Below are 121,896 nucleotides of genomic sequence, written 5' to 3'. Positions count from 1 at the left end.
AGCGACATATCCTGCCTCTGCTCTCTCCCCCAAAAAAGTAAAAAGTAACTGGGGGATAAGATGTGTATGTGGCGCCAGGCCTGGAAGGTGCCACCATTAACCAGGTGTCCATGAAGTTCCAAAAAAACAGCCCTTTTCAGGGCTACCCAATACTCTAGAAAAGAAATAACGATCGATTTGCCAATGTGTAGGTAGAGTAGTGTGAATATAAACACTAACTCTTTTCTAAGATAGTGTGAGGGTATGTGTTTGTGTGTTGGTGCTTGTAAGAGCTCAGGTATGTTTGTGTGAATAGTAGATTATGGGTTTCTTTATTGTTTCTTAGCGTATGTGGAGAGGATAGTTTGGGTTTTGTAACCGCTCACGTACGATTGTGTGGATAGTAGATTATGGATTTGTTTATTGTTTCTTAGCGTATGTGGAGAGTATAGTTTGGGTTTTGTAACCGCTCACGTACGATTGTGTGGATAGTAGATTATGGATTTTGTTTATTGTTTCTTAGCGTATGTGTTTGTGTGTTTGTGTTTGTGTGTTTGTGTGTTTGTGTGTTTGTGTTTGTACCCGCTCACGTACGATTGTGTGGATAGTAGATTATAGATTTGTTTATTGTTTCTTAGCGTATGTGTTTGTGTGTTTGTGTTTGTACCCGCTCACGTACGATTGTGTGGATAGTAGATTATGGATTTGTTTATTGTTTCTTAGCGTATGTGGAGAGTATAGTTTGGGTTTTGTAAGCGCTCACGTACGATTGTGAGGATAGTAGATTATGGATTTTGTTTATTGTTTCTTAGCGTATGTGTTTGTGTGTTTGTGTTTGTGTGTTTGTGTTTGTACTCGCTCACGTACGATTGTGTGGATAGTAGATTATGGATTTGTTTATTGTTTCTTAGCGTATGTGGAGAGTATAGTTTGGGTTTTATTATATGAAATGAAAAAGTAGGGGATGTTTTCCTTCACGTCCGCGCGTTGTTTGGTCATGATCTAGGTAAGATCAATTTTACGTTTTAGGGGGATGTTTTCCTTCACGTACGCGCTTTAAGTATAAGAACCCACAGTATTCGTCGTTCAAACCATTCTGCAAAGAATAAAAAAAGAAGATGGCTTCTAACCAAATGGACAAAATACAAACATTACAAGACGTTTTAGACAACTTAGGAATGATGGAGCAGATGTTGATAAGACTGGTTGAAGACCATTATTCCTATAGTCCCCATCGTGTAAAGATGGAAATTAATAACTTAAAAAAGGTAAAGGACAAGATTAGTGGTGTCATGAAAGAGATAAAGGAGGAGAAGGAGGATGAAGAGGAAAGAATAAGAATAAGCAAATGGAACGAAAAGATTGAAAAAGAAGAAGAAAATGAGAAGAGGAAGAAAGAAGAGGAGGAAGAGAAGAAGAAAGAAGAGCAGGAGAAAAAAAAGAAAGAAAAGAAGAGAAAGAGTGTTGGAGATAAAATAAGAACTTGGTGGAGAAAAAGAAGAAACTAGAAGCAGAAGAAAACCCAAAGGCCCTTTTCAGGGCCAGCCATATTTCTCGAAAAGAGATAGCCTTTCCATTGCCTACCCCTTTTTTAAATTTAAATTTAAATTTAAATTTAAAAAAATTAAAAAAAAAAAAAAAAAATCCCAAAAGCCCAAACTCTATTCCCCATGTTAATTTCCCTTGTCCCTAGACAGACGCAAACTCTATGTTAAATTCCCATTGTCCCTAGAGTTGCCCACGATTTTTCTCCATGTTAAATTTCCCTTGACGCTAGAGTTGCCCAAGGGGTCTTGTAATGCTAATTCCCATTGACGGTAAAGTGGCCCACTTAACTACTTAGATCTATATTAGATGCTGTCATATTTCGCTACGTATGGACAAATCAAAGCTTTGTGTCAGTTAAATGGTTAACAAAATCAGAACTACAACTATAAAAAAATCAATACAGACAAGCTTGGGCAGTTAACATCAATACATCAGTTAATGTCTTGATTCCTGGCTATGTAAAACTAGTTTGGATTTAGAAAATATCTATTTCTCGTTACCCCCCCAAAAAAATATATATATATCTGAAAACGTCTTTAAGTTTAAAACTGCAAATCATAGGTTTCTTTTTCAACCAATAGATGGGCTAATGTTTCCTATATTGAAAGATACTGTTACTATAATGAAATATATTGTTCCTATAATGAAAGATATTGTATATTCTGTCTTGTTCTTATTTTCATGATCATAGCCACCGATTTATATCTAATTTCCAGGACTAAAGTTTATAAATATAATCAATTAATGAATACAGGTATCATACGAAGACTGAAAAAATCAAAAACTATTATAGGTTCTTAACTTTGTTTTCTGAATTTTGAATTCACTGTTAAGCATTATGCAATGATATTACATGCTATATTCATCTTCTTTTTCTTATATACCTAATATCCTATAAACGTTACAACCTGAGTGTAAGTCTTGACGTACACTGTCCACATCGTATAAAGAAATATCTATACAAGCGTTAATTTAAACACTATACTACATTTATGCCAGTTTGCGATTACCTTGTTTAAATTTAACTGATTTGTAACATATTTCTTCGACTTCCAGGTCCGTTTCATGTTGATTTACACTTTGCAACATGTACAGCAAGTTCACAACTTTATGACAATTTGATGCCACCATAGATATTTATTTGGATCACCTCGGTATCATCCTCACTCATGCTGTCTGTATATCGATCGCTTCCAGCAATCATCTGATATAAACTGGCAACGAAACGCAGTTCTAAAAGGAGTAAAGAACAACAAAGAAGAGATATATAATATCTTAAACGTAAGTGTCTTTATTTATTTATGTGTTGATAGCTAATTTTAAGACTCGCTATTATATAGGTCTCATAGCTATATATAGCATTAGCAGGATTCCCTGAACAGGAGTGTTCGACTACACGCTTTTTATGTCCCCCTCTAAGGTTCACTTTTCTCTATAAACTGTATTATTATCTGTTGTTTTATTAATTAACCATGCATGTTTTTTCATGTTAATTTTTGATTTACAATTTATTTGAAATCAAGTTCAAATGTCATTTCGGAAACATAATAACAGTTGGTTAAAAATAGAATGTTTCTATAAATAGCTGTAAGACTTTCCGAATGTATAACCCAGGTACAACACAATGAGACCTAGAAACGGAATCGTCAGTTACTGCGCAAGAAACGGACAAGTCTGTGGTTAATAACAAGGACTGAAAGTTTCTGTCAGTCTTGATTTTCTCTCCGTACAGCTGGATGGCGTTGTCTCTCTTAAGACGTGTTAACTGGGGAGGGTTTTCCATTAGTTTCCTCCTGAATCAAGTGCTTGTTCAGTTTTCTCTCCACTGAATATTTTGCAAGAGGAAATAACCGTTACTCTGTTGGAAGCACGTATTATATAGATGGCGCTCCTCAGTTTCGTATTTTGCATAGGATTTTAAAGAAAAAGAATTTCTCTGGCTTTCCTCACTGGTTATACTGGCTATTTAAAAAAGACCTTGTATATCTTAGGTATGATTCAAAGAACCTTTAATTCCCTTTATTTTGGTATATGATTAATGGGTGTAATATGGATTATAGAGTATACAGCTTGGCCTTACTCCAGATGTGCATCTTTCAAAAAAGTGCTAGCTCCACTTGGTCATTTTCACTTCCTGAACTTCAGAGGTAAATTGTATAAAAAGAGCCTATCACTTTTTTTTACATTTTATATATTTGGTAATTCATTCATTGCCCTTTCAGAAGCTGGTATTGTCTAGTCTGGCAAAATTCATTTTCCCTATTTTAATAGCTGCTATGGATAGTGTACTTTAGACAAATTCAGACTGATTTTTAGCACAAGTCCAGGTGGGAGGAGCTTAAGGTGTTGGGTGTATTTCGAAATAAACAACAAAACTAGCTGTGATTGGTGCATTAAGCAGAGAGGGTGAACAGACCATAGAATTCCGACAAAATAAATAAAACAAACAAATAAATCATCTCGTAGAAAGGTCCAGATTTTACAAATGAACTTTCCTTGAGATGTTTATTTTTGCAATTACCGATTGTACTAATAAAACCTCAGTTCGAAATAGTAGCTGAAAAAATAAAGTACTCTACGTGTTTATTTATTTCTTGTTTATTTTTTTGACGACCAACGTTGGTAGGTACCCTCTCTGCTGCTATTAATTTACCACCATACCAAGTTTGATGAATATTTTTGAACTCGTTCTCGCTGTCGTTTTTCCTCATCTGTTTCATCTTCATCTGAATCTTCGGAATTTGTTCTATGTTTCAAGTAATATTCAAGTTCTGATGGTGGTTTTTCTACTTTGGGATTTATGTTCTTTCTGTGTTTATAATATATCATCAAACTTCTGTATTCCTCTTCTGCTGATATTAATTAAATTATTATGTTATAATAAAATGGTACATCCAGAATCTCATACTGCAAGAACAGCACGAGAACGATTAGAAACAATTAAAAAATTTCTTCCTGTCAGAGACTCATTTAGAAAAAACTTGCAAGCGCAGCAAGAAGCACAAGTTGAGTACGAAGAAGACACTAAAAAACTGTTTAAACCCGTCACTACAGCTACTGAGAAAGCTGCGGCGGCTGCTGAAAAAACTATATGGGGAGATATTGCGGAGGAAGATGAGAGGAGGAAAAAGGGTATTTTTCCGGTATTAGAAAAAACAGCAAGAAGAACCAAACAGACAAAGAAGATTTTACGAGACCTTCCACCTGGCATAGCCAGGGAAATAGCCGCAGCTCAACCTCCACCTGTTGATGAGGAAATACTTGAAGGTATTGGAGAACTTCGTACTGAAGTCGCCGATGTGAGAAAAAAACTTGCATCTAAATCCAAACCAGCAGGAGAAAACGTAGAATTAATTGCAAAATTTAACGAAGGAGTTGTTGAGGAAATTAGAAAAACTGAAAGAGAGAGATTACCTGAAGCAATATTAAATAGTATATCTAATAAATCTAGTATTTTAAAACCCCGTTTTGAAAAAACAAATGATGATAATTTCATTAAATGGATATATCGCGTATATTACGACAAAAAACAAGCTAGAGGTCCAGAATTTGAAAAACTTAAAGAAGAAGTAAAAAGACTTTATAGAGAGAGATGGGAACAACCAAAACAAGGAGAGTCCTTCCAGTATCAGCTTCCTCCACCTCTGCAACAAATAGAACAACAACAACAATCTTCTTCGCCACAGCAAAGGTTGAAGTCGGAAATTAAAAAGACTAAAGAGCTAGTTAAATTACTCACCTCGAAGAAAATTCCTTCACCTTTACATAAAATTTCTGCACCGAAAATGACATTTACACCGACAGGTTCACCACATGGATTTCGAGAAGGTTCACCCCCGGCCACCACTGAAGTACTTACTCCGGTAATGCAACCACCAGTATTTAAAACACCTCAAGATGAACCTAAAACAGGATCTGGTTTATGTCCTGATAATATCATCAATGATGTGTCACGGTTAGAAGTTCTCATAGGAGGAAAACGTGCCGGAAATAATTCACCAGAAATAACCAATGAAGCAGCTGATATTTGTCGGCGACTATTTCAAGGTGGTATCATGGATATTGGCGCTTACCGAGAACTTATTGATGAGCTCGTTGATGACTAGTTGTTAGATAAATGGTAAATAAAATAAGATGATTGTGCATGATAATCATCGTAAACCCACACAGGTTAGAGCGGTAAACTCACGATTACCAATCTATGAAGCAATTTACGGAAATGGACTTGGTGATGTTATTCGAGGATTATTCACGAGGATAGCTCCAAAAGTAGCACCTGTTGCAAAACAATTATCGATGAAGGCTATTGATATTGTTCGTGATAAAGCTCCTGGAGCAATTGTCAATGTTGCTGGTAAGGCGTTCTCGGCGATTAAAGAAAGATTATCACGATTATTGCGACGAAAACAACAACCACCGGTGAAACTGGCAAGTACTGAGGTGATGCCTGCAGACGTAAGTAAAATAATAAATCAGGCTGCAAATCAAAAACTAGCGGCGATATCTGAAGAAGCAGAAAAAAATATAACATCAAATTTAATAGCAGGAAGTGGTCTTCGTCGACGATGATCATCATTTGGAAAAATGGTAACTATAATAAAAATGTTCAGGCGCGAATCAGACCCAGCATTTGATATGGAGGCACCTGTCCTTAAGTATGAATCTATACGTGATTATCAATTTTATTCCTATGACGCAAGACTACCAAATCAGCGGGGGAGAATCGAATTACAGGTTCATGATACAAGTAGATATTTCTTGCCCGCTGAGGCGTTTATTGAAGTAGAAGGTAGACTTGTAACGAATGTTGTAGCTAATACGGCATATGCTGCTAATTTGCGTGTTGGTTTTGTCAACAACGGGATCATGGCGTTGTTTGATAGCGCCACATACATGATTGATGGAAAAAATATTGAATCAGTTCAGAAGGATGTCGACGTTGCTACAACAATAATTGGTCTGGCGAGATATTCTGACGACTTTACAAGATCAGCTGGTCCAACAATGATGTTTGCTAAGGATATTACCAACAACGCTGATCATGTTCAGTATACCAAAGTACTGGTAACACGAGCTACTTCAGTTGATCCACAACCAGTTGATTTTGAGCACGCAGACAGACCAGGTGCTGATTATGATATTATAGGAAGCGTTAATGCGACTTACAACCTAGGATTTGCAACACGCCGAGCAGCGCTGTCGGGAAATAATAGAAATTTTTCATGTGCAATTCCATTATCTCACATCTTTGGATTTTGCAGAAATGTTAGAAAAGTCATCTTTGGAGCTAAACACACAATTGTGCTCGTAAGAAAAAGTGATGATAATGATGCAATCTGGCGAGGTGCTGGTGTTGCCGAGGGTAAAGTAAATATATCAAAACTTTCATTGTGGATGCCAGTAATGACTCCATCTATTACTGAAGAACAAAAATTACTATCTTTTATGGATCAAGGCGGTAAATCATTGTTATCATGGTTAACAGTAACCACAGATGCTGCTCAAAGCAATATTAATGGTTTATTTACATGGCATATAGCATCACAACAAGGTGTTTCTGCACCACGACATATTTTTATTGCACTACAAGATAATGCTCGGACGAATAATCAAGAACGTTCACATATGATATTTGACAACCTTGGAGTTAGTGAAGTTTCTTTACGGATAAATGGACATCAAGAACCATCTGAGGATATACAACTAAATTATGCACAAAATCATGTAGCGCGCGCATATCATCGTTTAATGTCATTCATGGGACGTGATCAAAATATAGATACCGGGTTGCAAATATCACAACTAGATTTTACAGGTCTATATCCGATTTATTATTTTTCACTAGAACATCTTGATTTATCCAAACAATCTGTTGTTGATATACACTTTCGAGCTCATGTTACTAACCCTCCTCCTGATATACCCGGTCCACCAGTTGTTCCCGGCTTCTACAGAGCGATCGCGGTCATACTTAGCGACAAGGCCATGTTACTTGAAGGTGGCAGTGGTCGAATGAGGGTCGTTGATGCACCGGTGGAAAATCTTTAATCGTGCTATTTAGAAAAATATATTTTATATAAAAATGTCGTATAGTCATGTTAATGTTACTCTGACCCCGGGTCAGGTAAAAAAGCTTCAATCAAAAACCGCCAACAAATGCGGAACTAAAATATCACTAAAACGAGATCATATTAGTGGTGGTCCAAACAAATTATCGTTGACAAATAATCAGATTAAACATTTCAATAAAGCCCTAGAATCAAAAACTGGAGTTCAATTCCATCTCTCCCCGAGCGCCATCAAAGACATGGTTAAAACGGGTGGTATATTCCCACTATTTGCGGCCATTCCGGCATTACTAGCTGCGGCTGCTCCAGCCATAGCAAAAGCGGCCGCGTTAGGTGCTGTTGGAACAGCCGCTGGAATGGCACTAAAGAAAGCAACAGGGCAGGGATACAAAAAAAAGGGACGCGGTCTAAGATTACCGGGATCTCGTTGGGGAAAAGGCCTAAGGCTTCCAGGGTCATTTCGTTAAACGTTCCATCATCAAATTTTGATTTACTTGATGCTGCTAAAAAATTAAAAATATCCGCCTTTAGAGGTGTTTTTATGCGAGATCAATTACCGAAACAACCAAACAAACTAGAAACAGGTATTATTAATCTTGACAAACGTTCCGGACCCGGTACTCACTGGGTATCATACGCGGTTGACCCGCGTGGAATTGTTTATTTTGATTCGTACGGGTTAGCTCCACCTGTTGAATTTATCAAGTATGTCGCACCACTCCATGCAACAACCAAAGTTTGGTATTCAACGCTACCAACACAAACAATGACAGATCCGCCAATATGCGGCCGTGAAGTAATTAATGTACTCGACGCTATATCAAAATCATCCAGGCCGCCACATAAAGTCGTGCACGATTATACAAGCAACCGATATGTTGCGCGTAAAGCATTTTAAACAACGGATCTTATTATAATGGTTGACATTTACGGAAGATCTTCTACTAGTAAGAAAATAAAATCCGACGTTGATCTGTCAAAGTATGCGACTAAAGATGACCTCGCTGATATTATGAACCTTGCTGGAGTTGACCCAGATGAAGTTGTTATTTTTCAAGATCGATATGGTAAACTAAAAACCAGCAATATCAAATGGAATGATATAGTCCGGCGAGTACTTGGTGCAGTTACAGATAATATTCCCGTGTTTACTGATAGCGGTAAAATCAGAGATTCAAGTATGTCACTTAAAACCATCAGAGATGAAATTGCAAAAAGTGTTGCTAATCGTATGAAAAACACCGGTGACACAATGATGGGTGAACTTAGCATGAACGGAAATAAAATAGTAGTTTTAGCGGATCCAACATCTGACGAAGATGCAGCAACAAAAAAATACGTTGATGTCAACTATGGCACCGTAGACGGTAAATTATCCACGTTACGGGCCGAATATGATGTTCACGTAACCGGTTTTTTAAGGCATCGAAGAAATTTTCAAAGGACCGATGATTCCATAAGTAAGTTCTTTGGAACTCCTTTCGTCATTGACATGAAACTCGTTGATATCAAAAATAACCTAGACACGATCAAACAAACACAGCAAGACGTCGTAGCAGGAATTCCTGAGATTGTCAGTAAAACCAATTTGATTAAAATTCCAGCTGCAATAACTCCCGGGCATATTACAAACATCGTATGCACGGTATCATCTGGATTTGCAACATGGTCGCAGCAAAATAATACTATCAAATATACCGCAACAGTCACTGGCGTGTACAGGCTGTCTGTGTTTTCCGCCGCTAAGTTTGAAATATTTACAACGTTTCCATGGCGTCATTCCACAGACAGGTTTTCCGGGATTGTATCTGTTGTATTAAATAGCGGAACCGAAGAAATATTTATTCTGGAAGTAGCTGATAAGGAATTAACCGCAACATCCTTCTGGTGGTGTTTGGAATTTGTAGCTGAAACACCTCAATTGGTTACGGCATAAAAATATATATGGACGGTGCGCAATACAGATACAATCAAGCGCGTGAATGGCAGGCGGCGCTAAAAGATCAAGTTGATCAATATACAGTAAAAGTAAAAAAATATCGACGACGATTGGTTATCGTTGATGTGATTGTTTATTCAGTATCCGCTGTTGTTGCTGGAACCGGTGTAATATTATCAGCGTTGACAACGATGGCACCAGTAGTTGTAACTATCTGTATTTCAGCAGCAACAACTATTGCAGGTGTGCTTGGTATCATCACAAAAAAAATATGTACTTGTACGAACGAAAAGTTATCCGATTACAAAATAAAATTACATACAGTGACGGTAGCATACTCGAAATTATCCTCGTTGTTATCAGCGAGTCTCAGTGATGGAATTATATCTAATTTCGAATTTTCAATGATGACCAAAATATACGATGAAGGTATTAAAGATACAAGTATCAATAATGACAGAATTACTCCAGCAGATCGTGACCAACACAACTCCGCCAAAGATAACGATGATCTCGGTAAGTTCAACTAATCCTGAATTTAGTGTTAATTTTCCTACTGCAATTCCAGTAAAAGAAATAGCACTTGCACAATTACGAGTATATTACAGCTGGCCAAATATCAGATCAAAATCATTTAATGGTACACCAGCAAATAATTCGCTTGTATTTACTAACAACAACAAACCCGATGGAACAACTGACTGGGTTGTTGTTGGAATACCAACCGGCAGTTACCAGATTGAAGAGATCGGTGAGGAATTTGCGCGTAGAATAAAATCAATAACGGGAAAGGAATCAAAAATATCAATAAACGTTCACGAGCCGACATTGTCCTCGACGGTTGAAATAAACTCGCCTGATTATGCCGTTGATATTTATAAATCTTCAATCAGATCCGTGCTAGGATGGCCTGAAATTCTCCCGGTGCATAAAGGACCACCAGAACCAACTCGGGATGATTTTACGTCAAAGACCAGTCTTCGTCATGATATTAAAATGAATTCAGAATGGTTAGATTACATAGAAGTAAAACCAGGATGGAGGGGGGGAGCACCTGTATATGATCCTAGAGCTCTTTTGTATAATCTTAATGAACGTGTTATTGCTTTGAATATTGATTCTATATTTGCTTCAATAAACTTAGACCATGAAATACAAGTAAATAATTTACGTGATAGTTTTCAAGAGTATTTATTTGATTCAACATCTGCGCGCGATAATATTATTAGGCACATAGAAGTTTTAAATTATATAGTTAATTCTTCTGAAGTTATCTATAACAGAATTAGAGATATGGTTCTTAAGTCATCAAGCGATTATAAAAAATCCTTCACAGCCAAGTACAAAATACCCGAAGCTGACATTGTAACGTTTAAGTTTCCTGATTATAATCCGGATAAATTAAGAAAATCTGTCAATGATGTCATTGATGAGTTTTTTCCTAAAATACTCGATGCGTGGAAAAAACTAGCACCACCTCCAACTGTTCTCAGATATGATAATGATCCACACGGCGGAGGAAGACATGTATCCCCGCGGATCGTTAATATAACACCGACGGTCGCGGTCAATCTGGTTTGTGACGTAATCGATGGCAGCTATCAAATAGATCTCGGAAGATCAAATCAAGCTCAACAAGGATACATCCTGTACACGTTCACACCACAAGTTCCCCCTGGAAATTTAATCGTGCAAGAACCAACTAATCCCGTGTATTTGCGGTGTCACAATAATATGTTAACACGAATCAATTTTAAACTCACAGACCACCTTAATCGCTTGATTGACATACGTGAAGAAGAGCTTATAATAAATCTGTATGTAAAGTCGTAAAGACTTTTGTCGTAAAGACTTTTGTCGTAGATCTTCATGTGGAGGAGGGTTTTTACACGCGAGAATTTCTTAACAGTTAGAAGAACATTTGTAACGGAGATCAGAATCAAATTCAATCAACTTAAAAAAATATTTTATTATTACTGGCACAAATTTGTGTTTGGTACAAATTAATCGGCCTAGGCAACTAAGGCCTAGGCAACTAAAAAAGCTAGTCGATGAAAGTAAAATTAAAATTTCTATCAACAAAAAAAAAATAATATTTATTAATTTTCCTGATTTTACAAATTACTTGATTTTGACTACCAACTACCCCCTCAGAAACATAAAAATGCATGAACTACTTGATTTTGACTACCAACTACCCCCTCAGAAACATAAAAATGCACGAACTACTTGATTTTGACTACCAACTACCCCGTCAAAATCAAGAAAGTTCTAACCTTGTCAAATTGTTCCTAACAAATTTTATTTATTATAAATTAATTTTATTTATTTATTTACTGAGATTTTTATTTTTTTTTTACTAAAATACAACGAAATTGCTCAATTTTCCTGATTTTGACTACCAACTACCCCGTCAGAAATCAAGTAATTCGTGCATTTTTCTTTGATTTTGACTACCAACTACCCCGTCAGAATCAAGTAATTTGTGCATTTTCTTGATTTTAGTAAAAAAAAAAATAAATCCTCAGTAAAAATAAAATTTATAATAAATAAAATTTATAATAAATAAAATTTATAATAAATAAAATTTATAATAAATAAAATTTATTAGGAACAAATTTGACAAGGTTAGAACTTTCTTGATTTTGACTATCAATACACGTGGTCAGCGTTGACTTGGACCCCAGTTACCAAAACTTTCATTTTTATTATCACCAGTAACGAGGTTACCTTGGATCGTTTCACCAACGAAGTTACCTTGGATCGTTTCATCAGTAACGAAGTTACTCTCTGACATTATTTTTCTTAATTGTCTTATGCGAGTACTAATCGTTTTCTTTGCCTCATACTCATGGGATAATAACGACTTAATTCTTTCTACGGCGGTAGAAAGAGGAACGAACTCCTTCACATGATCATCTTCTACGGTAGCTAGCGACTGAAACATTGCCGATTGAATCCGTTTCATGAGCCTGTATTCAGATGATAGTGTGTGTGTCCCCATGGTTTTACGTTCTTGTAAAATCTCAAAGTCAGAAACTATTTTTTCAGGATTAAGTTCATCAGATATATTAATTCCATCTTTTTTTAATTTTTTAATAGCGACAATTACATCATTGATATTTTCATGGTTCATTATATAATATATAAATCTTTAAAATAAAAAAAATATCCCAGAATCCCTTCGAGTTCGTCGGGATGTTTCTGGGACAGCACAAACATATAACTTAATTAAGGTACGCTCAGCAAAATCACACCCATAATAATTAATCCAGTGGGTGATACGAAAAATAGGTATCAACAACCAGTCAATATTGTGGTTGTGAATTTGCTGAGCGGAGGGGTTCTTGCGGTTCCCCCCACTATTATAAAAATCGCAATTATGCGCACCACCGACAAATTGTCAGCCATGGGGATTCGATCCTGGACCGCGAGCGCCACAGTCCAATACCATACTGATCGAGCTATCAAACCTTGTTACGAACATATGTTTCGGAAGTTAATATATAGCTAAGGAACCAATATTTACACTAAACAGCGGTTTCTGAATAATAACGGTTTCTGTATTTAACAGTTTCTGTATTTGTAGCGGTTTCTGTATTTATAACAGTTTCTGCATTTATAACGGTTTCTGTATTTAACAGTTTCTGTATTTGTAGCGGTTTCTGCATTTATAACGGTTTCTGTATTTAACAGTTTCTGTATTTGTAGCGGTTTCTGGATAATAACAGTTTCTGCATTTATAACGGTTTCTGTATTTAACAGTTTCTGTATTTGTAGCGGTTTCTGGATAATAACAGTTTCTGTATTTGTAGCAGACCGAAAATCAATAATATAGTGGCATTAATGCACCAGTCAAGGAACTTTCCAGAATTGTAAGTTCAGTGAATACACAACTGCAGGTCAATTACAATGAGTAACGATTTCTGTTTCACACACAGCTTCCTACGGATCAATAATATTATCATGTGTTGTATGATGGGAAAATATTTAAAAACCATAAATAATACTTCTACGAGTAATTAGTTACGATGTAATTAGTTACGATGTAATTAGTTAAACTGACTAATTACAATCATAAAAAACCAACCATCTACGAAGAAAACTATATATTACAAAGTAATCTCCCCTTAAATCAAAAATTCAGTAGTGTATGGAGGACCTCTGTGGCATAAATTAAAAAAAATTAATTCAATGTGGTGATGATAGTTAATAATGTGGTGATGATAGTTAATAATGTGGTGATGATAGTTAATAATGTGGTGATGATAGTTATTGATACTGAAATGTGATTTTCTGTTTATATTTTTTCGAGAGAGCTGTTTTATATATATTTTCTGCCACTCTTTGTACTGATTGCGGGTGAATATCAAAATATGTCGCAGCCGCGTTCATAGACTGAAACATAATTACTTTACCGGTTTCTATGTTTGTAGAAATTACCACCCTCTTTCCGATTGTCTTACATCTTCCTGTATTTCCACGTGTATTATTCTCGCTGTAAGAGATAGCTTGTAAATTGGATAAATTATTGTTTTGAGTGTCCCCGTCAATATGATCAATAACAAGACCATCATTGATCAACCCCCTGTGACACTCGTAGATGAAACGATGACAATGATATCTTTTCTTTCCAACTGTGAACCTTAGATAGCCAGTATTAGAAACAACGCCAACTGGTCTCTTCAACCTGCAATTTCTGATGATACCATTAATATTTGATTCATAGTTTGTTATGACAGGATGTGGGACAAATATATTTTGCTCCATTATAATAATATTATATGTTTAAATCATTGTTTGTCTGAAATCTTGATATATAATCCTCCACGGATTTTATAGCGTTTTCACCGCTATTATTTTTTTTGTCATAATATCTTTTAAGTTCTCTGAACCGTTTCCCGCCACACTTTCCACATAATTTTGTCTTTCCTCGCACTCCAATACCACACCGTAGACATGGTATTGGTCCTAGACTTCCTCGTCGTATGTTTTGTGAGTGCATCCAACAATATTCCTTTCTACAGGATTTGTTGCATCGATTTACTGAGCCGATCATCAACCATCTACATTGGGACATTGTATATATAATTTTCTTTATTTAAATATTTGTTTTAGTTATATGAACGAGTTTGAAAGATTATCCCAAACTAGGCCTGTTAAGTATAAATTCAACCTTGACAGATTATCTTCTGACTTGCCAGTGCGAGATTTGATTGATCCGAAAAATAAAAGTTTGATCTCGAAAATTCATGACGCTAAGAAAGAATTTTACACGGATGGTGCATCTCATACATGGTCAACGTTCAAGATTATACGCGCTGACTCCGTCAAGGACGCTGTCACGGACGCTACAATGAACGACAAGCGAGCGGCAACTATCATTAACTACATCGCTGAATACGAGGGCAATCAAAAATATTTCTTCAGAGTAAAATTTATTGTATTAACAGAAACAGATAGTTGGATTATCCGTGACAAATATGATCCTGTCCTTGGTAATAATAAAACTATCATATTAAGTAAAAATTCCAGACCGGGTCTATTGACTGGTATTGATAAACCGTATTATGAGCGAGCGTATCCTGTAACAGCAGTTATTTATGGAATTTATGAGATAAATAAAAAACCCAACGTTGATAAACTAGCGCCGATGAAATTTTCAAGGTTAAATTGTGTGGCTGAACGAGTAATAGAACACTTTACAAACGCGATGCGTGGAAATGGATTAACTGATTTAAGGCGTGAAAAAATAAACTCGTGGGCTGATTCAGTTAAGGATAACGGTGCTACAATAAAAGATGTTGCTGAGTTAGGAAAAATATTAAAATTTCCAATAACCGTAGCAACAATAACGGGAGAAGTACTGTACCAGTCGAAATATAAATCGAAAGGAGCTCCAATAAATATTATCGATCATAACGCACACGCATGGACTAACGCAGTAACAATATTTCCACGTGATCGAACTGTTAGATTTTATCCCACAGATAATTCTGTGGCAGATAATTCTGTGGCAGATAATTCTGTGGCAGATATGAGTATGTTTGATTTTATTAACGAAATAAGTAAAACCGATCCTGTATCGGTATGGTTATTTAAAAGTAATGAGGAGGGTGAATTTGATCAGTTTGTCAAACCGAGTGGTGAAATATATCGCACAGAATTCCTCCATGACGAGATGAAAAATCTTGCGACGTTTTTACAGTGCAAGCACGTGGAAAATACTGACAAATTACTAACTAATTGTTTTACCGTTCCATCTGTTGCGGCTCATTTCGCCAGGGAACGAAATTCATGGAAACCAACACGATTTGATTTACTCGAGGACGTACGTGCAAGTTGCGTCGAATATGGACATGGCGGATTATGGAATACCAAATATAATTACAATGATGTTATTTCGGTTGATATGGTTGCATGTTATCCAGGAAGTTTTCTGGAATACGGAGATTGTTCTACGTACTTTGAAAGATTTGGTCACCCTACAAACGAGATGACGCGAGTGGCAATTAATGGACCATTACCTGATTTTGATCTGACTGGATTCGCCTGTATTGAATCATTCGAGTTTAACGAAAATCTTCACAAGATTTGTTATGTTTGGTTTGGCAGACATTTTTGTGAAAAACGTTGGGCACCTATAGTTTTGTTGCGATATATGCTAGATTGTATGATACTGACATCGTTGGTGGTCAGTGAGGCAATTATATCATATCATGCACAGACCAAAATTTGGTTGCCCATGTCAGATTCTGAAGTTATTAGCGAGTTTAAGGACGATATTCCTAATAAACTCAAAACCGCAAAAGATCTTGGTAGAAAAATTATAGGTAAATTTACTCAAGGTGGTGCATATGATTATAAAAGACATCACGCACGATTAATTTTAGATGATGCCGAGTACGATTTTATAATCGCTGATACAACGGCGAAAAATACATTTGTAAATCGAGAGAGTGTTTATTTATCCGACGGAACAAAATTAGGTACGATCGTTAGTTACATAAATGACGTATCCCCGCAATATACTCATCTAAGATCTTCCATGTTGGCTTATGTTTCTATAAATTTATTATCGATGATTAATAGATTTCCTGAGGCCGCAGTCAGAGTCGCAACGGACTCGTTTTATATTTCAAGTAAATATTTAGAACCTGTTATGAAATTTACAAGTAATGATGAACGATGGGGTTCGTGGAGAATAAAAAAGGAACTATTACACAATTATGTAGAATCAGCAGATGTTCCAGTGAGAGATGTTTATCGTGAGGGTAATAAAATATCAGAAATGTCGAAGGCACCATCGTTGAGTGATCCAATAACCAGATATAAGACAGTATATCTCAATGGACCTGGTGGATGCGGCAAAACAACTCGAACGATTAATGTTTTTAGAAATTCAGATATAATCGTGCTGACACCCACACATAGACTTGCACGTGAGATGAAACAGCGGCAAGTACAATCGTGTACGTATCATAGTTTCTTTCGGTGGCGCGGGGATACATGGACTCCTGAGCGAATGGGAGAAAAATATATACCTAAAATAATTATTTGGGATGAGATATGCACGGTGTCATTGGATACATTAAAAATGTTTCTTGATTGGTTGTTGACGAAAAATACCGCTATAATAATGTGTGGCGATCATGGTCAACCTCCGCCCTTTGTTGGACCATCTCCACATGATTGGTTAAAAAATTTCGTTGATTATTACGAAGAAATAGATGATGATCATAGAGCTCTTGATGCAAATTTGAAGGAGTTTAAAAAATTAATCAGATTACAATCAAACAAAATTCAGTGTGAAATAATACGTGGAGTGATCTCAGAGACATCAATGAGTGATTTTTTGAACTCATGGAGACCCACCGATTTGATCGTAGCAAGTAGAAAAATAATCAGAGACGCTTTACAACAACAGTTATTTCAGCTACATAAAGAACAATATTCAGAACTACCCGTTCCGTTATGTTATAGACCATCAGATACACGAAAACAGAATATTAATGTTGATATTCCAGGACAGACAGAGTCAAGGAAGCAAAATCTCGTATTAAATGATATTGTCGCCGTTGATATCAGTGTGGTCGAAGATGCATTACGCGCTGACAAATCTCCATGGGTGTTGGGATACGCCATGACAATCCACTCGTCTCAGGGATTAACTATTTCTGATACACGAGTCTGGATTGTAGACGATCGCATCGAGTGGTCAAATTTAGTTTATTTAGCGGTATCGAGGGTCAGAAATATATCTCAATTACGTAGAATTATAATTCCTGAAATCGTTGATAAATTTAACATCATCGATGATGATATAATAAGAAAAAAATTAATCGGATATAAACAATCTGACAAAAAAAATAAACGCGACTTTGATCTTGATGTTGAATTTATTATTGAGTTAAAACAGCAGCAGAACAATCACTGCACCAGTTGTAATTGTATAATGTTATGGCGATATTCGAGTAATGATTCAAGACAATTTACCGTAGATAGAAAAGATAATAGTCGCGGTCATACACGAGAAAATACCATGTTAACCTGTCTTGAGTGTAATCGACGTAGAGGCGCTAGTTAAGTGATCGAAATCACCGAAGTGATCGCGGCGGTAGTTGTGTATCCGCGGCAATTATTTGTAGTTGTTCACGTGTAAATCCACGTTGAGGAGCAGCAGAATCTAATCTGTAGATTGCAGGTCTGGAAACGCCTACATTTCTTCCAGTGGATCTTGTCACGGTAGATATTTTGTGTGTGGTAACACTCCAAATAGGATCAGTTGCTCTCGCTTTACCACCTTCAAGTTCACCAGGCTCATATAAATATCTGACTGTGACATCACCTAATATTTTTTGTTTTCCAGCATCTTTCCGTTGTGTTCGTATACTTTTTTTTGTGACCGCGCTAATGGGTTTCATGTTGGTTGTTCGTGTGATCTCATTATTTAATGCAGCTATCACGTTTGGTAATCTTGCAACCCATTCACGAGATCTTTTATCCTGAATAAATTCCCTCGCGTATTGATATCCAAATAACCGCTCAGCAAGTGTTCGATTAAATCGCTCAACAATTGCCTGATCACGGTGAATTGCAGTATGACCTCGTCGTATTTTGGTATTGTGTTGTTTCATCAGCGATGATACTGGACCAAGAAATTCCTTACCAGGATCAACCTGTAGTAGCTGCGGCCATCGCAGACCACCTTGTGGTCCGAGTCCTCGTTGATAAATTCGTTCAAACGCATCGGCTACTTCAGATGATGTTTTCGCCGATAGCGGCTCTGCTTCTTTATATCTACTTGCAACATCAACTACGGTTAGCGCGTACTTGTACGTTTTTCCACGCACAGTATCATGCGGTAAAAACAGAATATCAGCTTGATGAACTTCATTAGGAACACTGACATCGAAATACGCGTACTGAATTTGTTTAGGACGTGGTAGATAAATTTGCCATATTGCTTGTTTAGATAACCACGCGCTAGCAGTAGAATGTTTAACCGATGCTGCATCAGCGAGTTTACCAATTGCTGCTTTGCCTCTCCAGTATCCTCTCGGCGAATAATAAATTGATTCCATTATTAATTACCAGCCCCAATCGCTAATTTACCTTTCATCGAGGATCTTACTAACCAATTAGCTAATGATTCTCTAATATTTTTATTTTTTATAGAATTTAATGAATGAATTAATTTTACATCTGCAATATGCCTATCTTGTAGATTTTTACTTTTATAAGCTACATCATGAACATGACAAGTTCGATCAATAGCGTTTATTGGTTCCTCGCCTGGTTTTGGTTGATCTTGATTATCGAGCCTGATATCGAGTCGAGTACCAGGACCGCAATAATTATATCCTGGTAGATGTTTTTCTCCGCTGTATTTAGCCCATGGAGCACCTGGAAACTTTGACATCAAATTAGCAATATCACCACCGCGCTTATTAGGTAAAAACGAAAATTTCTTTCTACCGCACACAGAACATTTTCCACCATACGCTATTTTTTTGTTTTTTGTTATAACCGTAACTAAATCAATAGTTGGAGTTTTAACTTTACAGCGTAAACAATATAAATTCATGTTATAATATATATGGATATAATTGATTTCTCAGCAACTCGGCAACGAGAGCCAGTTAAGCATCATCCTGCGCTACCGAACTCCATCAGAATGATTATCATAGGACCATCTGGATCGGGTAAGACGCAATTATTACTTAATCTGATAATGAGATGGTTGAAATGGGATAAGTTGTATTTAGTAGCACCATCCGTTGATGATCAACGATGTTATGATGTACTTAAAGATTTCAATGAAAACGCGCGATTACTGGATGAAGATACTGATGTTATAGAGTTTATAACCGATATTGATGAAGCACCATCCGTAGATTCCATAGATGGATTTATTAATAATTTAGTTGTGTACGACGATGTGATGCTAGATAAACAATCAAATCCAGCCAGAATATTTTCCCGAGGAAGACATAAAAATACAGACGTGATCTATGTTACTCAACGATATACACAAATTCCAAAGGTGATCAGAGACAACTGCAACATTTTAGTTGTGTTTAATGGCGTAGACACACACACGTTGCGAAATATTCATCAAACTTGGTGTGGTGGTGACATGGATATAATTAAATTCAAAAATTTCTTTTCACGAGCGCAAGCTACCCCGCATGGATTTATAACAATAAATTTACATGATCCAAGAACAAGATATCGTGTGGGTATTGATAAAATATTTGGGTAACAGGGGTGATAATAAAATTAAATTTAATTAAATAGATATCATTAATATAATGAACAACTGTGCGTGGCTGCGTCAAGGAACAACAGATAAATGCAACAAAAGGTGCCGTGGAGAATATTGCAAGAAACATAATTATCTTATAAAGAAAAATCCTCATGCTGGTCCACGAAGATGTGTTGGATGTAACAACGGCGTTAGAGGATTATATCAGATTTGCAAAAATTGCGGTGGAGATCGATACAGAAGTTTGATGATATATTATAAACACAGAAAGAACATAAATCCCAAAGTAGAAAAACCACCATCAGAACTTGAATATTACTTGAAACATAGAACAAATTCCGAAGATTCAGATGAAGATGAAACAGATGAGGAAAAACGACAGCGAGAACGAGTTCAAAAATATTCATCAAACTTGGTATGGTGGTAAATTAATAGCAGCAGAGAGGGTACCTACCAACGTTGGTCGTCAAAAAAATAAACAAGAAATAAATAAACACGTAGAGTACTTTATTTTTTCAGATACTATTTCGAACTGAGGTTTTATTAACACAATCGGTTATTGCAAAAATAAACATCTCAAGGAAAGTTCATTTGTAAAATCTGGACCTTTCTACGAGATGATTTATTTGTTTGTTTTATTTATTTTGTCGGAATTCTATGGTCTGTTCACCCTCTCTGCTGCTCATTATGTAAGAGTTGTACATTCTGTTAGGCTTAAAAAAAGTTGTGCCTCCTGGCAACATGTGAGATTATGTTAATTCCTATCTGGATGATATTTTGTATTTTTTATGATTTTTTTTTTTTAAAATGTGGTACACATGCCTGAAACAGTGTCTGTTGTGACTAGATAACTCTTACCCCTGTCTAGTTCCAGCAGAGTTATGTCTCTTAAATGCAATGGAGTACCTGGTTTTGTCCTTGTCAAATTGACAATCTAACACTGCTCTCTAGAATAGTGTGTGATGTGCACGCTAAAGTAGGATAGAAAATATATTTATTTCCCCAAACATTAGCATTAAGGTCTATGGAAAAACAATTGGTACCGTGATACCTAGAAGTAGTTCCATTGCAGAGAATTACGTCCGAGGTTTCTTGTGAACTTAACCGAAAAGATAGAGGATATTCCCATTAAATTACGACACGAAACCAGTCGGTTGTTGATGATGCCAGCCGGCGGTTACGGGGAGTAATTCTGTTGTGATTTTAGTGAACTGAAGGTTAGCGAAGTACGATCAATACTAGAAGAAAAAGAAAAAAAATTGTACAGGTAAAACTACTATGACAGTGTAACTTGGTTGTAGACTATAACTGTTGGAAGTTCTTGGTCGGTTTGCAATTGCTGTCAAGGTTCAGTAGACCGACAACTACGCAGTAGATTAGGCATATTTGCTTTCGATGTCCACGAATTACGGGTACAAAGTAGATAAGAGCATACAGTACAGTGCAGTACGGTACGTCCTATCACAGGGGCTATTACAGGTTTGACCCCCCACCCCCCAGTCATCAAATCATTTACTTGTGCTATTAATTTCTTGTTAACAAGCCCCAGTGCGTCCTCTCATGGCGCGACTTTTGAGCAGCAATAGGGCACGCATTTTTTTATGCGTAATTTAAGTATGCAATTTTAAGAAAATATACTCAAGATATATTTAAAAAAACTAACAGGAAACAAATGAAACAGATACACCGTAACGATTCTACAGTTATTGCTGGTAATGTGAGTAGGCCTTATAGAGTGGATGGGTGTGGCATAGTGAAATATGATGTATAAGATGTAATTAATCGAAACTTATAAATTATTAAGTTAAGAAACCGTCATTTAAATGTGCAGGCGTACTTTTTATTTGTGAAATGGTTTAAAATTGTAACGTTCATATTGCATTTTATGACATTATGATACAATATAGCTATTGCTTTGAAATTATAAAGTTTTATGAAAAGGTTTGCGGAGAACTCGCTCTGGGAGAACTCGTCCCAGCGTATCTGGAGAAGTTACTCCAGAGTGGTTGGAGAAGTTGCCCCAATTGGTTGGAGAAGTCATCCGAAAACTTGTCACCAAAATGACCTTTTTATAACAGAATTGTCATCTTTTACGTGATTAATATTTAGATTTTTATATATAAGTGATCACAAAAGAGATATTAACCGAAAATCATAAAAGCAATATCATAATAATATTTCTAAGGACGAAATTAAGTCTTTATATAATCTAATGAATGATGACAGTATAGTGATTAAAAAAGGATGATTATTATTATGAATCTAGATGATTATGTTAAAGAAGTTGAATGTCAGTTAGAAATTAAAGAAAAAAATTTCAACATGCATTAATGAGATCACTAAAAATAATAATTCTGTATATGAGGAATTTGATACTTACCCTCTTAACATACATACACCTCAATTCTACATATTACCCAAAACTAAAAATTTTGACCATAATATACTTTTAAATTATCCAGGATGACCCATTGTATGAGATTGTAATTCATATACTGAAAACTAATAAAAATTTATTGATCGTGTTTTACAACCTTTAATGAAATCACTTCCTTCATATATTAAAGATACAACTACTTTCATTAAAATATTGAAGTCTATTCCACAGCTATCTGATAATTTCTATCCTGGTATCATTAGATGTAACATCACTATATACCAACATTCCGCATGCAGATGGTATTGAAGCGTGTAAATATTTTCTTGATAACAATCCAAATAATAGCACACTATCTAGTGAAGATATTTGTAAAATAATTAAACTTATCTTGGAAAATAATTATTTTCTATTTAATAATACGAATTACATACAAATAATGGGTACGCCAATGGGTATTATTATGGCTCCTTCATACTCTTCTCATTCATGGGTAAATTAGAAGAGGATTTTCTTCAAAACAAAAAAGTTTAATCATCTCTTTTGTTCAGATTTTTAGATGACATATTTTTGATCTAGAAGCATTCAACTGAAGAACTGAAAAAATGTACTGATTGCCTAAATAATTTTCACCTGACGATTAAATTTAATGCATCTAGTATGCATGTTTCATTTTTAGATGCAAATGTTGTTGTTGTTGTTGTTCTAGGGTTTAACACCATTTTTCAGCACAAGATAGGCCATATTTGACGGCCAGTATAACTGGTGGAGGAAGAACCCTGGAAAACCCAGGAAAGAACCACCGACCCACGAGAAGCTACTGGCAGGCTTTCCCACGTACCCACGTTAGCCGAGCCTTGGACTCGAACATATGCAGACAGAGGTGAGATGGCAGTGATCCGGAACGGTGAGCGCTTTAGACCACTCGGCCACTCAGGGCCACTCAGGGCCCCAGATGCAAATGTAATAAAAAAAATATTGATAACACTATCTCTACAAATATTCATATCAAGGAAACTAATATCCACCAATATGATCAAGGTGTTTTTATATATAATAAAATAACGTAATCTTGCTTATTTTGCATTGGTAATTTAGTAGTGAAATATTATTTAAACTTATTGCTCAACTTGAAATAGTTTGTTATTATTGAGAAATAATAAAATTACAAACACTGACAATAAAGAAGAAATAAACTAAATGATGGGCATAGTACAAGTGATCTTTCAAATTCTGCGCATTAGCCATGATGATAAACTTGGTAGCGACCGCATTTCCTGAGTAGGCATCAATGATGCTTTGTATCAAGTTTAAGTATCATTCGTCACTGGTTAGCAAATCTCAATGAACAATCAGATTAAATTGTTCAGTTAGAGAGATGATAGTATAACCCTTTGGCTTATTGATGGTCATCACCAATTCAGTCGATTTTAGGTTATAGAGGTCCATGCCATAAAGTCATCTCAAGATGATTTAGGTTATTAGGATGGAACCCTTACATATATAAAACTGCAGACATCACATAATGCTTACACCCTCTCTATTTTTCCAAATAAAATGCATCTAATGATTTGAAGAGAAGAGCAAAAGGGACTCATAACACTTATTTTTCGTTAAGTACAGAAGTGGAGTTGATCAAATGGAAAAGTTGAAAAATTTCAAATTTTATAGATTTAATAAGTTATTAAGTTGAAGAAAAACAACAATAAGTAAAGCCTTAACAACCATGTGGCGACATCTCAGAATTACTATATATGATCCTTGGGACGACTTCTCCAGGCAAAGTTGGGCAACTTCTCCGACCATCATGGGGTGACTTCTCCTGACACCTGGGATGAGTTCTCCCAGGGCGAGTTCTCCATGGGGCGACTTCTCCGCTATTCTTATGAAAACTAAGCAACCAGCAGCCAGCATTACATTTTGCATATACATTGAGCCATATACATACTGCACGTGGCAAATGTGGTACCACATGAAGGAGAACTATCACATTCTTCATCATCCAATCAAAGATAACCCGTGACTAACAGTCATAGTATACGTTGGTACTAATATTTGTACCCTACTTCATGGATGGGGTACTAACATGTTTCTATATGTATTAATGGAGCAACCAGGTCTGATTTACACCCAGCAATTTTTCTGCATATCCTCTCAGAAAGTTTGAAGATAATGCTATTACATATCCATAACCCATTATTTCAAATAAGCACCTTTGGATGCATCTACTCTATTCTCCAGTAATCACCTTTGGATGCCTCTACCCTATTCTCAAGTAATCAACTTTGGATGTTTCTACCCTATTCTCATGGAAGTGTTAGTGGATACCTCTGTCTGATTGGCATGGAAAAGTGTTTGGATACCTCTGCATGTTCCACATCCATCTGGATGCCCACTGTATACATGCCAAGTTTTCTGGGACCAAATCAAAGAGATCGGCGTACACAATCTGGGAGATTGGTTCACAATCAGGAGATAGCATAACAACCATTTCTGTTGTAAATTTAAATATGAAAGTGTATATTGTACCAAAACTAAGTAAATTAACTATAGTGAATAACAGTTACTCAGCTTTATTAATTTTCTTATATGTTATTTTCTGTAGGCTTCTTACATTTAAATTCACCTATCCAAGCACTGTTGAACTTGCAAACATATTTCTTTTTTCAACGGCATATTTTCCTTTAAATCCATTCGCATATGTTTCAACATCGTACCAAAATTATTATATTTCCAACAAGTTCAAAAACTGTTTTGTACTTGTCAGGCTGCCTGCAAACATGACATTACTCAATATTGAAATATGCACAACTTACCTATGTACAATAAATGCATCAGTGGATGTCATGCACCAGTTTGGTTGTTAGGTTGATTGATGGATTACAATATTCGTAAACAGTCTGTTGAATGTTGTTTTACTTGGAGGTTCCTATAATGCTTAGTGGCTGTTGTTTAGTTGGAAATACTTATGCTTGGCTGATGTTGTTTTAGATTTTTTATTTCTGGGAGTCTTTATTGGCAAATCGGTAGGTCAAACGATTGGGGCCAAAAGCAAGAGACTACCAGACAATGTGGGAGACTTAACATGCATGCTACTGTAATCAGCAGCCATTTTGAACTGGTAGCATGACCTTTGGGGAAAAACCCCTATCAGATAATACAGACATTGAGGTAAATGGCCATTTCATCACATGACATGGTTGCTGTTTAAGAAGATCTAGTCATATTCTGCTATTTAAAGTAACTGGGTCAGAGTCTTCTCTCAAAAAGGGAAGACTTACAAAAATGGCATTAACAGCTGCCTGTCTTGGTGCTCAGCATTAAGTGGTTAGTGTTAGGACTGGTCGGCCTGGTGTTAGGATATTGTGACTGGGTGGAACATCATGTTACATGTCTGCGACATGATGCCTCAGTGCTAGACATCACTATAAACTGCCACACTGCAGACGTTGTAGTGATATGACTGAAAAATTGTTAAAGCTATGTTTAAAATCCAACCCAAACACACACAAACACACACTCTCAAAAATGGAGGCCACACATTTTGTTAGTACCTTTTTGATTTTGTTTCGGATGATTAGAATTACAAATGTGAAGGCTCCAGTATGCCAGTATGTCATATATAGGTTTTGATGTAAATGTAGGCAATGTGTCAGATTTTTGCTAATTTATCAAAATCAGATGATTGTGAAGTAGACAAAGACAAAGGACCATTATATTTCTAGGTTGAGAAATGTCAGAGAGGTCACATTGCTTCACTGGATTGATGTTGAACGAGTTCTCAAAATTTTAAAGCATATAAAAAATTCTTCTGTGAAAATTAGTCATACAACTGTAAAGATTAGATTTTACATTGAAACCTTTCTTGATAGATATGTACCAAAAAGTTAAAATGTTTAAAATTGATGTTCAACCTCACATATACTATGATGCTATAAATTTAACAGGCAGGCCTATGCATTTTGAGTCAAATTGGTAACAGGTGCTCTGTCTGTAAAGCACTGCACTGTATGACATTGGTATATCATCTGCCTACAGGAGCAACGGACTCTACGAGGTGAAGGGTTAACAAATCAAGTATTCTAAGTATCTGATACCGTTATTGTGGAATTTCACTGTAGAAACACGAGTTAAATTGTGTTTATATTCTTCGTATGAAATTACTTCATCTGAGAGCTACTACAGGTTACAGCCTCATTTTTTTTTTGGGTGTGCTATATAAGGATTTTGTGTACTTGTTTGTAAACATAAACAGATTATTGTAATTATGGCATGCATTGAATAACATATCATAGAATATCCAAATATGGTATTGCAAATATGGTATTGCAAGCCTCATTTGGAAAGCGAGTTACAATGAGAATCTTGTATTTACTGTGATGGTGGTCAAATTTGGACAGTGTAAACATACCAGTGTATTTAAGTCATGTAGGCTTAATAACTTTATCATTAGCCAGACTTGTTGCAAAACATAATTCTACTTAGGTAATAGATTTTGATTCCTGTTGTCATTTTGTCTATGACAATTGTTTTCATTGCTGCAATGCAAGGTATAGTATCACTTCGTAGACGATTGCTAATTAAACACATACCTGTAACCTGATGGTTGTCAGGCTTTTCATATAGAAAGTACTGTTGTGGTTGGGACTGTTAATTGCAAAGAGAGACAATTCCTAAACATTCCTGAAAGAAAAACAGCGAAATGAATTATTTGCTTGTTTACATTTCACTTCTTTTCTTTCACTGCATTTGGTTTGTAAAACTGCAAAAGTTTGTTATCTTTGGGATAGTTCTTTATTCTTAATACCAGTGTAAAAGTAATGAATAGTACTGGACATTAGCTAATTATCTTACATAACCCTCATATTTACGCAGAAATGTGATATATATTGATTTTGCTTTAAAGTATGAGAACTGTTGTTGTTGTATTTTTTCCATTATTGTGTGAGAAGGTATTTCCTGCTAGGCAAGAGTGTGGTTCAGATTAAGAAAAAGACAAATTTTAAGAAAATTGTGAACTGAAAAGATACATGAACAGTTGTATCCTTTAGATGAAGATGCTTGTTCCGTCCAGTTGGGTGCAATGATTGTCACTAATTGTGACTGTTAAACTTGGATGTAGTACTTCATTGTCAGTGACTAATTTTTGCAATGAGTTTCTTTATTTTGTTTATTGTTTTTTGACTTAAATGTATTTATGGCATTCTGGTTATCAAATTCATCAAATATAGGATGCTCCTCCATTATTTTAATTAATGAATTCAGTTTCATTGTATGGAACCGTGCCACTGTGTCATCATCATTTTTCTTGACAGCATAGAGGTCTGTCTCTTTTTTTGCATAGCACAACAACCCTCATTAGCACGTAAATAATCTGGGTTCAGTTCATGAAAGCTAAGGGCTGATAGCTGCAAGTCACTATTTCCATTTCAGGTGAAAGGATTTACAATTGTTTTACGTCACAAATTGCTTTTAATGTTCCATCTAAGTTTGCACATTTATAGTATTATCACCATTTTTATCAGCTCCTTCATCTTGAAATATAATTAAATATACATTCACATTCAGAGTATGAGTTCTCTTTGTTTTCAATTTTTCTCTCACTTCTAATTTTTCTGTTTCATAGCATTAATGCCATTTTTGTATCAAGTTAGTTTCCCCAAAAATTAAAAGGGATTTTGCTGACTTGAACTAATGAGTCAGATTTACTTTTCTGCACTCGTTTATATATGTAGTGTGCTGGTATAAATCACATATGCTGAAGTAATAGTTATTATTGTTATTGTTATTATTGAATATTAATGATTGAACATTATTGTTCATCTGAAAATCTAAGAAAGCTTTGATTACTTGCATGATTTATATATGCATTTTCACCAATTTAAACACTTTTAAAACAACAAAGGACATTGTTTATTTGCCAAACAATTGTAGGTGCTTACATACACATTAAACAGAAAATTTCATTCTTTGAAGTCATTACATCAAAGAAGGAATAACTGTTAATTAGTCACACTGGCTTCTTGCCTATTTATCTGAGTCTAGCCATTAGTTATTGTGGAGACTGGTCATGGCTGAAACAAAAATAAATAAAGGGGAGCATCAAGGGGGAAAATGACATGACGCTGAAAAATGCATTACGTAGAGAAACGGTGGGTCCTTTGAGAATTTCATAAGCATTTGACTGGATGCTCTGGAGCCTGAGATCTTATTTACAGGATAGATAGATTGAAAGTGGTCGTGTAAATTATTCACATAATGGCTTTTGGTGCAAGAGCACCAGGGTAGGATTAAAGATATTTTGCAATGTTTGTTGCACATTGTAATATGCGTATTCATGGTAACTGATGGCTAATTGTTAATAATTTCTGAGCGTCTTGTTCATTACATATCGGTTTATATAGTTATAAAATGCTAATAAATATTTTACACCCCCTTTCAGTCCAGACTCCTTTTATTTTCCCTGATTGTTTTAGTGTTAGTTAATGGCTTCTAACATCACATTCATCACATATATTCTGTGTGTTTTGGGTTTTCACATACCTTGTTTCAGCAAAGAAAACAAAGGGAAAATATTACACCACACTGTTACATATTTTAGATGATTTTGCTTTGAACCCATTGTAAGAATACCAAGAAAGGGCTTAAGAGATTTAAACTCTTGACTCATTAAGTGTAGAAAACTGCATATCAGTTGTGTATAGAAGATTTGACCTCATAAATTAATAGATAAACAGATAGAAAGAAAACAGCATATATTGAAAGACATTTGAGCAAAGAATATAAAAGTATTCTAAACTGTTAACTTTGGGGATAATCTTAAAGGTTGGGACTGAAAATCAGTCAACAAAGCCTGTTAGCTTTGCTGGATTTGCCTGTGCAATTTTGTAGGTAAGAAGATTTCAACTTCATCTACTTAACCGTAGATAAGAGTCACAGGACAAGGGATCCCAGGATGTGTTGCTTGTGAAATTAGGAGAATGGGTTATCATTCCCTTGGGGAATCCAGTTGTTCTTCCCTAGAAGGATACCTGAGTTAGAGAACAGATGCTCAGCATCCCCTCATATTACAGTGTTACAGCTAGGATTTCAAATGACAGGGGTGCTGACAAGGGCACTTTGAGAGCGGTTAGACAATGTTTTAAGATTGGGGCACTTCATGTGTGAATGGATGTCATATAGTAACCAATAAAAAAGAAAAAAAATAAGTAACTTTGTTTCAACATCATTTATTTCTCAAACTATACACTTATTTCAAACAACATGTAACTAAATCTGAGATTCTTCTGTATTATAGGTTATAGGTTTTGGGCCTGTTACCGTTTCATCTCTCCAGGTTTCCTTGGTAGGTTCATTTTGAGAGAATCTAAAACAAATACAAATGGTCATTTTACTCTTCGTGCCCCAGTAATGTTGATATAATTCAAAGTTTAAAATTTGTTATGAAAATAATAATAATAATAATAAAACAACAGTAATAAATGACCTTATGGTCCACACAGTATACGATAATTAGAAAGTTAATATAATAAAAATTAAAACCATGAAAGTGACAGTATAATTTCCTTCTCTCTCTGTGTAATGTAAAGAATATAATATTTAAAAAAACAAAAATACGTTTTTGTTGAAACATTCTTGTAATTGTCAGAAAATGTTCCTTATAAAGACAAATCAATGTTTATATTCCATTTCATCATTGTACTGATGTTGCGAAAGAAATATGTCTGTAAACAAATCATGCTCTCTGAATAAATTAGAGTCAATTGTACAATTAATCGATGATGAGTATAAATGAAAAAATGAAACTGAGGGCTACTGCTTGTCAACAATTATTTCTTTATACTCACATAAGTAAGAGTATATGGACAAAAATGGCTGTGGTTTTCTCTTTTTGTATGCTTTAAAGCAACACATGTCCAACAGAAATGGTTTTTAGTTTATCAAGACAACAACTCTTGATGACGGTGCAAGGATAGGTGTATCACAATGGAATAAAATAAACATTTTGACTTCATGAATAAGTTGAAAATAAAATGCATTTACCAAAATTATTGTCACTTTCCTATTTTGCTTAGATCCCATCTTTGCAAGTGAATTTGCTGTGGTAGGCATTCTCAGTGGTGATTGTGCCCACTTCATTAATGAGCCTTGATGATAAAATCTGAAGTTAACCAATGGTACAACTGTGGCAAAACAGGCCAAGAGCATGGTGGCAGAACATAATTAAATTTCAAAAGTGAACAATTGGGGTGCTTTTAAATTTGATACAGGGGTTCAAAGGCATCATTAATTTGACAGGGCACTGAAAAAGTTGAACAGGGCATAGTGCCCCTCTATGAATGCTGAGCTGGAACACTATTACTTTTGCTCAGCTAAAAACTAGTGACACCTGATGGTGGCAAGGGGAGGTAATGGGCAAGAATTACTGCCCTTTATCTATTTGAAAAAGGATAAGATGATTTTCATCATTAGTAAGGCTGGATTCATGAGGTAGCAGGCTAATATTACTAACATAATGTGATTGGGTAAGTAATCTTGGAAAACAGTTTACTTAAAAATATGCTTTCATTGAAAGTTTTGATCAAAATATTGGTGAGATTGCACAGACAATTTTGCTGAGATCTCGAAAATATCACTGTTATTTTGGTGACATTTAACTAAAAATTTTACTAAAACTTTCATTGAATTACCAGTGAAATTTGACTGAAATTGTGACATTTCATAATCATATACATACATATATATATATATGACTGAAGGTTTAGTAATTTTTTAGACATTTAAAATGGTTTCAAATGATGGATACATTTATACTGTACTTTATTAACCATTGTGATCTTTCAATAGAAGTGAAACAAAATTATAATCTGTTATAATTATATGACCTCAATGAGATATGAGATTTGTACCGCAGACTCGACTTTTGAATGTACAAACTGTGATGTTCTTGTGATAGCTTGAATGAGACCTTGAGCCGGGACAAGCATTTATCACAATATAATTACACCAGTTTTACTAAGATTTTCTTACAAAACAAGAACATTTTGCTAATATAAACAATATCACTCACAACATTGGAAGATGATTCTACTTGTGGACATGAAAACAAGTTCACAAAGATGTGTCCATATTTGATAGACTTGGGTATCTGGCAATAATATCATCACTTCACCACCAGTGATCTATACGTTGTCCCTCCTTAAATTCTGGAAGTGAATCAATTTGGAGTTACATAACTTTGAAATCATCCTGGTCCAGTTCCTTCTCATTTATCATGTTATCCTCTATTGTAGAGTTGGAAATAGTAGTTCAGATCTTTATGGCAAAATTTGCAAAATGTTAGTCCTAGCCTTCAGTTTTCACAGTTTGATCAATTACATTCCCATCAACTATGCATTCAAGCCATTCACATTTTTGACAGCATTTTATGTTTGTGTATTGCTTGAAAATTTGAAATGCCATGTTTGACAAACACTCTCATTCTCATTATTTTCTTTTACATGAAGAATCATGGGGCAAGTACAGACTTTTGATGAATCAAAAAGCTCGTTTCAGTGATCATCTTCTAATTAATACACAGAATGAATGCTATAATAAATTTCAGTCACATTTTCAATAGGGAAACCACCAGAGGTAAATGTGGTATGAATATATGTATACATATATTAGATTCTCATGCCATAAATATAGCATTTTTAAAAAAAAAATTCTGTTTATTTTTTGGGGTCTGCACTGGAAGCTTCTTGTTTACTATCATTTTTCTGAACTAAAACAACTAAAACTTTTAATTCCAGCAAATGTGCATAACACCTCAACATGCGCAATGGACTGTTCTTTTCAAGACCAACCCCTTACTGTCTGTAGTGTTGTTGATAATATGTCTTGTAAGTATTGACTGTAAAATGAAAAAATACATTTGTAATGACTTCTCATGTGACTGCTACCTCTTTGCGTTTCATGTAACACTTTATTTATGCAAATATGTCAGCAGTTTGAGCAGATAATAGTGAAGATTTCATAAATTGATGCAATTAAATTTTTGCTGGCAGTCTTTGATTTATATATGATTGAAAATCATTTACACTTAATGTTATGTATATGTATATTTTCTGTAACTCTTTGGTACATGACTTTTATTTAATTTTTGTAATTTTTATTCATGGTTGTAAACTGTATAGAATATTTTTTGTTATAAATTGTTCATGACCTGGCTTTATTAAGAATGCAAATGGTGTAGGATCTATAAATAGATTGTGACATATATGTTGACAATTAGTAATAATAATCATAATAATAAGACTTAAAATGGCGCCTATAGCATAGATTCTCAGTGACTGATGGGATATGGAAGTTTTGAGAAGAATTCTGTGGATTCCCATTGGTTGCTTGAGGTAATGTGAATATACTTAGTTTGTCGTAAATCAATAGTGTATGTTGTCATATAGGATCTATTGCAGATCACAGTCACAATATACAGTGTATATAAGGAGAAAATTAAAAATTCAGTTTCATTCCCATTTCTGGAGTCATTCACACTTTTTGTGTTCCTGATTTGAGTCTGCAGATGTGTTTTATGTTGTATTTAGATATTTATTGAGAGGAAAACATTTGTTTGGACTGTTTAGTGGTGATAGAAAGTGCTTATTATTTGGACTGTATTATTATTCTGGAACTGTTCTAGACAGTGCCACCTTAACAACATCACAGTTCTTGGTGGTCCATTACATTTCCGGTACATAGTATTGAAATTTATAAGGGACTTTTCACTTGTTTAGGACTTTCATAGACTTTGCTAAGGACTAGTTTGGATTCACCTTGTAATACTGTAAGTTCCTCTCACACTTTTCATTTTACTTTAATAATTAAATTGTTTGTCAAGTTTTACAAGCTTGTTCGTTTTGCTTCTTTTCTGTTACTTAATTTCGTGACCATAAGCGTAACAATAATCAGTAACTGATTTACAGGGGGATGAAGATATTTTTTGTTTTACCTGGCCAAAGGCCAAGTGAGCTTCTGTTGTGGTCCCAGTGTCTGTTGTGCATTGTCCAGAGGAATGGGTTCATTGAAGTAGTTGATGTTTTTCTAACATATTGTGATAAGGGAAGTATTTCTGGTATTGAAGAAACATGTTTTACTCAAAGATTTGGTTTTTGAACTTTTTTGACAAAAAGGTTTGATTGCATAATTAAGGGAAAAAACTGACTAGATTTTCAGGTCATAACAGGAAGTTTGAGTTTTTTAATTTTTTAAAATGGAGCTTATACCTTTTTTTGACAAAAACCTTGTTAGCAGATATGAACAGAAATCACTTCAGGTTGATATATTTTTGATATGCATATTTTGCATGCATATACAGATGACCTTGCTGTACTGCTGCATCCGTTTAAAAATGTGTTCCAAGTTATTGAACATTTTTTGCTTTAATTATTTTTTCTGCAGTGTTTACAAACACATTTATTTCCTTTTCTTTTCTGTAGGTTCCTTTGGGTAGTGCGGAATGTCCACCTGGACAGTTTCTTCATTTTAATCCAGAGACAAACATTGGGGTGTGCTGTATTACTAGACCACTCCCAATAGGTAAAGCAGAATTTTTTCTGTTAAATATGTCTTCTGTATCTTAAAAGGTCTTTTTTCTTTTCAACTTGTCTTGTTTATCTTAACAGATCTTTTTCAAGTATGACTTGTGAATTGTACAGGTCGATTTGTTATAGCTTAGTTGCCTGTGTTGTTTTTGCATTTGGTTCCATTTCTTTGACATTACTGTATTTAGAGTCATGAAATTAGGTATATTACAAGCACAGTTACACCACAGCCTTCAGCAGATGGCTTATACTGAGTTAGAAACCTAATAATTCTGATTTGTTTTTTGAGTGATTTACACCATTTTCAGCACATGATAGGATATACATGGCAGCCAGTATATTTATTAGGATGTAACATCATAACACTAATAACGTTGAGCATTGTGGGATGAACTAGGTAGGGAGTTATTGTTTGTTTTAGAGACTTTTTCATAATAGGCTGACCATGTTTACATTGTAGTGCCTGTAGTTTAGAATTCATCTTGCAATTCCAGGGTATGGATTTATCAGCTGTAAAGTGAATGGGACATTGGACAGGATAGAGGAATGTCCAGAAGGACTTCACCAACCTGACAGTACAACAACAGAATCAGAGGCCATATGCTACAAGGGATTAGAATGCAATCAAGAAGGTAGGTAGAGGTGTGGTGACTTTTATGGCTTTTTATTGTTTAATCAGCTGGTAGCATTGAAAAGTGTGATAAGTTGCAGTCTCAAGCTTGGTCACACCACTTGTTTGAGGACTTGTGTTCAAGGCATGTCTAGCATTAGCATTGTTTTATGCTACACCATGAATGTGGCTGGGGCTTATTCTCTTGTTGCCTGGCATAAAATATCTGGGATGTAGCTATGCCTCCATAAACCATTCAGTAAAACTTGGTAAACATAATGGATTAATGGTCCATATATTTCTTTTGATATTCACAGTTATTCGGTTTTTTGAGCTTGTATTTACATTCATTTTTTCTTCCATTCATCCATTATCCACAATCGTAACTATGAGTTTGTTCTAAGTATGTCTTTTATTCTTGGTACGCATATTGGACTATTGGTTCAAATGTATTTTTTGCTGTCCAGAGTTCTTCTGTTTCAGCATTTGTCATATTTTTGTCCATCTATTCATCAGTCTTATGGGGTGGTTTTATGTATGTTCATCAATTAGCACAAGTTTGTTATTGCTACACCAGCTAAACTACTTGGAGAACTACCATAAAATTTGACACACACATTTGGTATATGGTCTAGTTGGCCTGAAATAAACTGGTGCCACAGGGACATCCAATATGCCACTATAGTTGCCATTTTGAAAATTGAATGGTAAGTTGTTTTAACATGGGGTTTTGACCAGAACACTTATTATGTTTACTTATCCTAATTGAAAATGGTGATGATCTGATGTCTACGGTGACCATGCACAGTGGCTATCTTGAAAATTGGCATATTGCTATTCCTCCAGAATGGATGATAATATATATCACCATAGGGTTTTTCACAGGAAGACTTTATGTATTATATGATATCTAATTTGTTCTAAATAAAAATCATGCCAATTTAATGTCCATTATTGCTATTACAGCAGCCATCTTGACAATTTTATACTGCAACATCTCCAGTGGTCTTAGGGCCTGGGTGGCCAAGTGTTCTGAGGCCCGGGGTGGCCAAGTGGTCTAAGGTGCTTGCCTTTACAGATCACTGACAACTAGCCTCAGTCAATGTGGGTTTGAGTCTTGGCTCAGCCATTGTTGGCACATGAAAAAAGCTTGCCAGTAGCTTCCTATGGGTTGGTAGTTCATCCTGGGATTTTCCTGGGTTTGTTCCTTTCCCAAATATACTGGACACCATGTGTAGCCTTTCAGGTGCTGAAAAATGGTGTTAAACTTACAAACACCAAACCAGAACAAAAAGTTATTTTGACATTGGGCTTTCAAGATGGCATTTTATGATGTCTAGTTGGTCCTGAATGAAAATTGTACTTCTCATACATCCATTATGATTGTCACTGCTGCCAACTTGAGAATCTTGTTATCTCTACTCCTCCTGTCATATCAGCATAGGTATTTTAGTAAAAACTTTTATGTCTGCTTGGTCCAAAATGAAAATTGTGCACCTCAGTCAGCCAGTATGACCACCACAGTAGCCATCTTGAAATTCTTGTCACTGCTTCTCCTTAATGAATGATCATATCAGTGGGTTTTTTTTTTTTTTTTACTGAAGACTTCTTATGAAAATGGTTCTGGTCTGTCTTCCAAAATGACCACCACACTGGCCATCAGGAAAATCTTATTATCACTACTTTGACTAGATGGCAGATGATATCAGCATTGTGATTTCAACAGAAGATTTCTTATGTTGTTTACTTGATTCAAAACAGAATTTTTGTGTGCATCTGATATCCAAATATGGCTGTCACATGCTTCCTACAGTATTATATCTAATACTTGAGAAAGATGGACAATTAAATTTTAAATGGCTCCGAGCCCCCCCAGTCAGCAATGCTGACAGTCTGGGTATATAAATAACTCAAGGTGGAACTTATGACAGTTTAATAAATATAACAAATGTATTCAATAATTTCCATGACAAATTTCTCAATTGCAGTTTCTTTCTGACTAATACAATCAATGACCTGTTGACATTGCCAAATTTCATGACACAAATTTAACAGCAGACCTGCCAACTCTTACGATTTTGCATGTCTTTAGAAAATGACCCTTAAAATACAGACTTATGGAATAAAAGCAAAAACTATGGAAAAATTATTGTTGCAGAAAATCTGGATTATTGCTTCATCCATCTTTGGTTTGGATCTGGGTTTCATATAAGAATTAGCGGAATTAGTCAGGGAACCAGCCTAACCTTACAGTAGTACCTTGGACACTTTAAACTGCACAAATGTTTTCATGCGAAGCATCTGTATGATTAAACATTTGATTATAGAATTTAAAAAAAAATGGCCTCCAGCTATTGATGCATGTTGAAGATGATTGGGCAAATAAACCTCTTAAAAAGTGTTAATAATCAGCACAGAAGAATAAAACAGAATATCTAGATTTTTGTGATTACGTTTATTTTATATATTGGATATCACCTGCCAATTTGAGTATGTCTTGTGGCCAGAGACATGATTGCCTTCATCATGTGAAATGAAGCAAAAAAGATCCAAGAATTACGGCAAATCTTGAGATAGCAACAAGCCACTGAGCTGCATAGGGTTTGGAACTGAAGTTTGTGCAACTTTACTAGTGGTAAATAAGGTCTGTGTGTACTTTAAAAACTGTTCATTTGAACATAATGTTTACCGTCGCTGCATGCTTTGATTACCAATCCTTTAAATACGTTTTCCAACTTTACAATAACAGTTTATGATATTACTGGTCAAACTTAAGGAAAAAAAATCAACTGCCTTACTGAAATGGTCTCATCAGGTTGGCAGGTCTGTAGCAATCTTAGGAGAAAAGTTTTTCACTTTCAGTGTTATCTCGGTTACTCATCTGTCAATTAGTCTTCCCCTTGTCATCTTTGGTACTTTCAGTACCCTTGCCAATGTGCTCTCCTGGCACTTCTGGATCTGTTACTCCGACACTTCTGGTGCTTACTATGAAGTGCTCCTTCCAGCACTGCACCTACACACAACTGCTGACATCACTATGAGTGCCTACCACATATTCTTTACGTCTCTTCCTTGCTTCGGTTTTTTGGGTGTCGAGCCTCCCAGAAAACTTCCCACTGAATTAGAAGGGATGTATCTTCTTGTCTCCTTACTCTTTTGTTTGGAAAGATTCACCACACAGTCACAGATCTCTCTTCATCAGAATAATGGCAAATTAGCATGTCAACTCCCCCACTCACATCTAAGTATTACATAAGCACTTTGTTCTATAATAATTGTGCTATTATAATAGTATTATTAATGAGTTCTAATACGTGCATACACGTCCCTTGATGTTTCAAATTATCATCATCAATAGCAGTCATATGCATTTTCCAACTTATGAATTATTAAAGACACGTACAAATATATAAATACCTATATATGTGTGCAATAAGTCCAACAGTGACTAGGTCTGCATAATTCAAAATCTCTACATTCATATACTGATAAGCAAGTATAAGTTCTAACACAGTTCTCTGATAAATTCAGTTATGTATTACGATACAATATAGTAGTAAATGACACAGTCCACTTAGACTTCAGTCCAACAATTTACTAGACATAATAATGTATCAATCTTAGAAATTCCTATTTATAAAAGTAATTCAAATATTCGGGCAAAGACGTGTTACCTTAAGAAGCCTTTGTTCTCAAATCCAAAACCTAGAATTCCAATGAGAATTCCTTCCTGCCCTAATGAGTGGCAACGTAGGCTGCTTGGAGCACAGTCTAATGGATCTTAAATTCCCTATCATCTGCCCCTGGCAAGATTCACACATGTACTGATTTTAAAATGGATTTAGTTTGAACATAGAGGCTTGCTTGTATAGAATCCACACTAAATTCAAATTGATTGGATACAGTCTGGTCTCTTTGAAACTGCCTTGATTAATTTAACACTTGCTGGTCACTGTCTGGTTCTCATTTTCCCACAGCCTGAAATTGCTTTCATGTGAGTTGGGAGGTCATGGGCAAGTTGCAACAAACATCCTGGCTACGTGCAGGGGTTCTTAACTACGGTCTAACAAAGAGACTTAGGCGAATTAACTAAAGAAGATATATGTACACATGAGGCATCTGCAAATTTTCCCATGTGACAATGGCCACAATGGAAGCCATCCTGAAATCTTATTACTCAGGAATAATGCATAGTCAAATCAATTTGGGGTTTTCACCAGAAGATGTTTTATAATATTCTTGTGAGTCCTAAATTGAAATAGTGCTGATCAGAAGTACAAAATGGCCACCATGGTGTCATCTTTAAAATCATACTATTGCTACTCCTTATAAATGGAAAGTGATTTTGCCATGAGGTTTTCATTGGAAGAGTTCTTATGGTGTCTGGATGGTTCTCAATGCAAATGGTGCAGATCCACTATCTGTATGGTCATGATGGTGGCTTCTAATGCCATTTTATTGGTCCTAAATGAAAATGGTGCCAATCTGACATACACTATATCCACCAAAATCATGTTATCATGGAAGAAGATCAGAGATGGTGTTAGCAATCAGCAGTTGAAAGGAAGAAACACTCTTATCTTGAATTCCTGGAAATTCTTTTTGCCCAGTAGAGCATTAGTCCCTTCGAGGGATTTTTGTTGAAGAACATGGGTGGTATGTGTTGAAAAAACATATTTACATATTATTTCTATCACCAATGATAATGTTGTCACATTTGCACTATGTTAAATACACTCATTTCAAGTTCATCGGTTGCATTCTCTTTGTTTTGTTGATTGAGATGCTTCATTTCCCCTTCCGCTCTCTGATCAGATCGGAGTCTTTTACATCTTCAGAACTTCATCACAAGTGTCAGGACTCAGCCTGCACCACAGCTTTGTTTTGACTGAATTCTGGTAAAATTTCCATCTAATGAATCACATCCAGATTCATTGAGACTAGTTTTGTCATTAATTCAGATTCTGATAATGCTTTCTTATACACAGTGTCCTTGAGAATCCCCCACTCATTACTTTGGTTGCACTAATTACATCACTGTTCACTTTTGGTTGACCATAATGAGCTTAAAAAGTTTCCATGTGATCATTACCAGACTGAGGCATGTCCGTAGCATTCGCAGGAACTTGTTAGGTTCCAACAGTGAATGGATTGGAATTCCATGGTCTAGGAATCTATCAATCATGTACATTTGCACGAATAATCGATAGGCTCTGTTCTTTATTTGACGGCAAGTCATTGTCACATGACAAACATTTCAGTTCTATCCCTTTTATGTGACAGCTATCGCACATGTGATAAGCTCATTTTATATGGGCCTAAAATGGGGTGTATCTCCAAGGTACTCAGCTTCCAATGATGTCAAAAATTCTTTAACCTGTTGCTTCATGGTAATGTATGGCAAATCTCTTGTCTCCAACATAGGCTAAGGCCTGTAGTTTTCATTATCATTGTGCTGTTGCTTTGATGTGGTGAGTAGTGCTATCTCAAGCAGTAAAACTAGGACTGACTTATTGTTATCTCATCCAAAGAGATATAAGCCTATTAATTAAAAGAAAAATTAGTATGTAACATATTCTAAGAGACCGATCTTCTAAATTTACCATACCATTTTTCACTTAAGGATTCAGGACCCACTGCTTTTACCAGCTAACTGTGAGCAGTAAAGCCTTCAGGCAATTGAGGTGTGCTTATATGGCAGCACATCTGTTATCCAAGAGAGGAATAATGTGTAAACTACTCACTTTTAAACTAAGTTCAGTTAGTGATACCATTATGAATTGTCTGACAAAGAAACTGTCTCTAAACTAGATATAGTGACTATTGAATTTTACTTAAGTTATTTATTTAACCATTTAATGGATAAAAAGATCAGTAATAATTTGATATGATATTTTTTGGAATATCTTTTGACTAATGTCTGGTTGTTCAGAACATATACCAGTCGAAACCTTTGAGCTGCCAGACAAATACAAAGATTCAAGGAAGCCCATTTTCAAAACTTTTTTGTTGTTTCATCATCATTCACCTTTCATACTTATATTTTTAGAGCAAAACTTGTGATGCCTATCATTTCCCTGTATACTTTGTACATACACACATCCTATATATAAAATTTTCAGTAAATCATTGTCTTACTGCAGACATTTTGATGGTGTGGGGTTGGGGTGTCCATAAACATTTTCGTTTTCAGAGCATGACTCTAAAAGTGTTGAAGATTTCAACCAAAATTGATTTATGTCAAGCGAATTATGTTGAGGTGTCATGTGATACCTCACATTTTCTACATTCACTACTTTGTTACTATGTTACCATAGAAACAAAATGTAGAGTAAATAGTGTGTAGATTGAGAGTTCTGCACTGTGGATGACTTTTGGTTTGTGTCCATCCATTCATCCTTCTCAGAGATTTTTGTAGTGTAATGTAGACCTAATACCATCATTTTATGTTACCAACTGTAGTTTGTGACATGGAAAAAGCAATAAACTTTATCGTTTTACCAGAGCTAGTATTAGACTACATATCCACTGGCCATCCATGTCAGTTTTATGTCTAAAATTTGGGTATATAATTAGACCTGATGGAAATTATCACATTCAGTTTTGTTCCACTGAATACAGAACGTGAAACTGTGGTAGAAAAAGGCTTTCTAAAGAATATCACCATAATTTCTCAGATAATATTTCAAATATTAATATATATTTTCTAGTGAGAATAGAAAATTTAGAAAATATTATAAAGATTGTTTTGGGCTGTATGCATACAGTAGTACAGCTGTATGTATGAGTAGCAGAACCGTATGTATACAGTAGTAGAGCTGTATGTTTAACTAGTATAGCTATATGTATACAATAGTAGATCTGTATGTATACAATAGTTAAAGGTACTGTGAATAGTAATATTTCTGAGATGTTTTTCCATAGGATCTTGTGTAGAATTAGTTTCGCTTCAACCCTCCAAACCATCAGGATTTTCTATACATTGATTTGTTCTTCTGGCCATCAGTAGTCTTTAAACAGTTGAATTTTTTCATCTTCTCAAAAAGGTACTAGACCAATTTAAGCCTAATTTGGAAGGGAGAATGCTGGCTCAAAGAATTTTAAAGTTTCTTTAAAATAATGACAGTCCATCATTGTGGTCACAATTACTAAAAATAGAAACTTTTAAATGAATTTGAAAACACTTCACAGAATTTGACCAAATTATAAAATATCCTGGCATGAAGGCCTTTCATGTTTGTACAAATGAACCAGTCCATTGTCAGATTAATACTGTCAGCCAAACCACTGATCATTTTATGCTGCTAACCAAATCACTATCAGATTAATACTGCCAACCAATCCACTGTCAGATTAATGCTGCCATCCAGTCTACTGTCCAATTTATGCAGCCAACTAATCGACTATTATATTAATAATAACAAACAATCCACTGTCATAGTAATACTGAAAACGAATCCATTGTCAGATTAATACTGCCAACCAATCTACTGTCAGATTAATGCTGCCAATGAATCCAGTCAGTTTAATACTGCCAACCAATCTACTGTCAGATTAATGCTCTCAACCAGTCTACTGTCAGATTAATGCTGCCAACCAATCTACTGTCAGATTAATACTGCCAACCAATCTACTGTCAGATTTATACTGCCAACCAGTCTACTGTCAGATTAATGATGCCAACCAATCTATGTCAGATTAATGATGCCAACCAATATACTGTCAGATTAATGCTGTCAACCAGTCTACTGTCAGATTAATGCTGCCAACCAGTCTACTGTCAGAGTAATACTGCCAACCAATCTACTGTCAGATTTATACTGGCAACCAGTCTACTGTCCATTTTCTTCTGCCAATACTAAAATAAAGAAGAGCCTTTAAACAACATCATTTCAAAAACTGTTCAACAGAATGTTACTAAATTTGCCTGAAAGCTTCATGGCAAGAAGGGCTTTCAAGAATGTACAAATGATTCCAATGAATAATCAAATATTAACATTACTAAAGATAGAAAACCTTGAAACAAATTTTTCTCCAAAACTACGAAACACAGTTTGAAAGAAAACATCCTGGCATTGAATGCTTTTCAAATCTGTACAGTGATCATTGAATATTAAATATGGCCTTAAAAAGGAATTTTAGATGTCTGAAAAAACCCTCATTAAACATAATTCAACTAAGTTTGAAAGCTTCCAGGCATGAAGGCCTTTCAGTTTTGAACAGAAGAATCTGATCTGCCATCAGATATGACTGACATTACTGAAAATAATAAAATCTTTAAACAACTTCTTTTTAAAAAGTTGGACCACATTTGACAGAAAGTATCAATGCATACATCCTTGAAAGCATTCATGGATAGATCCTTGAAAGAATTCCTGCATAAAACCTTGAAAGTATCCATACATAAAGCCCTGAAAGCATCCATGCATGAAGCCTTGAAAGCATCCATGCATAAATCCTTGAAAGCATCCATGCATGAAGCATTGAAAGCATCTTTGCATAAAGCCTTGAAAGCATCCATGCATAAATCCTTGAAAGTATCCATGCATAAATCCTTGAAAGATTTTATGCATAAAGCCTTGAAAGCATTCATGCATAAATCCTTGAAAGCATCCATGCATAAATCCTTGAAGGATTTCATGCATAAAGCTTTGAAAGATATCATGTGTAAAGCCTTGAAAGCATCCGTGCATAAAGCCTTGAAAGCATCCATGCATAAATCCATGAAAGAATTCACTTGTAAAGCCTTGAAAGTATCCATGCATAAAGCCTTGAAAGCATCCATGCATAAATCCTTGAAAGATTTCATGCATAAATCCTTGAATGCATCCATGTATGAAGCCTTGAAAGATATACATGTCATAGATAATTCTGATTATGTTTTATGTTTTATATATGTTTATGTTTTCACTGATGCCTGTGCATATGTTCCAGACTTGATACTTTGAATTCTAAAATCACTTAATTATTTAGTGTCAAGCCAGACGCTTTACATCATGTTGTATATACTGTATATATTGTGTACATAACAGATAGAATGCCTCAAGGTAGATTAGTTCTGTAACTAATTGAGTTACGTTCTCTAAATAAAGTCTTTTTTATTATTATTATTATTATTATTGTTATTATTATTACTACTATTATTATTATTATCCAACATCATATTGGCCATCATTACTAAAAAAAAAAAAGGTAAAGAAAACTTTAAATAATTTCCTCTAATCAGAGCTGCTGAACAGAATTTGACTACATTGGATTCAAAGCATTCTGTTTGTAAAAATTATAATAATTTGCCTTCAAAATAACGTGGGCAATTCTAAAACTAGAAAAACAACTTTAAATGATATCTTCTTAGAAATCACTGAACTGAATTAGACTATATTTGATAGAGAATATCTTGCATAATAATCTTTCAGTGCTGAATTCATGATGCTGATGTTATCATCAGATATGAATAAACAGACAGAAAATTGGAGAAATATCAAAAATTGTTTTCATAACATACGGAATCAACAACTTTTAAGTACATTTGTAGAGAAAGCATCATACTGACCTAGAGTCCTTGGCCAGCAGTTCTTTCATTTGGCTTTTAGACTGATGTCAGCGAGGTAAGGTGAGCAATATCAACTCTACTTGGTCTTCTTGTCTTGGTTTTTGATTGAAATGCATAAAAATATTAGCAAAAGCTCTCAGACTGAATATTCAGAATTGGGTCAAAATAGGCATTTGTCCTGAAAGTGACCTACTTTTAAGTCAGTTTTTAGCCCAGTAAGTAGAAACGTATTCCAAATATTATTTTTGTGAAAGTTGAAACTTTTTTCATCAAATGGAAGTCAGATTTACCTATTTTTACCCATGTTAATTAAGATTAGATATTATTCATGCTAGAAATGGTTCTTTTGTTGTATTATCCTTCATACAGAGGTTGTAAATCTTACATTGAATAGCACTATTAATACTACATTACAATTACTTAGCTGTTAAATACGCTGTTATGATATCAGTCACTTGGGCCCCTTGTGGAAGATTATATGTCATCAGGGCACTGCTTGCATGTAGATGTAGTGTTGCACCACAGGAAACCACATTGTTGCTGCTTGCATGTAGATTTGTTGTGCTGTATAGGAACCCACATCACAGTTACTGCTGCCATTGTTGAACTAGCTTCATAATTCATGTTGGCTTTGTTGGATAAAAATTTGACTTGGAACATGTTTTCAGATGTTTGCATGTGAGATTTAGTCACAGGAACCCACACTATTGTTGCTGTTGTTGTTAAAGCTTTCACTTTATGCCATAACTTGGAACATAGGTTCACTAGGGACATGGAAATTAACACATAATTCATTGGTCAAGAGGTCATAGTCATTAGAGTGACATCGCAGGCAAAATAAATAATTTCAGGAATTATAGACCTGTTTCATCTTACCATCTGAAAGATGCATTAGAGTTGCTGTAGTCATTGTTCTTTTTGTTATCAGTATTGTTTATGTTGACAGATGTTGAAATGTGTATTGTATTTATTGCATATAAAGAGTAGAGTACTGTGACCTTTATTCCAGAGCAGTTTCAAATCTGTATCCAGTCTGTATCAAAGGGTTAGGTAATAGTCTGTGTCTAAGTCCTGCATCCTGTGCCATTTTGCATCCATATTCCCTAGAAATTTGCTAACGGTCACACTAATGGCTTTTGTTCTTGGCATTTGGATGAAACTTTGTATGTAAGCTTTCGGTGACATTTATGTTTCATTTCACTTTCTTTAAAAGAACAAAAATCATATTTTGAGTCAAATCCTAAATAACCAGTGAAGGGTTAGACACTTTGATTTCTAATGAGGTTTTACTATTGTGAAAAATGTTCAGAGTTACTGGTTTTATTTATGGTGATGTCTAAAAAATTTTTACCCATCTTACATGTCATATTCCAGATAATGTGAAGGTTGTAAACTGTGATACTTCAGGACAAAACTGTGTCAACTCCTGTATATGTAATTATGAAGGTGGATATTGTGGAAAATATTTTTATCACTGCACAAAATTCCCCAAAGACTGTCCTTCGGAACTGGTACAAAGGGATTGCTCTTGTAAAAGGTAAGAATTTGTATTTATATTTTAAACAGAAAGAGTCATGGATAGACATAAATAAATTGATTTTTAAAATCCACAATTTTTAAATTAGCTCTGGAGTATATCATGTTATTAACAGTCAATCATTTTGCATTGCAAAATTGAACCTTTAATTTGTGACTTTGCATCACATTCATCAAAAGCACTCATCATTACGGATCACTGTCATCTCACCTTTGTCTGTGTGGGTTCGAGTCTCTGGCTTCACTATTGTGGGTACATGAGAAAGTTTCCCAGTTGTTTTTCGTGTGTTGGTGGTTCTTTCTGGGCTTTCCCAGGATTTTCCTCCACCATGGCCACCATGTATGCCTATCTTGTACTGAAATATGGCTTTATATTCCATAACAAAAATGTACTTGGCCCTTCTGTAAACCACCCTTTTGTACAGACTGACCATCTGTTTTGGTCTCTAATATAGCCACTAATCAACCCTCAATATATTTGACATCTCTGTAAAATAGTTGAAATTTTTTTCTGTATTTTGGAGTGTAATATTTATTGGCCAGAAAAAGAAAACCTTAATTTAGATGGCTTCTGCACCAACACAGTCATTGGCTCCCTTTTGTTGCTACACATAATTAACTGAATGAAAATTTTATGAATTGACTATTTTGTTTTATTTGGTCATGAAAATTGTTTGGTTTGCAGTAAGGTTTGTTTTTCTAGAACTCAAACAGTAAACAAAATGCTAATTAATATAGTCTTAGTCCTTAGACAAATTACCAATTTTATCTATATTTTTATCAAATATTTAAAAACTACATTTTAATGAAATACCGACCAATTCTTTTATCTATCTGGTGTCCCTTGAAGATTGTTGGGCCAAAGATCTAAATGTCAGACAATAAAAAATGTTAAATTTTCTTTATTTTTAAATTTTTTAAATAACGTCTGAATCAATTATTCTTTAGTTCACTTTTTGGGTTTCTGGTGAGATCGAGTTTTTCAAGAATATTTGCCCAGTTTTGAGGGATAATTTGCAAAAATGGAAATTTATTTTCGAAATATGGCAGAAAGTGATATTGCAGATTCATATTAGGGTCAGATAAAGCATTAAAATATTTCTTTTTATTCATTTTTCAGTTTTATAAGGATTTTCCTGACTTGTATATAATATTTACCATAAACTACAAGTTAGGACATCCACAATTTTAATTCCAAAGAATCATTGAATAAAATATTCCTATCATGCAGATGGTCATCTGTGCTTTGCATAAGCAAGTTAAATTTAAACAGAACAAAAATGCGATTTGAAACTTGGAATGGTTTATTGATGTTTGTCAAATTTTTAAATGTCAGTCATAAGCTGAGTGTATCATATTATTATATCTGCTGCTAATTAACCTTGTAAGTAACTTGCATTCAAGGTAAGGACCTATCAGTTTTAGGCTTAAAGGGTCAGGGGTCAAAGTCACAGGAACTTAATCTAGAAAATCTTTATGCATAGGAACCTTGATCAGACTTTGTAAATGGTTTGCATTTGAAATAAGAAAATAAAGCCATTGATTTTGGATTCAAAACATGCAAGGTCAGAATCAATAAAGAAAAATAGTTTCTATATGGTATCTTGTTCTTTATCACTGTCTTTGACCAAACAATTTGGGTGGCTTGGGTTTAAGAAAATGTAGACACCAGTTCATTTTGGGGTCAAAGGTCAAGGTCATAGGCCAGAAAAAAAGGGAACAGTTATTTCCACAGCACTATTTAAATCTCAATACCATGTGCCTTGACTAAACTATGCAGATGGTTTGCATTTGATACAAGAAAGACAGATTTTGATTTGGGGTTAAAAGGCCATGGTCAGATGGAATCCCTAAAATGGATATAGTTTCCACAAAATAACTCCACCAACCATGACTGCAAGTTGTGGATGACTTAATCTGAGATAAGGGCAACTTTGGGGTCCATAGTTGAACTATTGTGGTAACTGAGATTGAAAGAAAATGTTTTCTTGCATAATAACATGTTCTGTGTCTAACATAACTGTCCTGTTTTTCCCATATTTGTACATTTTTCTTATTCAATATCAGAAATTTTAATAAAAGAAATTAAATAAAAAATTTCCTTGCAATTTTCTGTTTAGAATATGCACCCAGTTCTGTTCTGAGAGTAAATGTATCGCATGTATATAGAGACATAGAGTTCCAAAATATGATTGGTTCATTTGAAATCGAGGTTACCATGCCAATCTTGAACCAGCAAAGAAAAGAAAACAGAGCTGGAAGGACAGTTGTGCCATCATGTTTAGATTTGTGAAACCATCTAGTAAAGGGGAAAACTTTGTGTTTTGAAAATTGTGTAATTGTGATTTCACTATTGGACATGGCATAAAACCGTGGCATAAAATAGCATGAAAAAGCAAATAAACATCAGTTTCTTGCTTCATCATCAACAACCCAGCCTGTACTTATAGCGTTTATAAATACAAGAGAGAGAGCCTTGATATAATTCGATCAGAAGTTTGTTTTACTTAATTTGTTTTAGAAATGAGCCTAACTTTTTCAGTTGCTAGTGTTGCTGGCAATTTATTTTTCACACTTTTTCCAGATAGTAAAATTGCAAGAAATTGCTTGTGTGCTAGAAAAGTTTAGTTAAAAAAAGTTGCATCAGTGAAAGATGGTGCAGTGGAATCGATAAGTATTGAAAAAACAATGTATGGAAAAGGCTCCAATAAACAACCTATGTTTGAGTGTGTGTTGCATTTTGCATCTTCAGAATGGTACCCGAATGGAATTGGGTGCCCATTCAAAAAATACAGGAGTGCAACATAAGCATGTTTGACATTAAATAATTAAGTTATTGTCCTACTTTACTTACGGTTGTAGTTGTTGTAAATAGTTACCTATGCATTAAAGTTTCAAAAATCAGTATTTGTTTCTGGAAATCAATATTTTTGTCATAAACAGCTCTGGGGATGGCAGCTATGGCCTAATATGTAGACCAGATTTTGTGGATGGCTTGCATTTGAGATGAGGAAGATGCTTATTGATTTTATCTTCAAAAGTTCAAAGGTTAGGGTCATAATAACTCCAAGAAAAATCACTTCTATGTCCAATGCCTACTCTAAAGTTCATTATTAGCTTGTATTTTTGATAACCATTTTGGCCTGCTTGCTTTTGAAGCAAGGATAGAACCTATTGGGTCTAGTGTCTAGGGGTCAAAGGTCAAGGTCAGAGTGGCATATTATGCAAGTTAAATGGGTATTACATCTTTAGGTACATGAGTTTGTCCAAATTTCAGACACTACTTGAAACTTGCCCTTAGTTGTGCACATTTACATTATTTCTAGTATAAAAACTTATAGACTCTCTTTAAAATCAGAAAATACAACATAATTTTACCAGGTTTTTGTTGTTCATTAGTATTCTAGTAGTTGTCAACCTCTGACCAGGAACTTGTCCATATTTTATTTTTATTTGAGTTTATATTATTAGGTTCACAGTAATGTTATCCCTCAACTGTCAGATTACACTTTCCAAGTTAGCATCTAACAATTGTGATTGGTTTTTGATTCTTTAAACTGACCCAGTGGGAACATCCTTTGCTTTTTCTATCAAGTCATGGAATTTATTTGCTACTTCATGGTCAATCCCACAAATCATACAATGAATATATGCCAATATTTGCCATTCAGACCACCTTGGCTATGTACAAAATAAGATTTGACAGAGTTGTTATGAATGCATTTAACTGTTTTGGCATTCAGTATTTATCAGTTAATACAATCATAGAAATAACTAAGATTGTTCCAATAGATAGCACTTTCTTTTCTGCAAAGAAATTTCTAGCAAACAATATCTGTGATTTTTTTCTGTAAATTACTATGCTTACAAACAACTGAGGCATATTTTTTTCATGGAAATAGCCAAGGTGGTCCAAATGAAACCTCATGTAATTCACCACCATTGAGCACTGTTTGGAATTACTTTTGTTCACATTTCACAATATGGCAGCGGGAGGAGACAAATTCACGATTGGAACATAGTTGGCCTTTTCTTTCACAACATTTATAGTGCACTCTTCTGGTGGGAAATCACCAAACTCCTCAATTTTATGTGTTCATACAGTTACAACTGAGGTTATTTCTCAACTTGACAGAAATAGCCAGGCAATGTTCTGATTAAAACTTACCATATTCCTTTATCTAAATTTAGTGAAAGAAACAACTGTCATACAAGTCACTGAAAAAGCATATACAAGATCACAAGCATTCATTGTTGCAGACCAAAGGTGAAAGAAACCACTATCATATGTTGGTGTGTTGACAAAAGATGAACATTCGCGAGTCTTGTTTCATTGTGGTTCATGCTGAGGGGCTGGTAGCATAAATGGGGATTATTTAATCATATAATTGGTAGTATACACACTTGGATTAGTGTGGCCTTTACTGATAGCAATGATCCATTTCTCGACTACAGAGAGGCAATGTTCAAATTCTTACCAGTGACAGGAAAATATAAAACAGTTCATTGTAACTTTTAACATGATAATTTTTTTAAATAGTGTTCATTGGCTTGAAGAGGCTTTCACATTAGGAAAGATGGTTGCCCAGCATTAACTTGTAGTTGTCACAGGCAACTGGGCAGTGTATTTTTCTATCTATATCATATTGGAATTTTTTTTTAACCTGTCACAATAAACTATATTGTTTCCCATTGATAGAGCCATAATCATTGGTATTTGGTATTTGCTTTTGGTATATGAACAAAATCATATAGATAAGATTGCACATGGTCTGGGTGATCATTTTATCATCTTGTCCAGAAATACAGCCTTGTGACTATTAATATACCAAGGACACACGTTAGCTGAGCTCATGCAGCTTTTTTAGGCAGAGAACTGGAGGTAGGCTGTATCCTCAGTAAACCCAGCTTAACAATTCAGTTGTACATGGTTTCAAATAAATAAATGCCAACTTTAGAGATTGCCAAGTACTGCCTTTGAGGTGCAGGAAACTAGGAAAATTGCATGCATCCCATTTTTTTTACTAGTGTTAATGATGAGTTGCTGTCTTTCCTGTGGCCGTACTTTTTCCTACTTTGCCTGTAAGACTCCCTGTTTTCCTTTCTTATTCCAAAATGGAGTGCTATCCCTACATTTTACCAGCATTTCATGTTGAAATCAATTACACACTGCATAAATTGTCATTGCACCACAAATTAATATATGGAGCCTGTAATTTGGATCTGGATGTTTAAGTAGATGGGGCAACCTAGATTAAGCAGGAATTAAGTATGAGTAAAGGTATACTTTTGTTTATGTTTACATAGGCAATTCAATTAAAGTTTTTTTTTAATTTATGTAATATTCATACTATTTTTCTTTATAAAATATCCCTATTTTCCCAATTTTTTAAAAATAAAAAAGGAACGTAGTTTGTCCCTGCTTTTTTCATAAAGGGTTGCTGGAAAGGCTGGAGTTAATGGCATTTGTCCATCAGCTGACAGTGCAAGAGTGAGCCAGTATTTCCTATGACTACATTACATGTATTACAAGAATTGTACCTATTTCACTAAATGTTTCCCCCATGATTTATGAAAAACCCACATGATAATAATCTTCTAGAAGGTACTTTGAAAGCATATTTATTGATAAAAGAGGATATTCTCTGAAAATATCATTAGACATAAGAAGAACAATGTACCAGGTGATCATATTCATATGATAAAATTTGAGAAATTTAATTAATTAAATTAATAACTAGGTATCCTCCACCAAGTTTATCACCAGGGAGTGCCAGTGACAAGCCAGGGCAAACGATCATAACTACACTATCCACTCTATCAGCATATGGAGGTTCTAAGCCGACACAAGAAAAAGGCGAAACCACAGGGGGTGAGCTATTTTTCATTTCATTCATATTGCAAATTAAAAAAATGTAAGAGGTTACATGAATGGATTGAACAGATTTGTTATTTTAATTTAATACATTCAGCACACTTGAAGCTAAGCCCATACACATCACAGGCAAAGAGGAGGAAATGGGAAGTGGGTGGGGTTATTTTGGAAAAACATTTACTTCTCGTTTCTCATCAGATAGGTTTTAATAACCTCTTGAAGGGCATTGACACCAGAGCTCTAAAATGAGCATTCAGTGTTGAATCTCGGGAAATTTATGCATCAGATTCTGAGTTACGACAGTTTCCTGATGACAAATTTGACTTTTGTCAGAGTTAAGGTACTTGGTTTGAACTCGTAGTTTTTCCACACTGCTGGAAGCTGATGTGCCAATACAAGCGGCCTTGGTTTGGCATGGTTTCATGCATGTTCTTCTTCTCAAAATAAATTAGTATTGTCTCAGTTGTGGATGACAAATATGGTATGGTTAGTTTTTAGCATAATGTCTGGTGAAGCTTGTTAATGGATTCATTTCAAAATTCGGAGATATTATCTTGATGGCTTACAGATGTGCATGTTTCTTGTTTGTTACAATCTGATTTTTGTTTTTGAAAATCAATCCACACCTTTTCCCTTCCTACCTAATACCTGGCAGTCAATAATAGCACTTGATTGATTTGCTGATTAACTGTAATATAGATATTGCATGCCACTAGGACAACTGATTATCATTCTTATTTGTATTGGTTGAGTAAGAAATTTTAAAATTTCAACTAATTCTACATATCTTAGTATTTGTTTTACATCTGTCTGTACAATTAATGGTACTTCTCTTGTTTTACCATAGCCTTTGTAAATGGTACTTTTTAAGTGCAATATAAGCTCAAGTTAGGCAAACTAAATTGACAGGTGAAAATGCTTGATTAGAATTAAATGTATATTGTCAATACATATTGGTTATCGGACGTTGACTATCCTGACACATTTCAGACACAACTGAGCTGCCAATAAATAACACTAGATAACTTTGATCCATATTTTAGTCCTGAGGATGTACTTTTTTAATCGTACTAAATATTATATCAGTATTGCACTACTTATTACCATAATTACTTAGTAGACTGATAATTAGGGAGATAGATTTTCTTGTATTCATGAAGATTGTATGCATGTATAAATCTCTTGGATAACTAAGCATTTAAATATTTTGAAACTACATGTACAGTGGTCCTCCTCTTAGAAGACCACCCATTTTGCTTTGAAGAGTTGGCATTATGACAGAGGTGAGCTTAAGTGAGGGGGACAGAATGATGAAACTATAGTATTTTAGTATTGGACAGATGGATATAAATATACTATTTTAGTATTGGGCAAGGTGGCCTTTGAAAAGGGTGACCTCTCATTGAGAAAGGTCTCAGGAGTAGGTCCTCTGCATGTACAGTGTATGGAGCATAGGTGATTTTTCAGATTCAGAGCAGTTCACATCATTTGTCACTTTTTCTGCAAGTGATATACTGTACTTGTATAATGTACAGTGTATATTGTATAATGTACAGTGCATACCATATAATGTACAGTGTACTCTTGGTATTTGGTTGATAATCTGAATATGTCTCTGTCTGAAACTTTATGCCCACTTTAATTTACAGCATTCTTGAAAATTCAAAGTTGATATACTCTTTATTGATATACATTTTGTAGGTATACATTTGCATGGGAATATGAAATATGACATCTTCATTGGTACTGATCAATTGATCATTTGTGGCAGAGATTCTGTTGATCTATGGGAAAATAATTGTTGGTTGGCTCTTTAAATTCATGATTTGTTGCAAACATGGACTCCACAAAAATTGTTATAGCAGGAAAAATAATGAATTGACAATATGCTAATAATGGCTGAATTGTTTGCAATAGAGAAACGATATTATTATCTGTATAATATTCTGTTACCCAGGTACAGGTGCTGACAACAGCAATGGAACTGTGCCTAATAGTGGAATCGGGAGTCTACCAGACCAAATATCAAGGTAATTCTTAATTTAAGGGAGAAGAAAAACAGAAAAAGGAGCAAGTTATTTTTCTGCTTTCTCTCTCTCTAACTCATGTATATATGTATAATGTGTGTGTGAGATGTGATAAAATATCTGTTGCTAGGCACATCGTGTTCTTAGTGGCTAATAGCAGTTTTGGTCCTCCATGCTTGCTTGCCCCATACATGTACTTGCCCTATACACATACTTGCCCCATACATATACTTGCCCTATACACATACTTGCCCCATATGTATACTTGCCCTATACATGTACTTGCCCTATACACATACTTGCCCTATACATATACTTGCCCTATACATGTACTTGCCCCATACATATACTTGCCCTGTACATGTACTAGCCCTATACATGTACATGGCTAGCTTATGGTCTGTTCTGTCCTCCGTCATCTGTCCATCCACTAGAACATTTTTATTATCACTACTCTTAATTTTCATGGAGAATTGTCTTGAAACTTTACACACACAAACACACATGCACACACTGTTCATACATCCAATTTGGACTTGACAATGGCTGTCTTGAGAATCTTGTTATTGCCACTCTTTTGAATGGATGGTCATATCAACAGGGTGTTTTCATTGAAATACTTTTTTTTAATGTCTAGTTGGTTGTAGTTATAAATGGTGCTAACCTGATCTCCAACATGACTGCAACAATGGTCATCTGGAAAATCTTATTGCTACTTCGCCTAGATGGCTTGAAGGATTGTTGTGAAACTTACACATTTATCCCATGGTGTAGTTGGTCCTCAATGAAAATGATGCTTGATGGACATCTAATATGGCCACCACAGCAGCCATATTAAATGTTATTGTTATAGTTACTCCTTAAAATTGGAAAGTCATATCAACATGGGGTTTTCACCAGAAGACTTCAGGGCCCCGAGTGTTGGAGTGGTCTAAAGCACTCACCGTTACGGATCACTGCCATCTCACCTCTGTCTGCATGGGTTTGAGTCTCGGGCTCAGCCAATGTGGGTATGTGAGAAAGCTTGCTGGTAGCTTCTTGTGGGTCGGTGGTTCTTTCTGGGGTTTTCCCGGGTTCTTCCTGCACCATTAATACTGGCCGCCATGTATAGCATTAAACCCTGTAACAACAATAACAACCAGAAGACTTCTTATAATATCTTGTTTGTCCTTAATTAAAATAGTGCTGATCTTACTATTGCTACTCCTCTTAAATACAAAGTCATTTTGACACAGGAGTTTTCATTAGAAAAATTCTCTTGGCATCTAATTGGTCCAAAATGAAAATGAAACAAACTGTCTCTCAGTCTTAACATATATCTTGACATTTCCCAAATGGACGGCTATATTAACATGAGGTTTTAGCAAAGACCTTTTATGATACCTAGTAAGTAGTTGGTCCTAAATGAAACTATGCAAATCATTTCTCCATTATGGCTGCCATGATGGCTGTCTTGAAAATCTTGCTGTCACTACTTCCCCATGAACAGATGGTCATATTGACATAGAATTTTCAGAAAAGACTCATAATGATGTCTACTTGGTCCTAAATATAAATGGTGCCAGTCTGATATATAATATGTATCTCACAGCAGCAAAGTTTGAAAATCTTGTTATTGCTGAAGAATATCAGAGATGGTTTCGTTAGTGAGCAGTTTAAATGAAGAAATAGTCTCATCTTGAATTCCTGAAAATTATTTTCTCTTTAAGAGACTCATGTTTGCAGCTAGTATACAGACTCATGAAACTTGGTGAGAAATGCATCTGTCTGAGTAAAACACCCAGATCACAAAAGTAGTTCACTGACCCATGTTTCATGCTTTACTGAGTTTGCTCATATTTTGTGCTTTAAGGTTACTTCTTAAACTCTGTTCATGTTAAAATCATCAAACTATATGATTATATGCATCTTTATTAGCACAATGCCTTTACAACAAGATATCAGTGTGACTTACATAAAACCTTTTTCTGGCTTCAGTTATGTTTTCACATTTAACTCATGACCAAATATGTTGTTTGCGCTCTGTATAAGTACTGCTATACCTAGTTTCATGAAACTTGGTGAGTGGATGCATTGTGACAAAAGTAGGTAACTGTAACCAATATTTATGCTTCACTTGGGTTCAATCGCAAGCATTGTTCATGCCTGATCATCAATCTTGATGATTGTATTTCTACTAGTAACACATCTTTATAATATAAAAGGTCAATATGACCTATATTTTGGATTTTATTGGTTTGTTTTTGCATTTATTCTCATGAACACATCCTGTATTATACTGTATAGCTGGAATCATGAAATTTGGAGAAAGGATTGAAGATTACTCCATCCCTGTTAGAAAAGTTCACTGTGACATTAGTTCATGCTTTATTGACATTACATATTTGTTTTTACTGTTGATGCTTGACTCATTAGATAAGATGATTGTATGATCTCTCTGTTTTTAATCCAGATGAAAAGGTCACTGTGACCTACTTCTCACATTTTACTGCCTTGGGGTAAATTTTTGCTGTTAACTCATGACCAAATAGGTTTTCTGTCTGCTGTCTACATACTGTCCTAATAAAATCAGGATTCATTGTGAGGAGATGCATATTGGGTTAATTTTTTGTTTGATGTTCATTTCTCATTGCTACAATTATGAAATTTTTGTGGATAGCCATATCTCTTACAGCCTCACCTTAATAACAAAAGTTCTTCGTGAGCTCTATTTCATTCACATACAGTTTGGCATGTTATATGCATACTATCCTACTAAGAATCGTGAAACTTGGTAGGTGGATGCATCTTGATAAGTTCTACAGCCTTGTTGCAAATAGATGTCTCTGTGACCTATCATGATGCTTCAGTGGCTTTTTTGAAATTTTATATTCAGAGTTCATTTTTGGGAGGCTGCTAATGTTCCAGTCATGTAACTTGATGATTGAAAGTGTCCCAGCCTGTTACTACAACAGTCTTACAACCAAAGGTTGCTGTGACCTACACTTTATGCTTTACTAGCATGGACCAAGTATTTGTGTTCATGACGGCATAGTTTCTTCTATGCTATATGCATCCTAGCCTATTAAAAAGGCCCATTCTGTCCAGTCCAGTTAGAGTAGAAATCACTATTCAGTGATAGATATTTCATAAATATGACAATACATTGTATATTGTGCAAAAAATTGCTCTCAACAGGTTAACTGCTATGTACATATGAATGAGTACAGGAATGAGATGAGTGAACTTTGCTGCATGCTTTTAATGCGAGGTCTCATTTGTTGTGACTGAATTATTAATTAATTGATGCATTAACCTTGCTTGTGCTAATGGCTGTCACTACAAGATTACTCAAAGCATAACTTTTACGGAGTTTAAGATGAGGAAGAGATATCAGCCTCTCAAGCAAATTTTAAGGACAGTGATTTAAGGAACAAATGATGCAAAAACAGCATCAGTCTGTAGTTTTTAAGACTCATTATAGTACCTCTACTTACATATCTTTGGAAAGAATATTATTTTTTATTGTTTTATGTCTTTTATGCCCAATTACAGTGTGTATTTACTTCGGTAGCTTAGCTGGTTGGTAGGTAGGTACGTTAGTATTTGGTTTATCTGTATGTTGGCACAATATTGGCTATATAGTGCCATACAAAACTTACATTAAATTTTTTTTAAAGGACATGAAGTTAATTTGTAAAGAGAAAACAAATTGCAAAGCAATCTTTATCAGAAAATGGGCCAGCATTTTCTTGTCAGTTGTGTACGCTTTCAGTGTTGTCTGGTTTAAATTTGGAGAGGGGATGGATTATCTTTACAAAAATATTTCTGAAATAAAAAGATTCCGTATTTAGACTAAGTAGAAAATAGTGGTTTTTTTTATATCAAAACATGTGCTTTTCAGGGGAGAAGTATATTTTAAAATTATCTTTACCTTGACCATTCTCGTCAAAACATTTGATGCTTTGCAACACATACGGCCAAAATCAGTGATAATATGTGAGTGCTAGTTCATTGACAAGTCATAGTGATGTCTTAAGTCTGTCAAAAGCGTTAACTCTCTGAACAAGAGTACATACAAAGTTACTGCACATTGTATACTTACCCTGTGTTTAATAATCATCTGTATAGGCACATTTTTGACTGGACATGATTGACTAACAGGTCAAGGTCAAGGTATGGTCAAGGTTAAGGTATCCAGTCTTGAACAAAACTTGCTGTGTAGAAACCAATATTTTTATAAAATCAGATTTGCCATGACTGTGACCTCTGTCTGTTAGACCCTTGAATCTAGAAGTTTCTTTATTACCCTATGTACACAGAACTTACTCATGAACAAATGTTATTCTAAAAAAAACAAATTTTTCTTTGAGCCTTACTTGAAATATGTTAAAAGGCAGCACTTGATAGCATCAGTTTCTGTTGTTTTCTGCAGCCTCAAAAAGAAGCAGATAAATTGGATGCCCTCTCTTTTGATCAGAAAAAGATCATGCATCATTTTATAATAGACATTTAGTTTTGGATTTTATTTTTTTCAGCAGTGGCATGGGTCTGAATGCTGCACTAATTGCCATTGGTGTTGTTTTTGTTGTTGGAGTAGTAACAGTTGCAATTTTGGTGCGTGTCTTTCGCGGGCACCTGGAGAAGTGCCTGTCAAAATATAGAAATTTCTGTTGTGAGGAAAGATCAGCCGACTCAGATCCAGGTGAATACAATTTTGTTTTCTAATTTGTTATTATTATCCCCAAGATAATGATGTTAGTAGGAGATAGAAAAATGTCATTGCATTCATCATACTTGTTTTTTCTTCATGTACATATATGTTAGGAGAACATTCACTGCCTTGCAAAACCGCTCCGGTGGCCTAGTGGTTACAGCGTCCGCCTCAAATGCGGGAGGTCGTGGGTTCGATCCCCGGCCGAGTCATACCACAGTCTTACGAAAATGGTACTAACAGCTGCCTCGCTTGGCGCTCAGCATTAAGAGGTTAGTGTTAGGACTGGTCGGCCCGGTGTCAGGATAATATGACTGGGTGGGACATCATGCTACATGTCTGCGGCATGATGCCCCAGTGCTAGACATCACTATAAACTGCCACACTGCAGACATCGTAGCAATATGACTGAAAAATTGTTAAAGCTACGTTAAAAATCCTAATCACACACACACACACACAAAACCTGAAGGCAATATTTATTTATCCTGTCCACAAGTTTACATGTCCATAAATTTAAGAGTTACTTCAAATTTAGCTCAAGAATTGCACAGTTAGCTATTATGATGATATCACTTATTCATTTTGTGCATGAACTGGAGCCCTTCTGATCAAGATTTTGGTTAATGTGGAATATATATGTACCAATGAATGAAATAAATAAAATAAATAAAAAACTATTAAAAAAACCCAGACTTAACTCATTCAGAAACAAAATAAATTTAATGACAAACAAAAGCTGAAGGCTTAGTTCGCAGACATAGAGAGATTAACTCGATAAACAAAGGGACCTGGTGTAACTGGCTGCATTAGAGTGATCAGATCATGTCTTTATGTCTGAGTTTAATAATATAAAAAGTATGCAACACAGAACACAAACATTTTACAATGAAAATTGAATCAAAAAAATAATTGCTTATTGAAGATGAGGAAAATAATACAATTATTGCAGGCATTATGGATTGATTCCAAAGACAAACAATGTACTTGACCGCTGTAGTGCCATCTTCACTAGCCAACATTCTGATATGTTGACTCTACCTACACCTTGGCAGATTGAGCAGATATTTCCTTGCTTTGGGTCTGTGAATTTCATTGGATGCAGCAGTAAGCTACAAGCCCAACATCCAATCAAAATTAAGTTGTTCAAATTTTAACACTGTTCCCACATGATCAAGACAAGGGCAGCACACAACTTGAATGGACTCATAAACAAGCCATTTTTCACTGCTGGTATGTGTTGTACAAATACAAATACACTCAAATACACCTGTAATGGCTTCTCTTTGGCATGTAGTCACACTTTCAGTGTTAAACTTATATAGTATCCTTTTGAAATCAACTGATTCTACTATTACCGGCCTATGTACTGCTGTTAACTGTTACATGCTATTGGTTAAATGTCATTACATACTAAGGGAGGCAACTCACAAAATCCAACTGATGTTGCTAGGACAAAGCACAAAAATATCTGCTTGATCTTAATGGAATGAAGCAGAATGTGATTGCTTGGATTAATGTCTATGAAAGAGAAAGTGGAGTCCTTAAATTAGTATTGTTTCATCTTTAATCCTGTTGAATAAACCTTGAAAACGGATCATCTTGTACATAGGTGTCATGGGGAACTACATTTTATTGGCAGAAAGGTCAACTCGAGAGAGGTTTTGCTGTACATGATTACATCTCAGTGAAAATAACGAAAACTAGGTTACCTAATTTGCCTGCTTGAGTGACTTTTCATGCATTACAGTTGCTGCATCTTGGAACCTTTATTGGGTGCACTTGTTGACATGTAGATACATGTACACCTCAAATCTGCTATACCAAAAGGAGGTCGGTTTGATGTATTTTTCAGACTTGAGTGACTTGATATTTTCAGCTTTTTGTTTGTTGCATCCTCAGTGTCTTGGAATGTATTTCACCTGGCTTTTTGAAAATTGGTATATATAATTGAAAATAACTCAGCCACATAAAAAGTAGGTCATTGTGACCATTGAGTAACTATTGCATTTTTAACTTTTCTTTCATTAAACTGCCGTTACGACACTCTTTTTCACCAACACCAATAAAAATTGATCTATGATTGAATCAGAGAGAGGGGCTCCAGGTGGCCGAGTGGTCTAAAGTGCTTGCCTTCACTGATCTCACCTCTGTCTGTTTGGGTTAAAAGTCTCAGGCTCAGCCAGTATTGGATGTGAGAAAGCTGCCAGTAGCTTTCTTTGGGTCGGTGGTTCTTACCAGGGTTTTTCCCTGGATTCTTCCTGCACCAGTTACTCTGGCTGCCAAGTATATTGCAATTGAGGAATGGCATTAAACACAAAAACAACAATAACAACAACAGCATCTGAGAGAAAGTAACTCAACTGAACAAAAGCTAGATCATTTTCAGCAATTTTTAGCAATTCTTTCTGTAACATGATTGTAACCAAATGGCTTTTGGACCGAGTGAATGTAAGTTTTTGAAATGAAAAATAAATATTCATGACAATACATACGTAGGTAGACTCACCAACCCACCCACTACATATGATATAAGACTACCATACCAGATATGTTATGAAAAGGTTCATATATAAAAAAAATATGAATATGGTTCATACATTCGCAATATGTATGTATGTATATATATATATAATGAAAAGTGTATGATTCACAGAATCATATGAAATAAGGGCATTCGCATGGTTCATACAACCATATGATACCCCAAAAAATGAGTATGGTTCTTATACCATATAATACAAAGAAAAATAAGGATAGTTCATACTACCATATGTCCTTGTAAATGAAATGTAGTGTATACTGTCCTTGTTCAGAGTTTGGAATTCATTTCACTATTCCTTGACCTTCTCCAGAATTACAAAATCCTATGCCCCGGAGAAACAAGCATGGTTCTTACAACCATATGTCCTTGTAAACGTAACACAGTGTATACTGCCCTTATTCAGAGTTTGGAATACATGTCACTATTCCTTGTCCTTATATAGAATCCAGAATTCCTTTCCTACATGTCCAGTCATGTAGTAACAGATAAAACGGCAGTTGAATTTAGTTCAATGGCTATGCTGCTGCAGTGCCATCACATTTCTGGTTCTTCCTTCCCATCCTTCCATCAAGCTATGAATATACCAGGCTAGTCATAATAACAAATAAACTAAATGCAGAGAGGAAATCCATAAATACCACATTGTTTTATGTCAAAATGAAGCCCTTAGGGATGAATTATAACAGACCAACAATTTTCTAGTCTTTTAAATTCGAAGAATGTCAGATAAAGACAGTATATTAAAGGCAAACATTTAAATATATATATTAGGTTACAAAATTGACTTGTATATTATTTATGACATACACCTATGGCATTTAATGGGAGGCATTTAATATTTATATATATATATATATATATATATATATATATATATATATAAATAAGCTTACACATTTGACTTGTATTTAATTTATCATATACCCCTGTGGCTGTAGTAAGTCATAAGAGTATTGACACTCCTTGACAAGATCCAAGTGATCATTGTGTTGCATAAGATATGTCTCCCATAAATACAAAAAAACATTCCATATGAACAATTTACAAATCCATATGGACCAGGGGTAAAGTTCCTGTGGACTTTGTGTTATATTAGTATCTCACAGCGAGCAACCTATGGCGAGATGCACCAGTCACCCAAAAAATGAAAAAAGAAATAAAAAATTAACTACCCTAGGTAATACTGTATGCGTCTAAGAAACCATTTACTCAAATCGTTATAAGGCATTACCAAATTATTTTTGCATCTTGGACCCTGTTTTAGATTGGTATGTGGATGCATCCTAATGAGATTTATTTAACCACACTTGTTAAATGTGACCATATATTCATGCTTGAGCTACTTTTTTATTTTAGCAAACTCTTCATTGCATCCTCAGTATCTGAAACCCTATTTGATCTACACTTATAAAATTTGTCTTGCTTTAAGTTGGGGCAAGTGGACAGAATTAGAACACAGCACATGATATAGTCTTGACCTGGAAAAAAGAGGTAACTTTCTCGGTAATATAATAATAAAAATTATAAATTTAATCTCAGTTACCCAGTAGAATTTGCTGAATTTTGAATGCTTTGAAGTTCAGCTTTTGAGAATAATCTTCATTTAAGAAAATCAGAACGTATTTTGCATTAAAAGTAACATCATTTGTTAGGTAGTTATTTTTTACCATTTCTTGAAACAGGTTTTGAGCCTTTAGACTCAGTAGTGAGTAGTCAAGATGAATCAAGTGAACAAGGCAAAGAGGAGGCACAGCCATTTTTATCATATGGTAAGAATTAATTTAATTGACCTAAATGGTAAATTTCTCTCAGTCTTTATGCCTTTGCTGTATTTTATCAAGGGACATGTGCAGTAAAATATTTGTACATATTTGAACCTTTTAAACTTCAAAACATTTGGTTGGAAATTTAATAAATTCCCTGACTGTTCAATTTGTAACATCATGTAAACATCATTAGAGGTTGCATTCAGTTCAGACAACATGGAATATTAACCTATAGATGTAAGTTTGGGTTAGTTGACTTGCTTAGAGAACATTTTGTGACTGGGTCTTGTTCTGTAGAAGGAAGACAAATTTCTTGGTCACATAATAATTAGATTTGACAGGACCTATAAATCTCAGACTAATTCACCATGTTGTTAGGAGGTTCCAGGTATTGTTGATGTATTATATACTATATGAAAACTCCATTACACAATTTAAGTACACACTTAAAAGTAGCAGTCATAGTTAATTAGTGAAACAATTATTCAATGTATCAACTCACAGTGAGTAATTGAGATGAATCAGCTGGACAGTGGAGTTGCAGCCATTCTTATTACCCAATCACATTAGGAAATTGCTGTCAGAAAGATAATCTGTTTGTGTGTGCACACACACACACACACACACACATATATATATATATATATATATATATATATATATATATATATATATATATATAAACAAAGGGAAGTAACCCCTACAGAAATTTCTCATGGATTCCATATGGAATACTTCAGGAATCAGTATGGAAGGGATATGGACTGAAAAACTTATGGAATCACACCATTTATTCCACATCAGTTCCGTAAGTACTTCACAGCCAGTGAAAATGACATATGGAATAAAGTTGCAACTTTAATCCATGAGCACTTTTTTCCACATGGAAGGCAGGCTCATGCATTATAGCATCATGGAAAATACCCTCTGAAGAATTAATAACCTAAACTATCTGATTCAAATAGAAATATTGGTGGAAGTTAGAGTACATGTATATGTCAATGTAGCTAATGTGGAAGGATGAATATATACTTATATAAATTGAAGAAAACACATACTGTCAGTTTTCTTTAATTTATTTCCACAGATGTTTAAAAACAGACAAAGACATGACCAAAAAATGTAGAGAAAATCTAAAAATGATCAAATATTAATATCTTTTAGTACAAGCATAGATGAATCTTTGGACTTAAAAAATTTGGTGCAAGGTGGATTTTGGACTTGATTTGATGTTTACTCTGAAAAATATTTTTTATTGCTTCCTATTAAAATATGCTCTACAAAAATCATACCCTAGTGAAAATGTGACTAAAATTTCAGCAAAATCATAGTGAAATTTTTTTGACAGTCACTTAAATGTCCTTTTCTCACTAAAATTATGGTGTTTTAGGAGATTTTACCAAAATTTCTGAAAATATCAGTGAGAATGTGTGATTGAAATTTCACTGAGAGTTTGTCAAAAATTCTGAAAATATATTGTTTAATGTCATTTGGATTTAACTACCCTCAAACAAGTTTTCTTGTTTTCTGTTTTAAAACAGAATTTTGTTTTTCTCCTGAACTGAATCTGATTTTCCTTGATATGAACCCTTTTTTAATATCGTTTCCAAAACTTTTTTTATAATAATGCTGGATCCTGTCCCATTCCACAACAAGCTTTCTAATAAGTATTTGTTCCTTTTATTATTTAACAGATGATCGCTGTAAAGAGCTTTCTGATTGGTCAAAATTTTGTACTTGCCCAATGAATCATCACGTAACGGAAACTGATGGGAATAAGCATGCTTGCTAAACATGGCAATTCAAATTTTTTATTGGGATACGAGTTTGAATAACTATTTGAAAAGTGTATGGCAATGAGAATAGCTTGAATCAAAGTCGATGGGAACATAATTGGTCTATCTGTATGAAAACTGAAGTCCAGGACTAGCATTTTGCTTTTTGTGCCATAAAGAGCTTTACAGTAGTGGCTGACGTGCTAAATATGACAAGGAATTGAACCAGAATGATTTCGAAGTTATATAACTCAAAACTGATTAACTTAAAGAAGTTAAGGTGGAATTGTTGCCAGATACCCATGTCTATTAAAGATATTCATAGCTTTGCTGAGTTTTCTTGGCCTACAAGTAGAATCATCCTTCAATATTGTGTTTGGTATTATCACTTATATTATCAAATTATTCTTGGTGTGTTAGAATTCAGTGTAAAATAAGAGTAATTATATCATGATAACCTTTTTTCACTGCAGCTTATGGAACAAGGACTAATTCAAGAGACCACAACAGCATCATAGTTTGTACATTAATCAAAAATCAAGTCTGCAGTACAACACTGACATAAGGCAGGCTCCTAGCATTTCTTCATTTCATAATCAATGTCTCAAATGGATGCTTTTCTGTAATTTTGCGTCATTTGCACAGTTGAATTTTTCAATGCAGATTAATATTTTATATTGTGCATATGTTTATGTGTTCACAGATGCCTGTGAATATGTTCCTGGCTTGATACTTTGATTTTTAAAATCATTTATTTAGTGTCAAGCCAGACTCTTCACAACATGTTGTATATACTGTATATATTGTACATAACATATAGAAGGTCTCAAGGTAGATTAGTTCTGTAACTAATTGAGTTACCTTCTTTAAATAAAGTCTTTATTATTACTATTATTATTATTTATATTAACTCCCATATCTCTTGCCTTGGATGTCATATAATTACAACATCTGTATAATTTTTTTCATGGACACTGAAATATCACCTTGGTTAATAAAGTCCTGTTTAATTCATATCCATTATTTATTTGAAATGCTTTTGAAATGTCTGAAAAACTACTGAAACTTCAGTAAAGTACTATATAATGATCAAAATTTTAGTGAAATCTCACGAAAAGTTTTAGTAAACTCTCACAAAACTTTCAGTGAAATGTTAGAGTTCTTGCCAAAACTTAAGTGAAAGTTTTGGGCAAAATGTTTGTGAGGTTTATGAACTATTTACAAATTCCATATGGACCATTTACAAAGTCCATATGGTATATTTCCAAATTCCATATGGACTATTCACAAATTCCATATGGACTATTGCCAAAGTCCATATGGATTATTCACAAATTCCATGTGGATTATTGCCTAATTCCATATGGAATTTTAATTTTATTCAATGTGGACAATCTACAGATCTCATGGACTAATTAGCATATTCCATGGGATTTTCCATACGGATCACGTAAGGAATCCATAACATTTCCATATGGAATCACTGAAATCCATAAGAGTGGTTCAGCTTTAGAATCAAAATGTCCATATAGATATTTCTGTAAAAGTACGTATGGATTCCATATCCAAACCATTGTTCCTGCTAGTTGTGCACCCATGTCCCCAATGTTTACCTGTTTCAACTTTTTCTTATCACTTTGAACAGTTCCTCCTGGTAATTTATAATCAATTTTGACAATCCAACAGTTATTTTAAGTGGTATAATAAGTCGAAAGGTTGATATACCTGGTGTATACAACATTTGTTTTTTTCCCAATGAATTTATTCATATTTATGCTCCATTTTAGTGATAATTATTGTCCCGATGACATTGGTCAGCAACACTCAAGTTTTCACTGTTGTAATTGTATTGTTCCATACAATTTAAGTTTATTATGCATTTCTTATGCCATCTTAATATTGCAAGTTTGCGTGTGTATTTGTTGTATGCATTCGTTCATTTTTTTTTTTTCTTTCTTTAGATGTCTGTTGAGTGCAAAAAGTATAGATGCTTTCAAGTTGTTGTGGACAACCATGAGACATGACTGGCCTACATAAAATGTTCTTCCTCACACTGATATAGGTGTGTGTAATGTTCGGTGTGAAAAAAGCAATCTGACAGAATCTTTTAAATGTTAATTATTTATCAGAATTTGGAATCATTGACCAGTTTTATGGAGGACGTTGAAAAGCCGCTCCCACTGCGATGAAGATATCTAAAACAGTGCCTCATCTGTGATCACTTCAAATCCAGTTGAAGCCATGCCAAGTGATTCCACTTGAGATATATTGGAATCACATATGGTAAGCATACTACAGAAAGCTCTGTTGTCTGGAATGTCAGTCAGTGAGTTGGACAAAATTGGGACCATTTTAACTTGGTTTTGACAGTCCATTGGGCACAAGTCCCATTACCTGCCCATGCATGGACTTAGGAACACTGATGCCATTTATGCAAGATTACCCTCTGAGTTTACTGGCTGGCTGGTCCACAAGTTATACATCATTCACAATATGCCATCATTGTAGAGCTTTGGCAGTCTGAATCTGTCGTCTTGGACAGGTGAAATAACTGTACTGGATCAGCATTCCCCAGCCAGACTATGCTGTATGCTGCACATGATGCGATTGGCTCAACTAGGTATCCAATGGGAAGAATTTTTTATGCATCACTGGCTCATAGAATGTTACCTGCTGCAGGTTGTATAATAGGTCAGAACCCAGTCAGTGAGGGATGTGATGGGGATTAAAATCCCAAATAATCAGGCATTTTATAGAAGAATTGTCAAGTGGGTGGTGGAGGTAGTCAGAAAACTTGGATACCTGTGTTTCTACTCCAGACTATTTTTGCTTATGAAAACCAATGGAAAATTGAGACCTCTAAGAGACCTGAGCAGACTTGGCCTGTTTATTATTGCCCTGAAGTTCAAGTTGGAGATGGCAAGGTTCAATTCATACTTCCTTATATCTATTCACTGTGCTCTGACTGGAACTGGGTAGTGTAACAGTTCAGCACTCTTCTATTTGTTCTCAGTCTTATTCCTTGAGGTCTTCAACAAGACATTTAATTGCATCATATCACAATTCCTCCTGCACTGGTGTGCCTGGACAATATGCCGCAAAACCATAAATCACATAAAGGGCACCATGTACCACTGACAGACCTTCTAAAGGTGGAAACACCATCAAGTCAATATTTGTATCGATAATGTGTCATATCATAGGCTGTGTATGGTAAATTATATCAATACCTGGCACAGGTGTATCATTTCACCGCTAATAAACATACAAGTCCAACACATCTCAGACAGGTCTAATGTCCTGTCTGACTCATTATCAAGGAGAGACCAACTGCTTCAACTGATTTCTTAATTTGTCAATCTTCCATAGAGTTTGCATGCTGTGGGACCAACTGATGCGAAATCTATTTTCATTGAGATGGAACAACAAACTGCTGATCTTCATTTCTCCATTCCTTTTCTCAGAGGCATGGGCCTTCAATGCTCTTTCAGTCATCTGGGAGGGAATATGGGATTATGCCTTCCCAAGTCCAGAAAATGATAGGCAGGGCATGCAAAGTACCCCATCTCCAGTGAGTTAGATCTGGGATTAACGATCTGTTCAATCAAATGAAGGACATACCCAGGAAAATCATAACAGCTGCCATGCTGGTCAAACAGCCAAGGTTGCCAATATTCTGTGTCCAGATAAACTCCTCCTTCAAGCCTGGGTCTTATCAGGGATGCTCTGTGCAAAAATTAGTTTTGTGCTTTGATTATAGAGAGGATTGTGACAGCTAGACAGTCCTCCACTTTGAATACAAGTGGGGAAGTGGTACTTTTTCAATGCCAGGTGTCATGTTTGCATCCCACGACTCTCAGCCTCCATCCCCAACTGGCTAACTTCTTTCTTTTCCTCACTGAAGATGAGAATCTAGCACCTATTACAGTAAAGTGTTGCCATTCCATGATCTCTGACACATTCAGACATCATGGAAGAGATGATATGGCTGCTTCCTGACTTCTTGTCCAATTTTGACATATTCAGGCCATACCTTGTTCCCAAAATGGAACCTCTCCTGAGTCTTGATGTGGCTCAGCTTGTCTAAGTTCAAGCCCTTGTCTTCCACCTTTTTGAAACAGTTATCATACAAGACATGCATTCTGAAGTGCTAGCTTCAGCTTGCAGGGTGAGTTAGATGCATATGCTGTCTTTGGATTCAAAATACATGAAGTTTGTACCAACAGCTCAGTCATACTATTAATGTAACCTGTTTTCATTTCTGAAAACAGATTACCATTGATTGACAACCAACATAAAACTAACCCCTCTCTTCTCAGTTGACCTGTTAGAGAGAGGCAAAGCTGCAGGATTCAGTACAAGGCAGTAGAAAGCTATCTGAGGTGGATGGAGAATGTTCACAGTGATGATAAAATGCTCTTTATAGCAGATAAAGCAGGAAGGCAAGATAAAATCCACAAGTGATGCCACTTGGCTAAAGATGGGTAGTTCAGTATATTCTAAACTCTCATAGGATCAGGTACAACTCACAAAGAAGTATGAAATACAAGCAATTTCCACAAACCTGGACCCTGAATGTCCAAATGTAATGTTTCAGTTTCAGACATAGTGGAATCAGTTGACTGTCGTGTACAGTCTACTTTCTGTAGCTTTTTTTCTTGACCTTGAAAAGGAAAGAGCTGAATCGTGTCAGGCTAGTGGTAGCTAACCAGACAGTTATCACTTCCCAGTCATAACAGCACAACCTCAGCCCCAGGTGTGACCTTGCAACTTGAACTGGTTTACTAGGAAAACTCAGAATCTAAGGTAATAGCCAGGTGTAGGATCCCACAGGTGTTGCCCACACTTGTGTATAAATGCTTAATCTTTCATTGTGCTAACATCATAATAGGAGAAGCTCATCCTTTCATTAGAGTAATCATCTTGTCCTACATGGTAACAAGGGTAGAGGTTGGATGGTGAGTTATTTCCTCACTTACCTATTCTCCAGATGTTAATGTAATCAGGTAATATTTATGATGGAGGAAGGAAAGTTTTTCATAAATTATGTTTCTTCTGAAATACATGCCTGATCACATTACTATCAGTTCCTCCATTCCTGCAAATGTAGGTATCCTGTTAAAGGTTTTGCTTAAACCTAAATTGTTGAAAAACCAGGATATACGTAGGAGCCATGTGGGAACAAGGGGAGTTAATCTATAAGAGTTAGTGTTCTTTATCAATGTGATGCATAGATGAAAAGAGTGATTTCCTAATTGGTAAGTATTTTTTGAGAATCATAATTTACTTTTAAAAAATCCTTTTTTGCTGAGGATAAATTATTTCGCCTGTATATTATACATTAAAAACATATTGTTCAGTATCAATTTTTTTTATACAGTTTAATATTTTGATGGATTTCCATGGTGTTTCTTGGACATTAAGCAGGGTTGCTTGAGCAGCAATCATCTCGAAAACCCTTTAGTTACTACTACTGCTGCTGAACAGATGGTGATGTTGCCATGAGGTTTTCACAAAAATACTTGTTGTGATGTCTAGTTGATCTGAAATGAAAATGATGCCTGTCAGACATAAAATATGTCCATGATGGTCAGCCTGAACATCTTTATTATCATTACATGCAACTCCAAAATGGATGTTCATAACCATATGAGATAGTCACCAAAAGATTGCTGTCTTGTGAGCTTAAATGAAAGTGTTGCCGACTTTGACATCCACTATGACATGGCATCTGTCTTGAAAATACCATGGTCACTACTGTATGGATGGTCATATCAGCAAGGAGTTGTCACTAAAACACTTCTTAATGACAGTGGCACACATCGGACTTAGTGTAGGATAATCATAACACTATTGCTGTCACAGTGTTATGTATATTTAATTTAATTGTTTATTTCTTTGTTTTAGAAAATTTGTTATTTCATTACATGCTATTATAATGTAACATTGTATGCTGGCCTTGACCTTGTCCAAAATTGAGTTCATTTCTGCTTGACCTGATTGACTTTTTTATTTTATTTTATTTTGTGTCAATAACTAAAACATAGCTAAATTATTCTCTCTGTTTATGGGCTTAATATCTGGATCATTATTAATAGAAGAAGTAAGTATGTTTATTTGGGTCTAAGTTTTGGAATTTCCTGAGTGTAATCCAGGTTATGGTTTTGATTTTGTAAACATCAGGATCATTCTTGAAGGTTATTTTCCATTAGGTAATTTTTTTTAGAAAATGCTAATTGTGACCTGAGATCAAGTGGAGAACTATATAATCTTGTAATTGTGAGGACTTGGTCTTTGTGCTTTAACATCTAGCACTTTCAAGTTGTATATTATATGTTGTGACCAGTAGTTTTGGGCTGGAATCTTTTTTGTTCAAATTATTGAATTCGAGTGATTATTTTCTCTAGAAATACGAAAGTGCTCAGATAAAATTCTTGGATAAAGACATTCACTGGAATTTATACTGAATTCAAACCTGGAATTATATTACTGAGATCCAACAAAAGACTGTTGACACATCAACACTCTATAAGCTATCACAGACAAGTCATCACCTTCATTTTTTTTGATTTTGGACTTGTACTGAGTTTTATTCAGGACTTTAAATTATTCGGACTTGTGTCTTTAATTATTGGATTATTTTGGTATTTAATTCACAATACCATAAGTTCTTTTTTCTCATTTTGACTTTGTATTCTAGGGAAATAAATTGTTAAATTTTACAAAGCTTGTTTTTCACCCGTTTCTGTTACTTATTTTAAGAGCATAGACTCATAACAGCTGGTAGTTGGAGGGTCAGTTTTGATGGTAATGCAGGACAACAAAAAAAGCAGTTGTACACCCCATAGGTATGACTTTAAACAGAAGTCTTTATTATTATTGTTACATATTTACTCTGCAGTGGCAGCAGGGACTTCTTGCCTGTATTTGTTCATCATTTCTAGATAGATTCTGAGCATGATTGCAAACCCCTCCCCCCAAAAAAATGCTGAACTCAGAGCCATGCACCTTTTTATGGTAGAGTTGTGAAACTTTGTAGCCAGTTATGTTGCCATTACTGAAGTATTCTTCATTTGTTTACAGTATGTACTGTTCTGTTTTTTTATGATGCCTGCATATTCTTTTCAGCTGGATCTGAAGATTGCTGTGATGATTCAAAGAATCCTGCTGGTAGTCAGAATGAAGGTGATAGCGTACAAGCTGGTGGAACCAACATGCAGTCTCTGGTAGTAGAAAATGGTATGTATTTCTCTGAAAACCCTTTGCTGCACAGCAATAGGCATATTCATTCAGTCCAATTCATCATTTTTTATCTGTCCACCCATCCATCCATCAGGTCTAAACTCCTGTGTTTGCTCAATCACACAACAAACTGTTGTGCTGAAGACTTGTGTACTGGCATAAGTAGATGATTCTAATACATTTTCAAACTTTCTGTTATTAAGGACATTTTGATGGACAGTGGGGGCACTGGGTGGCTGAGTGGTCTAAGGCACTGGTCTTTACAGATCACTGACATCTCACCTCTGCATGCATTCAAGCCTTGGCTTGGCCATCTTTGGTATGTGAGCTTGCCAGTAGCTTCCTGTGGGTTGATGATTATTCTCAGAGATTTTACCAGGTTTTTCTGCCAAATATACTGGCCATTGTGTATAGCCTGTCATGTGCTGAAAATGGCATTAAACTTGGACAGTGTCTATTTATGTTAATTTTGTCCTTTTATCTTGCCTGTAGTTAGTGATAATGGTATGCAGTCCTTTTATATTGCCTTTAGTTAGCGATAATGGTATGCAGTCCTTTTATCTTGCCTGTAGTTAGTGATAATGGTATGCAGTCCTGTTATCTTGCCTTTAGTTAGCGATAATGGTATGCTGTCCTTTTATCTTGCCTTTAGTTAGTGATAATGGTATGCAGTCCTTTTATCTTGCCTATAGCTAGTGATAATGGTATGCAGTCCTTTTTATCTTGCCTGTAGTTAGTGATAATGGTATGCAGTCCTTTTATCTTGCCTGTAGTTAGTGATAATGATATGCAGTCCTCAGATAAATCTCATTTACACAGAAATGAAGGTATATTGATTCAGTTCTATTCATCATAGACTTTCATATGTATATAATAACAAATTCTTAATATGATTGGTTACTTCTTGTACAATTTTAGTAGTTCTTTGCAGTCTACAGTGTCTACAGTGAAACGTTTGAGTTGTAAGTGTTAATTTAGGTTTATTATATGTAGAAAGCAGATTAATATTTGTGTCTGTGGCTTTTGTATGGATAATATGATGGAACTTAAATTTCATTTGTGTTTTGACATGTTTTATTTATGCAGGAACTTGGATCTTTTTGTATTTAAATTTCACTTCTGCACTTTGATAAGCATTTTTTTTATTTTTGTTTGTTTAGTATTAATGAAACTTCTGTTCAGTTTTACAATAATGAACACATATTCTTTTCAGATGGATCAGAAGGTGGCCATGGTGCTCCGAATAATCCTGCTGGTGGTGAAACTGATGATGGTAGCGTACAAGCTGGTGGAGCCAATATGCAGTCTCTGGTAGTACACACAGGTATGCATTTCTGTGGAAAAAAGGTCTGACATGCAGCAATTTATTTGGTCCTCTTCATTTTATCTGTCCATTCAGCCATGCATTAGCTCTGAGCTTATAAGTTTGTACACTAGCAGTAGGAATACTCTTTATACTTGGTGCAGATATTGTCCCTACATCACAGGTAACATCTGAGGCTGCATAAAGGGTCCTGCAGCTTTACTTCTCTTGACTGATTGATCAAGGAGAGGTACTTGATAGTTATTGTTGATTGACAAGTGACAGTGAGCTGTCCTTAGGAACGAACAAGACTGTATCAACAGAACAACTGAATCATCAGAATAGAACTTTATGTAGTTCAGATCTGTGAATATCATATGTAATTCTACTAATATGTTGCTATTACTGCGATAATGTCTGTGATGTTCTGTTTACAATAATTACCACAATATTCTTTTCAGCTGGCTCTAAAGGTTGCTGTGTTGATCCAAAGAATTCAGCTGGTGATCAGGGCGAAGATGATAGCATACAAGCTGGTGGAAGCAGTATATATAGCATACAAGCTGGTGAAAGCAGTATACAGTCTTTGGTAGTAGACCATAGTATGTATTTCTCTGAAGAAAAACTCAACTGTAGTGAAACAGGCATATTTATTCATCAATCTTTTATGTGTCCATCCATCCATTAGGTTGAAACTTTTGTATTTGCACAGTTTCACAAGAACTATTTGTACTGATTTGTGTACCTAGGCTGACATGTAGATGACATGAATACATTATTAAACTTTATCTTATTAAGGACATTTTAAAGGACAGTGTGGGTCCTAGGTGGCTGAATGGCCTAATGTACTTGCATTTACTTATCATGGACATTTCGCCTCTGCATTTAAGTCAATGTTGGGTATGTGGGAAAGTTTGCCAGTAACTTCCCATGGGTAGGTCGTTCTTCTCAGGGTTTTCCCCTGTTCTTCTACTACTAAATATACTAGTTACCATGTATAGCCCCCATCATGTGCTGAAATATGATGTTAAACCCACAAGATCAAACTTGATACACAGTGGCTCTTTTTTTTTATGGCTCTTTTTTTAACTTTGTCCTTTTATCTTGCCTGTAGGAAGTACAAGAGAGCTTATGCTATAATCTTGGTATGGTCAGGGTTGATGTAGGTTGGAGTAAATAGTAGATTTAAATTGGTGTTTAAGGTATTGTTAATAGCTTGTAGTAAGGAACCCTGCATTTAAATTTTGTTATACTACTGTAAATGTTGAATAGCATATTCCTGCCACTTTTGCTTGCTTACACAGTTTGTAGTAATTCATTGGTAATTTATATTGACACTATTGCTTGCTTCTGATACAGTTTGTAGCAGTTCTTCGCAATTTATATTGACACTATTGCTTGCTTCTGATACAGTTTGTAACAATTTGCAATTTATATTGACACTTTTGCTTACGTCTGAGAGTTTGTAACAATTATTTGCAATTTATATTAACACTGTTGCTTACGTCTGATAGTTTGTAACAATTCTTTGCAATTTATATTGACACTGTTGCTTACGTCTGATAGTTTATAACAATTCTTTGCAATTTATATTGACACTGTTGCTTGCTTCTGATACAGTTTGTAACAATTTGCAATTTATATTGACAGTATTGCTTATTTCTGATACAGTTGGTAGTAATTCTTTGCAATTGACAGCTCAAAGGCCTTTCATATTTGTACAAATGTTATCAATCAGCCACATTTGCTAAAACAAAACTACCTGATAATAAAGGTATTGAACATAATTTTACCAAATTTGACAGAAACCATCCTGACTTTTTAAAAACATTCAATTTTGTTGAATTCTGCTATCAAATATGGTCAGAAAATTAATTAGATAAAACCTTCAAGCAACTGTTCATACCCAATCTGCACCATGGAAGAAGTTTTGTTAGAAAGTATCCTAAGAACCTAAGCTTTTTTACAAACTGCTCTTGCATTCAGCCATAAGGCAAATAAAATCCAAGTGAATGCTTTCAGAGCTACTTAAGCTTTTTGTTGATGGACTGCTGTGAAACTTGGTAAATATTATTCTCTATATCTGATGATGTGTTTATTGATAAATCACTCTGTCCCTACAATTTTTTTCTCACCTATTCAGGTCAGGTAATCCTTAGGTATGACCCTGCATTCATCATTTGTTATCCATATGAAAACTTTTGGTTATTATTACTATGAAGACTATGTACTGGATCTGATTTCAGTCAGATCTGGAATAGAGATTTAAGATCTCAGATGATTTCAGTTAGATCTGGAATAGAGATCTCAGATGATTTCAGTCAGATCTGGAATAGAGATTTAAGATCTAAGATGATTTCAGTCAGATCTGGAATAGAGATTTAAGATTTTAGATGATTTCAGTCAGATCTGGAATAGAGATTTAAGATCTAAGATGATTTCACTTATGAAGAAAATGTACACATAATGATAACAATTTATAATTGAAAAATAAAAATGTTGCAAGTAACCTTCTAAGCTGATACAACAACTGGCTGTGAGTTTGTAAAATTGTAAGTAATGCATGGTTAGTAGACAAAGAGATAGTAACTGACGAAACATTTCGTTGAGATGTATTTATGTTAGAGACAATGCACACTTGCAGGCTAGCATTAACAATGAAAAATAGAGAAAATTTTTATATAAACTATCCTGGCATAAAGATGTTTACATTTTTAGACCAAAAGAGCTTTTATAATCCCTAGTTCTTATACAAATACATTCAGTGCATGAAAAGATAAAGAAATATTTCATACATATAAATATACTTGAAATCACTATGAAGGCCCTGTATTTTGTCATATATTTACATGTAGTGAGATATATATACAGTGCAACACCACTTTTTCTTGCTCTGTTATAACACAAATTCAAATATAACACAGTTGTGGCACGACTTCTGTAATTCAATGTGACATGCATCATTTTCTTTAGCTGACTTGGTTATAACATGGTTTGGTCTATTACACGGTTGGGTTCTATGGACCCCAGTCACCATGCTATAGCATGGTCACCCTATGTATATGTGTGTGTGTGTGTGTATGTATATATATATATATATATATATATATATATATATTAAGCTACTCTTCTGAAATCTTTACTTGAAATCCACTCAGCACACAGGAGAATTTGTTTCATAGTAGTAGTATCCACTGAAAATAAAGAACTTATAAAGTATAATGTGAACAAAAGAAAAAATAAAGAAAAAAAGAAAACATAAAATAAATGTTTATGAATCTTGTCAAAATTACATATGTATAATGACGTGAATGAAAAACTACATAAGCCAGATTGCTCACTTTAAATTATTTAATCTAAGACCTCATCTCTGCTGGCAACATTTCCTGTTTTATTTAATCTTTTAAAAACAGAACTGGTTTTAAGATGCTATAAACCTGACATTCAAATCTTAACATAATTTCAAAATATGCTTATTTACAAAAAAATTCTATCATATAAGTTGTCTGCTTTTTGATGGGGAAAAATAGATGATAAAATACAATTTGTGATTCAAGCAATTTTTCTTGATATACCTTAACCTGATAAATTCCAAGTAAATTTCACCTGTTTCTTGACTTTCTGTATTACTTTTGCAGACATGGTAGACAACAAAATCAAAGTTTGATACATGCCTTTGCTATACTGCTAATAGTGGCCTTGCAAAAGGTCTGTATTGTACAACCCTAAATATTATATATATATATATATATATATATATATATATATATATATATATATATATATATATATATATTTGGTTAATGAATTAACACAGTCATCACAGATTTCTGCACTGTCAATGAAAAGAAAAAAGATGTTATACATCAGAAATGTGAATTATGGTTTCATTTTTTTTGAGAGATTAGTAATTTATCGCTTCAGTTGAATTGAAGATATTGTTTGTATGTGTCACTTGCCTAATCAGCTTGTAACTGAATCAGTTCAAAAAGAACTTCAAAAATTGCTTCCCCTTCAGGCAAAAATATGATTGGTCCTGAATGAAAATTGTACAGATTGAACCACAAGCATGAATGCACTATTATGAATGAGATTGAAATCATACCTACTATAGCTTCACTGTGTCAAAGTCTCTTATTTTATTTGTGTACTTCACTGAGCTTATGAACACACTGACTTGTAAATATACAGATGACTTTTTTGCCTATTTTTTATTCAGTTGTGTTTTAATTGGTAAGTTGAGAGCATTCTTCTGACATTTGTTTCAAGATCAAAAGTCCTGTAATGAACATGAAAACAGAAACAAATCCTATGATTTTTGTTATCAAACAATCTATGAATGTACCTGAACAATACATTAAATGAAAAATTATAATGGATTTATCCAAACTTAACATGTGGGTACATCTTGAAAGTATCCGAGATAAGTTCAGTGTCCTATCCATATTAGACTCAAGATTTAAAGGCATCACAGAGATTTTTCTACTGCACTAATCTTGTAAACATGTTAACTACAACATATTGGAAAATATTTTTGGTATGCTAAAGTTCCTTAAAAATACCTAAGAAGGTTTAGTATTAACTCAACAGTTAAAATGACTAAAAGGAAAAAATATGACTTCTCATATATTGTCAGTGGAGTGTCAGTTCCTTTGAAAGAATAATTTGTATTCTCTTTAGTCTTTTTGTTATAAACTTTGCAACAAAATATTCTGATTCTGGTGCATGACATTGCAATTTTAAAATGTCAAATTAGTGATAATCACAGTCCAAATTTATTGCCTTTGGCAGACCATTTATTTCATATTTGTTTCAGGGATATCTTATAGCTATTGTATGTCTACCTTTCTACAGATCTTGACATAGGTAATTGTTGTTGTAGGGTTTAACGCCATTTTTCAGAACAAGATAGGCTATACATGGTGGCTAGTATAAATCGTGGAGGAAGAAACCGGGAAAACTCCGGAAAGAACCACCGACCCATAATAAGCTACTAGCAAGCTTTCTCACATACCCACATTGGATGAGCCCGAGACTCAGACACATACAGATAGAGGTGAGATGGCATTAATCAATAATGGTGAGCACTTCAGACCACTCAGCCACTCGGGGTCCTGACACCTGACATGGGTAGTCTTATCAAATCTGAATTTACGTTTAATTTGAGACCGCTCCATTGTCCTAGTTAGAAAGACAATTAGAACATCTGCCTTGGATGTGGGAGGTTGTGGGTTTGATCCCTGGCCAAGTAATACCAAAGACTTGTAAGAGTGGTACTAACAGCTGCCTCGCTTGACACTCAGCATTAAGAGGTTAGTGTTAGGACTGGTCGGCCAAGTGTTAGGATAATGTGACTGGGTGGGACATGATGCTACACATCTGCGACATGATGCTCCAGTGGTAGACATCACTATAAACTGCCACACTGCAGACATCATAGTGATATGACTGAAAATTCTTAAAGCTGTGTTAAAAATTCAAATCACACACGCATTCAGATTTTAATAGTTTTAGAATGCATTCAGATTTTAATGGTTTTAGAAATGCATTTTGATTTAAATGGTTTTAGAAGGCGTTCAGATTTTAATGGTTTTTGAAGTGCATTCACATTTTAATGGTTTTAGAAATGCATTCAGATTTTATTGGTTTTAAAATGCATTCACATTTTATTGGGTTTAGAATGCATTCAGATTTTAATGGTTTTAGAATGCATTCAGATTTGAACGGTTTTAGAAATGCATTCAGATTTGAATGGTTTTAGAATACATTCAGGTTTTAAAAGTTTCAGAATGCATTCAGATTTTAACGGTTTTAGAACTGCATTCAGATTTTAATGGTTTTAGAATGCATTCAGATTTTAATGGTTTTAGAACTGCATTCAGATTTTAATGGTTTTAGAATACATTCAGGTTTAACAATTTTAGAAACATTCAGATTTTAATGGTTTTAGAAACCCATTCAGATTTGATGGTTTCAGAATGCATTCAGATTTTAATGGTTTCAGAATGCATTCAGATTTTAATGGTTTTAGAATGCATTCCAATTTTAATGGTTTTAGAATGTATTCAGATTTTAATGGTTTTAGAAATGCATTCAGATTTTAATGGTTTTAGAACTGCATTCAGATTTTAATGGTTTCAGAATGCATTCCAATTTTAATGGTTTTAGAATGTATTCAGATTTTAATGGTTTTAGAAATGCATTCAGATTTTAATGGTTTTAGAACTGCATTCAGATTTTAATGGTTTTAGAATACATTCAGGTTTAACAATTTTAGAAACATTCAGATTTTAATGGTTTTAGAAACCCATTCAGATTTGATGGTTTCAGAATGCATTCAGATTTTAATGGTTTCAGAATGCATTTAGATTTTAATGGTTTCAGAATGCATTCAGATTTTAATGGTTTTAGAATGCATTCCAATTTTAATGGTTTTAGAATGTATTCAGATTTTAATGGTTTCAGAATCCATTCAGATTTTAATGGTTTTAGAAATGCATTCAGATTTTAATGGTTTCAGAATCCATTCAGATTTTAATGGTTTTAGAAATGCATTCAGATTTTAATGGTTTTATAAATGCATTTAGATTTTAATGGCTTTAGAAATGTATTCAGATTTTAATGGTTTTAGAATGCATTCAGATTTTAGTGGTTTTAGAATGTATTCAGATTTTAGTGGTTTTAGAATGTATTCAGATTTTAGTGGTTTTAGAAATGCATTCAAATTTTAATAGTTTTAGAAATGCATTCAGATTTTAATGGTTTCAGAATGCATTCAGATTTTATATCTATTTTTCTTTCACTCATTTAATTATTTCTCTTTCATATTGTTTGGAACAAAAATGCAAATGCATTTATGGAAGTCAGGTTTTCTGTTTTTGAGTTGGAGGTTTTTGTTATGTGTGCTTCAAGAAAACAATATCATAAGTTGGAATAGTGAAAAATAATTTGATCTGGATTAACTTTCCAAAGTTCTTGATGTTAGATATATAGTGCCATCTTCAAAATAGTTAAGTTTTATATCCATTTATGTAATGCATTTTTAGTTTATTCTGCTTTTGTTTACCATTGTTCTCTTTTGCATTTGTGCTAGTTTTTTATTCACTATGCATTTATCATTTTACTAACATTCATTCTGCATTTAATTTCATCTGTGTTCATTCTACATCTAGTTTGCATTCATTTTGCATTTCATTTTCACACATTCTTCATTCTGTTTGCATTTCACTGGTAAAAGCTACCATTTCAACCGCTCTGGTGGCCTAGTGGTTAGAACATCTACCTCGGATGTGGTAGGTCGTGGGTTCGATCCCCGACCAAGTCATACCAAATACTTACAGAAATGGTACTAACAGCTGCGTCACTTGGCACTCAGCATTACGAGGTTAGTGTTAGGACTGGTCGGTCTGGTGTCAGGATAATGCGACTGGGTGGAACATTATGCTACATGTCTGTGTCATGATGCCCCAGTGCTAGACATCATTATAAACTTCCACACTGCAGACATCATAGCGATATGACTTAAATTTTTTAAAGCTACGTTAAAAATCCAAATCTCACACACACACTCACATGCTACCATTTCAGGATCTGTAACTCCTGGATGACATGTTGAATATAGGATAAGACATTTCTGTTGAGCTTTATACTGCTGGTGAAGAAAGAAAATATAACCTATTTATTAGTGCTTCTCTGATTGATTACAATTTTGTTGATTGGTGTTAGTCAGAGTCCAGTATCATGTCTTTCTTTATAATATTTGCTAAATCCTTTTCTTAGTTTTTTTTTGTTTCCATTATCATCATTTGAAAGCCTAGTGAAAATACTCTTGGTTCAGCAAGACATCGTGTACATATCAATACATGTAGATTATTTATCATCGTTGATTAATTAGAGGAAATTGATGATTGATCATAAAATTTCAACTAATTGCAAACAATGCATCTTAGTACCTTATTTAATATTAATACATTTGTGTTCCAGGAATAACTGAGGACCACAGAAATGAGGTTCTGTTTTGTAAATGCTGTAACCTTCCCTCAAGTAGATGCCGCAGAAAGAAGAAAGACACACCTGTTGGCAAAGTTAATGGTAAGTGTAATCAAGAGTGGTTTATTATGAATCAATGACTTACGTCATTTGCCACCCAACCCAGCCCTTTTCATTGTGTACCAAAATAATGATTGCAGTGAAAGTGCTAAGTCATTTTGGTAACATTAGTGGCAGTCACTGCAGTAGATGCGGTAGGATAATTGATAAAATATAATGTGTAGCAGTTGTAAAGCCACCGCAGGCAGATAATGGTATGTGCAGAGAAGAGAGGTTCATGCTAAAGAAATAACTTGTACCATTTGTCCACCCACCCACCCCTTTTTGATTATCGTCATATCAATGGAGGGAGCATATGGTGTTACCTTTGTCTGATAGCCTCATGTTGTAAGGTAATGTCACACATATTTCAGCTCATTATCTTTTAAAGGTATTTTTAAAAATTAGATTTCAAATTACATTTTCAACCCCTGGAACTTTGGTCTTCATTGAGTCATAAGTATGTATTGCCATGAAACTTTGTAAATAGCAGACAAATCTCAGGCTATATTTTGAATTTAAATATTTCAAAGAACAAAATGCATATATTGATCATTACCAATATGTATTGTTGACTATCCAAAAAGCTAGTCAAAATAATTACAAACCCCAAAACATGAATTTCAATTTCTTTGCATTGATTTCACAACATTTCTCCCACCTGCTCTTGTTTCAATACAAATGCAATAATAATAAAAATAAAACTTCAGCTTCTTGTAAATTTTGCCTTCAGTGAGGAAGGTGGAATGATAGGAAAAGAAGTTTATGTTTTGTTAGTCATTTTAGTACTAAATTGATGATTGTAAATATCAGAAATTATATTTATTTCCATGGAATTCTTGCAAATAAATTAAACATTATCAAAGAAAACAAGTGAAAAATTGGATTACTGTGGCTCAGTCTTTAGCATATTACAATTCATTGGACAAATCCAGTTATGGTAATAAAGAAATCCAATATTTGTATCCAGTATTTCTTCATACAGATGTATGAAAAGAGTCCTTTGGAATGGGAACTGTTGCTAGTTTTTTACTGCAAGCTATTTTCAGAGTGACCATTTTATTTTAAACAATAAATGTTGTAAAGCAATATAAAAAATGTGTTAATATTTTTATAAACTTGTAAATTACTTCATCAGTATTTTTATTGATCTCTCATGTAGGTATGTAAAGTCAGTAGTTTCAATGAATATTTTTTGAGCTTTGTGTGCCCACTTATCCCTATTTTTGCCAACTTCATTCTGTAATGGCTAGAGAGAGAGGACATTTTGCAATTGCAATTATTTTAGGCCTATTTGAACCCTTACTTTTTACAATTAAATGTAATTCAAAGCAGTGCTTAACGTTTGCGTGAATAATGTGACTTCTGGTAAAAAGAAAGATAAAATTAAGGTTCCTACTTAGTAACACATGTTAATAATATGAATGGAATGAGGGAAAAGTTCTGGCAATCAAGATTTACTAACATTCCATTGGGATATTTCAAATACAAATTTGTGTTGCCCATGTTAATGTGGTAGAATCATCCAAGTACTTAGAAACCTATGGGCTACTTGGGCAATTTTAGTGAAGAGTCCCATGCTCTTTGTGTCCTTTAAAATGACTAGATTAAATATACAGTCCATCATCAGATTACATTGAAAAGCAGATGTCTTGGCACCAATGAGATATAAGTAGATTTTGGATAAAATATTGTCCTTCTCATACAAATGTATATAATTCTTAAGCGTTTTTGCAGAGATTAAAAGAACCTTTGCCTAAAAGACTGTCTTCATATGAGTATATGAAGCTAAGCAGGGTGAAGTTAATATTTTTATGTTGTAAATTAAAATGAGTTACAGTCAAGTTTATCTGAATTTCAGTAGTTGTTTTTTTTGTGATGCATGTGGTGTTTTGGTATGTGATCACGTGTCAAATTCAGAACTTATGGGAGAATCTCAGAATGGAACAGCATTTGATTTGAAAAATGTGTGATTTCTAAACCAAAATCATGGAAAAGATGTGGAATTTTTTGTTTTGAGAGCATCAGCCCTGAAAACACCAACAAAAAAACCCCAACAATATAGCTGCTTTTGGATGCATGGTCATATTGGAATGGGGTTTTTATCAAAAGACTGCTTATAAAATCTAGTTTGTCCCAAATAGAAACAGTACTGATCTTCCATCCAGTGTGAAAATCATGCTTTTGCAATTACCCCTAAATGGATGGCCATATGGACATGGAATTTTCACAAAAAGATTTATGATGTGTATTTGCTCATAAATGAAAATGATGCTGCAGGTCTTGCATCCAATATAGGTGCCAGCTAGTTTCTGCACTTGGCAGTTCAAAGGAAAGGTCTTGGTTTCCTAGAATTTTTTCCTTCAGCAGAGTGTCAGTCCCTCGAAGGGACTCTTGTTTGCATTTTTCCAAGAAGGTTTAACAGATTTATATGTAACTGATTAGAAGAATTTTGAGAAAAGTATTCTGGATTAGGCCTTGATACTTACATGAGTTGTAAGTGGGCTGGATTAGGCCTTGATACTTACATGAGTTGTCAGTAGGCTGGATTAGGCCTTGATACATGAGTTGTCAGTAGGCTGGATTAGGCCTTGATACTTACATGAGTCGTCAGCAGGCTGGATTAGGCCTTGATACTTACATGAGTCATCATTAGGCTGGATTAGGCCTTGATACTTACATGAGTCATTAGTAGGCTGGATTAGGCCTTGATACTTACATGAGCCATCAGTAGGCTGGATTAGGCCTTATACTTCCATGAGTTGTCAGTAGGCTGTATTAGGCCTTGATACTTGCATGAGTCGTCAGTAGGCTGGATTAGGCCTTGATACTTACATGAGTCGTCAGTAGGCTGGATTAGGCCTTATACTTCCATGAGTTATCAGTAGGCTGTATTAGGTCTTGATACTTGCATGAGTTGTCAGTAGGCTGGATTAGGCCTTGACACTTACATGAGTCATCAGTAGGCTGGATTAGGCCTTATACTTCCATGAGTTGTCAGTAGGCTGTATTAGGCCTTGATACTTGAATGAGTCGTCAGTAGGCTGGATTAGGCCTTGATACTTGCATGAGTTGTCAGTAGGCTGGATTAGGCCTTGATACTTACATGAGTTGTCAGTAGGCTGGATTAGGCCTTGATACTTACATGAGTTGTCAGTAGGCTGGATTAGGCCTTGATACTTGCATGAGTTGTCAGTAGGCTGGATTAGGCCTTGATACTTGCATGAGTTGTCAGTAGGCTGGATTAGGCCTTGATACATGAGTCGTCAGATCCAAGTCATTTAAAAAATATTTTGTTGACATGGTTGGAGATAATGCAGCTCTTTTATCCAGGAATTTTTTAATGAAATTAGTGAAATTAGATGACAGAAGATCATGAATAAAAAAATGAGAACATTATTAAATATAATAGAAATTATAACAATATAGTGAAATGTATTTTATCTTTTTTATAGGGATAAGACAGATAGCTCAGTTTCTAGGTAAGTGTTAATTTAGTGCTAATGAATGGTGCATCAAATGTGAGATGATGTGATTGACCATTATTTAATCTGAATCTTTATTATTTTTACTCCTGAAGCATTTACAAGACTGATCTAGAGATTATTGTTATGGATACTTTGATTTTTTTGTTTATTTTATTCCTTTTCATTCATCGTTTGAGCAAATATATTACAGAGAACACCAACAACACATTTTGTTTTAAATGTTTCTTGAAAAATGTAAGGACCAGTTGAACTAAATTTTCTGATTGTGGTACATCTGTTCACTCTGCATAAAATGAACCAACATCTGGAGTATTCAAACCTCAACCATGTTCAAGCCAAGAATGCTTGACAGCGTTAGTGTAGCTTAGTATAGCTGTTAAATAATTAACATATACAGGACTATTGTTTTTGTTGTTATAGTTGTTGTTTTGGGTTTAACACCATTTATCAGCACAAGATACATTATACATGGTGGCCAGTATAGTGGTTGAGGAAGAACCTGGACAGAACTTGGGAAGAACCACCAACCCACAGGAACCTGCTGGCAAGCTTTCTCACATACACACATTGGCCGAGCCCAGGACTCAAATGGATGTGAACAGAGGTGAGATGGCAGTGATTGGTAAAGGTGAGTGGTTAGACCACTTGGCCACCTGCGGCACCATACTATTTTTGTAATAAACATCAGAGTGTACAAGGATACTACTTTACGTATTGATTATAGCAGTTTAAAATATTTCTTATAAAAAGCATGACTTTTGATATAATGTCAGTGGAATTCTAGACACTCTGCCAGCATGTAACATTGAAAACAAAGTTTTAAATATCATTTCCACATGTGTAAAATTCTTAATTACTTTTAGACTTTGGTACACTAGTAGATATTGTATAACAATATCATAATATCACATGATTCTGTAATAATATACCAATATCATAATATCACTTGATACTGTAATACTATACCAGTATCATAAATTGTAATACTATACCAATATGATAGTATCACATGATACTGTAATACTATACCAGTATCATAAATTGTAATACTATACCAATATGATAGTATCACTTGATACTGTAATACTACACCAGTGTCATAAATTGTAATACTATACCAATATGATAGTATCACTTGATACTGTAATACTATACCAGTATCATAAATTGTAATACTATACCAATATGATAGTATCACTTGATACTGTAATACTATACCAGTATCATAAATTGTAATACTATACCAATATGATAGTATCACATGATACTGTAATACTATACCAGTATCATAAATAACATGATTACAACTTTATTTGGATAATATAATACCATACTATCATGTGACTCAGCTTTGTTTGAATAATTCCAATTTCATAATTTTTCTATAATGTTAAACATAAAACAACACCTCATGGTGTCACAGAATGACATCATACCGTTATATCAGGTAAAGGCATAATAAGTAATTCACCATAGTGAAGGGACAATTCAGTACAGTAACTTTAGCATTGTATTCAAGTACTTTGCCATAGTGAAGGGAGTGTTCAATACTGTAACTTTGGCATTGATTAGTGTGATCATAGGTCATAGCAATAACACTTTGACACACATCTTTGTTATTAGTTATGGCCTTATTATGCCATGTAGTCCAGAAATTCTGAATGATCAAAACTTTCTTGTAATACTAAAATTTAAAAGTCTGTAATATTGCTTTATACTTTATACTTTATTTTGAAATTGTTTTAAATATATTTATTATCAGAATGATTTTGAAATCATGGTAAACATATTTATTATGATCAGAAATTATGTTTGTGTTAAAATATTTTTCAGAGATGCCATCCACTGGAAGTATGGGGAGTGAGATGTCAGTAAATGGATTTTCAAGCTTTACCTCCAGTATCAATCATGATCTTGAATCTCATGATGGCGCAAATGCACTTGATGAAGAGACAACTCATTTAAAGTCTGTAAATAGTCAAGAGGCTACTTGCAGTGATGACCAGATCTTGTCCATAGTGCAGGAGATGAATGAAGTTGAAGTAACCAGATCTGAAGATTCACTACAAGCTGACTTTGATAATGAGAACCATATGACCATAGGTGATTAAACAAATCTGTTTCATGTTCGCTAGATATCAGCCAACATGATATGTGGAGGTTCTTACAAAAGTGCTGATTTTATAGTAGCATAAGCTGTTTAAAGTAAACAGTCAGGGGACTGGCTCAACCAATCCCTTAGGAATTTACCATTTAATTTAATTTTCAGGTGGGATGGGTTTGGAATTTTATATTAAAACAAGTTGTTTTTTTCTTTTATCTTTATTTACAACTAATATAATGACAGTAGTCTTTTTAGCGCTGCTGGTCATAAATTGATTTGGTTTGGTGTTTACGGCACAGCAATACAAGTAGGTTGTTTAGTGCCGAGGCAATTGCAGTAAAGTGACTTGCCTAAGGACACACCACTGCTGGTCCAATGGTACAATTCAAACCCACACTTTCAGTCCTGAGTCCGGCATGCATACCACTGAACCACCATAGATCAGAAGAACTTATGGTTTGGTCTCTCATCCATCTGTCTGTTAGTACAAGTTTGTTACCACTACTCGTCCTAAGGTATTTCAAGGATTGTCATAAATCTTTCATAATAATGCATTTATCTCCTGATCTTGTTGGTCTGAAAGAAAATGGTGCTGTGCAGACATTCATTGTGGCTGCCAGAGCAGTCATCTGGAAAATCTTATTGCTCTTCCTTATGAATAGATGGTTATATGAGCATGAAGTATTCAATGAAAGACTTCTTATGAAGTCTAGTTGGTCCTGACCAAAAATGGTGCTGATCTTCTATCCACTATGGACACCACAGCAGTCATCTTGAAAATCTTATAACTGCTACTGAGCAGATAGTCATATTGACATGGGGTTCTCACCAAGACTTATTAGGATCTTTAGTTGGTCCTAAATGAAAATGGTGCCAATCTTGTTATATATACCCCGCTTGAAACGTAATAATGACATGGGATTTTCTCCAAATGACTTCTTGTGATGTCTAGTTTGTCTTAAATGAAAAGGGTACCACTTGCACATTGGCTGTCTTGAAAATTCTGAATGGATGGTTGTACCAGAAAGGGTTTTTTACTTGTTGACCTTAATATCTGACTGGTACTGAATTAAAATAGTGCTGATCAGACATCCAGTGTGGCTACCAAAGAGGCCATCTTGAAAATCTTGCTATCACTACTCCTGAATGAATTGGCAATCATCATTTTCATTGAAAGACTTCTTATGTTGTCTAATAGTTGGTCATAAATGAAAATGGGGTCAATGTGACTTTCGGTACTGTATAATGACCATCTTGAAAATCATGTTATAACTACATCTCATGATGGCTGGTCATATTGATATTGTATCATAATAAGACTTTCTGTAATGTCGGGTTGGCTCTAAACGGAAATGGTGCCAATCTGATACACAGTACTATTACTATGGGAGCCATCTTGAACCTTTAGTTTCTTCTCCAATGGAAAGTCACATCAGTATTTAGTTTCCACACAAAAACAGATTATGATATCTTGTGGGTCTTAAATGAAAATGGTCCCAATCTGACATCCACATTAGCTAATTTGAAAATTGCATTATTGTTGAAGAATATCAGAGACGGTTTTATCACTCATCAGTTAAAATGAAAGAAATGGTCTTATCTTCAATTCCAGGAAGTTCTTTTCAGCCAGTAGAGCATGTGTCCCTTTGAAGGACTCTGTTTCTCTACAAGTTAGAGCAAGAATATTTTCGAAATCTGGGATGAGTGTCTTTATTCTGGAAGATTTCTAGCATTTAGTAGCACTGAAATGAATAACAGCATTCATATCAGAATACTGATCTCGAAATATTCTGATAGAAAATTAGTATTTTGTTTATTTACCCAGTGACTTTACAGAATTTTGCAAAAGAAAGATGCAGTGTGAACTGTAAGCTAGAAAACATGGAATTAGTTTACGTAGGAACAATACAGAACAATATTTTGGGTCATATTGAGTTTTGCGATAACAAGCTTGCAGCAAGAAAAATGCATTTCCATGACTTGTATCTTTGTCCAGAACATACATTTTAAACCACTAAAGATTTTCGATCATACTTGTAGCAAATTATATATCATGTATAAGCAGTGGGTTACATACTATAGCCACCTCTGCCTCAAGGTTAAGGTCATGACAAAGGAAACTGTAACTTGCATCCATATCTAGAGTATAATTTTTAAAACCATTTATGTTATTTTAATGAAACTTGAACAAGTTATATATCATGACTAGACAGTTTGTAGCATACTGTAGTCAGACCTTTCTCTCAGTGTTAAGGCTATGGCATGGAAATACAAATAAGTGAAGTCTGTCCATGTACAGATATAACCATTAAATCTATGAAGATACTTTAATGAAAATTGAGCCTTATATATTTTTGGACAATGTCTTGTGCATTCACCATCAGACCAGCTGCCTTATTGTTATAGTCACTGTGAGGTATAATCCGAATTGGCATCTTGTTTCCTTTTAAAGGCTGTCACATTTTAGCACCTACAGTAGACCTGCCAATCTGTACATTTTTCCATATGTCCTATAACCTTTAAAATATGGACTTAAGGAATAAAAGCAAAATCTGTAGAATTAAGATTGTGAAGCAAAATCCAAACAATTGGCTTGTCCATTGTTTGATTTGGATCCAGGTTTCATATTAAATTTAGTGGAGCTAATCAAGGAACCAGACACTTTAAACTGCACATTTTATCATGCAAAGTGTCTTTATGATCAAAGTGTTGATTATTGAAATTTTTAAAAATGATGTCTACCAAGTGATATATGATGAAGACGAAAGGAAAAAACGCCAGTAATAGGTGTTAATAATTGGTACAGAAGAATGAAAAGGAATATTTAGATCCTTGTGAATAAAAGGAGGAAGGGATAGAATTACCTTTATTAGACATCGTGTGTCGATTTGAGCATGTCATGTGGCATGATATATAATTGCTGTCATGTGAAATAAAAAAAAAATTCTAAGAATTACATCGGGTTGAGAGATAGCAACAAGACATTGAGCTGCATAGGGTTTGGAACTGAAGTTTTTGCAATTGTACTTAAGTAAATAAGGTGTATTTACAAACTTTTCAGTTGAACATAATGTTTACTGTTGCTGCATCAGTTTTGAATATCAAACATTTTAAATTACTTGTTTTTAAACTTTACAATAGCAGCATATGATATTTTATACAACTTACAGAAAAATGGACAAACTTATGCAAGAAAAATCAATTGCCTTACTGAGATGGTCTTGTTAAGGTTTGCTACAGATACTGTGTAATACTTATTTCTGTGGGTTTCAGATTTTGTAGTATGGGTAAAAAAGACATTCATGGATGCCTAATTTTGTGGATCTAATAAGAAAAAAACCCTGTGAAACATATGTTATTGTTAAAGATTATACCAACATACATTTCCACAAATTTATGTGGAAACCGGTTTAATCCGTAGGCAGTAATTTAGTTCATTAATTCAGTTATTCATTGCCAACATCTGTTGTAAATGTGGAGTTCTTTTTCCACATTCTGAGCTAACACATTTAATAACACTGCTGTAATCTAAGTAATTTCATTTTCTGGTGTTCTTAAAAAGCCCTATCAAAGCATAAAGTTCTCAGCAGTTAGGATAAGGCAATTGAACAAAGCCATTTTCTTTTTCAAAAAAATGTTTGCCATGTATGAACGGTACTGTTGAAATTGTACCCCAAAAGTTAAAATTAAAATGTGACCGACACAGTGGTTAAAGAGAGGAAAACTTGAAGCAAAATCTCCTATCATGAGCCTGGAGATAGGAGAGAAACTCTTTCTCAAAAAATTGAAATGATGCTGTTGAAACTCTCATGATGCCTTAGACCAAAATTGACCCATGGGAATCCCTTGTCGCTGCATGAAATTGACCATAAAACTCAATGGAGCAATGTTAATTCCATTTTTCGGTTGTTGTTTTTTTAACTCTGTACCTGACTTTCTTGCCCATGCCTGGTGTAATCAAAAGGCAGTAGCATTGTACCTGACTTTCTTGCCCATGCCTGGTGTAATCAAAAGGCAGTAGCATTGTACCTGACTTTCTTGCCCATGCCTGGTGCAATCAAAAGGCAGTAGCATTGTACCTGACTTTCTTGCCCATGCCTGGTGTAATCAAAAGGCAGTAGCATTGTACCTGACTTTCTTGCCCATTCCTGGTGCAGTCAAAAGGCATTAGCATTGTACCTGACTTTCTTGTCCATGCCTGGTGTAATCAAAAGACAGTAGCATTGTACCTGACTTTCTTGCCCATGCCTGGTGCAGTCAAAAGGGATTAGCATTGTACCTGACTTTCTTGCCCATGCCTGGTGTAATCAAAAGGCAATAGCATTGTACCTGACTTTCTTGCCCATTCCTGGTGCAGTCAAAAGGCATTAGCATTGTACCTGACTTTCTTGTCCATGCCTGGTGTAATCAAAAGACAGTAGCATTGTACCTGACTTTCTTGCCCATGCCTGGTGCAGTCAGAAGGCATTAGCATTGTACCTGACTTTCTTGCCCATGCCTGGTGCACTCAAAAGGCAGTAACATTGTACCTGACTTTCTTGCCCATGCCTGGTGCAATCAAAAGGCAGTAGCATTGTACCTGACTTTCTTGCCCATGCCTGGTTGAATCAAAAGGCAGTAGCATTGTACCTGACTTTTCTGCCCATGCCAGGTGTAATCAAAAGGCAGTAACATTGTACCTGACTTTCTTGCCCATGCCTGGTGTAATCAAAAGGCATTAGCATTGTACCTGACTTTCTTGTCCATGCCTGGTGTAATCAAAAGACAGTAGCATTGTACCTGATTTTCTTGCCCATGCCTGGTGTAATCAAAAGGCAGTAGCATTGTACCTGACTTTCTTGCCCATGCCTGGTGCAGTCAAAAGGCATTAGCATTGTACCTGACTTTCTTGCCCATGCCTGGTGCACTCAAAAGGCAGTAGCATTGCACCTGACTTTCTTGCCCATGCCTGGTGTAATCAAAACGCAGTAGCATTGTACCTGACTTTCTTGCCCATGCCTGGTTGAATCAAAAGGCAGTAGCATTGTACCTGACTTTCTTGCCCATGCCTGGTGCAATCAAAAGGCAATCAGAAGGCAGTAGCATTCTGTGATGTTTTCAAAGTGTATAGCACAAAAGGGTGATGTTCCACTTAAAGAAAAATGGAATGACACCAATGTTTGTTCCAGCTGCTTTAGACACCAGGTAGCGAGACTGAATAAACAATAGGGTGATTGGGACCCAAATAGGGAGGGGTTCTTTGTGGTATTTGTTGATCATTTATTTTCCCTAAGTATTACCCATTTTCGACAAAATAACACAAAACACATTTAACTTTAGTTTTTTTTTATTAGTAAAATTATGATTATTGTACAAATACAGATTTTACAAGGACGTTAAATATTAATAATTAAATATGAATAAATATATTAAAGAACATAAAGATTACAGCAAAAATATAAATCGGGGCCCCGAGTGGCCGAGTGGTCTAAAGTGCTCTCCATTACGGATCACTGCTATCTCACCTCTGTCTGCGTGGGTTCGAGTCTAGGATTCGGCAAATGTGGGTATGTGAGAAAGCTTGCCAGTAGCTTCTCGTGGGTCGGTGGTTCTTTCCGGGGTTTTCCCGGGTTCTTCCTCCACCATTAATACTGGCCGCCATGCATAGCCTATCATGTGCTGAAAAAGGGCATTAAACCTCACAAAAACAAAAACAAAGCAAAAATATAACATACAAATGTTGAAGCACAGACAAAATTGACAGTATATAACCCTCTCTGTCTTTATAGTGGTCAGTCATCCTCTGCATCAGAGTGGCCATGCTCTTTCAAAATCTTAGATGCAGATTTTAAGTTGTTGTAGGAAACATGCATTTTTGCAGCTGTCCTGATCTCTGTACTTCGATCAAAATTCGTGTGATGTGTCGGTGTCACCGTAACAGACTAACAGTAGTCACAAAAAAAAAATGTCCCCTAATTGTGCCTCTAATGAGAATAATAACACTGCTTGAATTAAAAATATTTTATTTCAGTTCATGCATATTATATTTTAGTTCAAGCATATACCAATGAAGAAAAAAATGTATTTGATCCACAATGGAATAGTCAACATTTATGGTATAGGTATGGTGATAATCATATGTGTTTCACTGCAGTTCAGTACTTTGCACAGCTTTAGAACAGCAAGTTACCAGTCATTATGTTCATGTATTTCTGGTAGTGGCATAGAACAGCATCACAATAATATACACAGGTGATGGGATAGAACATGGTCTCTGTGGATTGAGTATGATACAGCATTTATGTTGGATTTTTTTCTTTCTTGAAAAATGAAAATAGGCAGGAATAATATAAAAGTCAAGAGTTCTTTGAAAAATCATTAGATATTATGAGTTCAGGAGGTAGATAGACATGGAATGATCCCAAAACTTGGGAGTTTTTTTTTCTCCCAGCATGAGAGTTGATGGATATGCTGTTAACAACTTTTACAAAGAGGAACTCAAATCTTCATTTCATGAATGGTATTCAACACAAATGATTGATCAGTTAAATGAACTGGAGGACAATGGAAACATACATTCAGATCTGTTCACAATTAACTTGGAAAATCTACCCTTAAGCCAATTCATGCTAAGTCGCATATCTGCACACATGACAAAGTAGCACTTTGGAGAGTTCTGAATTAAGTTAGTTGACATATGCAAAACTATACAGTAGAAATTTGATTATCTGTCAGGGTGAGGGACTGAGACCATGATGGATATGAGAATATACGGATAATAGATTACGTAAATTAAAAGTATTATACTGTAGACCGGGTCATTAAAAAATCATATCTGTATATGTGCACATGTACCTGTTTTTAATATTTTGATGTACATTGCCCTGACAGTTAACAGAGACTGACAGTTAATCAGGTGCTGGATAACTGAAGTTCTAATGTATTAATAAATGGGAAAACCATGTTTTATGGGAAATAAAGAAGGACATTGACTGTGAATAAATCTTCATTCATTACATCAGGTAGATTCATTACCATCTTACGTGAGTTTTCATGTTTATGAAATTTTGCATTTGAATTTAATTGGAATCAGTCAGTTTCAGTGTTTCAAATGACTCATTTACTTATTCTAATGTATATTTCACATACTCAGCACCTTCAATAGCCTTATTGTTAAAACAAACAGGTGATGCCTTTCTGATGCATGTGGTGGAAGGGAAAGGGGGGAGGTTAAGAAGAAGGGTGAAAAGAGGCTATCAACGCACTCCATAAATAAAAGGCTTATTTTTTCAAAATAAGCCCTCTATCGCTTGAAATTGATAATTCAGACCTAAAAATCTTATTTTGAGCAAAAATATTACGCGCGCGCAACCATTATTTTTCCAAAATAATCCTTTATTTTTACGAGGCTGTGAGCGCACTATAAAAATGTAAAAAATATAAACTAGACAAAACATTATTAACGAGTGATTAATACTTCATATTTCACAAATGCGACCTTGTACAGCGGCTGGAATTGTCAGCGCAACTTCATACTTGAACAAAATTTACATCAACGCAACTTTATATAGTATGAAAAATATTTTTTAATGCAGTAGTGAAATTATTAACGCATTTTAATTTAGTATGAAAAATATTTTTTAATGAAGTAGTGATATTCTGTGTTTGCAAATTTAGCCTGAATTATTAACGCATTTTAATTTAGTATGAAAAATATTTTTTAATGCAGTAGTGATATTCCGTGTTTGCAAATTTAGCCTGAATTATTAACGCAATTTCATACCCTGAACAAAATGCAATAGTGATTACTAGTAAGTATAATGCTAGATTGCGTACGAGTATTACTATCAGCGCGTCTGTACACAAGCGAATACCGTGCTGGGAAATACGATAATAAACCAGAATACGGAAACTCCAATTATAACACGGGAATTAGGACGACTTGTTTTTGTTTTTCCAATATTGGTATACTGGAATGTTGGTCACGAGCGATTGCCGCGCGAGCATTACTGCGCCCACTGTCCATACTGAACAAAAACAAGAATGGATCCAATATTATTAAAGCGCGCGACGGATCAATTTGGGTTATTTATGATACTCATAATGAAAAATTACGGGAATGGGTTCATGAGGATGAGCCTAATTTATTTAAGCGGGTATACGATGATTTACCAGAACGTGTCAAGTTGAGGTTGAGAAAGCTCGGTTACACACTTACGGAACGTTATCGACTAATATTACACGGGGACAAATCGGGAATTGAGTTTCGGTAGTGACCAACCGCATACGTGTTGACGTTGTCGGCGCAATATCGTTTATCATCAAAATTGATTAAACCGGCTTTGATAATTCTCGCTGTGGTTAATTGATGTAGTTTGGACTGTATGACAGTCATCGTTGCGGTGTGATCAGTTAGTTCTCCAGCGTGCACTGCACGATATATTTCATGTGTAAATGTCTTTTTTACAACTGATTTTTTGACTCCCTTCGACTTAATCATGTTTTGACGAGGGTCCGCGGCGAGCACCGAATACATTTTTGGTCGGAGTCCGATGAATTCCTTAATGGGTTTGAAACATAATTCGTCTTTGAATTTTCCAAGCACCTTTTTGTTGGTGACATCGTTGAACCCGTCACGGTCTACATCCGACAAATCAAACAGTTTTCGATGCTGATACAAACTCGTGTATAAATCGTCGTTGCAATCGCGTCCTGGTATGTGATACAACAACGAGTCTGTGTCGGAGAAACACAATTGCGCATTCGGATACTCTTTTTTGACGAATCCGTAATGAAAATCATACATGAGCCATTTTGATATGTCCAGCACAGATGCGCCAACGAAGACTGGCTTTGACAGCACAACATTGGTTTTATGTTTCTTCACGAACACTAGGTTGTCTTTGATGACAATTCTGCCGTTGTAGTCGTTGGACGCTACCAATTTTGCAAATCGTTTCGTATTATCGTTGACTAGTTCAATGTTACAACGGTTACGAACATTTTCCATCGTCTTGCCAAATACGGAATTGTTCATTAGTTTGAAAAAGTCTTTTTGAAAATCATTGGTGGCCTCAGCTCTCATAACCGTATTGTATTCAACGTATTTTGCGAGCCACCGCGACTGTTTGAACTTAAGCGCGCGATGAACCCTGACGACGATTAGACCAGTTGAAACAGCTTGATGAAGCGCACGATAATGACAAACATAGTTGCGCTTTGACAACAGATTTGGAACCAATTTTTCGTGTGATGGCGAACCATTAGTTGATTTACGAGCGGCTAATTGCTGCGGCGACAACAACGAGTCATCCACGGACATTTTCTCGGCGAGGAATGGATAATCATTATGAGCGTCATGAAGTTCCGACGGATAGTCTATATCACATTCGACGAAGAAAGAATAGTCCGCGTCGGATAAATCAACCGTACAATTTTTCGTAACCGCGTTGAAATGATCCTCAGAATACCATGATTCGCATTGATACGGCATCGACTCTGACATAGCCCATCCATAAAGATTATTCGCGCGAGGTATATCAGAAACGATATTGGATCATCAGCGCGAAAGTCCGACAAGTACTTGTTGTTCGCGGTAGCTTTTTTCTTGGTTATCACGCTGATACCACCGCGAATTGCTTTTTCGATGAATAGATATTTATCAGGATCGCTGATCAGTCCTAGTTCGATTTCAGTCTTTTTCAGCATGGCGTCCCACGCAAGTCCCGGTGACGAAACATACCAGCATGGATCCAGTTGATATGCCGTCATCGATGACGCTCTGAATTCTTCAACGATGTCACACAACAACAGCACGTCCTGGCGTAAATACTCATCGAAATAGTCGCCGATGGTATGACAACCGAGTGCGGAGAATGCTTGTAAAGCCCTATTATAGTCTTCCACGGATACGTTTCCGCCGTTCAGCGATGAATAGAATTTATCATGACCCGGTAATTTATTTTCCTCGAGTCGCGAATAATCCGTCACGTATTCGTACGGAAATATTCCCTTATGACGCATCATCGATGATTTGTCTCCGTAATGTTTATCCAACGATGGAAACGTAGAACAATTTTTCGCGAGCTGTTCCACCGACGTAGGCATCAATTGCATACTATCGATGAATTTAAGTTGCTGTCGGATCGTCAGCGACATGAATTTTTCGGTGTTTGTTGGAATTCCCTCAATGGTGTGTTTTCCGATTAGTTGTTGTATTCGTGGATCCGCCAGAGCGCTGATGATGAAATGACTATCGTATCCTCGGAAATTGTGAGCGATTACCGGTATGACAGTCTGTTGATATTTTTTAGCGCATTCGAAGTGTGCTGCACCTCTGTAAACCCCGGTAATGTTGCAATGTGATTTGACGGCGCGGTCGTTTATTTTACAACCGCATACATGACAACGTGTTGCAGCCGCGAAATCCGCTAACTGTTCTTGAGTCAGTGGAACCGCCGAGTGCTTCTTCGATAGTATTCGGTCGGCATCCGACAACAAATTTCGTAACAACCAAACTGCGGGATCCTCATCAGAGTCACTACGTCGGCGATATAATTTCACCGGCGTAGATAAATTGTCATCAACGCTGATAATTTTATACGCGACGGACACTGGCACATGCTTGTTTATCACCGTAGTGGTTCTAGACGGAGCAACAACCAGGCTGTCTGATTCTGGTACGCGCAGAAGCGCTTCAAAGTCGTAACATATGACAACCGGATTATATAGTCCATGACGTAGGTTTTTAAATTTTAAAATATTATTTCCTGGTTCAGGATATGTAGCCCGCTGGTCATGAATGCAATACCGTTGGTGCACGATTAAATCCTGCTGTTCCATGAATCCGGCTAAACACTTCACGCAGAAGTGATGTTTGGATCGATGTTTGGAAAACTGTTTCCGCGCAAGTCCATCAAAATTTTTTATCCATGAAAAGTGGTTTTTATAGCACAGTAAATTTACTGTAGCGTCATTGGGCGTTTTTGACAGTTTTCTAGGAAACAATTTATCGGAGTTGTCCAACCCGAATACGTTGATGCCACCCGGAAGTAACTTACGATTATTTTCCACGAACGTATCAATCTGTTTTATTTCCACTGGAAATCTTATCCCCGTGGTATTTATTTCATTGACGTATTTTTGGTATTTTCCAACTCGATTAGGATCCTTTTCAACGGGATGAAGCGCGGCTAGAACACTCCATAATAAACATTTGTCATCATTCGATTTTACGTTAACGCAGCATCGAGACGCTTTCACGCTCTCAGGTAACTCAACAAATGTTCCAATACGAAGCGGATCATATCTGAATGCGTCGAACTTAAACGACACGAGATGATCAAAAGTCCATCCGGATCCAACGCCGGTATATTCTTCAACATCATACATGTACTTGTTGGTTATTTCCGCGGCAACCACATCGAGATCATCATCGACTAATACGACGCGAGGTGGCTGCATCAAATCGACGGTTATTTCTTTTTGTGGATCGATCGCGGACTTGAAATTAACTATCGCGGTAACGATTAATTTTACACTTGGAACATCTGTGATAATAATTTTAAGAAGATGTGGCATGGCAACGTTGACGGCGCCATCGGGTTTCCAAGTGTACACAACATCATGACCGTCTATCGCGGATCTAACTTTTGTTAGTCGGAATCGTTGTTGAGCTGGTTCAACTAACTTGCGGAGTCTTTCCAACTCGACGTTAGACTGAGGATACTTGAACGTTTTTCCAGTTTGTTCATGGTAGCGTTTCATTAGCTCCCTCGCGATAATACTACGACGGCGACGACCATCAGCGACTGACGGTGGTGCGATTGGAACGTCAGGTGGTTCAGGATCATTTTCCGCGATTAACTTACGGAGCCTTTCCAGCTCGACGTTAGACCGTGGATACTTGAACGTTTTTCCAGTTTGCTCAGAGTAGCGTTTCAGCAGCTCTATTACAACATTGTGGCGGTTTCATCTGAGTGGTCTTCTATTTCCATGATTCAATATTTAACTTACTTGTTTCATCAATTCAATTTTCTCATTGCCGAGTCGCCTGGTTTTGATAAATTCTTCTACCGTTGGAGGCTCTGATCGGTAATAATATTTCGGCGAACGTTTGTTGTAGTAACTCATCAGCGACCTGTACTCACGTCCTCCGCATCCACCACAAATTTGATAGGGCCCTTTCACACCGCGAGAACATACCAAACATGGTCTCGGTCCTGATAGAGGATTCTTTTTAATCGCATGGGCGTGAATTCCACAGTATTCTTCACGGCATCTTTTTCCGCACAATGTAATAGAACCAACTGGTAACCATTTACAACTGTTTAATCCGGGTTTAATCGGCATTATAATATATAATTAATTTACATCTAATTTATTTTTTAATTATAATGCTCATCATAGCGACAAATAATATTTTTGATTTAAATTAAAGAATAGCATTAATAATAGTACAACAATGGCCCGACGAAACCGCCACAATGTTGTAATAGAGCTGCTGAAACGCTACTCTGAGCAAACTGGAAAAACGTTCAAGTATCCACGGTCTAACGTCGAGCTGGAAAGGCTCCGTAAGTTAATCGCGGAAAATGATCCTGAACCACCTGACGTTCCAATCGCACCACCGTCAGTCGCTGATGGTCGTCGCCGTCGTAGTATTATCGCGAGGGAGCTAATGAAACGCTACCATGAACAAACTGGAAAAACGTTCAAGTATCCTCAGTCTAACGTCGAGTTGGAAAGACTCCGCAAGTTAGTTGAACCAGCTCAACAACGATTCCGACTAACAAAAGTTAGATCCGCGATAGACGGTCATGATGTTGTGTACACTTGGAAACCCGATGGCGCCGTCAACGTTGCCATGCCACATCTTCTTAAAATTATTATCACAGATGTTCCAAGTGTAAAATTAATCGTTACCGCGATAGTTAATTTCAAGTCCGCGATCGATCCACAAAAAGAAATAACCGTCGATTTGATGCAGCCACCTCGCGTCGTATTAGTCGATGATGATCTCGATGTGGTTGCCGCGGAAATAACCAACAAGTACATGTATGATGTTGAAGAATATACCGGCGTTGGATCCGGATGGACTTTTGATCATCTCGTGTCGTTTAAGTTCGACGCATTCAGATATGATCCGCTTCGTATTGGAACATTTGTTGAGTTACCTGAGAGCGTGAAAGCGTCTCGATGCTGCGTTAACGTAAAATCGAATGATGACAAATGTTTATTATGGAGTGTTCTAGCCGCGCTTCATCCCGTTGAAAAGGATCCTAATCGAGTTGGAAAATACCAAAAATACGTCAATGAAATAAATACCACGGGGATAAGATTTCCAGTGGAAATAAAACAGATTGATACGTTCGTGGAAAATAATCGTAAGTTACTTCCGGGTGGCATCAACGTATTCGGGTTGGACAACTCCGATAAATTGTTTCCTAGAAAACTGTCAAAAACGCCCAATGACGCTACAGTAAATTTACTGTGCTATAAAAACCACTTTTCATGGATAAAAAATTTTGATGGACTTGCGCGGAAACAGTTTTCCAAACATCGATCCAAACATCACTTCTGCGTGATTAGCCGGATTCATGGAACAGCAGGATTTAATCGTGCACCAACGGTATTGCATTCATGACCAGCGGGCTACATATCCTGAACCAGGAAATAATATTTTAAAATTTAAAAACCTACGTCATGGACTATATAATCCGGTTGTCATATGTTACGACTTTGAAGCGCTTCTGCGCGTACCAGAATCAGACAGTCTGGTTGTTGCTCCGTCTAGAACCACTACGGTGATAAACAAGCATGTGCCAGTGTCCGTCGCGTATAAAATTATCAGCGTTGATGACAATTTATCTACGCCGGTGAAATTATATCGCCAACGTAGTGACTCTGATGAGGATCCCGCAGTTTGGTTGTTACGAAATTTGTTGTCGGATGCCGACCGAATACTATCGAAGAAGCACTCGGCGGTTCCACTGACTCAAGAACAGTTAGCGGATTTCGCGGCTGCAACACGTTGTAATGTATGCGGTTGTAAAATAAACGACCGCGCCGTCAAATCACATTGCAACATTACCGGGGTTTACAGAGGTGCAGCACACTTCGAATGCGCTAAAAAATATCAACAGACTGTCATACCGGTAATCGCTCACAATTTCCGAGGATACGATAGTCATTTCATCATCAGCGCTCTGGCGGATCCACGAATACAACAACTAATCGGAAAACACACCATTGAGGGAATTCCAACAAACACCGAAAAATTCATGTCGCTGACGATCCGACAGCAACTTAAATTCATCGATAGTATGCAATTGATGCCTACGTCGGTGGAACAGCTCGCGAAAAATTGTTCTACGTTTCCATCGTTGGATAAACATTACGGAGACAAATCATCGATGATGCGTCATAAGGGAATATTTCCGTACGAATACGTGACGGATTATTCGCGACTCGAGGAAAATAAATTACCGGGTCATGATAAATTCTATTCATCGCTGAACGGCGGAAACGTATCCGTGGAAGACTATAATAGGGCTTTACAAGCATTCTCCGCACTCGGTTGTCATACCATCGGCGACTATTTCGATGAGTATTTACGCCAGGACGTGCTGTTGTTGTGTGACATCGTTGAAGAATTCAGAGCGTCATCGATGACGGCATATCAACTGGATCCATGCTGGTATGTTTCGTCACCGGGACTTGCGTGGGACGCCATGCTGAAAAAGACTGAAATCGAACTAGGACTGATCAGCGATCCTGATAAATATCTATTCATCGAAAAAGCAATTCGCGGTGGTATCAGCGTGATAACCAAGAAAAAAGCTACCGCGAACAACAAGTACTTGTCGGACTTTCGCGCTGATGATCCAATATCGTTTCTGATATACCTCGCGCGAATAATCTTTATGGATGGGCTATGTCAGAGTCGATGCCGTATCAATGCGAATCATGGTATTCTGAGGATCATTTCAACGCGGTTACGAAAAATTGTACGGTTGATTTATCCGACGCGGACTATTCTTTCTTCGTCGAATGTGATATAGACTATCCGTCGGAACTTCATGACGCTCATAATGATTATCCATTCCTCGCCGAGAAAATGTCCGTGGATGACTCGTTGTTGTCGCCGCAGCAATTAGCCGCTCGTAAATCAACTAATGGTTCGCCATCACACGAAAAATTGGTTCCAAATCTGTTGTCAAAGCGCAACTATGTTTGTCATTATCGTGCGCTTCATCAAGCTGTTTCAGCTGGTCTAATCGTCGTCAGGGTTCATCGCGCGCTTAAGTTCAAACAGTCGCGGTGGCTCGCAAAATACGTTGAATACAATACGGTTATGAGAGCTGAGGCCACCAATGATTTTCAAAAAGACTTTTTCAAACTAATGAACAATTCCGTATTTGGCAAGACGATGGAAAATGTTCGTAACCGTTGTAACATTGAACTAGTCAACGATAATACGAAACGATTTGCAAAATTGGTAGCGTCCAACGACTACAACGGCAGAATTGTCATCAAAGACAACCTAGTGTTCGTGAAGAAACATAAAACCAATGTTGTGCTGTCAAAGCCAGTCTTCGTTGGCGCGTCTGTGCTGGACATATCAAAATGGCTCATGTATGATTTTCATTACGGATTCGTCAAAAAAGAGTATCCGAATGCGCAATTGTGTTTCTCCGACACAGACTCGTTGTTGTATCACATACCAGGACGCGATTGCAACGACGATTTATACACGAGTTTGTATCAGCATCGAAAACTGTTTGATTTGTCGGATGTAGACCGTGACGGGTTCAACGATGTCACCAACAAAAATGTGCTTGGAAAATTCAAAGACGAATTATGTTTCAAACCCATTAAGGAATTCATCGGACTCCGACCAAAAATGTATTCGGTGCTCGCCGCGGACCCTCGTCAAAACATGATTAAGTCGAAGGGAGTCAAAAAATCAGTTGTAAAAAAGACATTTACACATGAAATATATCGTGCAGTGCACGCTGGAGAACTAACTGATCACACCGCAACGATGACTGTCATACAGTCCAAACTACATCAATTAACCACAGCGAGAATTATCAAAGCCGGTTTAATCAATTTTGATGATAAACGATATTGCGCCGACAACGTCAACACGTATGCGGTTGGTCACTACCGAAACTCAATTCCCGATTTGTCCCCGTGCAATATTAGTCGATAACGTTCCGTAAGTGTGTAACCGAGCTTTCTCAACCTCAACTTGACACGTTCTGGTAAATCATCGTATACCCGCTTAAATAAATTAGGCTCATCCTCATGAACCCATTCCCGTAATTTTTCATTATGAGTATCATAAATAACCCAAATTGATCCGTCGCGCGCTTTAATAATATTGGATCCATTCTTGTTTTTGTTCAGTATGGACAGTGGGCGCAGTAATGCTCGCGCGGCAATCGCTCGTGACCAACATTCCAGTATACCAATATTGGAAAAACAAAAACAAGTCGTCCTAATTCCCGTGTTATAATTGGAGTTTCCGTATTCTGGTTTATTATCGTATTTCCCAGCACGGTATTCGCTTGTGTACAGACGCGCTGATAGTAATACTCGTACGCAATCTAGCATTATACTTACTAGTAATCACTATTGCATTTTGTTCAGGGTATGAAATTGCGTTAATAATTCAGGCTAAATTTGCAAACACGGAATATCACTAATGCATTAAAAAATATTTTTCATACTAAATTAAAATGCGTTAATAATTCAGGCTAAATTTGCAAACACGGAATATCACTACTTCATTAAAAAATATTTTTCATACTAAATTAAAATGCGTTAATAATTTCACTACTGCATTAAAAAATATTTTTCATACTATATAAAGTTGCGTTGATGTAAATTTTGTTCAAGTATGAAGTTGCGCTGACAATTCCAGCCGCTGTACAAGGTCGCATTTGTGAAATATGAAGTATTAATCACTCGTTAATAATGTTTTGTCTAGTTTATATTTTTTACATTTTTATAGTGCGCTCACAGCCTCGTAAAAATAAAGGATTATTTTGGAAAAATAATGGTTGCGCGCGCGTAATATTTTTGCTCAAAATATGATTTTTAGGTCTGAATTATCAATTTCATGCGATAGAGGGCTTATTTTGAAAAAATAAGCCTTTTATTTATGGAGTGCGTTGATAGCCTCTTTTTACCCTTCTTCTGGTTAAATGTTGGCTTTGTTGATATTTGAGTATGACATTACATTCCTGAGCACATACTGAGGTATTCATAAAACCAGGTGGAATAATCAATCTGTCACAATCATGATCAAACATAATCAGTCAACAGTACACATTAAATTTAGACATGAATCCCCAAAAAATAACGTTGATTTTTTTTAATGATATCTTTATTTTCATCAGTATGATTATGTTTGATAAATTTTAGAAACTCCCTTACAATGAAGTGTTGTTGTTGTTGTTGTTGTGATAGGGTTTAATTACATTTTTCAGCACAAGATAGGCTATACATGTCGGCCAGTATAAATGCTGGAGGAAGAACCCGGGAAAACACCGGAAAGAATCACTGACCCAGTACTATGAAGTGAAAAGTACATATATTTGATCTACATAAATCTACATGAATAATATTAATATTTATTTTAATTTGTGTTTTATGTACCCATTCTCCCCATCACACACATAAACCTCTGTCACCACTCCCCAGTGTATATACAATATAGCCATATAATAATTGACAAGCATTTGCATTATATGGCAGTTTGGTACAAAAATCGATTATGCACACCATGTTAGCACTTTGGAAGATGGGAACTTGAGCATAAAAAGAAAATTTTCTTGCCAAGAGTGAATAAAAGATATTTATTTCATCATGTTGGTGATAAACTGAAGTATTTTGATGAAATATCCATTATTCACTCTGAGCAAGCATATATCCTCACATAAAACAGATGTCAGTCTGATTCATATATAGAACATTGTGTGTTTGTTTACAAATCACTGGAAAGAATGAGCTTTGATATGTCGTACAGAAACATTGAGGCAGTTACATCAAATTATTACCTGAAATGAACATGAATATGTTGTAGTATTTATTACATACCCCATCCTTTACGCTTTCAGTTTCTTTCAGTTGATGGTAGTGATTAAATTCAAAACACATAAAGATTTATAACATTTCCATTTTGTGGATTTAAGAATACTAACACATTGGCATTAGTGAAAATATTTAAATAGTTCCAGTCTTGATTTACAATATTGAACAAGGGAGCGAAAATGTTTCAAACACCAAATGGTTATGTAAATAAAAAATGTGAAGAGTAGGATTTCATAGAAGAAATATAGTATTGTTAAAATTTGTTCTGGTACATCGTCTGCCAAACTCAAATATCTGTAAGGATGGCTTCTACTGTTTTTTTTTTTTCTTTCTTCTCAGGTGTGACCGCTGGAGACGATCATTACAGAATAGATTCTCATTCAGGTGGAACAGATCATGCTGAAGAGTAACTGAAAATGGGGAAGATGTAGAAGACATCTAAAATATAGAAGGAGCTTGAACTTGGTTTTAGAAAAAAAGATAATAGGAATATAAGGATAATCAGCTATACTTAATTTTAGCTCTGACTGATGAGTTGAATGCATTAGTTGGCTCATATTCAGGAGCATGTTGCTGTACTGAAAAGTTTCATACATTAGAGATTCTAGTGGAGTCCTGTAAAAGAAACAATAGAAGCAATTTAAAAAAGATTTGTAAAGTTCAGGAACTTGTTAGTGGCAGTGACTTCAGTTCTTGACACTTAACAATGATATACAAGTTAATATCTGCATTGTCTGATGTTTGCTCATGAAAATATGTCAGGTCAGTAAAATATCAAAGATAAATCATTTAAGGGATATTTTTGACAATATCAGACAGTTGTGATTCAAATTCCATTCATATTTTGAGAACATTAAATAGTTTTGATTCAAATTCCATATATATTTTTCTTCACATTAAAGTGATGATTCAAATTCCATACATATTTTTGACAGCATTAAATAGTTGTAATTCAAATTCCATACATATTTTTGACAACATTAAATAGTTGCGATTCAAATTCCATATATATTTTTGACAACATTAAATAGTTGTAATTCAAATTCCATTCATATTTTTGACAACATTAAATAGTTTTGATTCAAATTCCATATATATTTTTCTTCACATTAAAGTGATGATTCAAATTCCATACATATTTTTGACAACATTAAATAGTTGTAATTCAAATTCCATATATATTTTTCTTCACATTAAACAGTGATGATTCAAATTCCATACATATTTTTGACAACATTAAATAGTTGTAATTCAAATTCCATATATATTTTTGACAACATTAAATAGTTGTAATTCAAATTCCATATATATTTTTGACAACATTAAATAGTTGAATTCAAATTCCATACATATTTTTGACAACATTAAATAGTTGCGATTCAAATTCCATATATATTTTTGACAACATTAAATAGTTGTAATTAAAATTCCGTATATTTTTGACAACATTAAATAGTTGCAATTCAAATTCCATATATATTTTTCTTCGCATTAAACAGTGATGATTCAAATTCCATTCATTTTTTTGACAACATGTAACAGTTTGTGAATTAAGCTCCACACATATTTTTGACAACATGTAACAGTTTGTGAATCAAGCTCCACACATATTTTTGACATGTAACAGTTTGTGAATCATGTTCCACACATATTTTTGACAACATGTAACAGTTTGTGAATCAAGCTCCACACATATTTTTGACAACATGTAACAGTTTGTGAATCAAGCTCCACACACATTTTTGACAACATGTAACAGTTTGTGAATCATGTTCCACACATATTTTTGACATGTAACAGTTTGTGAATCATGTTCCACACATATTTTTGAAACATGTAACAGTTTGTGAATCATGTTCCACACATATTTTTGACAACATGTAACAGTTTGTGAATCAAGCTCCACACATATTTTTGACAACATGTAACAGTTTGTGAACCAAGCTCCACACATATTTTTGACATGTAACAGTTTGTGAATCATGTTCCACACATATTTTTGACAACATTTAACAGTTTGTGAATCATGTTCCACACATATTTTCCTGTTTTATCTTGAAAGCACAGCAGTTCAAGGTCATATAATTCAGTCAAGTGATTATAACTATTAGTTAAATAGAGACTGAACTGTATAAAAAAGGAAGTGATTTTTATGCCTAATGTGATGTGTATTTATTGTTCATTTATATCAATATCTTTGTGATACAGTGGTCCCCCTGTTGAACGCCCCCGCCCCCAAGCAGTGGCCACACCCTTTTTATGGCCAGAATCCCTTGGCACTGACAGCTTTATGTTCAAAAGTACTCCAGAAGAATGTCCACCCTTATGCAACCAGTGGCCAGCATATTAGTACAAAAATGTACTAATTATTCCTACCAATACCTGTCTTCCAATGTTGGGTTTCTGTTACTGAAGGAAGTGTTGGCTAAAGTACATGTAATGCTAAGATTAATATTATATCATTATCTATAAAAGCCAATGTTGTCAGGAAATGGGCTCGACATTGTTGTGATAGAATTTTAGGTTTTTACACAGCTGTTGAGTTCTTCTCTTTGACGATTAGAACCAGTGGAAATTGTCAAGATCATAACATGGTCAGCATAGGCTAAATTTAGATTTTGTGGATTAACACACACAGAGAAATTAACCTTTAACAAAAGAGGGTACCAGACAAAGAATGAAAAATCATGTAAACTACATATATCACTTCCTTTATAAAGGCATTTTATCCATCTATAAATGTTTTGTCTACATAATTAAATCACACCATTGCACAATTAGCAACATAGGAATAAATCATTAAAAATTGTTAACATGTCATCACATAAACGGAGACTTTCTACTCTTGAAGAAAGAGTTATTCTTCTCAACAACATTGGTGTGTGGGTGGGTGGGAAATTGCAGAACAATTTTATGTTGAAAGGACTCGTATAAACAACGTTGTAACAGATGAGAAGAATACTCAGCAGCAGTGGGAAAATGGAAAAAGAATTATGTATTTATCAAGAAATAAATGAAGTTTTTGAATGGTTTTTCAATGTGCATGACAACAATACCCCACTCACATTTCACGCTTACATCAAGCATAAGAACTATTAATGTATATTCAGTTGAAATAAGTCTGTTCTTAAGACAAGAAGAACAGTTTGATAATTAATATTACTTTTAAATAAACTTATTAATTGAAGATATTAAATGCTTTGAAGTATGTAGCTTTCTTACTAATATGTACATTACATATACTTCTCACAAAAAAATTAAGTCCCTCTCTGGAAAGGCCACCCACCTTACTAGGCCACTTTCCCGGTGCAGAAGGGGTGGCCGTATGAGAGGGGGACCACTGTACTATATTTAATAAATTGAATACTGCATACAGTATGGAAATAATAAATGGATTTGTAAATACCAGGGATGGACTATGGAATGCTGTCAAATTAAATGTCATGAAAAACTTTCTCGAGTTTTTAACAAAGTGATTTTTCTGTTTGATACAAAATGTGAAAGTTATCCCATGGTATTTGATTTGTCATTGATCAAGCTTGATTTATGCAGTTAAATTTATAAGTTGTGAAGAAAACTTTGATAATGAGCCATTCAGTAGACATTTTCACCTTGTGTTTTTTTAATATCTTTGTAATCAGATGAAAAAAAAACATAACTATCATTCTAAAAGTTGCTTTGGCAGCAGTAGTAGTGTCACTGTGAAAACTGAGGCTATCTTTTAAAGTTTTGAATTCAAGCTTTTTCATGCAAGATACATTTGGTGTACTTTGTTGTGCACATTGCATGCAAGACATTACAGCATACTGAACTATTCCTTTTAATTATTACTGCACATTCCATTTTAGTTCAACAGTTTAAAACTGCAATGTAAATAGTAATATATACTCAGTTTTATGGATTAATGTAAGTTCTATGTTTTTTTAAAATGAAGCGTAGTCCATCCTTTACAAAATGTTTAGTGACATTAATATTTTAAATTTGTGTTGCTGCTAAATCATGATTATGCAAATACACATGTTCTTATTTATGTATTAACAGCACACATTACATCATCCCATTGATTCTGGGTTCCTCCAAGAACATTCAGCTGGTTGTTGCTGTTGGTTTAATGCAAATCTTTTTCAGTATTTGATAGGCTACACACAGTGGTCCGTATAACTGGTGGAAAAAGAACTGAGGAAAAACCCTGTTAAAAATCACTGACTCACTGGAAACTACTGGCAAGCTTTCTCACATATCCACATTGGCTGAGCCTGAAATTTGAAGCCATGTGGACAGGTGGTAGTAATTGGTACAGTCCAGTGTGGATCACTAGGCCACCTAGGGCCCTGAAATTAGAATGTGTTTGAAAATTTAGAGGATGGCTAAGAACATAGAGTTTTTGCAATACTACTACAAGAGATTTGTTGCTGAAGGAAATAATAAAAGTTGTTTTTCTCACAATATGTATTCTGTATCAGAAACACATAATTTATTTTTTAAATCAAAAGGCAAGGGAACAAAATGTTTTTTATCAATAGTATATGTCATTAATCACCTTTTCCCTACCTAGACATTTTAAAAAAAAATAACTGTTTGTCATTTAAGACACAAGTAGACACAACAATATATTTTGAACTAATGTGGTACAATAGATATAAATATAGATTAACAGTGGCATACATTTGTAATCATAGGGTAATGGAGCCAGTCTCATGACATACATGTGTTGCACCACTGTATGAGAGAATAGCAGCGTTCCACATTAGATGTACATATTTCAAAATTTTTGTGTGAAAGATAATGTGCCAGATACAGTTGTGGCATATCAATCATAGCACATGGCACAGGTGAGATAGCACAGTTTGTGCTCAAGATATTACAAGTCAGTTGTATTAAACCATAGCACATGAAATGAAATTCCACAATTTGTTTTAAAGATAATGCAAATCAGATAGAGTTGTAGTATAACATAGTATTTGGGCTAGGTGGGATATCACATTTTGTGTTGAAGATATAACAAGTTGGATACAGGTGTGGTATGTCATCGCATGTAGCACTTGTGATATACCACATTTTTAAAAAAAAAATATCAGATACAGTTGTGATGTAGCATATGGCACAAGTGAAATACCACATTTTGTGTGAAAGATATTTTAAAGCAGCTTCAGTTATGGTATATAACAGCACATGACACAGGTGAGATGCTTCATTTTTCAAAAGGCCTGTTTCATCTTTTAGTAGACAGTAGCATGGACAAAATTTTATAAGAAGTATGATACAGGCAAGAAATTTCTTTGTTTTGGCGTTAAAATAATGAGTTGATTTAGGTGTTGACTCACCAGCCCATGACCTGTGCATTTTGAGGAGGACCAGTTAATACTGGCATATCCAGCCTGCTTTGTTATTAAAATTTTCCAGTCATTATTTTTATTTGAATGGGAAGGCCAATTAGTTTTGCAGGGCAAGTAGATTCCATTTTAGCTAGGCTTGCTGGCTAATTGATAAATATGTGTTAAGTTGACCTTTGCATAATATTCTCAAGGTACCAACTGATTTCTGTGAATTATGTGATAGTTGTTCACAGAGTTAAAATGCTATTTGTTTTGGAGAATATTAATATTATAGAGTGCAATCACTGAAGTGTGATACTGTTATGTTAACAGTATTGGTATAATATTTTCTTATGTTAACAGTACTGATATAATACTATGTTCAGTTGAGTGATGTTGTAGTTCTGAAGAGTTTATGAATTAAATAGTTACGGAAATATATGTTCTGTTACTAACTAATCATTATGTTTATTAACTGTTACAGAGAATTTGTTTGTACCATCATTGATTTGATGAAAATTATTATGGAGATCTGGAGGACATTATTTTCCTTTCTACTTTTATAATAATAATGTACAGTAGTTTTTATAAGACAAATAAATTGTATACTACCAAGTTTTTGCTCTCCCATTTTATTTGTTTGCACCCAAGCTGTTGGGGGTCATTTTTTCCCAAGCACTTGCAGCTCACTGATATTTTTCCAAATTCACTTCAAATGAAAATATAACATCGTCACATGCTCCTAATGACACATGTCTAATGGGTTGGGCTTTGGGGTAAATAATTATATTGGGAACACTTATATATACGTGAAGTGTAAGAGTTCACTGACTTTCAATAAAACTAGAAAAAGAATCATCTCTGATTAAAATCAGACTGCAGGGTACTGTAAAAACCAGTGACAAGGGCTTATTTTGTTGCATACACTGTCTACAGTCTACATAACAGAAAGATATTGTATCATCACTGTCCCACCCCTGATACTTCTACAGGTAAATCCTAGGTTTAGATCTCACATATTCTAGCTTTTTCCCATTGTGAGTGTTACAGTATGAAAATCAATTGAATGATAAGCAAGCACTCTTAGTAGAAATCAGTCTTTGTCATAATATAAATAATTTTCCCTGTGTAGCTTGCTGGAGCAAAATACAGGAGAGTTCATGCTATGACCTTTGCATTGTTGGCTTCAAAAGATATAGATAGAAGGCTAAAGTTTGTGTTTGAAATTGGATTATGCTTTTATGAAGTAACTATGCATTTAAATTTCACTGTTGTGTGTTTATTAAAGTTTAATATTTTTACCCAAATTTAATGTTGTTTTTGGTGTGCAATTTCTGGGGAAAAGTTTTAGGTTAAAGTTTCTGTATAAGGTTTTGTTTCCTTGAATGTTACTTCTGTGTGTTGGGGCCCCGAGTGGTCTAAAGCGCTCTCCGTTACGGATCACTGCCATCTTAACTCTCTCTGCATGGGTTCGAGTCTCAGATTCGGCCAATGTGGGTATGTGAGAAAGCCTGCCAGTAGCTTCTCGAGGGTTGGTGGTTCTTTCTGTGGGTTTTCTCAGGTTCTTCCTCCACCACTAATACTGGCCGCCATGTATAGCCTATCTTGTGCTGAAAAATGGCATTAAACCCTACAACAACAACAACAACAACAACAACTTCTGTGTGTTAAATATCATGTGATATACCTGACTTCATTCAATACTTCTTTAAACCAATTTTTTTAAATTTATTGTGAAAAAGTTTCAGGTTCAAGTTTGTGTTTCAGGTTTTCTTTTTTTTTATAGGATGAAACTGTGTAGTTTAGTTTCCTTTCAGTGTGTTACATAACATGTACCTGACCTTCAGAAATATTTATGTATTCAACTTACTGGTTTTCTTATGGGTTCTTTTTTTGGTATAGGCTTGAGGTTAAGTTAGATTTGAAGGTTCATTACATGTTCACAGAAGGTCAATGCTTGTGTTTGAAGTTTTGTTTATTGCTTATAGAAAAATGAACTATGTATTTAAAGTTCACTCTGTGTGTTAAAGAGCATGTGCCTGATCTTATTCAATATTTTTGGATAGAATTTTTACTGATGTTTTTGGACATTCCAGGTTAAAGTTTGTGTTTAAGCTTTTATGTAATGTTTGTAGGAAGGGACTGCTGGTTTGCATTTCAGTTTTACTTTTGCATGTGCTTGACCTTATCTGATATTTCTTATCTCCATTTTACATATTTTTTTTAATAAAGCTGTGTAATAGTTTGAGGTTAAAGATTGCATTTAAAGTTTGATATATGTTGACAGTAGGTTCTTGTGCGTATTTAAGGTTTCAATTTTGAAACCTATGCAGAAACTGTGCAGTTCAATTTTACTTCTGTGTATTTAATAGTATTCTCTGGCCCATTTTAAAAGATTTTTGGTACTGTTATTACTTGTATTTATTACAACTTCCAGTGAAAAGTATGAGGCTAAAGTTTTTATTTTGTGCTTGCTCTATAAGGTCAAAGTTTTAAATATGTCTTTTTACCTCAACACTAACGTTTTAGACCACTCCGATTGTCTAAGTGGCTAGAGCATCCGCCTTGGATGTGGGAGGTAGCACGTTCGAACCCCTGCCGAGTCATACCAGAGACGTTTAAAAAAATGGTACTAGCAGCTGCCAAGCTTGGTGCTCAGCATTAAGAGGTTAGTATTAGGACCGGTCGGCCTGGTGTCAGAATAATGTGACTGGGTGGGGCATGATGCTACATGGCTGTGGCATGATGCCCCAGTGCTAGATGTCAAAACTGCCATACTGCAGACATTATAGTGATATGACTGAAAAATCATTAAAAATCTAAATCACACATGCACACACACACCTACTTTTTGATTGTTTTCATGGTACACTAAAAATGTGAAAAAGGCAGTTTGTGGTCATTTTTTCTGACTACCCAGGATTGGTCATTTTATCTGACTACCCAGGATTGGTCATTTTATATGACTATCCAGGAGCATCTGTTGGTCCTTTCTCCATTATTCCTTGGTTTATAGGGTCCTTGTATGTTTTGTAAGTTAGTGTATGGGTCAGACTTGAAGAGAACTATCGGGTAAAAATTTGGGTCACCATGACTTGCCCTTTATGCTTCAGTTACTCTAAATTTAGATATATGTTCAGCTCATCATGACTTTTCAGCATACAGTCATGTAACATTGCGAACGGATCCATTATACAAGCATTGAGTAATTGATCATCACATCAAAAGTATGTCAATGTGACCTATATTTCTTTCACGACTTTAAGCTACATGTTTGATCAGTTTCTCGAGTAATTTTACTGGTGTGTCTCTGTGCCTGTGTGAGTGACATGTAGTATGTATTACACTATTCCAAAATTATGTCATTGTGAGCTGTATTTCATGCTTCACTGACTTTTCTTAAAGTGTAGGTGCTTATTAATTCAAGTTTTTATTTCATAAATTATAAACTTCATCATAAACTGGCTCTCCACAGTTAATTTGCAGTCATCCACACATTATACTTGTTCATTATCCTTGAAACAATATTCATCAAGTTTCTATTATTGAATCTTTGTCTTCAGCAGATAACTGTGTTATCCTTTTCATCTAAACGTTTGAATATAGCAAGAGAAATTGATATTATGTTAGTGTTGGGGCAGTAAAAGATGGTTAGTCCATCAGGAGTAGCACACATAAATGATAGCATTGAGTTTGATGAGAGAAATGACATGTTAAAGGAAAATATTATGAAATAACTATGAAGATTTTCTTGAGTATTGCAAGAAAAACAGAAAAGATGTACTGTGGACCACTGTATTGACAATAAAGACAAGTTATGGACATAATAATAATACAGACTAATTGAATCACTGGTTGAAAATTGCCATTAAATGGAACCCTAAGAAAACTTGCAATCTTGTTCTAGATCTGCAAAATCATACGAGTCCAGATGACATTTGCATAATAGATGCAACTTTTTAGCAGGGTTCCAAGATTTTGCAAGTATAAACTGGGGTCATCAGTGCAGCATGCCAACTCTTACAGTTGCACAGTTCCCCAAAATTTTCTTTTATATACCACATGCATTTGTAAATTATGCCTCAAGAACAGTCTGGTTATATTCTCTAGTGACTGCTTCATTAATTAACCACACAAGTTCTTTCCATCATTGGATTTGTTTTCAATATATACACTGTGCAAAAAATGCTCACTTTTTGGAGAATTCTTTTTTTTTTAATTTTCATAATTGTTTACCCAGTTTTACTTTTGGCATTGCCCCCACCAAAACCTTTTATCAATCAAACCTGAAAAACTACGTTCTAGAACCAAAAATCCACAAACTTTACACTATCGATTTCACTATGGTATGGAAAAATTTACACAATAAATTCCTCGACCCAATCACCAGAGATGTGTGTTTTAAAACCATCCACGATATTTTACCAGTAAATTACAACATGTTCCTCAAGAACATTTCCAAGTCCAAACTGTGCACATTTTGTGGCGACATCGAAACAACAGATCACTCATTTTTTGAATGTGATTTAGTATTCCCGCTACAACGCCTTGTAATCAAATGGATCAAACAACTGTCACGAAATTCATTCAACACCTTCTACTCATTCTTAAAATTCGGTATTCTCCCTAAAGAAGCTTCGTTCCCAGAGACAGAATTCGAGAACCTTTGCCTCCTTTTATCAACTGAATACAAATATGCCATCTGGTGCAAACGTGTTCGTGCCTATTTTTATAAAGAAACTGTCACATCCAACACCCTTTCAACTTCTTTCTTAACCGACTTAAGTGTAGAATACGAGCCGATTTTCATAGATATCATATTGTCGAGTTTCTTGACAGATGGTGTCTGGCAGGCCTTTTCTGTTCGCTATACAATTTTGAATTAGTTATTGATTTAAGTCTGTGACGAAAGTAAACCACTAAATCCCAAGTCACACGAATCCTTACATGTGTAAATTTATCTGTATGTTAATTACTTATAATTCCTATATTCCACAAGTATGTACAATAATTATGTTCGTATCATACTTCAAACACATATAATCGTTCAGTCGTATGGATCTACGTCACTTCAAATATCTACATTGCAACCTTTTTATATATGTACCATCCTTTTGTGTTTTTACATGCATATGAATGCGAAGGAAAGTGTGTCTGGGTGTATGTACGTATGTTTTTTGCTTTTTTTTTGGGGGGGGGGGCGGCACCAGACAGATGCCCCCCATCCTAATTTTTAATAAATTATTTTATGTGTATTTGTTTTCTCCCCGATGCGTAGTATTGTATTATTTTATCTTTTTTTGTAACGAAAAATAGGATTTGGGTATTTTTATCATCCCTAGTGTATCTATAGAGGTGCATCTCCGAGAGTGATTTCAATTATCCTCTCGGGTTACTTCCCCTAGTATTTTGGTGACCTTGCTAGGGTCTCCTAAATCCCGTAAATTGTGTAATTGTTGGGATAGCATTTTCCATCAAATTTTTGTCGTGTATCAGTTTTCCAATTTAATTCCGTGTTTATATTACAACGGAATTTTTATTAATTTTGAATTTTGAAGATTGGTGATATTCCCTTTTAATTGTTTTGAACCTTAATGGTTCTTATGGAGTGTATTAAAATCACCTCTCTATTTATAAGATGAGACTGAGCTCGGGGGGTGGGGTTCACACTTTTTTTAAATTTTTTGTGTGTCTCCCCCATGGAGCAGGTCTATCTTTTAATTATAAATGATTCAAAAGTTCATCACAATAGTGATATTTCTGTATAGTTATTTTCAGATTCTAAGAATGAATATGATCAATTTGTGTTACCTAACGGAGATATTTATCGCACGAAAAAAAAAAAACAACCCAAAAAACAAACCAAACAATGTCATACAAAGATGAAAAATCTTGCAGAAAAATATACTGATGAAAACACTGAAGAGTTAATGACTATTTTGATTTAATTGGATTTGCTTGTATTTAAAAATGTAGTTTTGCTGAGAATATTCATTCAATCTGTTATGCTTGGTTTGGTAAACATTTTTCAGAAAAATAGATGGGCACCAATAGTTTTATTACGATATATGCTCGACGTAAAAATACTGAATATTTTGACAGTAAGCGAAGTGATTATATCGTATAGCTCGCAAAAAGAAGTTTGGTTACCGACACAAATAAATACTCTGATAATGAAAATCCTGATAACATTGATGAGGAAAATAAATATACAAAAGATTTCGGCAGAAAAATAATCGGTAAATTTACTCAAGGAGGAAAATATAAACATAAACGACTTTGTACTAGATTAATTATAGACGATGTTGAATTAGATTTTATAGTTACAGATAGAGTAAAAAGAGATGCTTTTATAGAACAAGAACCGGGTTTCCTGCGAAATGGATCTAAACTTTGGTACAGTTGCAAGTTATATCGATGGTAAATCACCGCAATTCACTCATTTAAGATCTTCAATGTTGGCTTATGCATCAATACATTTATTGTCATTGGTAACTATATTTCATGATACCACTTTTAGAGATGCTACCGATTCATTTTATATTCATATAGAAAACGTAAAATTGCTAGAACAACTTAAAATAAATGATTATGCATCGTGGTGCGAATGGAGAATAAAAATAGAAGAAATACGTAGTTATTCTCCGTCTGCAGATACTGAAATTAAGGATATTTTACGCAAGAGCAATCAAGTATCAGAATTGTCGTCAGCACTGTCAGTATATTATCCTGTAGCCAGGCATAGAGTAATTTATTTTAATGGAATAGGAGGCTCATGTAAAACAACGCGCGCGATTAAATTGTTTAAAAGAGTTTAAAAATCTCAGTTGATATGATTGTTTTGACACCAACACATAAACTTGCTAGAGAAATGAAAGAACGAGGAGTGAAATCTTGTACTTATCATGGATTTTTTCGGTGGTGCGGAGATGAATGGTCTTTCGAACGAATGGGTGAAAAATATGTTCCAAAAATAATTATCTGGGATGATATAAATACAGTGTTGCTAGAAATGTTGGCTATTATTGAATGATACTGCCGTAATAATGTGTGACGACCACGGTCAACCACCGCCCTTTACTGGACCTTTGTTTTGTTATTATTATGAAGAAATAACTGACGATCATATATCGCTTGATCCAATTTTAAAAGAACTTTAGCAATTAGTCAGATTACAGCCGAATGAAACTCAGTGTAAAATATTACGTGGGGTAATTTCAGAGACTCCCATTGATAACTTCTGGAATACGTGGAAACCAAACGATTTAATGGTTGCAAGTAGAAAGATAGTTCGTGATAAACTTCAGCAGCAATTATTTCAGTTACACAAAGAAACGTTTTCAGACTTACCTGTTCCATTATGTTATCGACCAGCTGCTACACGTCTACAAAATATCAATGTTGAAATTCCAGGGTCATCAGAAAAACAAAAACTTGTGTTAAATGATATTGTTTTAGTTCCTATTAATGTTGATCAAGATGCACTGAAGATGAAAAAATCCCCATGGACGTTAGGATATGCCATAACAATTCATTCATCGCAAGGATTAACTATTTCCGATACAAATGTTTGGATCGTCGTTGAACGTATTGAATGGTCAAATTTAGTTTATCTCGCAGTGTCTCGAGTCAGTTGAATAACTCGGCTGCGAAGAAATGTCATAGATTTCACAGAAAATAATGATCAGACTCAGGAAACTAATGATGACAATAGCGATGATGTAGTAAGAAAAAAAATTGTTCAGTTTAAAAAAAAATACGACAAAAAATAAATATAACTTCGATCTTGACGTTGAATTTATAATGACATTAAAACAACAGAATACTCATTGTGCAAGTTGTAACACAGTAATGTTGTAGCAATATTCAGATAATATTCCAAGACAATTTACCGTAGATAGACTTAATAGTAGTCTTTGTCACACACGCGAAAATGTGATGCTGACCTGTCTTGAATATAATAGACGTAAGGGTGCTGGCACCCTGGCGCTAGTTTACAAAAGTGAATGTGATGGTAATTGCGTATCTTCAGGAATTACTTGTAATTGGTCAAGTACAAATCCACTTTGAGGAACAGTTGAATCTAATCTGTAGATTGCAGGTCTACCCGTGGATCTTACCACGCTAGAAACTTTATGTGTTGTAATACTCCAAATAGGATCAGTCGCTCTTTTTTTCACCGCCTTCAAGTCCATCAGGTTCATATAAATATCTTACAGTAACATTGGTAGGTTTCATGGCAGTTGTTCGGGTAATTTTATTATTTAATGCAGCTATCACACATTTACCTGTATGTGCGTGCTTTTTATATTTTGTTATTATTGTTGTTAATCCACTTGTGAAGGTGTGTGTTCTGCATTTTACACACATAGATTCATATTATTTATTATATTTGTATAACATGAATATTGTTTATTTTTCAGCGACGCGAAAGCAAGAACCAGTCAAGCATCATCCTGCATTACCAAATTCTATCAGAATGATACAAATAGGTCCATCTGGATCAGGTAAAACACAATTGTTACTTAATCTGATGATGAGATAGCTCAACCGGGATAAGTTGTATTTAGTTGCACCGTCAGTTGATGATCAATGATGCTACGAAGTGCTTAAAGATTTTAATGAAAATACAAAATTGTTGAACATAGATGGTTATGAAGACGGCAACATCAATGGTGTTGTTGATTTTATCACCGATATTGATGAAGCCCCATCTGTAGATGACCTTGATGAATTTGTTATTGATTTAGTAGTAATTGATTTAGTAGTATATGATGATGTGATGCTAGATAAGCAGTCAAATCCAGCTAGAATATTTTCTAGAGGTAGGCATAAAAATACAGATGTAATTTATGTAGCTCAACACTAATACCTAAACTGATCAGAGATAACTGCATACTTTTAGTTGTAATTAACTGAGCTGATACACATACTTTAGGAAATATTCGTCAAACTTGGTGTAACGGAGATATGGATATAACTGAGTTTAAAAGACTTCTTTTCAAAAGCACAAGCTACGCCATATGGGTTTATAACAATAAATTTACATGACCCTCGATCACGATATCGTATAGGACTTGATAAAATCTTCGGATAAAAAAGAATTGCACCAGGGGATCGACCTTAGTGAGTGGCACAAAAATAATTAAAAAAACCCCCATTTTTTTATAAGCTTATTTCAGAGAAATAAATCTCCGAGACAGAGTGGTTTTTTTTTCTCGGTCTTTTTGTAAACCTTATTTTTTTTTCTCGGTCTTTTTGTAAACCTTACTTTTTCAGCCCGAGGGCTCCTTGAAATACCTCTTGACCCCCTTGCTGCTAAACGCGCATATTTTTTTTTTAAAATCACACGAACGACAAAAACAAAGTAACAAAATAAACTAACCCAATTAGATAAACTCTCGGTAAATTAGAGGCTTTGGTTTGACGTTATTACGCTTATATTTTTCATTTTCGTAGGAAGCTTTATTTTTTCAAAAAAGACGTTCTAGCAAAAGGTCTGTTCACCCTCTCTGATACTAGTTTGCTGCGCGTGCACTGTTTGCCTTAAATTATAGAAATTACAAAATTATATCACCGGGCTCATTCATTGTAGAACACCCTATTTTTACCTACTCACTAATTTGATTTGTGCCGCCATCTGTTACTTCCTTTGACCGCTGCTTTGTTGCAACACGTACTCAAATAGTTTGGTTCGTACTAAAAACAATTTGTGTTTCGAAGACAATTTTTTGCCTTACATTTATATGCATGTATTTGTAGATCTTCCCATCTGCCTCGCACAAATGAATCACATGCGTTGAAGACTGCTTTATCATATGCACTGAATTTTAAGCAACGAAAATGATATTTTAAAATGCCGTGACATTATGTGTAAAGAAAATAATGAATTAGCACTTAGTTTCACTTCAGTTAAAAAATAAAGAATCAGTACCTTTACATGATTTCAAAATTTTATTTTTATTTGAAATGTCAAGAAGGAATAAAATATATTGCTGTAACCCTTAGCGACAACAAATTGTTAATAAAGACTATAACAAATACATGTAAACATATTTATAATATCGTGCATATGTTGTCATCCTCGTTGAAATGTATGGCACACTGATGGTCCATTATTTACTTCACAGTGAGGCCGTTTATATTTGGAAAGTACTGACTGGGTCCGCATTTGACTTGATAACCAACAATGGGGATGAATCCAGTAATATTTGTCTCCCTTTTGTCATTTCCATCCAATGTAAACACTAAGGGCGGCATAATTTGTCGTCTGTTTAAAAAAAATAGTACTCTTTCCAATGTTTGTTTTTGTTGTTGTGGTTTTGTGTATGTTTCATTTGATTTACAGAATGTTTGTGGTGGATTTGGGCAGTTTGTGGGTGGTTTTGGGTTAATCGTGCGGCCCGTCGTTTTGTCATTCGGACGAGTTGTATTTAAACGGATTCACTATCATGATGTAGTGTTTACGCAGTAAAATTTGTGTTGGACAGGGTCTAGTGAGAAAGGCCCAGTATTAAATATAATGCAATAAAGGATAAATAGCGAACTCACTATTATTAAAGTTACTTTTTAAGGATTTGTTACATACGGTGTAGAGTTAGTAAAGGTATCTGTACAGTACCTACATTATATATGTGCAAACTTTAAGCAGTGATATAAGCCTCCGTTTTTTTTTTTGTATTCAATATAATGACATTTGTTCCTACATGCGAGTATAGTAACTTTATTCCATACAAAGAGGTCAACAATCAAATTACCCATACTGCTGTGTGTTCCTTTAGATTTCAGGTTTCGTCACTCTAAATAATTACTGCCTTTTATTATGACCAATAATTATCAAGATTAGTAAAGCCAATCACTGAGAAGCTTTGTATTGTTCTGTTCAGCATGACGTATGGTCGATAGAATGAAAAACTGTACGTTTGCCATTGCGACTTTTCTCATTTATTATGAGACGTAAAAAAAGGCGCAAGTTCGATTATTCAGTTTAAAATGAAACGTGAAAGCAATTTTTATTAAAAAAAAAACGAATATTTCATTTTAGTCCAAAATTGGTGCTTGAGTTAATTTAATAAAAAAATACCTATAATTTTAAGTTAATTAGTTATTTTTGTTATTTCCTTCAGGTCCTAATCCGTGTTGTGTTTAGAAGCTAATTCAATGCTGAATTCACTTTTAAATGCTGCCCATGTTAAAATGGTTTTCTTGTTTATATTTTAAATTATGCACATATATTTTTGTCCCGTGTATGTATTATGTGTTGGTATGTGTTGTATGTCCTGCAAATTATGTTTATCTCAATGAACTATTGTTTAATTTGTATGTCATATTGGCATAAAGCACAGGGCATGTGTTGAATTGTTGTTTTAAATCATGCCGATTATAAATAATTTGATCTTATCTTATAAATACTCAAACATTCTTCTGATATAGGAAACATAATTGATAGCCAGTGATAGTTTGTACCCTGGTTTTATTGGCAAGATGGCTTTTCTTAAAGAATGATGACTATTGATAAATATTTATTGATTACATTAACATTCTTGTCACTTTTTAATGAAATTATTAAATATTTAAAATTTAATTACATATTCCAGAGGTAGTTATTAAGGGGGGTTGGTTGATTGTTTTGAG

At 35.1% G+C, this 121,896-nt stretch overlaps 1 protein-coding gene across 1 annotated transcript; it reads left to right on the top strand.

The window, feature by feature from the left end:
• The first annotated feature begins 2,692 nt into the window (after nt 1–2,692).
• Nucleotides 2,693–110,878, top strand: LOC149782112 (uncharacterized). Its single transcript, XM_089933551.1, has 16 exons — nt 2,693–2,808; nt 32,474–32,563; nt 34,157–34,256; nt 34,756–34,893; nt 45,799–45,961; nt 51,702–51,832; nt 53,793–53,865; nt 58,380–58,546; nt 62,783–62,869; nt 71,770–71,880; nt 73,097–73,207; nt 73,648–73,788; nt 81,170–81,277; nt 84,730–84,756; nt 86,596–86,865; nt 105,287–110,878. Exons 2-16 carry the CDS (start codon nt 32,477–32,479, stop codon nt 105,355–105,357), a joined length of 1,785 nt encoding a protein of 594 aa, XP_089789677.1. The 5' UTR covers nt 2,693–2,808; nt 32,474–32,476; the 3' UTR covers nt 105,358–110,878.
• Nucleotides 110,879–121,896: the final 11,018 nt, after the last annotated feature.

The sequence above is a fragment of the Sinohyriopsis cumingii genome, chromosome 15, assembly GCF_028554795.1.
Source record: "Sinohyriopsis cumingii isolate HCF-2022 chromosome 15, ASM2855479v2, whole genome shotgun sequence".
NCBI classification, from domain to species: Eukaryota; Metazoa; Mollusca; class Bivalvia; order Unionida; family Unionidae; genus Sinohyriopsis; species Sinohyriopsis cumingii.
Note: the sequence above shows the minus strand (reverse complement) of the source record. Positions and strands in the feature narration are given on the sequence as shown.

Excerpts from the sequence above, each read along its gene's own strand:
- LOC149782112 (XM_089933551.1), top strand. The coding sequence starts at position 32,477 with ATGTGCATAACACCTCAACATGCGCAATGGACTGTTCTTTTCAAGACC. Across the intron at positions 58,547-62,782 it reads ATCAGCCGACTCAGATCCAG|GTTTTGAGCCTTTAGACTCA; the intron begins GTGAATACAATT and ends TTCTTGAAACAG. Across the intron at positions 73,208-73,647 it reads GTCTCTGGTAGTACACACAG|CTGGCTCTAAAGGTTGCTGT; the intron begins GTATGCATTTCT and ends TATTCTTTTCAG.